The following is a 140,452-nucleotide window of genomic DNA, read 5'->3' as shown; positions in this document are numbered from 1 at the left end:
ATGGAGCTGCTGCCAGCTGTGGGATGGCAGGGCTGACTGGCACCCCCTGACTGGCACTGGCTGCTCCCCAACAAAGGCACAGCACAAGGCTCTATCTGCTCCAGAGGAGCTGGATCCTGCTCCCAGAGCCTGGATCCTGCTCCCAGAGCCTGGATCTACTGCCCTGGATCCTGCTCCCAGAGCCTGGATCCTGCTCCCAGAGCCTGGATCTACTGCCCTGGATCCTGCTCCCAGAGCCTGGATCTACTCTGACTGCCCTGGAATCCTGCTCCAGAGCCTGGATCCTGCTCCAGAGCCTGGATCTACTGCCCTGGATCCTGCTCCCAGAGCCTGGATCTACTGCCCTGGATCCTGCTCCCAGAGCCTGGATCCTGCTCCCAGAGCCTGGATCTACTGCCCTGGATCCTGCTCCCAGAGCCTGGATCCTGCTCCCAGAGCCTGGATCTACTGCCCTGGATCCTGCTCCCAGAGCCTGGATCCTGCTCCTTGAACCTGGATCCTGCTCCCACAGCCTGGATCCTGCTCCCAGAGCCTGGATCCTGCTCCCAGAGCCTGGATCCTGATCCCAGAGCCTGGATCCTGCTCCCAGAGCCTGGATCCTGATCCCACAGCCTGGGTCCTGCTCCCAGAGCCTGGATCCTGCTCCCAGAGCCTGGCTATGCCTGAGCTCCCAGAGCCTGGATCCTGCTCCCAGAGCCTGGATCTACTGCCCTGGATCCTGCTCCCAGAGCCTGGATCCTGCTCCTTGAACCTGGATCCTGCTCCCAGAGCCTGGATCCTGCTCCTTGAACCTGGATCCTGCTCCTTGAACCTGGATCCTGCTCCCAGAGCCTGGATCCTGCTCCTTGAAGCTGGATCCTGCTCCCAGAGCCTGGATCCTGCTCCCAGTGGAGGACACCCAGCCCAGTGGGCACCTTCAGCTCCTGCCCAGCCCTTCCTGCCCTGGGCTGAGCTCCAGCAGCTCCAGAGGAGCAGCTGCTGCCAGAGCCTGCAGGTGCCACCAGGGTTTAAATGGGAAAAAGGAATTTTCTGTCCTGGAATGCACCTAAAATCTGTGACACTCAGCTTTGGAGCTCAACAGGAGTTTTGTCCTCGAGCATTGGGAGCTGCAGAGAGCCCAGAGGAGGCTCCAGGATGGGCAGAGGGCTGGAGCAGCTCTGCTGGCAGGAAAGGCTGGCACAGCTGGCATTGCTCACCTGCACAGGAGAAGCTTTGGGCTGAGCTCAGGGTGGCCTTGCAGGGCCTGGAGGAGCCCCAGGAAAGCTGGAGAGAGACAATTCCCAGGGGATGCAGGGACAGCAGCCAGGGAATGGCCTCCAACTGGTAGATTTCCATTCCAGTTCCTCATTTCCCTGTGATGGAAATGAGTGGCTGGGATGGAACTGCCAGAGCAGCTGGGGCTGCCCCTGGATCCCTGGCAGTGCCCAAGGCCAGGCTGGACACTGGGGCTGGAGCAGCCTGGCACAGTGGGAGGTGTCCCTGCCATGGCAGGGGTGGAATTGGGTGGGCTTTGAGGTCCTTCCCAACCCAAACCATTCCATGACTCCATAAAAACTGACTCTTGGCTGCCTCTGTTTCTCTTCCCTGCTGAGGTTGCAATGTGATTTTTATCACACAAGCAGAGCTGGATGTGAAGTTACAGATTTTAGCAGCGTTTTCTCAGCTCTCCCAAACCAGAGCACCTCTATTTCCATTTCCACCAAGCAAACATCTCCAACCCTCTCTCCTGCTGCTGCCAAAAGTGTCACAGCCAGCCCCAGGAGCCCAGGCAGCTTAGAGGAACACTCACCTCTAGAAAACAGCTCTCTCACCATTTCCTGTGGTTTGCTGACACAGAAATAAAGCCTGTGCTACTCTCAGAGCAAAAATCAGCTCAGCTCATCACCCACCCCCCAGATTTTCTGCCTTCCAAACGTTCTGGTGCTTCTGCAGCGCCATGAAGGATCCAGTGACCTCCCTGGCTCGTTTCCCTGCCATTCCTTCAGGGATGAGTGGCTCTGACACCGTTCCCATTGCACAAGGGAGCCCCATTTCCTCACCCCAGCTCCCGGGAATTTTGCAACCCAGGGCAGCATCCAGGGCACTGCTCCTGCCCGAGCTGGGAGGGAGAGCTGCTGCAGGGAGGGGTCTGCAGCTCTGGGCTCTGCAAACACCTCCTGCAGCCCCCACCTGGCTGGGGGAGCCTCTCCTGCCTGCCCAGGCTCGTCCCTCCCTGCTCACCTGGGCAGCACCACCTCAGCTCCTGGAATGGCTGTAAAGAGCAGCACCTGTGCAGTGGGGGACATGGAATTGTCCCCAAACCCCCACTGAATTGTCCCCAGATCCCCACTTCTCTCTGATCACAAACCAGAAATCCAGTTTTCTTGCAATAGCATATAGATAACAGCATATAGATATCCCATTATCCCATTATCCCATTATCCCATCCCAATCTCTGTCCAATCCCATCCATCCCAATCTCTCCCATCCCATCCCAAACTGAATATGAATCCAACCCCATCCCATGGATCCCATCCCACCAACCCATCCCATGGATCCCATCCAACCCCATCCCATCAATCCCATCCCAACCCATTCCATCCCATCAATCCCATCTAACCCCGCTGGGCACTGAATTGTCCACAAACCCCCAGTGAGTTGTCCCCAAACCCCCAATGAATTGTCCCCAAACCCACACTGATTTGTCCCCAAACCCCCACTGAGTGTCCCCAACCCCATGAATTGTCCCCAACCCACTGATTGTCCCAAACCCCAATGAATTGTCCCCAAACCCCCACTGAATTGTCCCCAAGCCCTCACTGAATTGTCCCCAAACCCCAATGAATTGTCACCAAACCCCAATGAATTATCCCCAAACCCTGCACTGATTTGTCCCCAAACCCTCACTGAATTGTCCCCAAACCGCCAATGAATTGTCCCCAAACCCCAATGAATTGTCCCCAAACCCTCACTGAATTGTCCCCAAACCCTCACTGAGTTGTCCCCAAACCCCCAATGAATTGTCCCCAAACCCCCACTGAATTGTCCCCAAACCCTCACTGAGTTGTCCCCAAACCCCCACTGAATTGTCCCCAAACCTGCACTGAATTGTCCCCAAACCCCCACTGAGTTGTCCCCAAACCCTCACTGAGTTGTCCCCAAACCCGCACTTCTCTCTGCCCACAAGGCAGGAGTTGTTTCCTTGCCCACCGCCCGTGGATATCCCGCTGTTCCAAGCTGGAAGCCCAGCCCTGCTCCCCGAACCCCTCCAATCCCGGGATGCAGCAGCCTCGGGCCGCCCCCAGCCCCGGGGAGCGAAGCGGGCGCGGCTGAGCAGCGAACAAACCCCGGCGGCGGAGCCCGGCTCTGCTCCTCCATCCCTTCAGCCCCGCTCAGCTCCCGGGCTCCTGCACGTTCCCGTTCGTCCCCGGCCCCGCTCCCTCCCGGGGGCCCGGACACACCTGCGGGCTGAGCCCCTCCTGGGCAGGGAGGAGATGCCAGCCCGGGGGTGGCTCTGGCTGCTGCACGGCCACCAGCCCGGTGTCACTGTCCCGTCCTGGCACAGACAGCAGGGAAAAGCCTGGCTGGGAGGAGGAGGAGGGAGGGAAGGAGGGAAGGAGGGAAGGAGGGAGGGCAGCGGAGCCGTGCCCGCCGCAGGTGCCCAGGTGGGAGGTGCTGAGGGGGCACGGCGGCTCCTGGCATGGGAGATGTGCAGCCAGAGCAGCACGGGAGAGAGGGAACCGTGGAATTCCTGAGTGGGAATGACCCAGAGGGATCCCCCAGTGCCACCCCTGCCCTGCCCAGACCCCACCAAGCCCAGCCTGGGCATCCCTGGCAGCGCTGGCCAAAGGCTCCTGGAGCTCTGGCAGCCTCGGGGCCGTGCCCGTTCCCTGGGCAGCCTGGGCAGTGCCAGCACCCTCTGGGGAAGAACCTTGCCCTAAAATCCAACCCAAACCCCTCCTGGCCCAGCTCCAGCCCCTCTCTGGGTGCTGCACCCCCAGGAGCTCTGAGCTCAGGCTGCTCTGCTCCAGGAGGGCTCCAAGGCTGGGACATTCCCAGAGGTGCTGCCCTGGCCCCTGGCACCCCAGAGCTCCTTCCCCCAGGGATATTGCACATTTGGGGCTGGCAGGAGCAAGGGGGGGTCATTTCAGGGCTCCCCTCAAACACCTCCCTGAAGGGAGCACTGGCTCCCTGCAGCCACCACCAAAACCTCAAAACCCCACCCCAAATCTCACCCTCAGCTTCCCACAGGAGGGAGAAGCTCAGTGGCTACCACTGAGGCACAGGGGGCTCAGCAGTGCCCACCTGGGAGCTACAAAATGAATTTATCAGCGCTGAAAGACGCACTTGAGCTGCTTCAGGGATGCTGCTGGGGTGGGGTGACATCCCCTGAGCATCCCCATCCATCCCATGGGGTGACATTCCCTGAGCATCCCCATCCATCCCATGGGATGACATCCCCTGAGCATCCCCATCCATCCCATGGGGTGACATCCCCTGAGCATCCCCATCCATCCCATGGGGTGACATCCCCTGAGCATCCCCGTCCATCCCATGGGATGACATCCCCTGAGCATCCCCGTCCATCCCATGGGGTGACATTCCCTGAGCATCCCCATCCATCCCATGGGGTGACATCCCCTGAGCATCCCCGTCCATCCCATGGGGGTGACATCCCTAGCATCCCCGTCCATCCCATGGGTGACATCCCCTGAGCATCCCATCCATCCCATGGGGTGACATCCCTCAGCATCCCGTCCATCCCATGGGGTGACATCCCCTGAGCATCCCCGTCCATCCCATGGGGTGACATTCCCTCAGCATCCCGTCCATCCCATGGGGTGACATCCCTGAGCATCCCCGTCCATCCCATGGGTGACATCCCTGAGCATCCCGTCCATCCCATGGGGTGACATCCCCTGAGCATCCACCAGTCCTGAGTCCCCATGGGGGTGACATCCCTGAGCATCCCCGTCCATCCCATGGGGTGACATTCCCTGAGCATCCCCATCCATCCCATGGGGTGACATTCCCTCAGCATTCCTGGGCCAGGGCACATCCCATGGATCCCAATCCCAATCCCAATCTCAATCCAATCCAATCCAATCCAATCCAATCCAATCCAATCCAATCCAATCCAATCCAATCCATCCCAGTCTCCCCCATCCCATCCCATCTGAATCTGAATCCAATCCCATCCCATTTTATCCCACCCCATCCCAATCTCCATCCCAATCCCAATCCCAATCCCAATCCCCATCCCAATCCAATCCTATCCATCCCATCCCATCCCATTATCCCATCCCATCCCATCCCAGTTTACTGCAGCTGATGAGGGTCTGGAGGCCACTGTCCCTGCCAGAGCCATGGGATGGGATGGGATGGGATAATGGGATGGGATAATGGGATGGGATGGGACAATAGGATGGGATGGCCCCTCCTTGCCTGACACTCTTTGCCAGCTGCTGTTGCCTGGGCAGCAGCTGGAGAGAGGAATTGAGGTGGTGATGGAGGCATTTAAACAAATGGATGAAATATCTCAGCATTTTCCTGCTGCCCACCTTTCCAGAGCTTTATTGCATTTTTCCTCAGGGTGAGGATGCAGCTCCTGCTTCCCCTGCCTGAGCTGTGTCTGCATCTCAGTGAGGGAGCAGGCTGTGGGATTCATTTCTTACACTGACCCAAATCTCTGGTAACATCTCCTTTCTGCCTGCTCAGTTCCTCCCTCCAGTTCAGTTCTCCCCTGCCCCTGGGAGCCTGGAGCAGGATCTGATCCTCTTGTTTCCACAGCCCCCAGGGAATTCCCCCTTCGAGGTGAACTTTTAAGCCTGGCACAGGAGCAGGGGGGGCAAGGAAGAGGGAGAAGCTGAAGGGGTGGCCCAGCTCAGGGGGAGTCACAGGGGGAGGAGGTTCCCTTCCCCAGAGCAGTGGCAGCAGTGTGAGGCCAAGCACGGCCACCAAGACCCTGGGATGTGAGGACAGTGCTGTGCCTGAGGGTGTCAGCTCCCCAAATGACTGAAGGTGCCTCAGAGTTTCACCCAGCCCAGGAGAAGCTGTGGGAGGGCGGGCCAGGGCTGGCCAGGGGAAGGGCACTTGTGGCTAAATCCATCTGGTGAAATGAAGGGGTTAAATCAGCCCTGCAGAAGGCTCAGAAATGGGGATAGGGCAGCAAAGGCTCCCTCTGGGGTGGCCACAGTGAGCTGGATCCAGGAGAGATCCATCAGGGAGGAGGAGGAAGAGGAGGAGGAGGGTGTGGGTGGTCAGTGACAGCACAGTCAGGCCCTGCTTCCTCCTCACGGGGGAAACTGGGACAAAATCTGATCCTGTCACTTCCTGGCCAGCCTGCCTCTTCCCAGCCTGCCTCTTCCCAGCCTGCCTCTTCCCTGAGTGCCTGGGAAGGGGGGTGGGACAGGAGCCAGGGTCTGGGATGGCAGAGGATCAGGGGTGGCAGAGGATTGGGATGGCAGAGGATCAGGGGTGGCAGAGGATCAGGGGTGGCAGAGGTGGCCGTGCCAGGGCAGGGAGCTGTGGGGGCAGGCTGGTCCCAAGGAGGGCACTGGGGCCATTCCTTGTCCCCTTCTGCCAGGGAAGGGCTCTGGTGTCCCCCAGCCAGCCCTGGGGTCACCCTCCCACCCCATGGGACACAGGAGGGGGCAGAGGGTGCCTGGGGGGGAGGGAACCCCTCTGTGGGGACAGGGGGGCTCTGCTGAGCCCTGGTGACAATCCCAGCTCACTGCTGGGGCAGATCAGGAATTCCCAGCCCTGGAGGAGCTGGAGCTGCTGCAGAGAGCCCAGAGGAGGCTCCAGGATGGGCAGAGGGCTGGAGCAGCTCTGCTGGGAGGAAAGGCTGGCACAGCTGGCATTGCTCACCTGCACAGGAGAAGCTTTGGGCTGAGCTCAGGGTGGCCTTGCAGGGCCTGGAGGAGCCCCAGGAAAGCTGGAGAGAGACAATTCCCAGGGGATGCAGGGACAGCACCCAGGGAATGGTTGCCAGCTGAAAAATTACAGGTTTAGATCAGATATTAGGGACAATTTCCTCCCTGGCAGGGTGGGCAGGGCTGGGATGGAATTCCCAGAGCAGCTGTGGCTGCCCCTGGATCCCTGGCAGTGCCCAAGGCCAGGTTGGACACTGGGGCTGGAGCAGCCTGGCACAGTGGGAGGTGTCCCTGCCATGGCAGGATGATTTTTTATGTCCCTTCCAACCCTTTTAGGCCATTTTATTTCATTCTCTGAGACCTCAGAGCCTGAGTGGGCCCCACTCCCCTCCCAGTCCCAGCAGTGTCACCTCCAGCCCAGGCAGGGCTGTGTCTCCCCCAGAGCAGATCCATTGTTCCAGAAGCAAATCTGTAACTCCTGTTTGACTTTGGGGGGCCTGGAGAGCGCCTGTGACTGGGAGATTATGATTTAATATATTTCCAAAGACTCCAGCTGGGTGTAGGAATCCTCTTTGCCCTCCTGGATCTGTCAGCAGGCACAGATTTCATTGTCCCAGGGTCAATGACGCCCTGTGGAGTGATGGGATCCCTCAGGAAATTTTCTCTGGAAGGTGACAAAGGACATTTCCCAGCAGATCTCTTGAAACTGCATTCCTGGAAGCCTTGGGCTTTTAATTTTGCCTCATTTTTGTTTTGATGAAAGAAATACTGAAAAAGAATGGGGAACAGACCCTTTAAAGTTTAAATACACCATAAAGTGTATTTAACTTTAACTTTAAAGTTAAAATACACTTTATTCTTTCAATGAATGTTCACTTTTCCTTGGAAAGCTGCTGCTGTGGCCCTTGTGCAGGAATAGATGAGGTCTAGAATGTTTCTGCCCAGATCTTTATCTGTGGCATGGTAAAAACCAGGGGGAAGGAGCAGAGCTGCACAAACCCTCCCTGGCAGAGCTCTCTGAGCTCCTGAGCAGGAGGGAGGGAGAAATAACTCAGAATTCAATGACTCAGAATTGATTCAATCATTCAGAATTGATTCAATCATTCAGAATTCATCCAGAAATCATTTGGGTTCTGGCCCCACAGTGCCCCGAGCTGAGCCCAGCTCCTGGCAGGCCCCAGGTCCCAGCTCTGCTCCCTTGGCCAGGCCCAGGGGACAGGAGGTGGCCAGGTCCAAGGGACAGGAGGTGGCCAGGTCCAGGGGACAGGAGGTGGCCAGGTCCAATGGACAGGAGGTGGCCAAGCCCAGGGGACAGGAGGTGGCCAAGCCCAAGGGACAGGAGGTGGCCAGGTCCAAGGGACAGGAGGTGGCCAGGTCCAAGGGACAGGAGGTGGCCAGGTCCAAGGGACAGGAGGTGGCCAGGTCCAGGGGACAGGAGGTGGCCAGGTCCAATGGACAGGAGGTGGCCAGATCCAAGGGACAGGAGGTGGCCAAGCCCAAGGGACAGGAGGTGGCCAAGCCCAGGGGACAGGAGGTGACCAAGCCCAGGGGACAGGAGGTGGCCAAGCCCAAGGGACAGGAGGTGGCCAGGCCCAGGGGACAGGAGGTGGCCAAGCCCAAGGGACAGGAGGTGGCCAAGCCCAGGGGACAGGAGGTGGCCAGGTCCAAGGGACAGGAGGTGGCCAGGTCCAAGGGACAGGAGGTGGCCAAGCCCAGGGGACAGGAGGTGGCCAGGTCCAATGGACAGGAGGTGGCCAGGTCCAAGGGACAGGAGGTGGCCAAGCCCAGGGGACAGGAGGTGGCCAAGCCCAGGGGACAGGAGGTGGCCAGGTCCAGGGGACAGGAGGTGGCCAGGCCCTTCTCCAGCCCCATCCCCACCCCAAGTGTGTCCCCTTTGGGATGGCACCTCCAGCTCAGCCCAAAGCCTGCAGAGATAATTTTGGATTGGGGTTTTCCAAGTCACCCTACGAAGGATGGCCAAGAGATAATTCTTGCCATAATTCCCCTGCTGCTATCCCAGCATTAATACAATTACTGATTAATTAATTACAACCCCAAAGCCCTATAAACAAGGGGCTGGAGCACCTCTGGTCCCCAGAGGTCCCCTGGTCCCCCTCTTTGCACCATCTCTGCCAGGACCCAGAGCTTCCCTTGGCAGCAGCAGCTCAGGGGTGCAGCAAATGCAGTTGAGAGTGAGCACAGGCTGAGCAGAGGGAGGAAGGTGAGACCCTGGATCCAAGCTCAAAGAGACATCCCAGGAGCAGACAGAACCCCAGAATGGGGTGGGTTGAAAGGGACCTTAAAGATCATTTTGTCCCAGCCCTGCCATGGCAGGGACACCTTGCACTGTCCCAGGCTGCTCCAGCCCCAGTGTCCAGCCTGGATCACATCCCTGGAGGTTGGTTCATCCTCCCAGCATTTAAAGTGTTGAAAACCTGACCTGCTTGATCTCCTTTGATCCTTCAGCAAAAATATCACTGAAACTTTGGATTTTCCTCCACAGAATCCAACCACCTCAGAGGGCATTTTGTAGCCCCATTTTTATCAGCACATCCCAGAATCCCCAAATCCCCGGGGCTGGCCAAGCCCTCCCAGCCCAGGCAGTGCCAGCTGTGCCCCATGGCCACCCTGTGCCCAGCCCAGAGCACTCAGTGCCACCTCCAGGGGACACCTGCAGGGATGGGCACTGCAGAGCTCCCTGGGCAGCCCCTGCCAAGGCCTGAGCCTCCTTTCCATGGGCAAATTCCTTCCAGCACACTGAGAGGCAGGGATGTTTTATGCTCAGAAACCAATTTCCATGGTGGCATTGTCAGAAGAATGAAAGATCCAAGATTCCCCCCCCGGTGAAGGAAAAAGGTTCTGTCCAAGCAGCCCCTCCAAGCTCCCAGGAATTTGCACCAAATCACTGGGGAATGTCAGGAGAGGAGGGTCCTCCATGCACAAGGAAGGACCTCAGAAAGACCTGGAATTCAGGAGAAGAGCCAGATCACAGGGGCAGGGGCACCTCCTGTCCTGAGGAGGAGAACTGGGAAAGGCATTTCTGTTAGCTGGGCTGGAGCTCTGTGCCCACCCCACCCCAGCCGTGAGCCCCAGCCTTGCCTCCCTTATCGAGGAAGCTTTTCAGAGGCAGAGCAGCCCTCAGTAATTTCTTTATCTCATTTCCTCTTCTTTACAAGTGCCGGTGTTGTGGTGTGAGGCCCAGATAAGTTTTTCTCTCCAGGCAGCCCCTGTGTGTCTTCCTGCTGGGCTGGTTTGGCCCTGAGCACACACAGACGGGGCAGCAGCAGCTGATTCCCAATTCCCACCCTTCCCACACCTCGGGAGTCTCAGTTCCTGCTCCACTGATTCCCAGTGCAGTGAGAGGGCTGGGAGCTCTCCTGGATGTGCAGCTGCAGCCCTGCAGCCTTCACTGGAGAACTGGTGTGGGTTTGTGTAAGAGCAGATTTGCTCTGTCCTGTGCTGCTCATCCCTGCTCACCTCAATTTTCCATTTTAGGATTTAACCATTTTAGGAGGAGCAAATTCATTCCAAGCGTGGTGTGAGTGAAGTCAAACCTCATTCATGGTCTCCAGGCAGAGCCAGAGCTGTTGGAACTGCTCCCAAAATTCCTTCCTGAGCAGCAGCAGAGGAGCCAGGCCATGGAATTGGGAATGGTTTGGGTTGGGAGGGATTTAAGGACCATCCAATTCCATGGACAGGATTTCCATATCTCAGCTTGTTCCAGCCTGGCCTTGGACACTTCCAGAGATGGGACAGCCACAGCTTCTCCTGGATGTGTAGAAGGTGCCCACCATGGTGGGGTGGCAGTGGATGGGCTGTAAGGTCCCTCCTGTCCCAATCCCTCCTGGGATTCCAGGGCCATTCCCTGGCTGGCACACAGGCTCAGGGCAGGGTTCTGGGGCCTCTCTGCTCACCTGTGTGGGCTGAGCTTGTGCAAATGCACTCAGCATTGAAATCCTTACCTGGAGCAGCACCTGGCTGAGGAGAGGACACCAAGCCCTTCTTCCAGGCAAATCCTTCTCTCCCTTCTCCAGGCCAGCACCGTGGAGCTTCCCAGGAGCACCAAGGCTGGAGGAGACCTCCAGGGCTGGGCCCAGCACTGCCCAAAGGCTGCTCCCCCTCAGCTCCTGCCTCACTGAGAACTGACAGGGCTGAGGCGTGTGAGAGGTGCAGGAAGTGCTGCTTGTGATCACAAATTGATTTTGGAGTGATCAGCTGCCCTCAGTGTCTGAGGGGAGGCAGAGGCAGAGACAGAGCTCCCCAAAGTGCCCGAGGCTGCAGCTGCCCCTGCCAACATCTCAGAGAGAACTTTTAGCTTAAAACTCATCTCATCCCCCCCTGCCATGGCAGGGACACCTTCCACTGTGCCAGGCTGCTCCAGCCCTGCCCAGCCTGGCCTGGGACACTTCCAAGAATGGGGCAACCACAGCCTCTGTGAGCTCTCTGAACTTCAGAGCTCCCTCCTCCTCCTGAGCTTTCTGCTGCCCTTTGCACGACTGATAAATGTGGTTTCCTTTCTTTCTTTTATGTCTGAAGAGGGAAAAACCCAACAGTACAGGGAGGGGCTGGGGTTTAGGGCCCTGCTGGAAGTGTTGTGGATCATCAGAGCTCCAGGGGGAACTTAGAGAAAATTTCCAGTACCTGGAGGAGCTTCAGTAAGGCTGAGGAGGGACTTTGAACAAGAAGATGGAGTGACAGGAGAAGGAATTCAAGATTAGGGAGAAATTGTTCCCTGGCAGGGTGGGCAGGGGCTGGGATGGAATTCCATCCCTGGATCCCTGGCAGTGCCCAAGGCCAGGTTGGACACTGGGGCTGGAGCAGCCTGGCACAGTGGGAGGTGTCCCTGGGTGGGATTTGAGGTCCTTCCCACCCAAACCAGTCTGAGATTCCATGCCCACATGGATGCTGTGGATGGACAGGACCAGGCACAGCCCCCAAATCCCTCCCACCCCATTCCCCAGCCCTGAATCTCACCCAGGTCCTTCCTCCTCTGCTCTTGCCCTTCCCCTGCACTTCTCAGGTGCACATTTATCCACCAGGGACTTTTTCCTCTCACCTCCCATATTTTCCTTACTTCAGGCATTTCTTTTCCTCCTGGGCAAACAAGTCTTCCCAGTTTTTTTGAATTCCCTCCCACTCAAAACAATGGGTCAGGCAGGAGTGAAACTGTCCCTCCTTCAGCCAGCCTGCCACACATTCCTGCTGCTCTCAGTAAGGGACTGCTGCTAAATTCAGGATTCCCATTCTTGCCTGGCCAGCAGGAAAGGCTGAATCCTGCTCTGGATCTCAGCCAGGACTGAAAACACCTCTGGTGTTGCCCCTCCTGGCTTTGTTGCCTCAGTCACAATCCAGGGATAACACCAGCACAAGCAAGGCATGAGCTGACCTTGATCACAAGGTTTGTCAAAGAGTTGGACTTAATTTCTGAGATGTTTTAATGAACTACTCTGGCTCTCTCCTTTCAGAAATTCCCGAAGCTCTGCTGCCTCCTGACTGAACAGGAAACACCCTCAGAGAACAGGGAGCAGGTAAAGGAAAGGCTGAGGGTGCAAACAGCTTCAGATCCACACAGAGACACTTGGGAGCACCCACATTGACCGTGGAGAGCAGTTCTTCATGGAAATCCCGTTGGATTTCACAGAATCCCCAAATCCCTGGGGCTGGCAAAGCCCTCCCAGCCCAGGCAGTGCCAGCTGTGCCCCATGGCCACCCTGTGCCCAGCCCAGAGCACTCAGTGCCACCTCCAGGGGACACCTGCAGGGATGGGCACTGCAGAGCTCCCTGGGCAGCCCCTGCCAAGGCCTGAGCCCCCTTTCCATGGGGGAATTCCTGCTGCTGGCCAAGCTGAGTGTAGTTTTGGATTAGAAATTGGGAAGGAATCTTGCCTGTAAAGGTGGAGAGGCCCTGGCACAGAGGAGCTGTGGCTGCCCCTGGATCCCTGGAATGCTCAGTTCCAGCCTGGCACAGTGGGAGGTGTCCCTGCCATGGCAGGGGTGGCACTGGGTGATCATTAAGGTCCCTTCCAGCTCAGCCATTCCAGAACTCTGTGATTACCCCACCATGCCATTCCACATGCCATGACTAAAGGATTTACTAATTTTAAGCCTCCTTTGTTTGTTCCACACAAGGAAATGGAAAAAGTGAATTCCTGTTGACCAACCCCTCTGCCAGATATAGCACATTATTCCTTTTGTTTGGAAAGCTTTGCTTCCAAACACCATCCATTAATCAAAGCCCATTAATGCAGCACTTTGTCCATCCAAATACTTTCCAGCAGATCTCACTGAGGGGATGTTTTTATCCTGGTGTTATGACCAGCACCACTCCCATCAAAAAGCTCAGCCTGGCACCACCTTTTAACCCAAACTGAAACAAAGAACTGGGATTCTTGTCCACTCAGGAGTTTTAGCCACCTGTGACCATCACAGGAGTGCTCAGGACAGTGGGGAATGATGAGGGGCTGGGAGCTGGGGGAACACTTTAATCCTCTGCCTTGATGCTGGTGCTTGTTTGGAATTCTCCTCCAGCCAGCTCTGCCCTAGCAAAGCTGAGCTTTAACATCCTCAGTGCTTCCCATCCTTCACTCACTGTAATAAAGCTCCTGATGGCAAATTAATTAAACACGTTGACAGCCGGGATTTAATTGTGGGGGATGAGGGAACCTCTTGGAAAGGGTCAAAGAGAGGTGTCCCTCAAAGTGAAGCTTTCTAGGGCAAAGCAGAGGCTGGAAAACAAAGCCTTTGTTTGCTCTACTGCACTTGAAGTTCAAAATTCATCCCTTTTTTCCCCACACAACAGAAAAACATTCCATGGGACATTTTTTCTTTTGAATCTCACCCAAAAATTCACGTTTGGTGTGAGAGGGACCTTAAATCCCATCCCATTCCAGCCCTGCCCTGGGCAGGGACACCTTGCACTCTGCCAGGTTGATCCAATCCCTGTCCAATCCAGCCTTGCAGAGGTGTCCATCCATGATCTGGCTGCTGCCCATCACCCCAGCCAATGAACCAGGACACAAAACTGCTCAAACACCAAGAAACAAACCTGAAATGATCCAGGGATCAACACTTCAGCTTAATTAAAGCTGCAACATCCAAATTCTCCAGTGGGTTTGGATCACAGAATGGGTTGGGTTGGGTTTGGGGTTGGTTTTTTTTTTCAAAAACTGAGATCAAAACCAAATTATCTGCAAATGTGGCTTTTACAGGGTCAAAGGACCATCAGGGTGGGAAGAGACTTTCAAAATCCTCCCCAACACCAGAATCACCCCAAGGGCCCATCCTGAACACTCCCAGAGACTCCAGCACCTCCCTGGGCAGCTCATCCCAAGGCCTGACCCTCTGCCAGGGACAAATATCCTGTAATATCCAACCTGCACCTCTGACCTCCCAAAACCACCTGGGGAGCACAGGTCCAGCTGTGGGGCCTGGGCCAGGCCTCCAGCAGCCCCCCCTGGCCAGGTGTGTCCAGGCAAGGCTGCTTTTCCTTTCAATCCTGCCAGGATTTCCCTCCATGCCCCCAAGAGCAAATGCACTCAGGGCAAAGTCAGTGCAAACAACTGGGGAGTTCTCTCCAGTTCAAAAGGAGGAGGATTGCTTCCTCCCCAGCTCCACCCACAGCACAAAAGGCTTCTGTTCTGTCTCCTGGCATTTCACTTTGATTGATGACACACAATAAACTGAGGCAGGAACCCTGTGAATGTGTTGGGTTGGAACACAGGGACTCCAAAAGGGATCCTGCCCCATTCCTGGGGCTGCCCATGCCCAGGGACCCTGGAACCCAGCCCTGGAGGAGCTGGAGCTGCTGCAGAGAGCCCAGAGGAGGCTCCAGGATGGGCAGAGGGCTGGAGCAGCTCTGCTGGGAGGAAAGGCTGGCACAGCTGGCATTGCTCACCTGCACAGGAGAAGCTTTGGGCTGAGCTCAGGGTGGCCTTGCAGGGCCTGGAGGAGCCCCAGGAAAGCTGGAGAGAGACAATTCCCAGGGGATGCAGGGACAGCAGCCAGGGAATGGCCTCAAACTGAAAAATTACAGGTTTAGATCAGATATTAGGAACAATTTCCTCCCTGGCAGGGTGGGCAGGCCCTGGCACAGGGTGCCCAGAGCAACTGGGGCTGCCCCTGGATCCCTGGCAGTGCCCAAGGCCAGGCTGGACACTGGGGCTGGAGCAGCCTGGCACAGTGGGAGGTGTCCCTGCCATGGCAGGGGTGGCACTGGCTGGGCTGTGAGGTCCTTCCCAACCCAAACATTCCATGGTTCCAGGCTTGTCCCTGGCCTGATGCTGAGATCCCCTGCAGTGGGATCTCCCCCCGTGGCTTTTGCCTCAGTCCCTCTGAAAGGAGCTGCTTTGCTGCTGCAGGATTTGAGGGATTGCTGGGGCAGGGTTTGAGGGATGGCTGGGGCAGGGTTTGAGGGATGGCTGGGGCAGGATTTGAGGGATTGCTGGGGCCGGGTTTGAGGGATGGCTGGGGCAGGGTTTGAGGGATGTGGGCAGGGTTTGAGGGATTGGTGGGGCAGGGTTTGAGGGATGTGGGGCAGGGTTGAGGATGGCTGGGCAGGGTTTGAGGGATGGCTGGGGCAGGGTTTGAGGGATGGCTGGGGCAGGGTTTGAGGGATTGGTGGGGCAGGGTTTGAGGGATGGCTGGGGCAGGGTTTGAGGGATTGTTAGGGCAGGGTTTGAGGGATGGCTGGTGCAGGGTTTGCTGCTCCCTCTGGCAGGTACTCATCCCATGGGAAATGGAGATGTTTGGAAGGAAGCAGCACCTGCAGAGGGCAGAGCCTTGATGGCAGCCAGGCTGGGATCATCAGGAGTCTGGCATTCCCAGTGCCAGGATCCAGGATTTTGCAGTGCCAGCACTGGGGTTTGTGGTGACTGATGGCACCAATCCAGCACCAAATCCCCCCTGGGCAGGAGGCAGCCGCTCCCTGGAGTGCCCTTGGGATGTAAGGAGTTATTATCCCGTGGGAATGGAGCAAACCCAGCCCTTGTGTGCCTGCCCTGGTGCCCAGCAGGCAGGCTGGGCCGTGCTGGAGCAGCCCTGGGCACTCAGCAGGACAAAGGGAGGTGTTCAGTGCTGGCAGTGCTGCCCACTCCGTCCCTGTTCCCGCTCGCTGCCACCAGGACTTCCCAGAACTCCCATCAAGCCTGGCTGCCCTGGGGTACAGAATGGATTTCCAGTAGGATTTCATGTCCAAAGGGTTCTGGTAAAGAGCTCTGAGAGCTTTCCCCGTGCCAGGGAGCCGGGAGCTGAGCCATGGGCTGGGCTGGTGCCTGTGCCACCCCACTGGTGCCCAGGGATTTGTCCTTCCCGGCCTCTTCCTCCCCCACAGCTCAGTGTCCCTGCTCACTCTGCAGCTCTGGAGACAGATTTGTTCTGGAGCCTGATGTTAGCCAAGGAAAAGCATCACTGTGAGCTTTGGTGGACAATTAATCACAGTGTTCTATTAGCCCTTCCCTCCTCCTCCTCCAGCCCCTTCTGGACTCAGCTCTCCCATTCCAAGGCTTCCTCAGCTGCTGTTCCTGACCTCAGGAGCTGCAGAAACAAGGAGGGAACTCAAGAAGCTCAAGGGCAAGGAAAGTTCTGCCCAGCCCAGCCATTTCTCAAATGTGTATTTGAGAGGCTGTGTGTGACCCCTGAGAGCAGGTGGAGGATGTGAGGAGCACACACAGGGCACAGAATTCCTGGGGAGGGAATTGCAGGATCCTCCTGTTGTCACACTGAAGGTCAGAGCTGCTGGCTGGAGGCAAACAGGGCACTGGTGGTGAAGGACACTGGGAAGGAGTTTTGCTTCTTGTTAGAGAGGAAGAAAATCTGCAGGGGAAAATCTGAGTTTTAATTGCATTTCCAGTCTGTGTAAGGTGGCTCTGGCTGAACAAGGCACTGCCCAAGGTGTCCCATCCTGTGTTTCTTGGATCCCAGAATCCCCAAATCCCTGGGGCTGGCAAAGCCCTCCCAGCCCAGGCAGTGCCAGCTGTGCCCCATGGCCACCCTGTGCCCAGCCCAGAGCACTCAGTGCCACCTCCAGGGGACACCTGCAGGGATGGGCACTGCAGAGCTCCCTGGGCAGCCCCTGCCAAGGCCTGAGCCCCCTTTCCATGGGCAAATTCCTGCTGCTGGCCAAGCTGAGCCTGCCCTGGCCCAGCCTGAGGCTTTCTCCTCAGGGAATCTTCCAGAAGGAACACAGGGCTGCTGTACACCCCAGGAAAGTCTGGATGAGCCCCAGCTCTTCACTCTGAAGTCTCAGACAACACAAAAAAATCCACATTCTATTAAAATCCTAATTGAAATCCACCCAAGAGAAGCCCCAAGCAATTTGCTGAGTAACCCAGCCTGGTGCAGGAGCTCAGCTCTGGAGCTCTCCTGGCAGGGCAGCAGAGTGGAAACTCTGGCCTGGGTTAATGGCAGGGCAGGGGTGCTGGGGCAGCTCCAGCCCAGCATTCCTGCACGTCCCAACAGCTCCTGCTGATTCAGGGGACAGCCTGAGCAGCCAGAATTTGTCCAGCAGATTAAAAAGCAGGTGCAGCACGTGGTAATCCCTCTGCTAGACCGGGATTGAGTGGGAGAGGAACTCAGCAAGAACTTTCCACGCCTTGGCAGCACGTGGAGCCATCCAGGCTCCCAGAGCCTTCCAGGGAAGGCACTGGCACAGTCTGGGGAGGGCTGTGCTGCTGAGAAGGAAAAGCTGCTTTTTATGGCAGGTCCTGCATTTCCCACTCCAATAACATCAATAAATGGATCATTTCTTTACTTACAAAGGCTCAACCCAGCACGGTTCAGCTCCTAGAAAAGGTAAAAAAAAAAATCCATGCTGCTGTTAAAGGCACTTAAGAGAATCCCAGAATTGGGCAGGAAGGGATTTTCAGGATCACTTACATGTCCCACAGGCAGGGACACCTCCCACTGTGCCAGGCTGCTCCAGCCCCAGTGTCCAGCCTGGCCTTGGGCACTGCCAGGGATCCAGGGATGGAATTCCATCCCAGCCCTGCCCACCCTGCCAGGGAACAATCCCTCATTCCCAAGATCCCATCCAGCCCTGCCCTCCTTCCATTTAAAACCATTCCCTGTGTCCTGGCCCTCTCTGCCCATGCACAAAACTCCTCTCCCTCCTTTTCAGAGCTCCCTTCAGGCTCTGGGATGGGCTCTGAGCTCTCCCAGGAGTCTCCTCCAGGCTCTTCCCATCAGCCTGACAGTGACTCCCAGCAGGAAATCACTTGGATGAGCTGCTCTGTAAATCCCACCCACCCTGGGGATTGGGATCACGTCTACAGAGCCACAAGGGGCACCCAAAATTGACCTTTTCCATCTGGAATCAGCCACTTTTCTCTGTGGGTGGCCCCAGGAGCTCCTTCAAAGAGAAGAGATTTACAAAGGGAAATGCAGAACAGCAGTTTGTAAAGGTGGGATCATAAAATCCTGGAATGCTGAGGGCTGGCAGGGATGTCAAAGATCTTTTCCAACATCTGCTGTGGGGATGGGAGCCAGAGCTGGTTTTATCCAGGATAAAGCCATTGTTGGATATTTAGCTCCACCTATGGGCACCTCCTCGTGCCTCTGGAAATCCTTCAGATTCGGACACTTGGTCCCACTTTAAGGCTCCAATCCCAGATGTTCAAGGTGGGAAGAGCCCTTCAGGAGCATCCAATGCCACCCCAGCAGCACCAGCCTCACCCCAAGGAGACACCCAGACTCCTCCTGGACACTCCCAGAGACAGGGACTCCAAACCTCCCTGGGCAGTTCTGATCTAAACACCCCACAGATTTTAAGAGGGGAACGAAAAAAGAAATGCCTTTCAGAAAGGGAAATTATTAACTTGAAAATTCCTTCCACAAAGGAAAATGATGAACTTGGTTTACCTTAAATGGTGTCAGGAAGCTTTGATCTCCAGCCCTGGGCATCCAACAGGGTGTCAGGAGGATGCCCCAGGCTCTTCTTGGGGGTGCCAAGCAATGGGACCAGAGGACTGGGCAGGGAGTGATGCCCAGCAATTCCCCTGCCCAGGAGGCACAAATTCTGCCCTGGGCAGTGCCCAGCCCTGAGCAGGGACCAGGGGGGCTCTGGGGTCTCTTCCCTGGGATATTCCAGAGCCACCTGGACACAGCCCTGTGCCCTGAGCTCACTCCAGTGAAGGGAATTTTCTTTCCCAATCTCCCCTGGTGCCATTTCCTCTCCTCCTTTCCCTGTCCCTCCTGTCAGGGAGTTTTGGGGAGCACTGAGGTCGCCCCTGAGCCTCCTCTTGGCCATTCCAAACCCCCCCCAGCTGCTCCTCCCAGGATGTGTTTTCCAGCCATTTCCAAAAGAACTCCAAACAAAAGGGATTCCTGGCAGGACAACACACACAACACTCAACATGACCAGGTCTGGAATGTGACAGTTCCCTGTTATCAATGGAAATTTTGTCAGGGGAGATAAATCCAGCCTGTCCCCTCTGTGCTCCTGCCTCACTGCCTGTAACACTGAACATTTGGGATTATTTGAAATCTTAGTGTCAAAATGTTCTTTACCAGTGTCTTGGGGATGTCTTCACCATTGTTTTGTCTTTCCAGATGCAATTATGAATTATTAAAAGCATTAGCAAGGAATAATGGAAAATGTCTCTGAAGTGTTTTGGGCAGGCAGGATAAAGCAAAAAGGAAGAACTTGTGTTCCCCAAGGCAGGCCAAAGGCAGAACTTGAGCAGGCAGGTGATGAAGCCACGGGCAAAATCCCTGCTGGAATTGTTCAAAGATGGTTCAGAAATTGTTCAAATGGCTCCAGAGCTCTGGAGCTCATTCCTTCCCCACCCCTGGCAAGTCTGGGCTGAAGGAGAACCTTCTGATGCACTGATCCAGTGTCAGACAGCAGAGTTCCCACACTTGGGGCTGCTCTGGAAAACAAAACTGATTAAAAACCAACTTTGGTCCTTTGGAGGTCGCTGCCTTCACCTGGAGAACGAGGCAGGGCTTTACCTGGGCACCAGAAATTCCTTTCTGCCATCTCAGGCCTTCCATCCCTTCCCACAGCAAAACCTTCATGGCTTCCCTTAATTCCTTTTGCAACAAAAGGACTGAAAGTTATCAGGTAAAGCCATTGCATACTGATGTATTTCTGTATCCCAGGAGCTTCAGGAGTCACGGGATCATGGAATGGTTTGGGATGGAGGGACCTCAAAGCTCATCTCACTCCACCTTCCACCATCCCAGGCTGCTCCAAGCCCCATCCAACCTGACCCTGGACACTTCCAGGGGTGGGGAATCCAGAACCTCTCAGGAAAAAACCCCAAACCATTCATTTTTTCATAGAAATATTTCCTGTACTATGAATGCACAAGGATTGTTCTGGAGCAGGAGATGCTGATCCCTTTATTAGGAACTTGAGGCTCAGAAGAATCAGGTTTGGAGCATCCCCCACAGGGTTTGATTCATGAGCAGATTCTCCCAGGAGGAGGGCATGCAATTCTCTGAAGGCTGGAAACTTTTTCAAGGCACCCATTTATGAGGGCCTGGCCCAACATTCTGCCCCTTTGGAAGCTGAAAATTCCCATTTTGGTGCTGACCTTTGTGTGGCCCTGTGCAGAAAACACCAGGACATTTACAAGAAGACAACAAAATATTTTAATTTCAATCTGCCCCGTGCTATACAAGTGTATAAAATACCAACTAAGCATCCATTGGAACATTACAAAAATAACCAGAAAAAGCAAGCAGCACACTGGAGTCATGAGGACAGGAGGTGGCAGATCCAGCCAGGAACACACTGAGAGCATTCCAAGATTTCCATGGTTCCCACCTCAGGCAGTGGTCAGGTATTCAGGTGACAAAAATCAGATTTATGGATGGTTTGAATTGAAAAGCAGCTCTGCTTTTGGAGGGAACAGAGCAGCAGCCACCTGGGTTCCTGCTGCCCAAGTCATGCTTTGATTTTTCATGGAAAAAGGACAGGACAGGAATTGTTCCCCAGGATTTGAACTGAAGGTGGTGAGACACGAAGTCCAACAGTCGTCTGAGAAACATGGAAAAGTCTTGGAAAGGCTTCAAGGCAGTTGTGGCAAACCTACAAAGTTTTTCTCCATTAATTCCTTTATTTTGGGTGTTGAATGCAGCACGTGGAGCCAGCTGAGGGTAACCCAAAATAATCTGATTTTCCTGGGTGTCCAGCTCCAGCAGTCCATGGAATCAGCTCTTCTCAACAGCTCCCATGGAGCCAGGGCCACTCAGACACCAGAGCCAGGCTTGGTTCCAGTTCCCAGGGAATAACAATCCAAGCTGGAGCAGGAAATTCAGTATATTCCTGGTCTCCAGGCCCACATTTGTGTTGCAGTCAGGAATTCCAGGCCTTCCAGAACACCCTGTTTCCCTGCACCATGGCCTGGAATGGCCCCACTCTTTTTAAAACAAATATTATTCCAAACACCAAGGTGTCAACCAGGAATTTCAGTCAGCATTTGCTTCAATCTCTTCTCAGACCAACTGTGGCAAGAGCAAACCAGGAGAGAGCCACAGCTTGATTCCTAAAAACACAATGAGAGGCTCCAACATCCCTTTTCCAAGAGCCCAAGTGGCATTTTCTAGGGATAGCAATTCCTGTCTCCTCCAAAAAAAAAATCCTGAACCCTGTTCCAAGGTGAGGATCTCCAGTTTAAAAAACAGTATTAAAATATTTCTGCTATCTTTCTTCTCTGAAATTTGCATTTAGGAGCCTTTAAACGCTGCCATAAAAACGCCCTAAAGCTTCTCCCACGTATTCCCACTGCTCAAATCAGCATTCCTTGGCATTAAGCATTTCATCCCAGCTGAGTTTGGAAGCAAAGCTCAGGAAGTTTGGATTTTTTGATATCCAAAACCAGTAGAAAAAGATCCAAGTGTGCAGCTTGGAGTAGGAATGGACAAGGAAAAGGCACTCCAGCTCTCCTCACTGCTTCCTGGGTGGAATTTCCCAATGCAAATCAAATCTTTACTCACCAAAAATGCAGATTCAAGTTTCTCCATCGTTTTTTTTTTTTTTTTTTTTCCCCACTGGAAAAATCCCCCTGCTCTGAATATGCACCATCAGCATTATTTGAGTCCTTTTTTTCCCCCCATCGAGTCAAAGCTCCCAAACAAATCCTATGGAAGATATAAATTACCTGAACTTAAATAATTTAAAATCCACGTATTCCAACAAGTCTCCTATTGCACGTTTTTCCACTGCTTTGCCAGGTAAAACCCTCTGCAGGAATTCCAAAGGTTAAAATTTTAAAAGCACAACTTCCAGAGCACCAAAAGCAGGTGCTGGAGGAATTGGATCCTGCTGGAAAACGAGTGCTAATAAAACCAACTATAAATATATCATGTATGTACACATCCAGGAGGAATTCTGGGATTCTGAGATAATAAATACTTTGAAACAATTCCCAGATTTCCAGAAACTTGGGAGAAACTCTAGGAAAAAAAAAAGCAAATTACTTGAGAGGACCAAGAAGAAACATGCACAAAATCTAGTGTAAGAAAAAGGGTTAAATTCCCCAAATTCCCATCATCTCTCCAACCCTGTTATCCCAAGGTTTTCCAAACACCCCTCAGGGGTGTCCCAACAAGGAATTTCCCCCCAGAATAAGCCCAGTTTGTCCTGTTACGTCCCCAAATGTCCCTTTCTCCCATCCTTTGCTCCCAGCATCCGGGAATTCACTCAGCACACGGACCGACACTCCACACTGAGCACGGAATTCCTTTATCTGGAGCAAACCTGGAATTCTCCTCCTGCAGCTGCTGCCGTGCCACCGCAGCCGGGCGCTTCTGCACGGCAAATCCCCGGACAGGACAATCCCTTGGGACGGCGGATTTCCTCGGAAGGAGCGGCAGGCTCAGCTCAGGGAGGCGGGGCTGTAGTCGGGCCGGCGGGTCTGGACGATTTTGGGTTTGGGTTTCTTGGGCTCCTCCTCGGGCTCGCCCTCCGGGTCGCTCTCGCACACGTGCACGACCACGCTGGGGGTGGTGGCCGTGGCGGCGTGCAGCTCGTACTTGTCCCCTGGGCAGGGAAAATGGCAATTCCTCAGGGAAGGACACCGGGGGCTGCTCCGGGGGGGAATTCCTGAGGGAAGGGCACCGGGGGCTGCTCTGGAGGGGAATTCCTCAGGGAAGGGCACCGGGGGCTGCTCCGGGGGGGAATTCCTGAGGGAAGGGCACCTGGGGCTGCTCCGGGGGGATTCCTGAGGGAAAGGGCACCTGGGGCTGCTCCAGGGGGGTTTAGGTAGGCAATTCCTCAGGGCAGGGCACCGGGGGCTGCTCCGGGGGAGAATTCCTGAGGAAAGGGCACCTGGGGGCTGCTCCGGGGGGATTTAGGGGCAATTCCTCAGGGAAGGGCACCTGGGGCTGCTCCAGGGGGGGAATTCCTGAGGAAAGGGCACCTGGGGCTGCTCCAGGGGGGAATTGCTGAGGAAAGGGCACCTGGGGCTGCTCCGGGGGGGAATTCCTGAGGGAAGGGCACCGGGGGCTGCTCCAGGGGTCCTGGGGAAGACTTGCCTGAGGAAAGGGCACCGGGGGCTGCTCCGGGGGGGAATTCCTGAGGAAAGGGCACCTGGGGCTGCTCCGGGGGGGGATTTAGGTAGGGAATTCCTCAGGGAAGGGCACCTGGGGGCTGCTCCGGGGGGGAATTCCTGAGGGAAGGACACCTGGGGGCTTCTCCAGGGGGGAATTCCTCAGGGAAGGGCACCTGGGGGCTGCTCCGGGCGGGATTTCCTGAGGAAAGGTCACCTGGGGGCTTTTCCAAGGAGGTTTTAGGTGGGGAATTCCTGAGGAAATGTCACCTAGGGGCTTCTTCATGGGGGATTTAGGTGGGGAATTCTTGAGGAAATGGGACATGGTGAATTTTCAATGAGGTTTTGTAGGAAATGTGATGTGTTTTTGATGGCATTTTTAGGTGGGGAATTCCATAGGAAATGCTCAGTAACAGGGGAAAATGGCCAATTTTTAAAGTTTGGAACAGCCTAAAATATTGATTTTAAAGTTTCTTTTTGGTTTTTCTAAAATTTGGAAGGAAAACTTAGAGTAAAGGAACAGCAGCATGAGGCAGCTCTGAACTCCCACCCAAACTGAGGCTGCTCTGTTATTTATTCATTTATTTTTTTACTTATTTATTCCAAGTGTTCCATCACAAACAACCTCTGCCTCCAAAACCCATTGCAGAGAAATAAAATCTCTGATAAAATATTTCATAATACATTATTAAGATGATTTAACTAGGAGGATTCTTGATGGGAGGTTTTAAATCCCAACATGCAGGAGCTCCAAGTTGTGCCCTGCCCTTTTTTTCAGCCTTTACAATTCCCTAAGTTTGGAGGTGAACAGGAATTTCAAAAATCCTCCAGTAAAATGAATCTGACAGTTGAATGATACAGTTTTCATTCTCTTTAATCTTATTAATGAGAATAATTATTCTCATATAATAAGAAAAATTTAATTCTCTTTAATGTTATTAAATGTGTCCATTTTCCTCTCCCCTAAAATGAATAACACTGCCCCTAACAGGTTAAATCTGAGCTGGATTTAAGGAAAAATTATTTTGCACTAATTTTCATGGATAAGTTGTATAAAACATGGGAAAAAAGGGAAATCAAGGGATGAGGTAATTAATCACTGGGGAAAGGAGGGGCAGGAATTTATCCCTCTGAAATTCCAAGGAATTTCAGGTTCATACTGACAGTTCCTCCTACACTCAGTAGCAGTTTCCTCCTCTGGGGCAAACAGAAATAAAAATATATAGCAAATAAATAGAAATAAAAATGAATAGAAAATATAAATAGAAAGAAAAATAAAGAAAATATAAATATAAATAGGAAAAAGAAAATAGAATTAGAAATTTATAGAATAAATAGAAATTGAAAAAAAAAATAAATATAGAAAGAAAATATAAATAGAAATAAACATAAATAGGAATAAAATAAATAGAAACAAAATATAAATGGAAAACACAGAACTAAAATAGAACTGAAATATAATTAGAAAGAAAAATAAACAGAAATAAAATATAAATTAAAATAAATAAAATAAAAACAACATATAAATAGAACTAAAATATAAATGGAAATAAAATTAAATAGAACTAAAATATGAATAGAAAGCGAATAAAAATAGAACTAAAATATAAATAGAAAGGATAATAAACAGAAAGTAAAAACTAAAAATAAATAGAAAGAAAAATAAACAGAAATAAATTTTTTTTTTTAAAGTTTTAGAGACCCAGGAAGTTTTGAGGTGTTTTTCTCCACCAAAATTCTGGTTTTTACACCTCCTTACCTGGTCCTAGCTTGGAAATGGCATACAAAAGGTCGTAGTTAATGACTGGAGTGGCATCCTCCACTTGCTTCCAGTCCACAGGAGGAGAGGCAGGAGGGGAGATCAGGAACTGCTTGTCTGGGTTTGGGGGGGCCAGGTGGGAGCTCCCGATGTGCAAAGTCTGCAGGAGAAACAGGAAAATCCCAAAGTGTCCCTGAATGCCTGAATTCCTGCACCCCTGCATGCCTGCACCCCTGCATCACTCAATCCCTGCACCCCTGAATCCTCAATCCTGCATCCCTGAATGCCTGCACCCCTGCATCCCTGAGTCCCCAAATCCCTGCATCCCTGAGTCCCCAAATCCCTGCATCCCTGAGTCCCCAAATCCCTGCACCTGGTCCAAATCCCTGCATCCCTGGTCCCCAAATCCCTGCACCCCTGGTCCCCAATCCCTGCCCCTGATGCCTGCACCTGCACCCGCTGCTGCACCCCTGCATCCTTTCATCCCTGCATCCCTCCTCTGCACCTCTGCATCACTCAATCCCTGTACCCTTGAATTCCTAAATTTCTGCATCCCTGAATGCCTGCACCCCTGCATCCCTGAGCCTGCATCCTTTCATCCCTGCATCCCTCCATTCCTGCACCCCTGCATCACTCAATCCCTGCACCCCTGAGTCCCCAAATCCCTGCATCCCTGAGTCCCCAAATCCCTGCATCCCTGAATGCCTGCACCCTTTCCTCCCTGCATCCCCACATCCCGGGGCTGTCGTGCCCTGCCCGGCACTCAGGGTGGCAGCACCAGCCAGGACACATCTCCCAGGGAAATTCCACTGGGATGTTCTTCCCTAAAAACCAAACCTTGCCCTTCCACACCTCCAGCAGGACGGGGCCTCTAAGGCCGCATGACAAATGGTGCTGGGAGTCATCCCCAAAAGTGAGAGTGGAGGGAATTCCAGCAGGGCTAAAAATAACCCGGATCATGGGGGGTGCCCAGCACTCCTGCTTTCATTTTCCCACTCAATTTTCAGAGGGAAAAGCAGCTGGAAAAGCAGCTGGAAAAGCAGCCTGACTGCCAGAGCCCGAGTTTGGGCAGGAGCAGAGAGCAGGGAGCTCCAGAGCTGCTCTGGGGGAGATCCCCAAGACTGGGATGGGCAGGGAGAGCCTGGAATGGGCAGCAGTTCCAGCCTGGAAGGGGCAGCTCCAGGGCCTGGATCCCCCAGGGACTCCCTGGATGCTGGCAGAGCCCACCCAGGCTCCCCCTGCCCCTTAAATTCTTGGCATGTGCTCATTCCCATCAAGGTTATTAAAAATGGGAAATATCAACAGCCTCCAAATCTCTGGATTGGGAGCTCTGGAACAACACTGATTCTCTAATTAATCTGACAAAAAAATGACCATGAAGGAATTCTGGGATGCTGAGATAGTAAAAACTTTGAAACAATTCCCAGATTTCCAGAAAGTTGGGAGAAACTCTAGAAAAGAAAGCAAATTACTTGAGAAGACCAAGAAGAAACATGCACAAAACCCAGTGTAAGAAAAAGGGCTAAGTTTCCAAAATTCCCATCACCTTTCCAACCCTTTTATCCCAAACCCTAAATTTAACCCCAAAACTGGGGTTTTCCAAACACCAGTTTGGAAAAATAAATCCTCCACATCAGCTGGAGGATTTATGGGAGTCAGAACAAGGAGAGCTTGAATCCCCCCTAGGATAATCCCAACCAGCTTTTTTTACCTGAGCAAAATAGAGTCTGAGCTCTTTTCCAAGGAATTCTGTCTTGTCCAGCTGGATCCTGGCATCTGCTGCAGACAAAGGGTTGCTGAAGTTTATTCTCACTCTTTTGAAGCTCTTAAAATACTGGAAGGTGAGGTCCCTGTCATAGGGCTGGAACAGGGATTCAAATTTGGCCTGGAGAGAAAGGAGCAGAGGAGAAAATCAGCATTAAACACCAATAAATTAATTTAAAATGAGAAGTTATTAATGAGGCAAAGTGCCACTCCTGAATATTGATTATTATAACAGCTTCGTTTATTGTCCTTTTTCTTTCTAGAATGAAGTTTTCTACCTTAGCACTTATTTCTCTGTATCCTCAAAATTGATTATTATTATCAGTAAGTGATATTATCACTTATTATATTATTATCAGAAATTAATGTTGGACAAGACACTCTGATTTAGCTACAGAAGATACTGAAATGTTTCTTAGAAAATTAATACCCAAAAACCTTGGAAAAAAAACCTCTGCCAAGGCTCTGCCCAAATGTGCAAATTTCAATGGAACCACCACAAGGTTTAACAGAGAAACATGAAAAAATCCTGATTTTCAAGCTAAATGTGATTTTCTTCAATGACTCAGCACAAAGAATGAAGGCCATGAACATCTCCTGCCTTCCTGCTAGTTTGAATTTAATTTATGGGAAGTGCTTCCACTCTCCCTGCAGGATTCCAGGCCAAGAGAGACACAAGAGGAGGCTCTGGAGCTGCCAGGACCTTCCCAAGTCTTTTATTCCAATGGATTCAAATTGGGGGAAATTCCAGGTATTTTCTCTCCCTAAAAGCTTCCCAGAAACTCAGGATAAAGCCACAATAAATATTATTCCATTGAGGGCTTTTTACTACAATATTTTGAATTAGCAGGGGGGAAAAAAGCAGGGAAATTACATAAGAAGGCAGAAATTAATTCAGAACTTCATTTTCCTCCCTGGAAAGCTCCACTTCACACACTCACCACAGCTTGGAATAAAATCATTCTGTTTTAAAGAGATTTTAACATCAGAGCTGTTCTGCTTCTCCAACTTCTTCAGAATGAGCTCTGAAACAGGAGCAGAACCCTCCCCACACAGAGCTGGTGTTTGGGAGCCTCAAAGCTGAGATGGAACCATGGAAAGACACCCAAAAACTGCATTTCCAAGTTCCCATTCTGTATTTAAACACAGAGAGATCTGGGCTTGGGGGCTTTTTGTGGCTTTTTTTTTTTTTTTTTAAAGATTTACTTATTTATTTATTCATTAATTTATGTGATTATAGAGGTCAGAAATGTCACTTTATCACTATGACACTTTAAAAAAAAAGTTTTTTTTCCTAAAGATATCTTAGCAGTAACAGCTCACTGTATCAGAACTGATAAATATTTTACATCCTTTTATATTTACATTATTATTTATTTTATATTGCTAATCAGCTAAATACAGACCCAAGAGGATTTCTTGTAGATTTACCAGGAAAAAAAAAATCCCAGGAGATGCATCAAATGGATTACAAATTCATGGATCTTGCTACAAAAATCAGTAAAGGAACAGCAGCATGGGGCAGCTCTGAGCTCCCACACAAACTGACACTGCTCTGTTATTTATTCATTTATTTACTTATTTATTCCAAGTGTTCCATCACAAACAACCTCTGCTTCCAAAACCCATTGCAGAGAAATAAAATCTCTGATAAAAACATTTCATAATACATTATTAAGAATATTTAATAAGGAGGATTCTTGATGGGAAGTTTTAAATCCCAACATGCAGGAGCTCCAAGTTGTGCCCTGCCCTTTTCTACAAAATCACAATTCCAGAATCCCAGAAGGACCAGGTTGGAAGAGACCTCCAAGCCCATGGAGTCCAGCCCAGCCCCAGCAGCCCAACTGAGCCCTGGCACCCAGTGCCACCTCCAGGCTTTGTTAAACACCCCCAGGGATGGGCACTCCACCACCTCCAGGGCAGCCAGGCCAGTACCAATTAAAGATTTGCTGAAAATTCAGAATACATCACACAGTCCAAGAAGTCTGGAGGGAAACTTGAGACAATTTTCCCAACCACAGAGAGCTAAAACTGAGTAATTCCCAGAGCTGGAATCATTCCCATCAGAGCAGCCTGCTGCAGACTCCCAAGCTCCAAGACTTTCCAGACTCCCAAGCTCCAAGACTTTTATGGCAAACTGTCACTCTCACATTCTCTGAAAAATCCCTTTGCCCAGGATTTCTCTCCTGGGAAGCTGAGAAGCCTCAGAGAAAAAGGAAAACAACATTATCTGATTGCTTCTCCTGTGATTGTTGCCTTGGAATGTGGTCGTTTATCCAACATGTGAATTGTTTTTACTTAATAACCAATCACCATCTGTCTGTGTCGGGACTCTGAGGAGTCAGCCACGAATTTTTAATTAGTATCTTGTTAAGCCTTCTGTCTATATCCTTTCTCTATTCTTTAGTATAGTTTCAGGATAGTATTCTTTAATGTAATTAATATAGAATAGAATAGAATAGAATAGAATAGAATAGAATAGAATAGAATAGAATAGAATAGAATAGAATAGAATAGAATAGAATAGAATAGAATAGAATAGAAATCAGCCTTCTAAGAACATGCAGTCGGATTTATCAATTCCTCCCGGGGACCCAGCAAAGTGCGATTTCCTTCCAAGCGCAAGCAGCACCTCCGGAGCGGAGCTGCCAGAAGGAAGCCCAAAGCCACCACCTACCCTTGTTTCTGGCTGGGTGAAGAGCTCGCCATCGGCCAGGCAGGCGATGAGCGAGCCGAAGCTGTAGTGGAAGTTACGGAAATGCATTTTGGGGCCGGGCCCCGGCGCTCCCGCAGCGATCGCGGCTGCTCGGGAGCCGCGGCCGCCGCTCGCAGCGTTTATAAGGCAGAGCCAGCCCAGCCCCTGGTGACAAAAAGCTCTCAGAGCATCCTGTGGGTGACAGCGAATTCCTGAGCACGGTCCCGCGTGCTCGGGAACAAAATGTAAGCGGCACTGGAAAGAGGTGACGTCAGTAATTAGTCAGCTTCCCTCTGCTAATTACCGGGAGCATGGAAAATGCAGCCGAGCCGAGCAGGGCAGCTGCTGGCCAGGCTCTTGCAGCATAGTTTCCACTGGCAGTAATTCCATGCAGCTCCCACTCCGAGCTGCCACGCATGGAAAATGTTCCTGCCTTGGCAGAACGCTCCAGGAATGGGCTGGGGAGAAGGCAGCAGGAAAAATGATTCTGATGGTCTGGGGATGGGACACAAATCCCTCAGCTCAGTTCTTGTTCCACCAAACAGCTACAGGTGGAAATGCTCTGGGAATGGGCTGGGGAGAAGGCAGCAGGGAAAATGTCTGATTCTGATCTTCTGGGGATGGGAAACAATTCCCTTAGCTCTTGTTCAACTCAGTTCTTGTTCCACCAAACAGCTACAGGTGGAAATGCTCTGGGAATGGGCTGGGGAGAAGGCAGCAGGGAAAATGCCCAATTCCTGATTCTCTGGGGATGGAACACAAATCCCTCAGCTCAGTTTTGTTTCACCCAACAGCCATGGGTGGAAACACTCTGGGACTGGGCTGGGGAGAAGGCAGCAGGGAAAATGTCTGATTCTGATCTTCTGGGGATGCAACACAAATCCCCCAGACTCAGTTCTTGTTCCACTCAACAGCCACAGGTGGAAATGTTACCCTGTGCTAAAACAGAATGATCTAAAAGCACTTAAGATTTTGTGTTATAATTTTGGACCTGCAGTGCATGAGAGAGTTCCAAAAAGCTTGTGAAAGCTTCAGTTTAAACTTCATTAATTACTTGAAATGGTGATGAGCTTTTTTAGTGGTTCTTGCTTAAAAAAAAACCAAAAAAACCAAAACAAACACACAAACAAAAAAACCTCCCACCCCCCTCAAAAAAAAAAAAAAATTCCACAAGAAAAGACCACAACGAGCTGTGTTCTGTGCTGCTTTTTGGGAAATGCTTTGGGATTCAGGTGTCCCAGAAAATGTCAGGAATTCAGGTTCCAGGAATGGGCTGGGGAGAAGGCAGCAGGGAAAATGCCAAAATCCTGATGCTCGGGGGATGGAACACAAATCCCTCACTTGGTTCTTGTTCCACTCAACAGCCACAGGTGGAAATGTAGAGATAGAACTGGGGAAATGATTTTCCTGCCATCACAAGGAGGATTCATTTGGAAGCTTCTTCAAAGCAGCTCTGTGCATTAATTACAGTTCCCAGCTTATTAAAAACTTTCCCAGCCCCATGGAGCAGGGAGGGTTTCTCAGGGGTTGCTTTGTGCCTCTTTTTCCTACCAGGAGCCTGCTCAGCAATCTGCTGGCAGGGTTCTACCAGAACCTCAGACACAGCAGCAGGGAGCAGCTGTGCAACCTGAATTCCTGACATTTTCTGGGACACCTGAATCCCAAAGGGTTTGGGGATCTTTTCCCAAAACACAGGCTTTTGTGGTCTTTTCTGTTAATTTTTTTTTTTTGAGGAGGTGGGAGGTTTTTTTGTGTGCTTGCTTTTTAAAAAAAAAAACCCAAAACCCACTAAAAAAAAGCTCATCACCGTTTCAAGTAATTAATGAAGTTTAAACTGAAGCTTTCACAAGCTATTTGAAACTCTCCCATGCACTGCAGCTCCAAAATTATAACACAGTCAAAAACCTTAAGTGCCTTTAGTTCATTCTGTTTTAACACAGGGCTGTGACAGAAGGATGAAGTTCTAGGGAATACCTGCATACAATGCACAGTGCTAAGTTTAAAACCTGATTTCATCTCTATTTAACTACACAAAACTTTTCACATGAAGGCTTTTCTCCATTTTTAGGGGGTCTTTTTGCTAAATCCCCATTTAAAGTCAAACTCTCTGCTGTTCTTAGGTTACCTCAGTGTAAAAGTTACCACAGCATGAAAAGAATATTTAATACAAATTTTTAGAACCTTTTATTGGAAGGCATCACTTAAAAATCCCAGGATCACTGAAACTGGAAAAGCACTTCAAGACTATCAAGTGCCACCTGTGACTGAATCACCACCCACCTTGTCCCCAGGCCTGAGTGCCACATCCAGACATTCCTTGGACACCTGCAGGGATGGGGACTCCAAACCCCCCTGGGCAGCCCCTGCCAAGGCCTGAGCACCTTTTCTGGGAAGAATGGGATGAGATCCATCAGTGAGGATGGGAAGAGAGACCTGCACTGGGCACACACAGAAATTCAGGATTCACAGAGCCAAAAATCCCACAGTGAGCACATCCTAAACCCTGTCCCTGACCTGGAATTTCTGTCAGGTACCCTCAATCCTTGGGATGTGGAAGGAGCAGGTGTGACTCCATAAAGCAGAGGTCAGGATGCTCACCTGGAAAGAATGGCCATGACTCACCTGAGCACAAAGGCAAACAGGCTGCCCACATGCCAGGGAACTGCAGCTCCTGATAAGAAAGCAGAGCAGGTTCCTGCTCCAAGCTGGCACAGCCCTGGGTCACTGCAGCACCTCTGGGGACATTTCTGTCCCTGGAGCTCATGAGGAGTAAAACAGGAAAAAATCTCTCTGATTGCCACCCTCAAAGCCACCTGCACAGTGCTGAGAGCCAGGGAAAATGAGTGCAGAAGCCAGCCCTCAATTAGAGCTTGGTCAGCTAATCCAGGCCTAGAGCCTGGCTAGGAACAAGTGGGTCTGAGAAATGCAACACCTCACAAAAGTATTTTTTCACAATATTCTCCAGATTTAAAACAAACATTGAAGTCCTACTGATACACACAATGGTTTTAACTTGGCTTTTTAAAACCCCAAAGAATCACTTGCAGTATGCTCCACTTTGTCACTGTCATCATGGTTTTTTGACATGGCTGTGTACCAAATCATGGAATCACAAAAAGGTTTGGGATGGAAGGGACCTCAGAGCCCACCCAGTGCCACCCCTGCCATGGCAGGGACACCTCCCACTGTGCCAGGCTGCTCCAGCCCCAGTGTCCTGCCTGGCCTTGGGCACTGCCAGGGACCCAGGGCCTGCCCACCCTGCCAGGGAACAATTCCTCATTCCCAAAATCCCATCCAGCCCTGCCCTCCTCCAGCTCAGGCCAGGTCTCTCAGAGTATTCAATAAACCTCTCTGAGTGATTAACACCAAACTGAAGCACTCTGTCAGAAGAAAAAGCCCCAATTCCCACTGCCCCTGGTGCAGGTAATGAAGAGCTGTTGGAGGAGAGCCCTGAGATGATGTGGAAATCACGAGGCAAAGTTCCTAAAGCCCCACTGCCCAACATGAGTGCTGCAATGTTCCCTCCTGGAAGGTTTGGTACCCACAGCAAACAACCCTGCCTGGGACAGGAACATTGCAACACCTCAGGAGTCCTGGATTTGATGTTCTGATATTATCAGAGAGCAGCTTTTCTGCTCCCTCATCTCCCTTCAGAGAGTTTGCTGCTTCCTGCCCTCTCTTTGAGACTCCCTGGTGAGCTACAGACAGAACAAGGGCAAAATCACCAGCCCTGGAGGAGCTGGAGCTGCTGCAGAGAGCCCAGAGGAGGCTCCAGGATGGGCAGAGGGCTGGAGCAGCTCTGCTGGGAGGAAAGGCTGGCACAGCTGGCATTGCTCACCTGCACAGGAGAAGCTTTGGGCTGAGCTCAGGGTGGCCTTGCAGGGCCTGGAGGAGCCCCAGGAAAGCTGGAGAGAGACAATTCCCAGGGGATGCAGGGACAGCAGCCAGGGAATGGCTCCCAGTGCCAGAGGGCAGGGCTGGCTGGGATCTTGGCAATGAGGAATTGTTCCCTGGCAGGGTGGGCAGGGCTGGGATGGAATTCCATGCCTGGATCCCTGGCAGTGCCCAAGGCCAGGCTGGACCCTGGGGCTGGAGCAGCCTGGCACAGTGGGAGGTGTCCCTGCCATAGCAGGGCTGGCACTGGGTGGGATTTGGGGTCCCTCCCACCCAGAGCATTCCATGGTTCCAAGGTGCTGCTGCCCTTTGGGAATGAAAGCAAAGGGTTCAGAGCAGTGGGACAGGACAGCAGGGTCAGCTCCACCTCCTCAGCTTTCACCTTGCCCTTGGAAGCTGATTCCAGGGCTCACATTCTGGAAGCTGAGTTCTAAAACTGCAGACAAGGTGCTCAATCAAAACCTAAAGTGCTCCCAAATAGCAAGAGCACCTGAGAGATCCTCCAGCACTGCCCAAGGACAGAAATGTGACAGAGACCTTTCCTGGAACAGTGCTGGGGGCTGGAAGGACAATCAGAGAGTCCAACAAATATATGAAATAGTGGGAACACAGAATGACTGAATGCCATAAGCAGCTCCCCAGTTTCACCTCCATGCAGTGGAACAGGCAAGGCACAGGAGAGAAGGAAGAGAGGCCACAGAAACAGAAATCAGGCAAGTCACCAAAAGTGCCAATAACTCCAACATCAAAGTGAAAAACCAGAGAAGGGAAATGAATGTGAACTTAAATATGCTGGGAATTCTCTAAGTTGATAAAATTACCCCCAAGAGCCATAAACCAGAACAATCCAGTCCATTCTCTCTCCTCCCTGGCAGGTTTTACAGCTGCCCTTGGAGATGCTCTTTGTGTAATCCCTGCACTCCCACTCCAGACCTGCTGCTCTTTTCCTATCAACACATTGCTTCTATTCCTGTCTCCATGTTAATTATCCTGCCTCAGCCCTTCCTCAGGACAGGGATAAACATCTTCAAGTTATCTGCAATGAAAATCACACTGGTTTCATTTTCCTGGCACAGCCTTACTCTCATTTTACTGGCTAAAAATGAATCCACATTCCCAACCACTCCCCTGCTCCCACATGCAAAAAAAAAAAAAAAAAACCAAAAAAAAACCCCCCCCCAAAAAAAAAAAAAAAAACCAAAAAAATCATAAATTCCCAGACTAGTTTAGGTTGGGAGAGTCCTCAAAGCCCACCCAGTGCCACCCCTGCCATGGCAGGGACACCTCCCACTGTGCCAGGCTGCTCCAGTGTCCAGCCTGGCCTTGGGCACTGCCAGGGACCCAGGGGCAGCCCCAGCTGCTCTGGGCACCCTGTGCCAGGGCCTCACTGTCCTCTGAGTAAAGAATTTCTTCCTAAATCTTTAACATTAATACTGGGTGATAATTCTGCCTCCCTTCTCCTCCCTGTGTTTGTGACCTGGGTGTGCTTGGCATTGGAAAAATTTATCAGGCTAAGTCAGAGGCATGAGTGGGTGTGGTGCTATGCCAGGCATGGCCCGTGCCAGGCTCCCAGGGCTCAGGCTGCTGGAGGGATCTGGGCAGAAAACTGTTCTAAAGTAGGACTGGTCTGTTTTACTTCATGAGAAATCCTTCAGACTTGTAGAAAGAAATCCTGCCCAGGTTTCCTTTCAGACACCTTTCCCAGAGCAGCTGGGGCTGCCCCTGGATCCCTGGCAGTGCCCAAGGCCAGGCTGGACACTGGGGCTGGGAGCAGCCTGGCACAGTGGAAGGTGTCCCTGCCATGGCAGGGGGGTAGCATTAAATCATCTTTAAGGTCCCTTCCAACCCAAACCATTCTGTAATTCTGTGACAACTTCTGCTTTGTGGTTATAAAAAGCTGGTTTTTAAAGTTACCTATTCCACATTATATTTTCTGCATTCCTCAGAAAGATGTAAGTGAAACAAATCCATTCCTCCAGCAGGGAAATCATCTGCACAAACCAATTGGTTAACGAGCTCAGAAGTCTGTGGGTCACAGAATGAACTGCACAAGGAGCATGTGCAGACTTATTTACAGTAAGGGAGTCACAGCAAGTCAAGGCCACAAGGTGATTTTCCCAATGACAGCACGGCCTGGCAGGAGCCAAGGAATGCCCACAGCCTGTGGAAAAGGGGCAGCAGCAGCTCCTGGGCCCACACAAGGGCTCAGTGCTGCACAGCCCTGCAGGAGTTCCACCCCACTGCCCAGGCAGACAGAGCCCAGTGTCTGGGCAGGTTTGAGCACCTGGAAGGATCTGATTCCATGGAATGGGGCACAAAGGTCTTGTGGACAGGGACTGCTGGGGTTCACTCCTTGAGCTTCCCTGCAGCATCAGCCTCGTTATGTGGCTGAGACAATTGAAGATGGCAAAGCTCCTGTACAGCCAGCAGCAGGCCAAGGTTTCTCTGGTACAGAGCACCTGAACAACCTTCTAGCCCACAGCACACGGCTAAAGCTCCCAGACAGGTGTTCCAACCAATCACTAAAAGCACACCTACCCCTGCTGCACACAGTGCCTGCTTCTCTGCTTCCCTTTAACAACACTCAATACTCCATTAGTAAGTTTAAAACCTTCTACCACCTTGCTAGGCATGTTTTTCTGCAGTCTTGAGGTCTATCTTAGCCAAGCCCAAAATTCAAGCTGTTGTTTCACGTCCTTACTTGCTGTATTTTTGTAACTTTGCAGCTTTTTTTGTAACTTTCAGACTTGTAGCTAGCTCTAAGTTTTCTGCTCTGTTTCTGTGTTGCTTTTTCACAGCTTCCTCAAAGTTTTCTTACCTTTACTGTGTTCCCCCCAACCTGCCTGGGCTCCACCCAGTTATGCTGAGGGCTCCTCTCAAAGGAGGAGTCCGTGGTTCTAAAACTCCAGCACTGGGCAACCCTGAGATCTTTTCAGAAATACAGACTGCTAGAAAGAGCTATCAGAGCATTCATTCAGCACAACCAGCACTGGCTAATGGCAACAGAGATAAGGATAAACTCAGCTGACAGGAAAAATTGAAAACCCCCTGTCTGGGGTGCAGTGACACCTCTGCTTTAGACTTCCAGCCCTTCCAGGAAAATCTTCTCCTGCTCCAAACAGAGGCAGAGGAATGAGTGCCCATGTTCTAAGATGTCAGGCAAACCCACAGGAAAGCCAGTGGAAAGTTATGAGGATTCTGCACCTTAAGACACAAGACTCAAATACAAACTTAAGACTCAAACACTTTTCTAGACCTGAAGTTACAGAGGGATAAATGTCAATGAGTTTGTAAAAAAACTCTGCCTATTTCTACTGTCTTTATTTCTGTTTAAACTCATTAACTGCTTTACTCTCATTCCAAAATTATCTACAGGTAATGTATTTATAGTAGAAAAAGCACATTATGAAACACCTTTTGCAGTAATTGGATTGGGAGATTAGAAAAGGGAAGGAGAAAGTTCTTGCAAAGTCAATCCAAGAAACATTTCCTTCACCACAGAAAGAGAATTTGGGTTCAGCTCATCAAAACAGCCTTCAAGAAGATGCTTTTTAAAAATCTATGAAAATTCCTGAGGAGGACTGTGCAGCAATAATATAATTAATCCATGATATGTTGGGGTGAGAGAAAATAAACAGCCAAAGACAACAGAAAAAGCCAAAGATGACAAGAAGCCACCACAGAAGTCATCAAGAACATTCCCATGGCCAGCTGCACTTGCAGTGCTGGTTTTTATTTCTATTTCTGACAGAAGGGAGGAAAGAAGGTGACAGGGACAAGAGTCCAGTGTCCAGCTCCCCATGGAACCTTTGCCACCCCAGGAAAAGCTAACTCTGGGAAGGGAAGGGCAGGAAATCCTCCAACAACTCCTCTGAAGCTTGCTGAAGGCTTCTCTAAATATAGCTGTCTATATAAATCCTTCCTCAGAGTGGAGGTGAAACAAGGGGGAAGAGCTGAAAATTCTGCAAAGATCCCCTCTATTTGTCAGGAACTACAAAAGGACAAGGACTTTGAAAACAAAATGGGTTAGCAGGGCATTTTTCATACTGGAGAAGAACTATTTACAGCAGAATTGAAGGAAGTGATTTGTTAAAAATGCTCCTGCAGCCCCCAAGACAAAAAGAGGTTTCTCCCAAGCACTGGGTAACAATGAACTAAAGGAAGCATGAGAGACTCCTACCACTGCAACCAGGAAAAATCAGCTCCACTCTGACCTTTTCAAGGTTATTTCTTTGAATGAATAGCTCAAAGGGGAAAAAACTCATCTAGACAGTAATTAACAGATCTGTGGAGCTGCAAGATGAAATAATTCAAGACAGAAAGAAGGGACATGTTCAAACACATCACTGCTGAAGCAAAAAGGGGCTTTGGATCCTTATTTCTTGAGTGAGGGGGCACCTTCTGCATGAAGATCTGGCTGGTTTGTGAAGAGGGAGCAGCTGTAAAGTTATTTATAAGTGAGACTGAGCAGAGGGAGAGGTGCAGAGCAGGCCACAAGCTCCAGTGGGATTCCTGCATTCCTGGAGTGTGTCCTGCATGCTCTGCCAGCGAGCACAACTGGAGCCCTGCACACCACCAGGGCTGGGCTGGGACAGTGCCATGTCTGGGGACTGAGCTGGGACCACATTTCAGAGGAATTTAACCCAGATCTGCTGAAATGGTGACAGGGCCACAAGAAGAACAACCCTGAGCAGCCCAAAGATGGAGGGATGGGGAATGGAAGCTCCCACACAAACACAGCCAGGCTGTGACAGCTCCTGAGGGAGGATGGGGGTGAAAGGGACGGGAACAAAGCTCAGGGAATCCCAGAGTCCCCAAATCCCCGGGCTGGCAAAGCCCTCCCAGCCCAGGCAGTGCCAGCTGTGCCCCATGGCCACCTTGTGCCCAGCCCAGAGCACTCAGTGCCACCTCCAGGGGACACCTGCAGGGATGGGCACTGCAGAGCTCCCTGGGCAGCCCCTGCCAAGGCCTGAGCCCCCTTTCCATGGGCAAATTCCTGCTGCTGGCCAAGCTGAGCCTGCCCTGGCCCAGCCTGAGGCCGTTCCCTCTGCTCCTGTCCCTGTGCCCTGGGAGCAGAGCCCGACCCCCCCGGCTGTCCCCTCCTGGCAGGGACTTGTGCAGAGCCACAAGGGCCCCTAAAAACCTTCCCTAATTCTCTTCCATGGGAAGAAGGGAACGTTCCCCACAAATGATCCAGCCCCAGAGCTGACAGGGCTTTACTCAAACCCCATCCAATCAAAGCCAGTGTGGTCAGAGCTCCCCCAGATCCAGCTGTTCCCACAGGAAGGGAAGCACATCCCTCCCCAATTCCTGCCTTCCAGCAGCAGCCACACCATAAAGGAGATCCAGAACACTGACCCCAAGCATGGCTCTTTATTCGAACAGCCCAGTGCCAAGCAGCTGAGATCAGCTTTGCTCTCATGTGTAAGAGCAGTGACGAACACACAACAGCAGAGGAGCTTTCAGAAGTTCAGTTCTGGGCTGGTTGTGTAAGGCTGGGATCCAGATTCAGATTCCAGAATCCAAAGGAGCTACAAGAAGCAGGAAGAGAGACAATTCCCAGGGGATGCAGGGACAGCAGCCAGGGAATGGCTCCCAGTGCCAGAGGGCAGGGCTGGCTGGGATCTTGGCAATGAGGAATTGTTCCCTGGCAGGGTGGGCAGGGCTGGGATGGAATTCCATCCCTGGATCCCTGGCAGTGCCCAAGGCCAGGCTGGACACTGGGGCTGGAGCAGCCTGGCACAGTGGGAGGTGTCCCTGCCATGGCAGGGGTGGCACTGGGTGGGCTCTGAGGAACAACTCAAACTATTCCATAATTCCAACAGGTATAACACAGTATCTCTTCAAAATATTTATCTGTGGAAGAGGATTTACAGTGACTTCTGTGAGCCAGAGAGAAGTGTGATCAGAGGATCCATGTCTGCCCCTGAAAGAATTTCCTACCAAGGCCATTGACACAGAAACCAAGAAAGAAGGAGAAATAAGAGAAACCTGCACCTGCCTGTTCCAATGAGCATCTGTTTGTCTTTCCTGACCAATGAGTAGAGTGTAAACTTATGAGTTTTGTGAGAATGTATAAAAACCATGCATGCTAGAATAAAACAGTTTGAAGCCTCCTGAAAATGGAGTGTTGCTTTTTATTGTTTCCATCTCAACTACAACATATATCCACTTCATAATGTTAGAGTAGGAGCCTGATGTCAGCATCCCAGTCTTTTAAATATTCCTTGAGGAAAAAGAAATAGTTCTTTGACCTGCTGTCTTGATGACACACACACTGATCATCAAAGCAGCACCAAAGGCAGGTGGAAATTTTAGTTCAATATGACTCCATCTTCACTGAAACTCTTCTGAGAAGACCAAAGAAGTCAAGATATTTTTACCTCACTTTGTACACTCCAGATAATGAAGGACGTAAAGATAAAAGGTCAGTACAGAGGAAAAAAAAGGAAAAGGAATGAATCTGTGTCAGCCTGTCTGTATTCCCTACTCAACATCTCAATCAAGAGTCAATCACTGCCTATTAAAGGTTCAGGTAAAGCAATTAAAGAAGCCCAATTACTTTTTCTTTGAGCAACCAAGGCTTTGCTTCCAAATCTGTTCTGAAAGTCAAAGGAGCTGGAGCATGTCCAGGGCAGGGAAGGGAGCTGGGAAGGGTCTGGAGAATTCCTGAGGGAGCTGGGAAGGGGCTGGAGAATTCCTGAGGGAGCTGGGAAGGGGCTGGAGAATTCCTGAGGGAGCTGGGCAGGGGCTGAGCCTGGAGCAAAGGAGGCTCAGGGGGCCCTTGTGGCTCTGCACAAGTCCCTGCCAGGAGGGGACAGCCGGGGGGGTCGGGCTCTGCTCCCAGGGCACAGGGACAGGAGCAGAGGGAACGGCCTCAGGCTGGGCCAGGGCAGGCTCAGCTTGGCCAGCAGCAGGAATTTGCCCATGGAAAGGGGGCTCAGGCCTTGGCAGGGGCTGCCCAGGGAGCTCTGCAGTGCCCATCCCTGCAGGTGTCCCCTGGAGGTGGCACTGAGTGCTCTGGGCTGGGCACAAGGTGGCCATGGGGCACAGCTGGCACTGCCTGGGCTGGGAGGGCTGTGCCAGCCTCGGGGATTTGGGGACTCTGGGATTCCCTGAGCTTTGCTCCTGTCCCTTTCACCCCCATCCCTCCTCAGGAGCTGTCACAGCTGGGGGGGTCGGGCTCTGCTCCCATGGAACAGGGACAGGGACAGGAGCAGAGGGAACAGCCTCAGGCTGGGCCAGGGGAGTTTTCCCTTCTGAGTTTCACCTGTACTTTCCCACTGGAAGGCCCGAAAATTCTGCAGGTTGGAGCTTCTCCAGCAGAGCTGCTCACTCCTCCAGGCTCATGGAAATGCAACAGGCAGCACTGCCCTGAACCCTGCATTTACTCCCCCCAGAACAGCCAAATGCCACCTTTATCCAGGAGTGTCTCAGTGGTCCCTGCTCTGAGGCTGCTCCTCAGATGTTCAGATGGGGTTTGGGAATTTGCTGTGGCCTTAGAGCCAGGATAACCCCAGGTGTGATTCCATGGGCTGCTCCCTCCCCCAGCTGGGCTCCAGCTGATCCAAGCCCTCCCAGAGCTGTCACTGCTCCCTGATGACATCTGCTGAAGGAACAAGTCTGGTCACTGTGCAGCAAACAAAGCTGAATAGGCAGCTTTTCCTCAGGGCATCTCCAAAACCTGTGAGACAATTTTGTTTAGCATTTAATCCCAGACTGGGCTGGGTCACAAGGGACCTTAGAGCCCACCCATCCCACCCTGCCATGGCAGGGACACCTCCCACTGTGCCAGGCTGCTCCAGCCCCAGTGTCCAACCTGGCCTTGGGCACTGCCAGGGATCCAGGGGCAGCCCCAGCTGCTCTGGGAATTCCATCCCAGCCCCTGCCCACCCTGCCAGGGAAGGATTTTTCCTAATTCCATTCCAAACTTTCCCTCCATCATTTTGAAGCCATCACCTCTTGTCTTGTCACCACAAACTGCTGTAAAAACCTCCTGAAATTTCCAATCTTATTTCTTCCTCCTTCACTTTAAATTCTCACCTTTTCCAGGTGAGAATTCCTGGTTTAATCCACAATTCTGTTCTGGGGCTGTGAATTGCCAACCCAGGCCTGCTCCCATTTCACTTCCTCATTTTCTGGATCTCAATTTAACAGCTGTTCTTGAGATGGAAGAAGTAAAATCTTCCAGAAGGCTTCCTGCACCTACTGCTGTTATTTCAAAGGGAGAATAAAGAAGAATGCTGGACTATCCTGAGTGGAAGGGACCCACAGGGTCATTGATGCAGCTCCTGGCCCACCCTGGCATCCCTGGTAGCGCTGGCCAAAGGCTCCTGGAGCTGTGGCAGCCTCGGGGCTGTGCCCATTCCCTGGGCAGAATTCCTGCTGCCATCACAGGCACTGCTCTGCAGGGCCATGCCTGGGGCTGTGTGTCCTTCCAGCACAAAGCTGCAGGGCTGGGGGAGCCCCATGGAAGTGGGGCTGGGCAGCTCCTCTGGCTGCCAGGGAGGCTCCTGGGAAGCCAATTCCTGAATTCCCACACAAACTGCAGCCACTCCACAATGACTCCACTCAAGGATTAAAAAAAGATTCAAATCAACCCCTGATGATTTTTTAATGCAAATTCCAACTGCAGTGCCAAGAAGGAGCTGTTTTTCCTGAAGACTTACAGGATCCATTTGAATAGCTCCAAATGCATGAGCTGGTGTCATTTTTGCATTAGGAGATCCAAATAAAATATCCAGAGTTGTGCTCTGTCACACAAGGGCCATTTACAGATTCCATGGGCCACAGTTTTCCAGCCACCCATCTGAAAAATAAATACCTGCAGTGTGCTTCTTCCATCCTTGGAAAAATCTATGATTTACACTTCCATTTCCAAGCATTAAACACTGAATTCCTGTTCACTGAGTGGGAACACAAACGTGGGCACTTGGAAATTCCACTACAGAGTAGCTGAGTAACCACCAGCCTCATTTAGAAACTTCTGAATGTGGGAAATATATTCCAAAATGTAAAGGCTTTTTCCAACACGTTTCCACTCCTGCTGGGAACACACTCAAATGATCCAGAGTAAATTAATGATGATTTTGCCCTCATTTTGGGTACTCAAAAGGAAATAAACATTTTCAGACAGTATTTCATAGCAATTATTTTTCTATTCATCTAAAAATAAAATCATTCCATTTGGTAAAACATTCCAACACCTGTGCCATCCAGGATTTCCAACCAAACCTGCTGAGGGAAGAACAAAACCCTCTGCGGAAAATCCAGAAATCTCTCTGCTTTGTTCAAAAATTGGTATTTTGGAACAAAGCAATGTGAGCTGAGCTGATAAATGATGCTCATTTATCCCTAATCCACTGAAAGGGAAGGAAAATGTCTCTTCAAGGGCTTTCTCCAAGTCATCTTGGGAGACGTTTCCCCAAATCATCAGAGAGCAGCCAAATATTGGAATGTCTGGAGCCTGTTCAAAAACCTCCACCAGGAAAAAAGAAAAAGGGTTAAAGGACAAGGGAGAAATGCAAAGTGTATTTGGCAGAGGATGCAGGCTTGGGGTTTTACAAATCAAAGGCCAAAAGTGACAGGAAGAATTCAATAGCTCTCTGAGGCATTGCAAAGTGAACACAATTAGTGGAGAAATAAAAATTCCAGAGCTTGGAGGGGTGCAGTGAGAGGGCCAGGCTTGGTTCTGTGGGATCCTGAATGGCTGAACTTTTAAAATGTCTTCAGGTGGATTTAAGTGCAAGTGAGGCATCGTCCACTGTCCCATGAAATTCAAGGGGTTTAAGCAACATTCCTTTACTTTCCCTCCTCCCAGAGCAGCCCAGGAGCTGAGCAGGGCAGTTCAGAACAGCTGAACACAAAACAAGGGCAGCAGCTTTCATTTATTAATAACAAAAATTCAAATTATTCCCCCTGGCCTGGCTGGTTTAATCCAGAATATCTCCATGCACAGGAAAAGAAACCACCACCAAACCCAACACAACAAACCAAAAAACCCAAACAAAACCCAACTTCCTCTGCAGCTCCCTAAAATCCCTGGATGCATCACCTTTGGCAGAAGCAGCTCTTGGCAAAGGCGTGGAAGCTGCAGAAAATGGGATTTGTCAGGCATTCAATGTTCAGCTTCACATCTCTGACAGGACAGAAGCAGCTCTTCCCAAAGCAGCTCTTTCCAAAGCCCAGGAGCTGCCCCAGACACTTGGATCCACAGCCCACTCCCAAAAATTCCCCCAGGATTCACTTCAAGAGTGCTGAAAGCTGCAATCCCTCACCTTCCTCACATTTTCTGTGGCATTTCTGGGTTTTTTAGCCCTGTAACAGCAGAATAATGAGCACAGATCATGTTAAAACCATGGAGGTTCCCACACTGCCAGGCATTTGCAGGGGCAAAGCAGAGACTGGAGATAATTACACTGATAACATGAAATAATTGATTCATCATCAACCAGAAAAAAAATATTTGGCCAATTTGCTGCCTGTGAGGACACCATTCCTTGCCAGTTCCTCCCAAACTCCCTTGATCATGACAGCAGGAAAATCCAGGGAGAAAAGGGAAATTCAGAGAAAAGCCCTTCTGGCTTGTATTAAATGTTATATTTATATCAAAATAAGCATTTTGAGAAAGTCAATGAGCAGCAATTTTTCACTTGCTCTTTTCATGAGAGCCTTTGAAAATGGGTGTCCCATGATCTGCACAGAATCATGGAAAGCTGCCCCATTTCCTGATAGGCAAAGGGTGGCCACTGCAGCATTTCTTTGAGCAATTCCTTCCACTGGGTTTTCCAGAAGTGATTCATGGCTGTGCTCAGCTTTCCTGGAAAACATTTCTCAAAGTCTGCAAGGTATGGAAAGCAGGATGTTCTCCTGGGCTGGCTTCTAACTGGGAATCTTTGTGCCTCTCTCTCTAAAGACAAACAGCAGTTTTAATAACTTCATTCTCTCAACTCTGATTTAATTGTTTTTCCCCTAAATATCAGAAGAAAACAAAACTCATACATATCCTTCACCCTATTCCCTGCATATCCTCATTTCTTAGAACTCCAGCCTTAGAAGCCTAAAAACCAGGTGCCTTTTTCTGTTATTTAACTTTTATTTAAAGGAAATTCAGAACGAGCCTCCCTGAACACTTATATCACCTGTTCAATTCTGTTCTTTTCTTGGAAGTCACAACACTACAAAGAGTTGTTTTACCTAGAGGGACTGTGAAATAATTACAAGTTCCCTGAGACTCTATGGCTGACTGGTTCCTAAAATCCCTCAGGTGTCACTTAAACCCAAGACACAGCAGCGAGACCAACTCAGACCTGCTCAAAGTCCTGCTCAGCCTCTGATCCAGCTGAGTCTGGAGGGTGCTGCTTCAATAAACCTTCAAAGCAGTCCCCAGGCTCCTCATCTCCCCTTATTTTCCGTAAGAAATGTAAGGGAGCTCTGATTCCCATGCAGATCAGTTGTGGGGATAGCAAAGCTCCCTGGGACATTTTCCACACTGTTCAGAGCTGGGCTGCTGCCCCTGGGCAGTTGCACAGGAAACAACTTCTGCTCTCAGTGCCCAGAGCAGCTGGGGCTGCCCCTGGATCCCTGGCAGTGCCCAGGGCCAGGTTGGACACTGGGGCTGGAGCAGCCTGGCACAGTGGGAGGCGTCTCTGCCATGGCAGGGGTGGGAAAAAGTGATCTTTGATGTCCCTTCCATCCCAAACTATTCCATGATTCTGTGATTCATTTTAAGACCAGAACAGCTTTCCAGTGTTGTAAAAAGTTCCAAGTGAAGGTCAAATATTAAACCTGAGGGTGATAACACACTTGGAGGAACTGATAAGCTATCAAAGAATTCCAGACTGGTTTGGGTTGGGAGGGACCTCAGAGCCCACCCAGTGCCACCCCTGCCATGGCAGGGAAACCTCCCACTGTGCCAGGCTGCTCCAGCCTCAGTGGCCAGCCTGGCCTTGGGCACTGCCAGGGATCCAGGGGCAGCCCCAGCTGCTCTGGGAATTCCATCCCAGCCCCTGCCCACCCTGCCAGGGAAGGATTTTTTTCCAATATCCCCCCTAAACCTGTAATTTTTCAGTGTGAAGCCATTCCCTGGGTGCTGTCCCTGCATCCCCTGGGAATTGTCTCTCTCCAGCTTTCCTGGGGCTCCTCCAGGCCCTGCAAGGCCACCCTGAGCTCAGCCCAAAGCTTCTCTTGTGCAGGTGGGCAATGCCAGCTGTGCCAGCCTTTCCTCCCAGCAGAGCTGCTCCAGCCCTCTGCCCATCCTGGAGCCTCCTCTGGGCTCTCTGCAGCAGCTCCAGCTCCTCCAGGGCTGGGCCCCCAGACTGTTTCTGAATTTGTTTACTGCTTTTTTCAGCCCCCAAGCCCTGCTGTGGAAAATCCCCCCAGTCCTTTCCCCGTGGAGGCAGAAAGGGCCCAGAGCTCCCAGGAGGGCTCTGCCCTGAGCTATTCCTGCTGTGTTTGCAGCTGGTGCCACTCTCCAAGGTATTTCTGAGGAACCTCATTAAGCTCCTGCAACAACAATGCTCCAGTCAAAGGAAAAACTTCAGCAAACACTGCCAGCAGGACTGTGCCCCTGTCAGCAGCTGAGCCTTATCATTTTTTCCAGATGATCTGGGTTCTGATTGAAGTACTCTAAAAAGCTTGGAGTGTTTTATTGCAGGAGCTGGACTAGGAGGAAAGCACATGAATGTACCCAAGTGTTCTCCACAAGAACAGCCTGGCCATGGCTGAGAGCCCCTTTTAGCAGGCAGAGTTTCACAAACTCTATTTTATATTTTTTAGCACCACAAACCAATCACTTCTCAAAGTGATCTGATCCAACAGCCTCCACCTTGACAGTGCCTAAAGCCAACTCAGAAAATCATAGCTGACATTTCCAACCTGCCCAGCAGAGCAAGGAAAGAGCTTGAACAGCATTTCCAGTTCCACCTTCTGCAGCCTCAACATTACAGCAAGAGCTGAAATGCCAAATTAGACACTCTTCAAATCAGCATTTGCAAGGCAAAGCCCTAATCAGGACAGGCAGCAACAAAGGGAGACTCAAATAACTGGGGGGAGAGAGATTAAACAATAATTTGCAAATACATGAAATAAATACGGTCAGAGCTCTCTGCTCATTAGTGAATTTGGTGTCCCACATCCAATCTATTTTAAATAAAGATTCTTCACTTTCAGGCTGACCTGATTGGGTAGACTTTAAAATCTTTCAGCGTTTCTTTGCTCATGGTGACTGTGTTTAGATTTATGGATGCAGCTCTTTTCCCCAAATCCTCATGGTCTGTCATGCTGCAGCTGGATTTTGTACCCCTCTCCCTCAGCTCTCACAGGGTCCTTTCCCTTGGGCTGAGAGTTTATCCTGGGGCAGTTTTTAAGGATGAAATGATGGGGGAACTGCTCTGCTATAATGATGATTAAACCATCAGCACCAAACACTGAACTGGGGCAGTTTAAACCAGGCTTAGTCCAGGACAGGGGGACACACAAGGAGGGTTTAAGCAACTCTGCTTTCCAATTTACAATCACTGAGTGATCAACACCTCACTCCTGTCATTCCATCTGCTCCTCTAGAACCAAAGATTTTTAAAATGTATTTCTTCAGGAGTTTTTCAGATTTTTACCTTTAAAGCATCATTACTCACCAAGGCACTGGAAAGGATGGATCTACTACAAATAACTCCAGGAGCTGATGAAGAGTGAGAACAGTGATAAACACCTCTCAAAAATAGCCCCCACTGTCAGCATTTGTTTCCCAGCCCAAAGTGGTCCCTAAATAGCACCAAGCCAGGTCCCAGCTCCTCCTCATCCCCCTGAATTCCAAACGGGGCTGGATTTCACTCTTTATTTACTCCCTGCACTGACAACCCCAGAGCGACCTAGCAGAGACAGCCACTAAAATCACCTTCATTTACCCCAGGCCCACTCTCCCACAAGGGCTGGAAGGACAGCACCCAGGGAGGATGGGATTGTGGGAATTGGGAACTGTTCCCTGCCTGGGGCTGGGCTGGAATTCCCAGAGCAGCTGTGGCTGCCCCTGGACACTGGGGACAGTGGAAGGTGTCCCTGCCATGGCAGGGCTGGCAGTGAGACCATCTTTGATCTCCTCCATCCCAACCCATTCTGACTCCATCCAATAAAAATCTCATTCTCAGCATTTCCAGACCACCCCTGGGAACCATGGAAGGCACTCCCAGCAGTGCCTAACAATCATTCAGCTGCTCATTATTTTATACTGGTTCATTAACTCCCTCTGATTAGCAAACATTTTGCAGCCATTTTGTGCTTCCCACACACCTTCAGGACTGTATCATCTGTGGGGTCAGAGGTTTAGGATTTTTGTCTTTTCCTGTTTAACTGCCATTTCTGAAAAGTTAAAAAAAAAAAATTAAAACTCTAAGAGGTAAGGCAGTTGTCCCTGAAGTATTTTTCTAAATTTTTATGGTTTTTTCAGCTGTGACAGGTACAAGAACTGTCCCACTGAGTGAAGACAGGACCATAATCCCACTGGAGTAGGATGAAAAAGACTTCTGTACTTAACAATTTATTATCATGAAAAATGCAGCTGCATTATGCCAAAACTCTGACTTGAGGGAGAGCAAAGATAAGGATGAAAACAGCAGGTGTTTGGGGTTCTTTTAATTTCTAGTTCCTTCCAACATGACAGCAGGATTTGTTTAACTCTAATATTAAAGATATCATCCCAGGCAAAGCAGAAGTTACGTGTTCATCCTCTGACACATCCTCTGTGACTAAGGGGAAAACAAAAGGAAATAAAAAACTCAACTTTAACACAGAAAGCTTTGGAAAACAACAGGAGCTGGTCAGAGCAGGCTGGTATTTCTGTGATCTTTAAAGAATGACATTTTCCACTGCAGTCACAGAAGGAAGAATGGAAGAGAAACTTCAAAAATATTTTCTAAGAATGTTCTGGGAGGGTAGGAAAAAACTCAAAGCAATTACAAGAAGTTTCTGCATTTCAAAGAACAAACCAAGTGTACCTGGAAATTTCAAAAGCATTTCAAAAGCACTACTAAAGATCATGGAATGGCTTGGTTGGAAGAGACTTTAAAAATCATCTAAATCCAAACCCCTTCCACAATCCCATCCAAGCCCCTGATAAAATAATAAAATATAATACAAGATAATAAAAGGAGCCACAGAAGAGTCTGGAATTTATCTCAAATCACCTGCATTTTTGATGAGGTTAATGCCTGGCACACTGTAATTATCTTAGACATTAATTAGTGACACATCAGCAGCACCCAGGCATTTAAAGCTCTGAAGGTATATAACAACAGAGCTCTGAGGATGCATTTTATTTCTATTTATTCATATGGCAAGAACCCACCTGTTTGATTAATGGAGCAAACATTTCAGCATTAGAAAATAATTCTTTAAAATATTTTAAATTCCTGAATATTCCAGGCAGTGGATTTTGGGTTAGGAACTCCCACTTGCTGAAAGCCACCACAGTTCTGCATCTCTTTCCAACTTCTGCTAGAGAAATGTCTGGATGTGCCTTTTTCCCAGCAGGGGAGATGAAACATCCCTGCAGAGCAGTGGGGAAGGACAGAATTGCACTTTGGAAGCTGAGGAAGGAAGGCACAGATCAAGGAACAACCTCTCCTGACACCTCCTGGGAAGAATTCCTGCACTTCAGTTGCTCTGGGTGAGCTGAGGAGCTTTAGTGTTGGGATAGATCCCTGAAAAACATCCAAAAATGGGTTTGTTTGTACCTTCCACAGATCCTGAGCCTTTCCCAAGGGGAGAACACCAAACTGATGAAGGAAGCTTGATGGGGTGGGCTGGTTTGGGGTTTGGAGAGGCCCTGCTGATCTCACCTGCCCTGAGCTGATTTCTCTGCATTGCACAACCCCAGGCAGGAGCTGTTCATACTTTCCACTGCCTGCCCCTGCAGCTGCTTCATCCTGGAGCCCCAGGAAAATTCAACCTTGCATCAGAGTTTCCATGAGCCAGGCCATGCTGGCTCCCAGCTGGGTGGCACCAATGGATCCTGCAAAGGAATGGACACACACCCCAGGGATGGACAGACAACCCAGGGATGGACGGACAACCCAGGGATGGACACACAACCCAGGGATGGACACACACCCCAGGGATGGACAGACACCCCAGGGATGGACAGACACCCCAGGGATGGACAGACACCCCAGGGATGGACACACACCCCAGGGATGGACAGACACCCCAGGGATGGACAGACACCCCAGGGATGGACACACACCCCAGGGATGGACAGACAACCCAGGGATGGACACACACCCCAGGGATGGACAGACAACCCAGGGATGGACACACACCCCAGGGATGGACAGACACCCCAGGGAGGGACACACACCCCAGGGAGGGACAGACACCCCAGGGATGGACAGACACCCCAGGGATGGACAGACACCCCAGGGAGGGACACACACCCCAGGGACGGACGGACAACCCAGGGATGGACGGACAACCCAGGGACGGACGGACAACCCAGGGACGGACGGACAACCCAGGGACGGACACACACCCCAGGGACGGACGGACAACCCAGGGACGGACGGACAACCCAGGGACGGACGGACAACCCAGGGACGGACGGACAACCCAGGGACGGACACACACCCCAGGGACGGACACACACCCCAGGGACAGACACACACCCCAGGGAGGGACACACACCCCAGGGACGGACACACACCCCAGGGAGGGACACACACCCCAGGGACGGACGGACACCCCAGGGACGGACGGACAACCCAGGGACGGACGGACAACCCAGGGAGGGACACACACCCCAGGGAGGGACACACACCCCAGCAACTCCCACTGATTCCCCCTCCACGAGTTCAGGTTGCCACCAGAAACTCTCTCTTATTATTTAACATCACAACCTGCAAGAAATGGACATTTTAGTTCTTACTTCATCTTCTTTTTCCATAGTAATGAACATTTATTTCTTATTTCATCACCTTTTCCCACAGCAATGGACATTTTAATTCTTATTTCATCTTCTTTTTCCACAGCTATGGACATTTTAGTTCTTATTTTCTATTTCCACACTAATGCATATTTTAGTTCTTATTTTCTTTTTCCACAGTAATGGACATATTCTTACTGTAGCTTTTTTGACTATCAACAATTCTACTCTAAAATAACAGAGACAGGTTCTGTTCTTAAAGAATTTAAGAATATTATCTCACTTGCTGGGTTATCAGAAAGGAGGAGAATATTTAAACTACAAACCCACAGAAGTGTTTTGTTTAACTGTATGGATTATGAATAGGAGAAAAAAACAAACAGGAAAAGAATCCATTTATTATAACAATACAGCTTGGCTCTTCTGGCACTTCACCAGCTCAGCTTCCTACTTTCAGGAAAATAAAGGAACAATTCTCCTGCCTTTCAGCCAGCTCCTCTTGGAAAACAGCCGGAATTTTAAGAGGCCTCCACACAAACAGCCACTTGTTTTGAAATCAGGACCAAACCTTCAGGAAGTTTCCAGAATGGTTTTCACTCCATGTAAGAAAATAAAGTGATTTTGGGTTACTTGGCTGCATCTAAAACTCAAAAACTTCCATTTATGGCGTTTTTTTGATGATTATTTTTGCCAAGCTGTGTGATACAGACATGATCAATAAATCAATTTATCAAAAAGCCCTGAACTCCCACAGCACTGCTGTACCAGAGGTGCGCTCTCCATTTTCCTGCTGCCTTTTGCACTTCAGCAACACAAAGGAACTCAAATCCAACCCCTGAGAGCTCAAAAACCAAGAGCTGTTTGCCAGCACCAAAATAACTCCAAGGAAAAACCTCAAAAAGCAAAATCAAATCCAGCTCCTCACTTGTGAGCCTCTGAAAATCTGCCCAGGGAAGAGGGAAGTTCCATTTTAATGGATGAAATTCACTGAGCATTGACAGCTCTGTTTTGTCAGTGATCAATCAGCGACTGCCATGTTTAATGAAATTCATTCTGGTTACCTCTGGCAGTGAAAAATGCTGGGAGGAAGAGAGCAAAGGTCTAAAGCAGGTACTGCTGGATGATTCTGCTCCCACCCAAAGCTGGCAGCACCTCATAGACTCCATTTAGGACATTGGCACATCCTAAATCCCTATGCCTGGCAGCCACCACCCACCAAGCACCTCGTTTTTAATATCAGCATTCCCCAACATTTTAGGACAATGACTTGGATAGCTTAATTACACATCACACCCACAAAATTTTAAAAATGGTATTTTAGAGCTCAGTCCCACCTTCAGGTTCACTGAACACAGCCTATACTTCAGTCATTCCCAGCACATTCCCATATTTTAAGAGGAAAAAAAGACACCTGGTTAGAACAAGAGATAAAACCCCAGTGAAAACTACCCCAAATGGCCACTGAGGAAAGTGCTTAAATCAGGAATAAAGCCCAGAACTCACCCAAACCCAGCCAGGTCAGGTGCTCCTGCCCAGGGCAGAGCTGGAGCTGGATCATCCTTGGGCTCCCCTCCAACCCAACCCATCCCAGGATCTTCTGTTTGCAACAAGAACAACCCCCAGACTCCACTGGAATTTCTACTTAATATCAATATCTGAATTTGCACCATTGTTTTTTAATTATTCCCCTCATCCTCAATTCTCCTGACCTTCAGCTATGACACCAAGTAATGCTACTTATTAATAACCAACACTATTTATAAATTAATAAACACTGCTTGTTAAAACTTGAATAAACTACTGAATGAACTTCTTCAGCAATAACTGTCACACAATTAAACCTTTGCTGCTAAAAACACTTGATGATTTCAGCCTGCTCTGCATGGGACACTTCAGTGACTGCTGACATTAATCATTCTTTAAAGCTGATGTTGCTGAGGGGTGCTGGGCTGAGTTTCAAGCCAGTCTCACCTCTAAACCCCTGCACTCATTTCCAGATTTTTCATTAATGAATGGACAAGAATCCTGGGAACAAAGCTCCACTTGCTCCGGCAGAAGGCAGAACCCAGGGAGGGACATGAGGAAAAGCTCTCCACAGCCCTGGGATGTAGATTTGGTGCTCCCAGAGATGCCTCAGGTTTGAGCTTTTCTATTTTTCACACTCTGTGCTGCTTTAGTGTGTGGGTCTGGGTTCATATTATGGGATGGAGAGCTCTGTGCACAGAGCAGGGAGACAAAACAATTCCTGCTCCAGCTGGGCACCAAGGACAAATGATCCCAATCTCAGGCCAGGAGCACAAACCCCGTGGGCTGGAGAGAGAAAAACAAGCAGGGTGGGAGTGCCTGGGCTAAAGCTGGGCTGGGACAATGAACTGCAAGGTGGGAATGGAGCAGAGCTGATCCCAGGGAGAGACCCCGTGCCCGGCCGGGCATTTTGGGTCATCTTGGTTGCAGCCCTGGCTGGGCTCTGGTGCTGCCCAGAGGCCTTTCATAAATATTTATAAAATATTTATTACATTTTATTATTAAATAATCACTAAATTATTATTTAGTCTTTATTATTTCAATAAATCCCTACTTTACTCTGTAACTCTGTCCAGTCCCTGCTCTGGGTCAGCCTGCACAAGGCCTCACCAGGGATTTCACCAACATTTTCCTTAATTTCCCTTTGGTTCTCCAAGCAAATGAAATTGTTAATCCTGGCACAGCTCAGACCTCGTGTGGGATCTTTCTTCCAGACTCTGAGCTCAGGATTGGAGCACTGGATCCCAGGGAAGTCATTTCTGTTAATATCTCCAACACTGAGGCTACTCATGACAATTTTACAACACCGCTTTTCTAGCTTTAGGTGTTTTCAAGGCACCCAACAACCCTCTTTTACAGCAAGAGTTATTTGAATATTTAAAGAAATATTTAAATAGTATAGATTTCCTTTTATTTTTCTGCCTATAAAATATTTGTATTGTTTGCTTGAAGGAATGACTAATCAGCCCACTTTGAGGACTTCAAAAAGTGGATTTTTGACCCAGAAATAATTCTTTTGGAGAGCTACAGAAGGTCCAAGTGTGATATAAACCTGAAGCTGGCTCAAAATACCTCCACTTAACTAAATACCTCCACTTCCAGAAGTCCTATTGAAAAACTTTTCATAATGCAAGGTTTTTCATTTCCTTGTAATGGTTTCAGTGTTCAAAGCAAATCCAGATTATTGAGATGTGATTTTAAACCACACTCTTAACCCTGAGCTTTATTTGGAAACCAGAAGCATTAAAAACTATAAATACTGGCACAAAAAAAGATATGTATTTTTTCTTGGCAGAGAAAGAATGAAAACCTTCAAAACATATGCAGGTGCCAATAAATAACTGTTACTTTCCCATTAGGAAATATTTTGCCAAAACCAGAGCTGTGGTCACAAAAATCCATAAATGTAAAACCACTTTTTTTTTAATCTACCTTTAAAATGTTTTCTTTTTAATGTGATCTAAGAGGCTTAAAAACTGTGAAGTAAAAGGATTACAAGGCATGTGGCTGAGGCAGGAAGAGATTACCAGAAAATGGAGATTATTTCTAAAGAAAGTTTTATAAATGCTCCTGAGAAATCTGCTAAACTTCCTGCAAAGCAGAAGGAATTCTTTAAATGCTTGAAAAGCCCCAAATCCACCTGCTGATGATGTCAGTGGCCTCCAAGGCAATTGAAATGCCAAAAGCAAAGCTCCTTTGACTGCTCTACTGCCCTGCTGCACTGAAGGCAGCCCAAGCTGCAGGAACAGCACAACTGGGGAGCTGCAATTCCCAGGATTCTGCTTCTCCTGGGCTGCACAACTCACCTTGCTGGCCTTTCTCTTCAAGCACAAATAGAATCTATTTCTTTTTTAAATGAATAATTGCAGAGATCATTGTTTCCAGCCAGGTCTGGGGGTTATGTGAGGACACAGGCTCAATTCCAACTCAGAGTGCACTTCCAGCAAGATGAATTTCTTGAATAATTCAGTTTTCCAGTGAAGTTTTCCCACAGAAAAGCTGTTCCCATGACAGAACTGCCTGCTTTCAGTTTCTCCATGAATAGAAGTTGTTGGTAATTATGGAAAACTTGCTGTTATGTTCATTAATTTGCAAAAAATTAGCAGATTAAGGTAATTATCACAGAACCATTAAAGGTGGAAGTGACTTTCCCAGCAGAATCGTCACGGAAATAGAACAAAATATGGTCTAAAATATGGAAATGGGTTTAAAATGTGATTTTTAAACACCTAAAATGCCCCCAAGTGCCACATCCAAACATCTCTGGAACTCCCAGAGATGGAGACTCCAGCACCTCAAACTCTCAGAAACATTTTCAAGGAATTTCAGGGAAAATTGTCTCCACCAGAAATCTCTCCCAGCCCTAAAGCCCAATGATTTTGTGAGGGATGAAATTCTTTGCAGGAACTCTTTGTGCTCCTCCTTGCCCAGCTGAGAGGTGCCCACAGAAAAGGGAAATGGAAATTGCATTTGGGGTTTTTTTGTTAAGGTTGGGATTAAATGTGTGAGATGGTAATTTTTGTTTATTAGTTTTTATTTGTATTACAGTTTCACAAACTGTGAGTTTTATAGTATTCTATTTTTGTAAATCAAAAATGGAGTTGTATTTTTATAAGGGTTTGAAGGATAAACTGGTTAATTAAGAAATTATACTTAAATTATTTTTACTTTTAACTTAATACTTGTGGTTTGTAATGTGGATTTTTTATTTAATTACACAATATTACTTATGAAGAAGAAGGTGAAGAATTAGTTTCTGTTTTAAAACTTTTGTTTTATATATATTATTATTTTTAAAAACTTTAAACTCCAAGTTTTCTACTGTGTGATGTTACACACTTCTATTCAAACTACACAGTTGTAATTTTAGTTCTATTATTTAACTTTGGGAGTTTTCCTCCCAGCTTTAGGTCAAATGCAGTGTTCTCTTGGTGGTCACTGCTTGTCAGCACAGAAAGTCTGAAATCCTCAGTAACCAGGGTTCCAACAAGGCAGAAATGAGATTATTTCATTTTTTAACCTTGCTGTGCCTGTGCCAGAATTGTGAAATTCCCAGGGGAGTTTGGCACATCCCTGGGGATGACAGGAGCCAGGGAAAAATTCACCTGCTTGGATCTGACAGCACAAATTCCATCAAAAAACTCTGAGTGTCCTCTACTGACAGAAAACAGCCCTTAAAAATGGAATATCACACAAAGAGGAAGGAAAACCACAAAATCCTAATTGGAAATTAGCTCCTGATACATTTTCTTAAATAAATGAGTACACAGGGACACAGTTTTAAAAATAAAATCCAAGAATTACAATTCCTCAAGCACACAGCCAACAGTGAAGCTACCAAAAGCTGCAGAGCCAATGTAAGACAGTTCAGAAAATCCAAATTTTTCCAAGGTAATTTGCCAACTTGAAGATCAGGAAAAAGGGTTTTGTAAGTGGTCATTTCCTGTACTTTAATAAAAAGAAAAAAAAATACAGAATTTAAAGGAATTCCTGAACTGTGCTTTAGAAAACTTTAGAGTAAGTGCTCAAGTAAATTTCATTTTTTTTACTCTGGAAGGTTTTGGGGCTGGTATTAAGAAACTGGCAATGAAGAACTTTTATTTCTTCTGAGAATAAGCTGTCATTTAGCAGAGTTGACAGGAAGGTCTGGTTTTAAGAGACTGATCACAAACCATCTAAAACTTCTGATTTTTTAACTGGGATTACCAACACCTCAATGAAAAACATTAAAAAAACTGAAAAGGAGGAGGAAGAGGAATGTTCAAGCAGCACTTCCAGTACAAATCATGATCTGGGAGGGACAGAATAAAACAGTTATCAGTGGCTGTCTTGTCTCACCTTTGATTGGATCAACCCTCCTCAAATAGGGCAATCCTGGATTATTAGGGGCCCACTGAAGGGGGAGAAATCCCATTGAGCTGGAGAGAAAAGGGGTTTTAGGAGGGTTACATCTGCTGGGAAAGGCAGAGAACTCACAGAGTAGAACCAACCAAACACAGCACAATTCAGAGTATTTACAAGCACTGAGTGAGGATCCCTTCACCAGCACCATTCCCCAGCTCTGCTGCTCAAGCTGGAATTTTCTGGGCACATTCCACACCAAACCAAGGGAATTTTCTTAAAACTCACCCCCTAACCAAGTGCAGCCTTTCAAAATTACCTCGGAATCCTTCTCAAGTGATTCAGACAGTGACATTTCAGTGTGACCACATCACCCCACACACCTGAGTGACAAAATTCCTGCAATTCCTTGGACACCAGAACCACCAATTGCTCTGGAAAACTGGATAAACCATGGAACAATGCAATATTTTCCTCATTTTTAATAGAACTTTTTATTTTTTAAATCATCCAAACGCTGAGGGCACCTTTCACACCTCCAAAATCTGGGATACAGCCTTAAGGCCTCATTCACTTTTTCTCTCTGCACCTTCCCGACATTTGGCCAACAAAACAAATTAAAAACGTGGCCAGTCCATATGGGTTCCTAAAAATGTCACTTATTTCCAGCTTTCAATCAGCTCTTGCCAGCTCTGTAACTTTATAAAATGAAGCTAAATAATGTATTTCAGTGCTGAAATTTAGTGACCACACAGCTAAACTGATTTTTCATCTATCAAAAGTCTGTGTGCACCTACCTTCCAAGGACCTCCACCTGCCTTTTTTTTAAGTTTTGTGTTGTTTCTAAAACTTTGAGACTTTTCTTCCCCCCTGGAGACAGATATTTATTCAAGGCAGCTCTCTCATTCTTTACCTTAGAAATGTAATTTATGCAGGATCTGCACATGCTATCATCCATGGTGAAGACAACAGTTATGTGGAGATGATGAGACTCAAATTCATTTGTTATCACAGCCTAATCTTTGAGTCCATTCTGTTTAATTCAAATCTGTTTAAAACTTAAGCACCTCCTCCAGTACGAAAGGGTTTGATAGCAAAAACAAGAAAAAAAAAGAATTAAACCACAACATCAGGTGCATCAAACAAAACCCTGAGCACAAAGCTCAGGCTAGGGTGGTCCAGGGATATTTTATTTCATTCCTATTTCATGCAGAGCTTCACCCTGTGCTACAGGTTCAGGAAGCAAAGGAATGAAGGCAAAATAGCTGTAGGTGTTGAAAGTCCCAGAATTATGGAATCACCAAGGTTTGGGCACCAGGGAGTGCCAGCTGTGCCCCGTGCCCAGCCCAGAGCACTCAGTGCCACCTCCAGGGGACACCTGCAGGGATGGGCACTGCAGAGCTCCCTGGGCAGCCCCTGCCAAGGCCTGAGCCCCCTTTCCATGGGCAAATTCCTGCTGCTGGCCAAGCCGAGCCAGCCCTGGCCCAGCCTGAGGCCGTTCCTGTCCCTGTTGCAGCGAGCAGAGCCCGGCCCGCCCGGCTCCACCCTCGGAGCGGGCTCTGCTCAGCCCGGCTCGGGACACCGCTCCCGGCAGGACCGAGGGGGCGGGCGGGACACGCAGCCACAGCCTCGCCCCCTCATCCCCGCTCCTATGAGGGTTCTCTCCCCCAGAGAACCGCGACCAGCCCAGCCCCGCACCCCGCGCCCCCTCACGGCTCCCGGCCCATCTCACCCGGTACGGGCCGTCCTGGAAGACGCGCGGGTCCAGGTTGCAGGCGATGGTGGCGGTGGGTAGGTCGCGCAGCGCCACCGCCTCCATCTCGCGGTCAACGAAGCTCCACTCCGCGTCCGCCTCCTCTTCCTCCTCCTCCTCCCCTTCCTCCTCGTCTTCCCCGGGCGTCGGCGGCTGCTGGAGCGGCGGCTCCTCCATGGCCGGACACGAGCGGAGGCGGCGGCAGCGACGTCGCTGAGGCGGCTTCTCCCACCCCCCGCCCGCCATCTTGTTTCCTTCGCCCCCTCCACTCAGCAGCCAATCGGAAGCCGCCGCTGCGCCCCCCCGGGCTGTGTGAGCCAATCGGAAGCCGCCGTCGCTGCGGCAACAGGTGGCGCGTGAGGCCGCGTCCGCCATGTTGGGTGAGGGCAGCGCCGTGAGGGAGCGGCTGAGCTCCCGCCCACAGAATTAACTATATTTATTTAAAATATACTATATTTACCATCGATACTAGATATTTAGTATATATTGTGTATTTAATATACGTACTCACTATGTATAATGTATTATAGCTGAAAATTTACCATATTACATACCACATTATTTACCATACTATATACCATATATATTATTATAATACCATATATTATTATAATATACCATATATTATAATCACGTTACCATATATATTATAATACCATATATATTAATACCATATATTATTTACCATTTAATATACCAAATATATATATATATATATATATATATATATATATACACACACACCCTATAGTGTCTGTACTGTATAGTATTTTTGTATATAATATGTAAACTAATATATATAAAAATATTATGTGTATATTATGCTGTATGTATATGTGGTATATATCTAATATACAATATATAGCATATAAAAAGGTGTTTTATGTAACAATATCCTGTTACTATGTAACAAAATATCTGTGTGTATTTGTGGGAATATAAATAACATGCAGTATATATAAAACTTATAAAATATGCTGTATATAATAATATACTGTATGTATATAGATATCTATTTTTATATAAATTACTGTATATAATGCTTTATTATTGCTAGAGAGAGAAAATTGTGACCTCCATGTCCCATCCCTGGAAGTGTTCAAGGCCAGGTTGGATGGTCTATAATATAAATATGAAATATTTATATAAAAATGCCACATGGATATAAAAATTCCTCACTCAAAGACAAGTCAGCTGAAAATTGCCACTGCGTGTGTTGTAATTTTTTTATCTGCCTTAGGGACAAGCTGACCTCCCCTTGGTGTGCTTGCCTGGTTAGTCTGACCTAAGAATCCTACACAAATACTTTTATTATATTTTTAATATTTCATGGTATACATGCCTTTATCTGTATAAAATATTGTATATAATATTGTGCTTCTATTTATTTTTATATATACGTAGCAGCACCTTCCAGAGGAAGGCCCGAGCTTCAAAGGCCCCAGAGTTTTTTATAAAGTTTTTTTTTAGGAAGTTATTGGGTTTTTTATGAAGTTACTGTTTTTTATGAAGTTATTTTTGATGAAGTTTTTTTTATGAAGTTAGTTTATTTTATGCAGTTATTTTTTCTGAAGTTATTATGACAGTCACACATCTCTGAACATCCCACACCAAATTTCTTCAGCCTCTCTAAATTGGTTTGGATTTAAATTTTTGAGTCTTTTTCTGAGGAGTCAGCTAAATACGAGATGGTTTTGTGATCACTTGAGCTAACTGACATAAAATCTTCATCCTCCCAGCTGCAGACAAATGGGCTCTGAAAAGAAAAGTAACTTCTCTGAGCGAGCCCCGGTGGTTCATGCTAAATCCAGCCAAAATAAAGCCATTTTTAACCAAATTCTTTGGTGCTTCCTGACAGGGCTGGTGGCACTTTCCCCTCTGAGGAGCAAATCTCTGGATTCTCTGCAGCTGCAGCAGCTCCAACCTCCTGGAGCAATCCCACCTGAGGAATTCCCTCCTGAAATCTGTTCCACAGAATCCAAGGAATCCAGGAAAACAAGACCTGGCAGCAGGAAATCCCTGTCCCTGCAGCCTGGCATCCCCTGGCAGGAAAACCCCCTGAAATATTCCCAGGATCGCAGTTCAGCTGGCAGGTTTGAAGGAGAAGAGATGTCATTAATTGTGTTTTATGTAATTAATTGGGGCTGAGCTCAGCTGGCCTCCGGGGCCAAAGGACCTCCCTGCCCCAAGAGCTTCCACGTTTGAAGCGTTAATTCAGCCACAGACGTCAGAAAAAAATAATAAATAAATCAACCTGCATCTCCCTGATGTGCAGATTGAATTGTTCTTCCTTTCTCTTTCCCTAGGAAGGGAAGGCGACGGCCGCTTCTGGCTGGAGGAGGCGGCGAGAGGGAAAAAAGGGATTTTCCCGCAGTGTTTGGGGCCGGTTTCGGTGTAAGTGAGGGCGATTAACGCTAATGATTAACGCTAATGATTAACGCTAATGATTAACGCTAATGATTAATGCTAATGATTAACGCTAATGATTTCCCCTGGGAAAAGGGAATCGCTGCTGGAGCAGAGCCGGGGGAGCGTTCCCAGCGCTGCCACCTCCATCTAGCGGCCATGGAACGGCCGCGGCTCCAGGGGGATTGTCCTGCCGGGATCTGCCCCAAATCCGCGCTGCCAGGGGGAAAAGAGGCTGGCTGGAATGGAATAACATAAAAAAAAAAAAAAAAAAAAACAGAATAAAATAAAATGTAAAATAAAATAAAAATGTAAAATAAAATAAAAATATAAAATAAAATAATGTAACATTAAAAAAAGGACATGAAATGAAATAGAATGAAATGAAAGAATAACATAAATAAAATAAAACAGAATAAAATAAAATGTAAAATAAAAAAAGATGAAATGAAAAAGAATAATATGAATAAAATAAAACAGAATAAAATGAAATAAAATGTAAAATAAAAAAAGACATGAAATGAAAAGAATAACATGAATAAAATAAAAGAGAATAAAACAAAATAAAAAATAAAATGTAAAATAAAAACAGAAATTAAATGAAATAGAATAGAATGAAATGAAATAGAATAACATAAATAAAATAAAACAGAATAAATGAAGTATAAAATAAATGTAAAATTAAAAAAAGAAATTAAATGAAATAGAATGAAATGAAATGAAATAGAATAACATGAATAAAAATTAAAGCAGAATAAAATATAAAATAAAATTTAAATAATTTAAAATAAAGAAATGAAATGAAATTGAATAAAATACAATGAAATGTAAAATATAAATTATAAAATATAAAATATAACGAACTAAATATAAAATAAAATATCAAAAATAAAATAAAATATAAAAATATATATAAAATTAAATAAAATAGAATTGAATAAAATATAAAACAAAATAGAATAAAATACAACTAAATAAAATATTAAATAGAATAAAATGAAATGAATAAAATGAATGAATAAAGTAGAATAAAATGTAATTAATAAAATATAAAATGTAAAATAAATGAAATGGAATGAAATGAAATATTAAAATAAAATATAAAATAAAATATTGTTTATCATTCAATGGAGAAAAATAAACATCTCAGAATCCCAGAATTATCGAGGTGGGAAGAGACCTTTAAGCTCAGCCAGCAGCACCAACCCTGTCCCCAAGGGCCCCATGCAGGCAGCTCTGGGGCACTCCCAGGGACAGTGCCAGGCACCCCAAAGCTCCCTGTGCAGCCCATTCCAGAGCCTCATCACTCCTTCCATGGAATTCTTTACTGAAATCCCAGCTGGACCTTTACAGGTGCTGCCACATTGTCCTGTAAGAGCCAGCCATGAGGTATTTTCAGGCAATGCAGCTGCAAACAGTGAATGGAAATGGTGAATTCCTTGAATGCTGTTGACAAAAACACCAGCAAATGTTAAAATAGTCATCGATTCAAAAAATTCAAAAGTGATCTATTTAAAAAAAGGGAAAAATAAAGAAACCTGTGTTGTTTAAGATGAACCTTTTCCTTGGGGAGAGCTCTGGACCAGGTGTGACACCACTTTGAGCAGCTTTAGGATGAAAGAATTCCCTGCTGAGGTGTGTTCAGGGCTGGATGTGCTCAGCTGAGCACAAAGAATAGCGAGGAGAGGCTCCAGCTAAACGTGGAGCACTGCGGAGTTCTGCTCCCAGAACAAGAACAAATGGCCCCGGTGGTGGAGCAGATTTAAAGAAATAAAACCCAACTTTAGCAATGTTCAGCATCAGAATAAGCTGTTAAACGAGGCTGGGGATTTCCTTCAGGTCTGTTTTTCTTTTGGAGGGCACCTGATTTGCTCAAAGTGAGGCAAAACTCAAGTATTGGGATTTTGGGTACTTTTTGAACTCCCTTTAAGGGTCTGGCTGGTGTTGGAGAGGCTCAGACCTCTGTGTGTGGAGACTCTTAAGGAGAACAACCTGGCTGGCAGAAAGGAGCCCAGAGGGGCTGCTTGGCACAGCAAAAGCACCCCAAAAAGGTAAATGGGGGACTTTGCTGCGCAGGATTTTTGGTGAAATATCCCAGGAGCTGAGGCTCTCAGGAGGGATGCAGCAAACAGGAGGCAAAGTCCTTTGGGCAGCCTGTGCAGGAGCCACTGACTGGAAAGGCCAAACTGCACCTGGGAAAAGCAGGAGTTGTCCCAGGGCAGGAGAGGATCACAGGTCATGGAATGGGTTGGGTTGGAGGGACCTTAAAATTCATCCAGTTCCACAGCAGGGACACCTCCCACTGTGCCAGGCTGCTCCAGCCCCAGGGTCCAGCCTGGCCTTGGGAACTGCCAGGGATCCAGGGGCAGCCCCAGCTGCTCTGGGCACCCTGTGCCAGGGCCTGCCCACCCTGCCAGGGAGGAAATTGTTCCTAATATCTGATCTAAACCTGTAATTTTTCAGTTTGAGGCCGTTCCCTGGGTGCTGTCCCTGCATCCCCTGGGAATTGTCTCTCTCCAGCTTTCCTGGGGCTCCTCCAGGCCCTGCAAGGCCACCCTGAGCTCAGCCCAAAGCTTCTCCTGTGCAGGTGAGCAATGCCAGCTGTGCCAGCCTTTCCTCCCAGCAGAGCTGCTCCAGCCCTCTGCCCATCCTGGAGCCTCCTCTGGGCTCTCTGCAGCAGCTCCAGCTCCTCCAGGGCTGGGCCAGGGCTGGGGCAGCTCTGCAGGTGGGAAATCACCTGAGGGGCACATGGGCCAACCCCAATCCCAATCCCAATCCCAACCCCAATCCCATCCCACCCCCAACCCCAATCCCAACCCCAAATCCCAACCCCATCCCAACCCCAGTCCCAGTCCCTTCCCTGCTGCTCCCAGGGCAGGGTTGGGGATCAGAAGCCCCAGAGCTGCTCCCAGTCCGTGCTGGTGTCTGGGACTGTCCCAGAGCAGGAGCAGCCCCTGGCACGGGCACTCGTGGGGCTCCCTGGGGCTCTGTGGGCCCCTCTAGTGAAAGGTGGAGATAAAACCCCGTGGAACAAAAGCAGCACAGCGGAGTTCAGAGGTTCATGGCAGGGATCTGCCTCAAAAAATTCACATTTCACAAGGGAAACGGAGCTGGCTGAAACGAAATGAAATAAAATCAAATATTAAAAGGAATGGAAATAAAAATAAAATAAAATAAAACATTAATGAAATTAATGAAATATATACTAATAAAATAAAATAAAATAAATAAAATAAAATAAAATAAAATAACATAAATAAATAAAATAAATAAATAAAATAAATATGTTTATAACTACATTGAGAACTTCTAATGAAGATGAGAATGAAAATGCTGTTTAGCAATGAGCACAGTGGAGCTGAGAGTTTCCTGACAGGGATCTGCCTCAAAATCCACATTTGCAAGGGAAATGTAGCTGGCTGAAATGAAATAAGAAAATATAAAATGCATAAAGGATTAAAAAATAAATGCAATAAAACATTAAGATGAAAATAAATGAAATATATATAAAATAAATAACTAAATAAAATTTAAAAACTAATGAAATAAAATGAAATAAAATAAAATAAAATAAATATTAAAATTAAATGAAGTAAACAATCAAATACATTAAAATAAATAATAATTAAATAAATTAAAAAAATATAAAATTAAAACATGAAAATAAAACGAATTAAATTGAAATAAATTAAAATAGAATAAGAAAAAATATTAAAATAAACCTAATTAGAATGCAATAAATTAGAATAAAATACCGGAAGCTTTGGTTATAAATGGAGAATTTAGTGCAAGCAGGCGGTGACCGGCCGTGTGACAGAAGCAGGGCAGCTCTCCCCGCTCCGGTGCCGGCGGGACACGGGCAGCGCTGCGAGGGCACGGAGCCGGGCACGGCCCGCCTGGGGCTGTGCTGGCCCTGGCACCGCCCGCTCCTCCCTCCGGTTCCTCCGTCCTCCCCATCCCGGAGCAGCCCTGGAGCTCTGCCCTGTCCTCCGTGCCCGCTGTGCCAGGGCACTGCCCCCACTGCCCAGGCCACACTGCCCCCACTGCCCAGGGCACACTGCACCCACTGCCCAGGGCACTGCCCCCACTGCCCAGGGCACTGCCCCCACTGCCCAGGGCACTGCCCCCACTGCCCAGGGCACACTGCACCCACTGCCCAGGGCACACTGCACCCACTGCCCAGGGCACTGCCCCCACTGCCCAGGGCACACTGCCCCCACTGCCCAGGGCACACTGCCCCCACTGCCCAGGGCACACTGCACCCACTGCCCAGGGCACACTGCACCCACTGCCCAGGGCACTGCCCCCACTGCCCAGGGCACACTGCACCCACTGCCCAGGGCACACTGCCCCCACTGCCCAGGCACTGCCCCACTGCCCCCACTGCCCATGGCACACTGCACCCACTGCCCAGGGCACTGCACCCACTGCCCAGGGCACACTGCACCCACTGCCCAGGGCACTGCCCCCACTGCCCAGGGCACACTGCACCCACTGCCCAGGGCACACTGCACCCACTGCCCAGGGCACTGCACCCACTCTCCAGGGCACACTGCCCCCACTGCCCAGAGACACTGCACCCACTGCCCAGGGCACTGCACCCACTGTCCAGGGCACACTGCACCCACTGCCCAGAGCACTGCACCCACTGCCCAGGGCACACTGCACCCACTGCCCAGGGCACACTGCACCCACTGCCCAGGGCACTGCACCCACTGCCCAGGGCACACTGCACCCACTGCCCAGGGCACACTGCACCCACTGCCCAGGGCACTGCACCCACTGCCCAGGGCACACTGCACCCACTGCCCAGGGCACTGCACCCACTCCCCTCGGCACTGCACCCTGGGGTGCCAGCCCAGATCTCCAGGATCCGTTCCCATCCCAGGTTCCCCCGCTCCTTTTCCTGAGTTTCCAGCTCTGCCCCGCTAAATCAGCTCCTGAAGGAGGCAGGGAAGAGAAATAACAGGAGAGGGAAAAGCTTCTGTGGGTGTTTTTTTTTTGGTTTTTATTTCTTTCAGAGCAATCAGTACCAGCCCCGGTTACTGATTTACAGCAGGGCTCGGTCACGGGAGCTGTGGCACAAACGGGTTTGTCAGGCAGAGCTGCTGAGAGGCAATAATCAAAATAATGGAACAACATTCCAATAAAACCTCCATCAGAGCTGTTGGGAGAAAGAGGAACGCTGGGGGCCCTATGCCCTGGAAAAGGAAAAGTCCTTGAAACAGGATGGTAAGCAGACAGGAAAAGAGAGGGAAATGTGGGAAGTAGGAAGTGGAAATGGAATAAAATAAATATTTAAATATAAAAGATGATACGAAATAACAAGAAACAAAAGGAGAGAGGGGAGAAGGGGAGAAGGGAGAAACGGGTGAGTACTTGTCGACCTTTTCCTTTTCACAGATTGTTCGCTTGGCCTTTTCCGTTTCCCGTTTCCTTGTCCCCGTTTTCAGCTTGTCCGGTTGTGCCCTTTGCCTGTGTCCTTCGCTCTGCTCTGCGTCTCTAGCTCCTCTCCTTCGAAAGGCTTCGCTGCTCGCGCGCTGCTCTGCCGCTGTCTCTGCTGCGTCGGCGGCTCGGTCTCTCTCTCCTTCTCTTTCTCAGCATGGCGCTCTCGCTTCTGGCATCCCGCTCGACAACGCCTTCTCGCTTCTTATGCCTTCTGAAATCTCCTCTAACTGTCGTCTTCTCCTTCATCCTACTTGCTAGCTTCTCGTTGCTCGTTCTGCGATTCGGCGCGGCTCGCTCAGGTCTCTCTGTCGCTGCGCATGCCCTGTCTCTTCGCTTTCTCTGGTCAGGGCCGTACCGTCACACCTGTGACTCCGTCGCCGATTCTTCTAGGTCTATCTCTTCAGTCTGTCTCTTCTCACTTCTCGCCTGCCCTCGTTCTGCTTCTCTCTTCTCTCTCTCGTCTCTTCCGCTTAGCGTCCGGCGCTCTTCCTCTTGCATCTTCTCTGCTTCCCCGTCCCCTTGTCCTGCCCTGTGTTCCTGCCCTTCCCTCTCCTGCACGTCCGCGGCCCTTCCACTTCCCGTGTCCCTGTGCGGCCCGCCCGTCCCCTTCTGCGTCCCCTCCCCTTCGCCCGCCCTTCCACGTGCCCGTCCGGCCCTGCCCTGCACTGTCCCCCGTCCCTTCCCTGAACGTCCCCCCGGACACGGCCCCGGCCCAGGCCCTGCCCTTCGCCTGCCCGTCCCGTCCCGGCCCGTCCCGTCCTCGGCCCATTCGCCGCCGAATGTTCACCCGTGCCCCGCACGCCCCGAGAGCCCCTCTGGGCCTGTCCCGCCCTGGCGCCCCGCGCGGCCTCTCGCGACCGCTCTGCCCGACCCGTTCTCCGTCGGCACTCACCGCAGCCCAGCTACACGAGCTCCTCGCGCCCGCGCGCCCTCCCCGCTACGCACGCGCGCTCGCGCTCCGCGTCGCCCGCCCGCGCGCCCCGCGCCGCCCCCCGCCGCGACCTTGCCCGCCTCTCTGCCCGCCCGGCCCGCCAGCCCCGCAAGAGCCAAGAACCGGACCGCCCCCCCGCCTCGACAGAAGCCCGCCCCCCGCACTCCGCCCGTCCGCCTCGCCCGACAAATCCGCACAGCGCCCGACCCGCCCGATCCCGCCACCCAAGCGACTGCTAACGGGTAGACAAGCCACTCGCCAGCACCGACCCTTACGGTTTGCACCCAAAACGCTGCCACAGCACAACGACTAGCTCCCGCCCACGGACGAACTATTGGGCATAGCCACAAAAGGCACATGCACAAACATCCACAACACCACAGAGAACACACAATCAAAGTTCACAAAAAAAAAGAAAAGTCGCCCGGGAGAAGTGCAAAACTAGAAGGCTTTGGCATAAGTAGGGTGCGGGACCTGGTGGCAAGACAAGTAAAATAAAAGTACAATGTGTCTTTCTGAATCGGACGAACAATCCTCATTTTACCTCTTTGGTGCCCAGCGGTCACATACTTCCTAGCTAACATCAGCACATCGAATATTTCGTATTGCGTTGCTCTGAAGCTATTCCAAGGGTTGTTAGTTCCTCAAAATTCCATAATTAATCACCACTTCCTCCTGTGGTGGGAGCGCCCTTCAGGATGACCCAGCCCTGCTGCCACCCCAGCACCACCCCTGAACCACGTCCACAACAGGTCCTTTAAAATATAAAACTTAAATATTATAACATATTAAACTTAAATTTCCCTGAGTTTTTCTAAGAAGAACTGGAATAAAAGCCAAGATCAAGTGGCAATGGTGCAGAATGAGGGGGGAAATTAAAAGCTGTGAAAGATGAAATGAAATTTAAAAGAAGAGTATTAAAAAAAATCAAATGAACTGTGATTAGGGGTTATATTCTGATAAACAGGCACGATAAACCAGGAAACATTTAAAATAAGAGTTTGGTGTAGTTGGAGTTAAAATAATGGAGTTCGAGACAATCTGGACACTTTATTTAAAGTGAACAAAATCTCTGGGAGCTTCCAAAAGTTTGGAGTTATTTCCAGGCTCTCAGCAAAATGGATCTAATTAAGGCTCGCTGAGGAATTTCGTGGAGCCCTGTGAGAAAAGCAGCGTTTGTTACCCAGACAGCTCGAGGTTCTTTAATTAATTAATTAATTCCGAGGTGAAGGTGTCTTTAATTAATTCCGAGGTTATTTAATTAATTCCGAGGGTGAAGGTGTCCCGGGCAGGGGCTCAGGGCAGTTTCGTTTGCAGTTTTATTTTCAGGGCTGGTTTTCATTTGCCTGGAGCAGGTGAAATCCAGCTGAGGTCGGAGTCGTTGTCCACACTCACCTCCCGAATTCCAGGAGCAGGGAAGGAGGAGGAGGAGGATGAAGAAGAGGCAGTCATGAAATCACAGTTGCTCGCTGAGCCTGGCAAAGGCTCTTAGCTTTAAACAGCTCAGCGATCCCCCGAGCAAGGGGGGATTTGGAACTGGGGGTCCCTTCCCTAAGGCAGGAGGAGGAATTCAGGGAAAGCCTCTGGAGGCCATGGGGGGAGGGAATTCAGGGATTTCCCGAGCGGAATCAAAAGCCTGGAGTTGTCCAAAAGGAGCCAACACGAGGTTCCAGGGCAGTCGCCAGGACTCTCAAATTCCAAACTGAATTCCAAACCACGATTTGATTGAATTAGACTCAAAATCGATAGATAATATCCGTATTTTATCTTGGCTTCATTATTCTATTGCTTCATTATAATAGCGCTGCTTAACCAAAATGTTTGGACAAAGAGCAGGTTTAAAGTACTTGAATACAGCGAAAATGACAGAGTTTCATTTCTTTGCAAGCTTTGTTGCTGTTTTTCACCGCGCTCTGGGATGATTGGTTCCGAATTTATCTCCGGGCTGCTCCGGTTCCTGCGGGATGCCGGGAATTCAGGAATGGAGTGAAAAACAGAAGGAAGAGTGGCACTCGGCATGACGGAGCACCTCCTCCTCCTCTCTGCTTGTTCAGCCCCACTCTGGGGGTATTTTTGGGTTTCTGCCTTTTTCCCAAGCCCCCGGAGCAGCTGGGGAGGGCCGGGATTGCCCCTGATCGGCTCAGCACAGATGGCAGCCCCGCAACCCGCCGGGATTTCCCCCAGGACATCCCTCCCTCCTCCTCCTCCTCCTTTTCTCTGAACGCCCTCCCAGCCACGAGATGATGGAATTTCACCCCAGGAAAATTAACGTAACAAACATCCACGTATTCTGAAAGCAGGAAAGAATTCTGGCCCTCCAACAGAATTCTTTCACTTGCAACTTTGTCTTTCCCGCATATTAAAATGTAAAAATAACATTTTAAATATTGAACTGGCTTATATACAAATACAGGGGTCTGGGGGTATTTCTTCCATCTCAAAAGGTATTAATATTCGGTATTAGGATATGAATATTGATAATACTGTATTCATATTATTTTATAGACCATTTTTATACCACAAGTGGTTGGAAGTTTTATACCACAAGTAATTCTTATCTGCAGCCAGGCAGTTTGCACCTGTCTGTGTTTATCCTGACAAATCCATCCCATGCTGGGGACACCCAGTTAAATCCTCCCCTTCTCTGGAGCCTCGACTTCCCTCTAACTCCCAGTGCAAAAAATCGGGAGCAAAAGGAATTGTTTTCCTTACCTCTGGCTGCAGAAAAATTACAACTGTGAAGTGCACTCGGGAAGGAAAAGGAGTTACAATAATCCAGCCTAATTAAACCCCCCAGGGATAATAGTTGTTCCCACCAGACTGCGAAGGGATCTTCAGTTGTGGCTAAAGTCCGACATCTGTGAGCATCAATTAATTAATTAATTAATACCTGCACTCATCCTTTAATAAAGGAGTGTGCGCTAATCCTTCCCGAGGCCGAACTCCGAAAATCAAATTTATTGGCCAAGGGCTGTTTTAGAAACAGATGGGGTGTAAAGAGCTTGACGGAACAGGGGGAGCGCGGAGAGCGAGAGATTAATTACTTGTTAAGTAATTGAGTAACGAGTGCGGGAGCAAGAAATGCAAAGCTCGGGGATACCACTGGGACAGGTCTGAGTTGAACACTGCCGCATCCCCAAAAGTCCTTCGGGAAACCGAAGGGTGACAAGGGGCCTCTTCACCCGTCTGCTCCTGCTCCCCCGTGTCCCGGTGCCCTCTCACGGCTCAGTCCCAGCAGAATGACAAAAATCTCTGCTCCGGGGAGAGCACAGAGAGATCCCTAACAAATTATTCCTGCTGTGATTGCATCGAGCGCTCCGCCTGAAGTTTGTGTCCTACAAGGAGAATTAAGGCTGGCTGGGGGAGCTGTTAGTCCCCAGCTCTTTGTCGAGAATATTTAACGAGCCAATCTTTTGTTAGGCTTAAACCCTGCGCCGATGTTCACCAGCAGGCACGGCTTAGCACTGAAAGGGATTTTTGTTGGCTTTTGGTCTGGTTATCACTGAAAGGGTTTGGGTTTTGTTGGCCTTAAAACTCTCACCTTGTGAGAACTGAAAGCAGGGAACAGGTAAATAAAGGCAAATGGGACCGTGGCGTTAATGGATAAGCTGAGCAGGGAACAGGGGACAGGCAGGGAGCTCTGCTGTGGCTCCACCTGACCAGCAGGACACAAATCCTGGGTCAAGCTGGGAACCTGAGCAAAACCTGACTTGTACCAAAGGAGCTGTGTGAGAACCCAAAACGTTGATGGACTCAAGGAGCTGTGCAAGAACACAAAACATTTAATCACCCAAAGGAGCTGTGTGAGAACCCAAATTATTCCATATTGGGACCTTGGGAATGAGGAATTGTTCCCTGGCAGGGTGGGCAGGGCTGAGATGGAATTCCCAGAGCAGCTGGGGCTGCCCCTGGATCCCTGGCAGTGCCCAAGGCCAGGTGGGACACTGGGGCTGGAGCAGCCTGGCACAGTGGGAGGTGTCCCTGCCATGGCAGGGAATGATAGGTAATGTCCCCTTTGACCCAAACCCTTCTGGAACTCTCTGACATGTCCAACCTTCAGGCCAAGGTTAAGAAGCCTTCAGCAAAGGTGAGGATGAATAAACCAATATTATCTCCCCAGAGGTTTCCGAGTTGTGTCATTCCACTGATATCAAACCCCATAATGCCTCAGGATGGTCTCACCTGCAAGACCTCCATTGGCAGGTGCTGAGTTCCTGCTCCTACATCCTCACGAGCCTCTCTTCCTGAATCTTCCATGAACGTTCCTTCGGAGCACAGCTACCTCCATTCCTCTGTGCCACTCGAGATGCACCTCCGGGCGAGCATCAAAGAGCTGCAGGATTGTTCACTGATTTGGCTGTTCGTGTTTTATCGGGCAGAGTGTTTGACCCTCTGCAATGATTTATTCCCTAGGATTTCCCCGCTCCTGTCGGCTGCATCTTCCCCCTTCTCACTCACTCCAAACCCTTGTGTTCTATCCCTGCTCTGTTCCCTCTCAAATAGAAAAAGGGGGTTTATGTACACAAATATAAAACTGTTTAACTGTTGGGGTTTTTTAATTGTGATACCTCACTCCAGTCAGCCAACGCTGCCTCCACTGTTCTGTCTGCACCTAGAAAATCAGGATTATTTTCCTTATCCGAAGGAAAAGTTGTAACTTCTTCCGCAGCAGCTGCCGGCTCTGCCCAGGACACGCCGTTTCTCACTCACCCATTTAAATGCAAACTCGCAGAGGATCCTCGCACATGAATGAAAATCACCTAAAAGCATGCAAATCCAGGTGTTTATTTCTTTACACAGAGGGTTGTGTCGTTCCCTTTTACAACTTTCGCGAGCTGATAAGGACACATTTCCCTTTTTAACAGCCTTTGGAGCAGCCCGAAGCGCTTCATTCGTGTTTTTAACAAACGGGAGGGACCGTGGGGGCTGTGCCGGGTCAGTGCATCAGCAGCGGCGTGGATGTTCAGAGGGTGCCTTAATACACCTGGTTTGGAAGATGAGGCCAGCAGAGCCTCAGCCGCACCTGCCCGCAGGTGTGTGCCAGGCTGGGCACAGCCGTGCCAGGGCCACCGCGCCGGGGCTGGGAGCAGCAGCCGAGGGGCAAAGCAGGGCACGAAGGGGGCGAGGGGTGTGAGGGGAGCCCCGAGCAGGTGCGGGGAACACACACAAACACAAAGAGGAGATTTCTGGCCACTCTGCAAAGGCAGGGGCTGTGCGCGGAGCGGGGACGGGGCAGGGGCTGTGGGACGGGGCAGGGGCTGTGCCCGGGCAGGGCAGGGGCAGTGCCCGGAGCGGGGCAGGCGCGGGGGAGGAGCGCAGGCACCGCCCTCGTTCCCCCGTTCCCCCGGCCGTGCCCGGCGCTGCTCCGCGGCCGCTCCGTTGCTCCGGCTCGTCCCGCGCGTCGCGGCGCTCCCGGCATGGCGGAGAGCCCGGGGCGGGCCCCGGAGAGCAGCGATGTCCCGCGGGAGGGAGGCGAGGACGAGGCGGCGGCGGGGGCTCGGCCCGGGCTGTGCCCCGAGGGGGCGGCTGAGCCCCCGGACGGGCCCGCGGAGCGGCCGCCGCTGAGCGCGGAGGCGGCGTCGGAGCCGCGCGGGGACAGCGGCTCCCCCAAGAGCCCGGGGACACCGAGCGGGGACAGCCCGGGGCACGAGGGGCAGCCGGGCGGGGAGCCGGGAGTGACGGACGGGCCCGAGGGCTCCGCGGCGGCCAGGGCAGAGCCCGAGGGAGAGGCGGTGGCAGCGGCGGGGACGGAGCCTGAGGGGGCAGCCCCGGGGGGGATGGAGCCCGAGGACGCGGCTGTGAGCCCGGCGGGGACGGCGCACGAAGAGGCAGCCCCGGCAGCGACAGAGCCCGAGGACGGCGCCGCGGCCCCGGCAGGGACGGAGCCCGAGGGGGCAGGGGCTGCTCCGACGGGGACGGAGCCCGAGAAAGCAGCACCGGCGGGGACGGAGCCTGCGGGAGAGGCGGTGGCACCGGAGGGGACGGAGCCCCAGGTGAGAGAGGCGGTGAGGGAGCAAGGCCCAGCGGAGAGAGAGCCCCGGGAGGCGGCCACGACTGTCCCGGCAGAACCAGAGCCTGAGGAGGCTGCGGCGACAGCCCCGGCGGGGACAGAGCCCGGGGAAACACAGGCGACAGCCCCGGCGGGGACAGAGCCCGGGGAAACACAGGCGACAGCCCCGGCGGGGACAGAGCCCGGGGAAACACAGGCGACAACCCCGGCGGGGACAGAGCCCGGGGAAACACAGGCGACAACCTCGGCGGGGACAGAGCCCGGGGACGCTCAAGGACAGGCGGGCCCAGAGGTCACAGATCCCGAGGAGGCTGTCGCGGCAGCCCCGTCCGGGACAGATCCCGAGGGAGCTCCGAGGGAGGAAGCCTCGCCCGGGACAGTCCCTATAGGTGCGGTGCAAGAGGCAGCCCCGACGGGGACAGAGCCCGAGGAGGCCGCAGTGACAGCTCCAGCAGGGACAGTCCCCGAGAATGCGGTGCAGGGGGAAGCCCCAGAGGGGACAGTCCCCGAGGATGAGGGGCAGGAGGCAGCCCCGGCTGGGACAGTCCCTGAGGAGGGGGCAGCCCCGGTGGGGACAGACCCCGAGGATGCTGTGCAAGAGCCAGCCCCGTCGGGGACAGTCACCGAGGAGGCGCTGGGGACAGACCCCGAGCATGCGGTGCAGGAGGCAGCCCCGGCTGCTGTGACAGTCCCTGAAGAGGCGTTGGGGACAGTCCCTAAGGATGAGCTTCAGGAAGCTGGAACAGTTCCCGAGGAGGGGGCGGCCCCGCTGGGGACAGTCCCTAAGGGTGAGGTGCAGGAGGCAGCTCAGGCAGGGACAATCTCTGAGGAGGTGCTGGGGACAGTCCCCGACGTTGCGGTGCAGGAGAGAGCTCCGGCAGGGACAGTCCCTAGGGATGAGGTGCAGGAGGAAGCCCCGGCGGGGACAGTCACCGAGGAGGCCTTGGGGACAATTCCCAAGGATGCGGTGCAGGAGCCAGCCCCGGGTGATGTGACAGTCCCTGAGAATGCGATCCCGGCAGGGACAGTCCCTGAGGATGCGGTGCAGGAAGGGACAGTCCCCAAGGATGAAGTGCAGGAGCAAGCCCCGGATGATGCGACAGTCCCCAAAGATGAAGTGCGGGAGGCAGCCCCGGATGATGTGACAGTCCCCGAGGACGCGGTGCAGGAGCCAGCCCCGGGTGATGTGACAGTCCCCAAAGATGCAGTGCAGGAGCCAGCCCCGGGTGATGTGACAGTCCCCGAGGACGTGGTGCAGGAGCCAGCTCCGGATGATGTGACAGTCCCCAAGGCTGAAGTGCAGGAGCCAGCCCCGGGTGATGTGACAGTCCCCAAGGATGAAGTGCAGGAGCCAGCCCCGGTGATGTGACAGTCCCCAAGGATGCAGTGCAGGAGCCAGCCCCGGCTGATGTGACAGTCCCCGAGGACGCGGTCCCTGCGGAGGGCAGCGCGGAGCCTCCCGAGAGCCGCGGGGCAGCGCAGGTGGCCTCGCCCGCCCAAGGGCCCCCGGCCGGCGGTCCCCGGTCCCCGGGCGGCCCCGGTGGCGAGGCGGAGGCGGAGCGGGGACCGCCAGCCCCGGCGGGGACAGGAGCCCCGGGGCCCGGGAGCGGCTGGGATCGGAGCCTGAACGGGGAGCGGGAGCAGCTCCGGGAGGACGGGACGGGCTCGCCGGGCGGCCCGGAGGAGGAGGAGGAGGAGGAGGATGAGAAGCAGGACCACGACATCTCCCTCTTCGTCAAGGTAAGGGTGAGGGGCTGCCGGGGAATCTCCGTAGGGAATCTCCCCTTCCTGATAATATTCTGAGAAGCATCAGCCTCAGGAAGAAACCCCTGGAAGAACAGAACCCCAGAATTCCCTGGAGGCTTTCACTGAGTGTTCCCCTGATTTGCATTTGCCCATGGAACAATATCATTTATTTCCTTTAGGTACCAATTCCCATTATCCCAGGTGTTTCAAAGGATCCTGTGGGGAGGAATGTGAATGTGGCAGGCGCAGGGCCAGCCTGGCTGAGGTGATTTGGTTATTAACACCCGATATTAACTTGCCTCTGTCTCCCCATTCCTTCAGGAATCGCTGGCATGAGGAGTTTTCCGCGGGTTTTCAGATTTCCAAAATGCAGGGAGAGGGGCTCTCATCACAGGGGCTGAGAGGGAAGAACCTGGGAAATGTCATTTCAAAGGCAGTGCTGGGATTTTCTGTTTTCTAACACAAATTACCTGTGACTTTAGAGAATGGTCCCGAATTTTGGCAAGGCTGAATTCACTCAGTAAAGAGCATCCCTTGGAATAGTCCAGTTTGTGTTTGTTTGAAGGGAAGGTTTGGGTTACAGGAAAAAGGGGGGAAAAACAGGAAGGGAAAACTGAAACTGATTTCTGATATTTTATTGAGTAGAGCTTTAGATTTTTCTACCCTGTGCCTGGAATCCCATCAAAATTCCTGGGATTTGACATGGGAACAGCAGCCATCCACAGAGCCTTTAGAGATGGGGATTTCTGGTGTGTGGGAAGCATCTGGAGGTGATTTCTTCTTCCTTCTCTGACCCCTCTGGACTAAACTGTGGAGCAGGGTGGGATAAACACGAAGCTAAGGAAACAAACCCGGGGAAGCAGAAGGCATTTGGGACCTTCTCCTCCAAAAACCATCCCATCCTGTACCTCCTGAGCTGGCTGAGGCTGCTTCTGACAGCCAGAATTCACAGTAAAATATTAAAATTAAAATTAAAATTAAAATTAAAATTAAAATTAAAATTAAATTAAAATTGAAATTTGATGCTTTCCACTTTATGGGAGGAAAACATGGCCAAAATGAGAGAGCAGCCTAGAGAACAAGAGCATTTGCTGTGACTCTGTGGTCCCCAAATATTAGGATTAAACATGAGCTTTGAAAATCTTTGTGAATTCATAAAGGCAGAAGGAGAAAGGAGGAGCATTTTTGTGATGGGCTTAATATTGGTAATTTAAGAATGCCTAGAAAACAATCCAGCTGCTTTTCTAATTATTTCTGTACAAAATAATTACAAAGCTTGAGTATTTTACCTCATCTGGAGCTGGATTTTTGTACTTGGGCTTGGATTAGTCTTCAGTCAGAGGCTGGCATGAGTTTCTCCAGGAAAAGGAAAATAAAAATCCAGCTGGAGAGCCCAGTGTCTCCCCAGGCACCAAAATGGCCATGCCATGGTTTGGCAGCACAACACAAATACAGAGCAATGAAAAAATAAATCCCCAAATGGGAGAAAATGCACAAGAAAACAACCCAGGAGCAGAGGTGGAATTATCCTGGCAGTTTTCCTGCTAGGGAGGATTACCCCAGGCCCACGCTGAAATGCTCTGGCAGTGAGGATGTTCTGGGAAGCATCAGCCTCAGGAAGAGAGCCCTGGAAGAACAGAACTCCAGAATTCCCTGGGTGCTCCCTGATCTCCATTAGCCCATGGAACAATATCATTTATTTCCTTGAGAGAACAATTCCCATTATCCCAGCTGTTCCCAAAGGTCACCCAGATATCCTCTCCTTGGGAATTCAGTGTCCCTGGTACCTTGTGCTCTCTCCTCTTCAAGGGCTTTTTTTCCTCCTGCAGCAAAAGCTCTTTATTGATCAGAAAACTTCTGTAAATGTCAGAATTTTTTATTTTTTAACCATCTAAATATACTTAAACTCTCACTCAAATTCACTCCATTGATTTTTAAGCAATAGAACAATTATTTAAGACTCAAGAGTTTATTTCTAAATTGAGGTTGCTATCTAATTACTTATGGATGGAAAACTCAGCAGAATCACAGCTGCAGATTCCAGAATTCCAAAGATTCCCAAGGATTTCTCTGTACCACAAACACTTGGCCAAACAACCCAGCTGGGGCACAAGGCCTTGCTCATCTCCCTCTGATTCAGGGTTAAATGGATTTTAGTCAAAGCTGGCCGTGAGCACAAGGGAACAGATTTATCCAAGGAAAAGCAGGGGGATTTATCTCATTTCTCTCCACTCAGAGGATGATTTCATTCCCATCCTTGGCTGCAGCAGAATTTCCCTGAGAGACCCTCGAGGGACTTCACACAGAGCAGAGCAGAGTTACAGAAAGGGCTGAAAAATGGGAAAGGAAAAGCTTTGCTGGGAGTACAGGAATGGGAACAACTCACCCCTGCCTCCAGGGCCTGCACCCAGCTGGAATGGCAATGGGGGTTTCCTTAAAAAAAATATAAAAACCATCTTTCCTCTGATGTGATGAATCTGGGGCTTAAAGAGACCTTAGATGATGAAGTAGGAACTGAATTTTGAGAGCTGTAGGTAAGAAATCCATGGGCAGCAGGAGCTCAGCTCCCTGGACACCTGGGTGTCCTTCCAGTGGAGTCTGGGCTGCACCTGGTGCTTGCTGTAAACATTGGAATTGTCACCACTGAGGAGGTGCTGGTGCTGAAAATCTTGATTTTTCCCTCCTCACTCAGGGTGTAGGTGGTGGGGTGAGTGTGGTACAGAGCCAGTAACTGCTGTGCTGTGTCCAAGTGCAGGTGGGCAGCTCTCTGTGGGCCTTTCTTGGTGCAGACTCACCACAGGAGCTCAGTATTTCAGTGATCTCAATAAGGGGAATGAAAGATTTCTGTGAGCAGAAACCTTCTCTGCAGGAGAATTTCCCTGCACTGCTCCTGAGATACCCTTGAGGGGCTTCACACTTCCTGTGACTTGTGCAGAGTTACAGAAAGGGCTGAAAAAGGGGAGAGGAAAAGCTTTGCTGGGAGCACAGGGATGGGAACAACTGCATCCCTGCCCCCAGGGCCTGTCCCCAGCTGGAATGGCAATGGGGGCTCTGTTCCCATGTGTTCCACCAGCTCCACACACTGGCTTCTGCTCCCTTCTCCTCACTCCCTCCTTTTCTCCTTCCTGAGCTCTACTCCTCAGACCTTGTCTCAGGTGCCACTTCAAAAAAAGAAAGATTTAACTTTAAAAATCCTGCCATATTCTTTTGTAAGTTGCTTCCCTCCGCCATTCCTTTGGATATTTTCATTTGCACTGTAAGTGAGATTTTGCTTTTTTAGTTGAGGAGTTATGAAAGCTCTGGGCTGGGGACAAGGTGGGCACGGGGCACAGCTGGGACTCCATGGGCTGGGAGGGCTTTTCCTCTTGTATTTGGGTTTGGGTTTCCTGTGGTATTTCCTATTCCTATTGCACTTGGGTTCCCCCCAGATGAAGGCAGGAATGATGAATCTGACTCCATGCTCTCAGAAGGCTAATTCATTATTTTATGATATTAAATAATGCAAAACAAAACTATACTAAAGAATACAGAAAGGACACAGACAGAAGGCTAAAAAGAGAATAAGGCAAACTGGTGACTCTCTCCAGAGCCCTGACCCAGCCTGGCCCTGACTGGGCAAAGAGTGAAAACAGCTCCCAGCAGAATGCACTGGAACAATCACCTGGGGGTGAACAATCCCCAAACACATTCCACATGGGCACAGCACAGGAGAAGCAAATGAGATCAGAATTGTTTTCCTTTTCTCTGAGGCTTCTCAGCTTCCCAGGAGAAAATTCCTGGGTGAAGGGATTGTTCAGAGAATGTGAATGCCACATTTTCCAGCCTCAGGGATTTGGGCATTCTGTGAGAGTTATCCCAGAAGAAAGAAAAGCTAATGCCGGAGAAAGGCCCTGCCCTGAGGCAGCACAGGAGCAGCCCCGAGGCTGGAGGTGCCCAGAGCAGGCTCCAGCCACGGCTGCTCAGCCCTGAGCCCTGTGGGGCAGCCCAGCAGGAGCAGCAGAGCCCCGGAGCTGCTGCTCCAGGCCTGGCTGTGCCGATTTGGGCTCGGTGGCTGCACAAAATCTCCCAAGCAGCGTTTGTCCCAAGCCAGAGCAGGAAGTTGGCTCCTTTCCCGTGGGTATTTGCCCTCTCACAGCTCCCTTTGGATGTGGCAATTCCAGGTTCCCCAAAGCAGCTTAGAGGAGCTGGCATTGCAAATTCCCTTCATCACTCTCTGGGTTGGTGCTGGCTGTGCTGGGGGCTCCACGAGCAGCAGCTTCTCTGGGGCTGGGGCTGAGATGGGCTGCAGGGTCCCTCCCAGCCCAAACCTTTCTGTGGTTCTGTGATTCCAGGAATGGCTGAGGGAGCTGGGAAGGGGCTCAGCCTGGAGCAGAGGAGGCTCAGGGGGAACCTCCTACAATTCCCTGGCAGGAGGGGCAGTGAGGTGGGGTCGGGCTCTGCTGCTGTGTCCCAAGAGGAAATGGCCCTGAATTACACCAGGGGAGGCTCATGTGGAGATTGGAACAGAATCTTTCCCTCTGGAAATGGCCAGGCCTTGGGCTGAGCTCCCCAGGGAGGTTTGGAGTCCCTGGGATTGTCCCAGAGCAGTCTGGATGTGGCCTTGGGGACAGGGACAGGGTTTGGGTGCTGCTGGTGGGGCTGGGGTGGCACTGGGTGATCCTGAGGGGCTCTTCCCACTTAGTAATTCTGGGATTTAGACAGCTGACAGACCAACATCCTTTTCCAGATGGACATAAACCAACAGACAGAAATCAGTGATCAGAAATAGCAAGTTGCATCCAAGTTATTTTTGTATGATTTAGTCAGAACCAGGGATTGGTTTGGGTTGGGAAGGGCCTCAAATCCCACCCGGTGCCTCCCCTGCCATGCCTCACCTCCCACTATTCCAGATTGTTCCAAGCCCTGTCCAGCCTGGCCCTGAACACTTCCAGGGATAAGGGAGCCACAACCCATTTGGGTAAATCTGGAATCATCCTTTGCCTGTGCTTTGGAAGTGTTAAATCATCTCTGTGTGCCCCCAGGGCTGTTCAGGCCTCAGGCCCTGCTCATCCCCAGGGCCCATCTCTGTGGTTTGAAGGTTGGTTTTAAGCAAAAAAAAAAAAAAACAAAGAAAAAAAAGGAAAGTCAAGGTCTTCAAAGCTTCCTGGCCCTATTCCTATTTTTACTTCCTCCCAGCTGGCTGCTGCCCTAAAGCCCCACACCATGTGTCCTGCTTTAAGCACAAGCTTAAACTCACGTGCTGCGTAAGCCCCTCACTAAGCAGGGAGCCCTCTCCTGATCCAGGCCCAGGACTCAGCCTGGATTTGGAGCTGCCTGGAACCAGCAGAGTCTCCTGACAGATCAGCAGCTGCCAAATTCCACCCTCGGTGGGGCTCTGAGTTTGCCTTTGCACAAGTGCCCTTGGTGTGAGCAGCACCGAGCAGGCTGAGGGGGCCAGTCCTGCTTGGTGCCCTCTGCCCTCAGCCCCTGCTGCTCTGAGATTCCCCTCCAGCCCCCAAATCCCTTGGGAGAGCCCCAGCCTTGCTCAGGAGCCTCCCTGCAGTGTCCCTCTGCCCATGGGACATGGAGCCCTTGCTCAGGAGCCTCCCTGCAGTGTCCCTCTGCCCATGGGACATGGAGCCCTTGGAGCCTCCCTGCAGTGTCCCTCTGCCCCTGGGACTTGGAGCCTCAGGAGCCTCCCTGCAGTGTCCCTCTGCCCCTGGGACATGGAGCCTCAGGAGCCTCCCTGCAGTGTCCCTCTGCCCTGGGACATGGAGCCTCAGGAGCCTCCCTGCAGTGTCCCTCTGCCCTGGGACATGGAGCCCCAGGAGCCTCCCTGCAGTGTCCCTCTGCCCCTGGACATGGACCTCAGGAGCGTCCCTGCAGTGTCCCTCTGCCCCTGGACATGGAGCCTCAGGAGCGTCCCTGCAGTGTCCCTCTGCCCCTGGGACATGGAGCCCCAGGAGCCTCCCTGCAGTGTCCCTCTGCCCATGGGACATGGAGCCTCAGGAGCCTCCCTGCAGTGTCCCTCTGCCCCTGGGACATGAGCCTCAGGAGCCTCCCTGCAGTGTCCCTCTGCCCATGGACATGGAGCCTCAGAGCCTCCCTGCAGTGTCCCTCTGCCCATGGGACATGGAGCCTCAGGAGCCTCCCTGCAGTGTCCCTCTGCCCCTGGGACATGGAGCCCCAGGAGCCTCCCTGCAGTGTCCCTCTGCCCCTGGGACATGGAGCCCCAGCCTTGCTCAGGAGCCTCCCTGCAGTGTCCCTCTGCCCCTGGGACATGGAGCCCCAGGAGCCTCCCTGCAGTGTCCCTCTGCCCCTGGGACATGGAGCCTCAGGAGCCTCCCTGCAGTGTCCCTCTGCCCATGGGACATGGAGCCCCAGGAGCCTCCCTGCAGTGTCCCTCTGCCCCTGGGACATGGAGCCCCAGGAGCCTCCCTGCAGTGTCCCTCTGCCCCTGGGACATGGAGCCCCAGGAGCCTCCCTGCAGTGTCCCTCTGCCCCTGGGACATGGAGCCCCAGGAGCCTCCCTGCAGTGTCCCTCTGCCCGTGGGACAGGGGCCAGGAGTGGTCACGGTGGCACTGGGTGAGCTGGAAGGGTTTGTGCAAATATCATCATTTTGGGATGAGGGCATCACCCTGCAGCTCTGCCAGGCAGTTTTCACTCTGCCAAAAAGATTCCATTTTTTTTAGGTTTGATTGATGTTTTCTGTAGAGGAATCACGATCCAGTCTAGAGAACTCCTGGCATTCACAAATAGAAAACATCAGAGGGTGGAGAGGGGTGCTCTGGAAAGGGATTTGACCAATTACTTGCAAAATACATCTGGACTAAAATCAAATTATTAAAAACATCAGGTGGAACTTTGGAAAGGGCATTCTGTAAATAAAAATGTGCACTAGGTGGTGTCCCTGCCCGTGGCAGGGGGTGGCATGAGGTGATCTTTAAGGTCCTTCCCACCCAAACCACTCTCTGATTCCATCAGTGCCATTTTTATGGAAATTCCAGTGTGAGGCCTCTCCTCCAGTGTTGTGTGGACCATGCAAATCCATCTTTATGACTCTTTCTTGGTTTAAATTCTGTCAAGCAGAAGTGATAATGGAAGTTCTCAGTAAGTCCAGGATTTTTCAGGATGCTCATTCCTGGTGATGCCACCTGGAATTGCAGTTTTTAACCAGAGAGAGACTGTGGGAAATCGATTTCTAGACAATTTTTAATTTTTAAAAATTTTTCTGACCCCATCTCTGGATCAGAAAAAAAAATATAATCCAACAAATGACCCCTCCTCTTCAGAGCTGGGAAAGGGAATCAGGCAGAGGGAGGAAAAATCAGAGTTTATGGAAGGGGAAGTGAAGTGTGGACACCTCCACCTGTGCCATCACTGAGTTTATTCCTTTCCCTGGGAAAGGAATTAATTTTTTTTTATTTCCCTGAGGGTGCTGGGCACTGCCCAGGGAATGGGCACAGCCTGGGGCTGCCAGGGATGCCCAGGATGGGCTTGGTGGGGTCTGGGCAGGACAGGGGTGGCACTGGGGGATCCCTGGGGTCCCTTCAGCTCAGGACATTCCCTGATTATTTAAAAATTAATTGCTTGTCCCCCTGAGCCTGCCCAAGTGAACGTCCTGGGAAGGTGACCCAAAACCTCCTTGCTGGGATGATAAAATGTCCCCCTGTGCTAGGGCCCTGTGTGCATTTCCATTTGCAGTCTGATCATTTCCTGATAAAAACTCAGCTCAGGTGACTCTGTTCCAGTTGCTCTGGGTGACAGCACTGTCTCAGCACTGACAGTTCTCATTCCTTCCTAAAAATACTGAGTTTCTCCCAGAAAACAGCTTCCACTGCCTGCCACTGCTGGGGCAGGCACGAGGACAAAGGTGGAATTTCCATTTTGGCTTCATTTCTCTCCCCATGTGAGCACATGTGAGAATATTGGAAATGTTGAGAAGCTGTCAGAGAGCAAAGCCAAAAGCAGGATGGGAGCAGTGAAAGCAAAGCCTTCCCTGAGTTATTCAAATGGGGCAGTTACAAACCAGTTAAACATTGACTCAGAGTTCAGAAAAATTCCCATTTGTGCCTTGGTGAATCATTGACATTTCCCTGGTGGCTGCTGTGGAAAGGATTCTTTAAATTTTCTGTATTTTATAAATACAGAAAAATCAGTTTTTCACCATGGGGCAGATGAAACTCAAACCAGGTTCCAAATATACCCACAAGAATTCAACATTTTCAAAGCTGGGGTAAAAAGAACCCCACCAAGCCCTCAGCAGAAGCTCAGCTCCCTCTGGCAGGAGCTCCAGGGGCTCCCCAGGATCTGGGATCACAGGGACACTCCTGGGCTCCAGGCAGGGGTTACATTTCATTCCTGCAGTTCTCATCCAAACCTGCTTTAATTACCAAAGCTGCTTCTCCTCCTTTCCCACAGAGGGAGGGGCTGGGAAGGGCAGGATGGAGAACAGGAATTGGAACTGACACTGGGAAGGGAAAGTCAACTTTATTCCATTGTTCCATTTCTTGGAGGGCACCTTCCCACTGCAGCTGACAGGGTTTGACCAAACCATCACATTTTATTCTGTTTCTATTCTATTTTATCCTTTCCTTGTGGACCAAACCATCACATTTTATTCTATTTCTATTCTATTTTATCCTTTCCATGGGGACCAAACCATCACATTTTATCTGTTTCTATTCTATTTTATGCTTTCTATGTGGACCAAACCATCACATTTTATTTTATTTCTATTCTATTTTATCCTTTCCTTGTGGACCAAACCATCACATTTTATTCTATATTTCTATTCTATTTTATCCTTTCTTTGTGGACCAAACCATCACATTTTATTCTGTTTCTATTCTATTTTATCCTTTCTTTGTGGACCAAACCATCACATTTTATTCTATATTTCTATTCTATTTCATCCTTTCCATGTGGACCAAACCATCACATTTTATTTTATTTCTATTCTATTTTATCCTTTCTATGTGGACCAAACCATCACATTTTATTCTGTTTCTATTCTATTTTATCCTTTCCATGGGGACCAAACCATCACATTTTATTTTATTTCTATTCTTTCAATTTTATTCTTCATTCTTTCTTTGTGGACCAAAACATCACAAATTATCTGAGGTGAAAAAAAGCTCCCCCACTCTTTCAATATTTCACTTTTACCTCTTGATTTTAATTAGGAATATCATTGGCAAAGAATTTTCTACCCAAAGTTGCACAAAGAGCTTCTTTATCTTCAGGATTTCTTGGAGTTCTTAAAGTATTCTTACTATTTTTAGTATTTCTTATTTATTTACTTACTGGTTTCCAGCACAAACCACAGGTATTTTTACAAATCATTTATATATATTGTTTTGTATGCATTGTACACCATTTATATCTATTAATTTATATTGCAAATAATTTATTAATTTAACTATAATTTGTTAATAATAATATAACACATTATCATTTAGTTTATTAATGTATTTTATAACTTGTTAGAATACATATGATATTTATATGTATTAAATATATTACATCTCATTTATAATTGCAGTTTCTACTGAATTTATTACATATAATTTCTCACAAAGAATTTATACATATATAAAATTGATATGCATATCAATTTAGAAATATAATTTATAGTTTACATATACACATGTATAATATCTACTGATATATAATTTATAGTTTACATACTATTTATAGGTATTAATTATTATGTTACACATCATTTATCATTTCAGTTGTTACTGAATTTATTACATATAATTTCTTACATAGACATTATACACATATATAAAATTTATATGCACACCAATTTAGAAATATAATTTTTAGTTTATATATACACATATATAATATATAATTATATATAATTAACAGTTTATATACATACTATTTATATGTATTATATTACATAGAGTTTATAATTTCAGTTTTTACTGAAATTCTTACATATAATTTTACTGAAATTCTTACATAGAATTTATACACATATGAAATTGATATGCACATCAATTTAGAAATATAACTTCTAGTTTATATATACATATATATAACATATAATTGTATATAATTTCGTTTACATAAATACTATTTAGATGTATTATTATATTAAATAGAGTTTGTAATTTCAGTTTTTACTGAATTTATTACATATAATTTCTTACAAAGAATTTATACACATAAAATTGATATGCATATCAATTTAGAAATATAATTTATAGTTTATATAATTATATATATAATATATAAAGATATAATTTATAATTTTCATACTATTTATAGGTATTAATTATTATGTTACACATCATTTATAATTTCAGTTTTTACTGAATTTATTACATATAATTTCTTACAAAGAATTTATACACATAAAATTGATATGCATATCAATTTAGAAATATAATTTATAGTTTATATAATTACATATAACTATATATAATTTATAGTTTTCATGCTATTTAGATGTATTAATTATCATATTACACATCATCTATAATTTCAGTTTTTACTGAATTTATTACATATAATTTCTTACAAAGAATTTATACACATAAAATTGATATGCACATCAATTTAGAAATATAACTTATAGTTTATATATACATATATATAAAATATATATTGTATATAATTATCATTTATATACATACTATTTAGATGTATTATTATATTACATAGAGTTTGTAATTTCAGATTTTACTGAATTTATTACATATAATTTCTTACATAGAATTTATTCAGATATGGAATTAGAAATGTACGGTATGGTTGTAACTCCTTCGGCATGAGCTGGGTGGTTTTTGTGCCATTTTCAGTGCAGTTGTTGTACTCAGCTTGGAGCAGTGCAGGGTCAGTGGAATGCAGGAACAGCAGGAAATCCCCCTGGATCCTTTCCCCAGCCCTGCCCCGCTCCTGCAGGAGCACAGAGCCCTTTTGTTGCAGTAATTCCCTGCCAGGATTGCCAGGGGGTGCGCGCTGGATTTGTCCCCAGGCTGAGCTGGGATTAGGAGCAGAGGGGGGCAGAGCCCAAATTCCAGCCCGGGATAAGGGCTAAGAGCCTTTGGGCTGTGCTTGTGACCTGGGAGCGCTTCCAGAACATTCCTGTCAGCAAGGGATCACCTGGAGTTTTCTCTGCTTTATTCCCTGGCCTTGGGCTGGAGAACCAAGCCCTGGACACAGAATTCCCGGCACAGGGAGGGTGGGAATGGCTGCTGGCAGATCCAAAGCACTGACCTGGAACTGACTGCACCTGCCCTGCTCAGAGGGCTCAGGGTTTCTTCCACTCCTGCAAAGGCTTGGAAATAATCTTGAGAATTGAAATTAGGCTGGGGAGGGGTTCAAGGGAGAGATCAGAGCAGGCTGTGGGCACTGCCAGGGATGGGGCAGCCTCCCACCCTCACCGGGAGGAATTCCCTCCTAACAGAAGACAAGAATTCATCATCATCATCATCTGCTGAGGAAGGAAACAAAGGGTGGGGACTGCAGGCACTGCTGGGCTGGGTGAGACACAACCAAGGGCAGCTCAAAACTGCAGAATGGCAATTGCTCCTGGAGGAGAAAGAGGCTCCCACACTGGGCAAGGTTAATTCAAACTCTGCTGAAGTGCAGCTCAAGCTTTCCAGTCTTTCCGTGCACCATTTAATTTCCCATCTATTTTGCCATTTAATTTTCCTCTGCTCTGGTAAATCTGCAGCTGCTGCAGGGGCTTTTAATGCAGGTCTGGTGTAGGGAGACACATCTGAGAAAAGAAAGCTGCAATTTGCATTTTGCCTTTGTAATTTCATGGGATTTTAGGGATTAAAAAAACCCCCAAACCTGTAGAGAGCCATGGCTGTGGCTGGAAATTCCATGAGGGGCCTGGCCCAAGGCAGCAGCAAGTTATAAAATCACAGAATTTGTTTATTTTCCTCTTTTGTAAATAATCTTTAATTTCTTATTTGTAAATAAGGTGAATATTGGTAACCCACAGCCTCTAAAAATGCAATACAAGACCTCTCATATTTTCATTTTTACCTGCACTCCCCTGGTTTTTGCTCACTTTACAGAATTATCATGTAACAATTCATTTATTTATCACCTTTATCAGAACTGGAAGGGTGTAGAAATACTGGGGAGGTTTCAATATCAAAATCAAATTTAAATGGGCATTTGATCTAAGCAGCAGGACTGAGCTGGGACCTTTTGTTTCTCATTGTTTGTAAAGCAACTGGCCACAGGTACAAACTGAGGGCCACAAAGCTGCTTCTTAGTGAAGGGAATTTCTGCCTCTGCATCCAAAGCCTGCAATGACTCACAGAGTGATTCCTGCGGGAATGATTTACCCGGGGGCAGTAAATAAAGAGGGAGAGAGGGAAAGAGCCCTGAGGCACACGGGGAGAGAGAGCTGGGTCCAGAGGGAAAACCCTGCCCTGGCAGGTGGGAGGAGAATTCCCAAAGAGAATGGAGTGGGATGGGATAATGGGATGGGATAATGGGATGGGATGGGATGGGATAATGGGATGGGATGGGATGGGATGGGATGGGATGGGATGGGATGGGATGGGATGGGATGGGATGGGATGGGATGGATGGATGGATGGAATGGGATGGGATGGATGGAATGGATGGGATGGAATAGGATGGATGGGATGGGATGGGTGGGATATGGATGGGATGGAATGGAATGGAATGGGATGGGATGGAATGGAATGGATGGGAATGGAATGGAATGGAATGGAATGGAATGGAATGGAATGGAATGGAATGGAATGGAATGGGAATGGAATGGGATGGAATAGGATGGAATAGGATGGGATGGAAAGGAATGGAATAGGATGGGATGGAATAGGATGGGATGGGATGGGATGGGATGGGATGGAATAGGATGGGATGGAATTCCCAGAGCAGCTGGGGCTGCCCCTGGATCCCTGGCAGTGCCCAAGGCCAGGCTGGAGCAGCCTGGCACAGTGGGAGGTGTCCCTGCCATGGCAGGGGTGGCACTGGGTGAGTTTCAGGGTCCTTTCCAACCCAAACCATTCCATCATTCTATGAAATCACAGCTTCAGCCTCATGGTGCTCTCTGTGGTCTGGAGAATTAGAATTCCCAGGTGGATGTCACCCCCTTGAGCAGGGAGCACTGCTCAGTACATAAAAACACTGCTGAGGGAGATAGCCCAGAAAAATCCAACATGAATATTATGTTAAAAATATCCCATAACATAAATAATATCCCATAATTATAATGATAAATAAATACTAAATATCCTATAACATAAATAAATGAAATTCATAAATATCCCATAAATAAATTATATGTAAAAAAATCCCATAACATAAATGATATGTTAAAATATCCCATAACATAAATAATACCCCATAAATATATAATAAATGTCCCACAACATAAATAAATTAGTCATAAATATCAAATAAATAAATAATATGGTAAAAATATCCCATAAATAAATTATATGTTAAAAGTATCCCGTGAAATAAATAATATCCCATAAATATAAAATAATTATCCCATAACATAAATAAATTAAGGTCATAAATATCCCATAAATATGGTAAAAATATCCCACAACATAAATGTTGAAAATATCCCACAACAGAAATAATACCCCATAAATAAATAATAAACCTCCCATAACATAATTAACTTAGTCATAAATATCCCATAAATAAATTGTTAAAAACATCCCAGAACATAAATGTTAATACATATATAAACAACATATATCAATATCTGTTTTATATAAATATATAAATATATAAACATAAATAAATTGTTTAAAATATCCCAGAACATAAACAATATCTCATAAATAAAGAATAAGTATTCTATAAATAAATAATATGTTAAAAATATCCCATAACATAAACAATCTGTTAAAAATATCCCATAAATAAATACTATGTTAAAAATATCCCCTAAATCTTGAACATATCCAACCCTTTTAATCCTGGACGTGGCCTGAGGACCAGGAGCACTCAAAGAACAATTTCCAGCTGAGAGTTTTATTGAGCACCCAAGTCACGAAACCTGAAATAAAACAACAGCAGGAGATTGAGTCCAGCACTGCAGGAAAGCAAGAATATCAGATCCCAGAAACCAGACCAGAATGGGAACTCTGAACAATGGAGCTGTTGGCTGTCAGGAGATCATCCATGGGCTGGATCAACCTGCCCAAGGTGGAGAATGGGAGGCAGCAAGAGTTCCCTCTGTGCAGGGGGATCCCAGCCCTAAGCCTGGCTTAAGGGCAGAGCAGCCCTGGCCTGGCTCTGCTGGTGGACAGAGCTCAGCCCTGAGCACCACAGCCTGCTCTGGGGAGTCCTGAGCTCCCCGGGGCTCTGCAGCTGGGAAGGGCACTCCTCTCTCTGCAGCTGGAAAGGGAATTCAGTTCCTTCTGTGCAGCTGGAAAGGGAATTCAGTTCCTCTCTCTGCAGCTGGAAAGGGAATTCAGTTCCTCTCTGTGCAGCTGGAAAGGGAATTCAGTTCCTCTCTCTGCAGCTGGAAAGGGAATTCAGTTCCTCTCTCTGCAGCTGGAAAGGGAATTCAGTTCCTCTCTGTGCAGCTGGAAAGGGAATTCAGTTCCTCTCTGTGCAGCTGGAAAGGGAATTCAGTTCCTCTCTGTGCAGGTAGAAAGGGAATTCAGTTCCTCTCTGTGCAGCTGGAAAGGGAATTCAGTTCCTCTCTGTGCAGCTGGAAAGGGAATTCAGTTCCTTTCTGTGCAGCTGGAAAGGGAACTCAGTTCCTTTCTGTGCAGCTGGAAAGGGAATTCAGTTCCTCTCTGTGCAGCTGGGAAGGGCACTCAATTCCTTCTGTGCAGCTGGAAAGGGAATTCAGTTCCTCTCTCTGCAGCTGGAAGGGGAATTCAGTTCCTCTCTCTGCAGCTGGAAAGGGAATTCAGTTCCTCTCTGTGCAGGTAGAAAGGGAATTCAGTTCCTCTCTGTGCAGCTGGAAAGGGAATTCAGTTCCTCTCTGTGCAGCTGGAAGGGGAATTCAGTTCCTCTCTGTGCAGGTAGAAAGGGAATTCAGTTCCTCTCTCTGCAGCTGGAAAGGGAATTCAGTTCCTCTCTGTGCAGGTAGAAAGGGAATTCAGTTCCTCTCTCTGCAGCTGGAAAGGGAATTCAGTTCCTCTCTGTGCAGCTGGAAAGGGAATTCAGTTCCTCTCTGTGCAGGTAGAAAGGGAATTCAGTTCCTCTCTGTGCAGCTGGAAAGGGAATTCAGTTCCTCTCTGTGCAGATGGAAAGGGAATTCAGTTCCTCTCTCTGCAGCTGGAAAGGGAATTCAGTTCCTCTCTCTGCAGCTGGAAGGGGAATTCAGTTCCTCTCTCTGCAGCTGGAAAGGGAATTCAGTTCCTCTCTCTGCAGGTAGAAAGGGAATTCAGTTCCTCTCTGTGCAGCTGGAAAGGGAATTCAGTTCCTCTCTGTGCAGCTGGAAAGGGAATTCCCTACATCACCTCCAGTGTAAAGTGATTCCCTTCTGTGCAGGTGGAAAGGGAATTCCTTTCTTCACCTCCAGTGTAAAGTTAATTCCTTTTATCACCTCCAGTGTAAAGTTAATTCCTTTCTGTGCAGGTGTAAAGTTAATTCCCTTCATCACCTCCAGTGTAAAGGAATTCCTCTTTTTGCAGGTGTAAAATTAATTCCTTTCTTCACCTCCAGTGTAAAGTGAATTCCTCTCTGTGCAGGTAGAAAGTTAACTCCTCTCTGTGCAGGTGGAAAAGGAATTCAATTCCTTTCTGTGCAGGTGTAAAGTTAATTCCTTTCTTCACCTCCAGTGTAAAGTGAATTCCTCTCTGTGCAGGTAGAAAGTTAATTCCTTTCTGTGCAGGTGTAAAGTTAATTCCCTACATCACCTTCAGTGTACAGTTAATTCCTTCCATCACCTCCAGTGTAAAGTTAATTCCTTTCTGTGCAGGTAGAAAGGGAATTCAGTTCCTTTCTGTGCAGCTGGAAAGGGAATTCCCTTCATCACCTCCAGTGTAAAGTGAATTCCTTCCATCACCTCCAGTGTAAGTTAATTCCTTCATCACCTCCAGTGTAAAGTGAATTCCTGTCATCACCTCCAGTGTAAAGTGAATTCCTTCCATCACCTCCAGTGTAAAGTGAATTCCTGTCATCACCTCCAGTGTAAGGTTAATTCCTTCCATCCCCTTCCCCTGCTCTCAATTCCTCCCGTCCCCTTCCCCTGGTGTCTCCTTTAGGCCCAGCTTTGGCCAAAACTCTTTAATCCACCCTGGGTTTTATAAAAACTCTTCCAAAAATCCTCTGGCCTTCCCTCAGCCCTGCCCATGGCCTGTGAACAGAATTTCTGTTTGATTTGAAGGAAGGAGCAGAATTTTCATTCAGTTTTTGTTCAGTTCTGAGTTCAGGGTGCCTGGATGCTGCTCTGAAAGTTTCTTTCCCTGTGTCCCTGAGGAGCAAGGAAATAACTTATAAATAAATATTAATAATTTATAAAGAATAATAACATATAAAGAATAATAACTTATAAATTATAGCTCATAAATAAATAACAACAGCTTGTAAATAATAAGAACTTATAAATAACAATAATTTATAAATAATAACGTATAAATAAATCATTATAACTTAATTGGGGCAGCCTGGGGAAGTGAAAAGTGCTTATTAAGTGAAAAAAATGAAGGGAAAAATCCCTTTTTTTTACCTGGAGGAGTGTCCAGCTGCTGTTTTCACACTTCTCTTGTTGAACTTCCTATGGGGATGTTACACACAGCAAGAATCAACCCTGGCAGTGCCAAAAATACAATTTATCTGCAGAAATCACTAGCCACATTTTAAGTTAATTTTTGGTGTTTTTTTCTGCTATTTGGCTGAGAAAATAAACAGCAGCTGAAAGATTTTAGTCTGATTTTAGTCCTGGATACTGGTGGGGCAGAGCTCTGGGGCTGCTGAAAAGCATTGGAATAATAAGTGGCAAAATCGGGACCTTCTCCCTGAAAATGCATTTTTAATTGCAGCTGCTGCATCTTAAAATTCAGCCTGGAACTTCAATTTCAGCATCTCCAGTGTGGCATCAAAAGGGTTCTGGCAAATTCAGTGTTTGCGTGTTTGTTCTCCAGCCCCAGGCCCTGGAATGAAAAGAGAGGAATTTCCAGGTGATCCTTTCCTGACAAAAAGCTCTGGATTGGATGTGATCTGACCCAAATGGAACATGAAAAGTTAACAAGTGCATTAGAGTTGCATTGAATGAACAGAAATTAATTACCATTTTCATTTTTATGGCACTTTTAACAGCAGTACTGTTGCCAGACAGAAGTAATTTTCAATGTTTAAAACGTTTTATATAGCTACAATATATTTTAATATCTTTAATATTATATATTTTTTATTAAATAATATAAATTATATATATAATATAGAACATTATTCTATTTTTTAGTATTGCTGAAACAGAAGTAAATTTGGTGTGGGGGGGAATCAGTGTTTTAATAATGTAGAAATCTGCAGAAACCCTGCACAGCCCTCAGAAGTTTAGGAACCCCTTTGTGTCCCCCTGCCAGGAGTAGATGGGAGGTTCTGTTCCTGGCATCACAGAGTGGGTCCTGCTGGGAGGGATCAGCCAGGGCCACCCTGGCATGGCAGGGACACCTGGCACTGTCCCAGGGGCTCCCAGGTGGCCTTGGACACCTCCAGGGTTGGGTGGGGGTGGGCTGGTGTTCTCAGGGGTCCCAGATGAGGGCAGAGATGAGAATCCTGGCTCCACGTTTCAGCAGGCTGATTTATTGTTTTATGATCTATATTATATTAAAAGAAAATGATACATTAAAACTACACTAAAAGAATAGAAGAAAGGATTTCACCAGAAGGCTTGAAGGGAACAGAAAGGAATGATAATAAAATCTTGAGAGTGACCAGAGAGTCTGAGCCAGCTGGACTGGGATTGGCCATTAATTAAAAACAACCCCAGAGACCAATCCTGATGCCCCTGGTGCATCCCACAGCAGCAGAGAATCCTTGGTTACATTTCCCTTCTGAGGCCTCTCAGCTTCTCAGGAGAAAAGATCCCCAGGAAAGGATTTTTCATAGAAGGTGTCTGTGCCAGGTGCCTGCAGAGGTTGTGGATTCTCCCCCCCTGGCAGTGCCCAAGGCCAGTTTGGATGGCGTTTGGAGCAGCCTGGCACAGTGGAAGGTGTCCCTGCCATGGCAGGGGTGGCACTGGAGGTTTTAAGGTGCCTCCCAGCCCGTCCCAGTCTGGCTGGTGTTGGGTACACAGCTGGCACACAGCTGGGCAGGGGCAGCAGGGTTGTGGCAGCTCCTCCAGCTCCAGAGGTGCAGCTGGGAAGGAGCTGGGTCTTGGCTTCTTTTCTGCCTCTGTCAGGGTCAGGACTGAAGCACTCTCAATGGCATTTTGTGTTCAGACTCAAATGTTTGTTATTTCCTATCTGGATTACAAGTTGTGAGTTCTGCAGCGCTCTACTAACAAGATACAAAATGGCTCACGATCGTTCTCCCCAGGTCTTTGAAGGATAAACTGTCCAATTCAGAAATGACACCTCAATTATTTTCCCTTTTAACCCAATTATTAATTCTTTGTGCCCCACAATGGGGACTTTTTCATCCAATGACACAAAACCACCCAAACCCATGGAGAAGAAGGAGAAGGAGAAGAAGAAGGAGAAGAAGAAGGAGAAGAAGGAGAAGGAGAAGGAGAAGGAGAAGGAGAAGGAGAAGGAGAAGGAGAAGGAGAAGGAGAAGGAGAAGGAGAAGGAGAAGGAGAAGGAAGGAGAAGGAGAAGGAGAAGGAAGGAGAGGAGAAGGAGAAGGAGAAGGAGAAGGAGAAGGAGAAGGAGAAGAAGGAGCAGCCTCCACCCTGGCACCCCCACCTTGCTCTCTCTCTCTGACTGCATTCTAAACCCTCCAGCTCTGAGTTTCCCACCCTGGGATATCACACACTTCTATCCAAACTCCACCCCCACAATCCCAGCTCTGCCATTCCATTCTGGAAGCTTCTCCAGCCCGTCAGGTCCCTGCAGTGTCTCTGGGGGTCAGAGCCTGGCAGCACAGACACTCTGGAATTCTCAGCACCCAGGGTTCCCACAGGAAGGAGCTGGTGGCATCCAGCTCACCTCCAGCTGCACCTGCCTGCTCCTCCACACAGGGTCTGTCCCCATCAGTGTCCCCAGGCTGCTGCTCCTGCTCTGGGCACAGCCTGGCACAGGGTGGGTGCCATTCCCAGCACCGAGGGGCCACCATGAGACTTTTCCCCTCCTTTTCCCTTCGGGGTGGATAACACCTGGCACCAGAGGCAGGATGAGACCAGATGGAGCTGTTGTACATTAAATTTTACATTTAAATGCACATTTAAATGCCCATCCTCCATTCTAAGCCCTGCTGGCAGCGTTTCAGGCTCAATTTTCCAAGATCCACAGCAGTTTTGTGTCTCCACTGCTCTGAGTGGGAGGAAAACCACAATGGCAGCTTTTGAGCAGCTCTCAGCTTTGCCACCCACAAACCAAGGCTTTCCTGACAGAAACAAAGCTTTTCTAAGCCAGCAGTGCAGCTGGCCCAGCATTTTTGAGAGTTCTCATCCCTTGGCTGGAGGCACTCCTGGTTTTCCCAGTGGTTGTGGGGCAGAGAGCTCAGGGATTTCTCCAGGGAAGTTCCTCAGGTTCACAGGGAGAACCAGACAATTTATCCAGCCCATGCCATGCATCCCTCCAGCTCCTGCCTGTCCCTGGCCAGGCCCTTTTTTCCAGCCATTGAGCTCTTTGTGAAGGTGAGTGTTTGTTTGTGCAGGAGTTTTTGAGATTTGTTTGATAGCAGCACTGTGCAGTGTTTGTGCAGGAGTTTTTGAGATTTGTTTGATAGCAGCACTGTGCAGGGAGTGTTTGTGCAGGAATTTTTGAGATTTGTTTGATAGCAGCACTGTGCAGGAGTGTTTGTGCAGGAAGTTTTTGAGATTTGTTTGATAGCAGCACTGTGCAGGGTGTTTGTGCAGGAGTTTTTGAGATTGTTTGATAGCAGCACTGTGCAGTGTTTGTGCAGGAATTTTTGAGATTTGTTTGATAGCAGCACTGTGCAGTGTTTGTGCAGGAATTTTTGAGATTTGTTTGATAGCAGCACTGTGCAGGGAGTGTTTGTGCAGGAATTTTTGAGATTTGTTTGATAGCAGCACTGTGCAGGGAGTGTTTGTGCAGGAGTTTTTGAGATTTGTTTGATAGCAGCACTGTGCAGGGAGTGTTTGTGCAGGAGTTTTTGAGATTTGTTTGATAGCACTGAGCGAGGGAGAAAGGACAAACAGAACGGTTTTGATTCTGTGTCTTGTTGGGTCATAAGGGCTTCAAATCCTAATGAATTAACCTATTAACTGTGAGACACTTGGGTTCTAATACTTCTGCCCCTGATTTAATCTCAATTTTAAGGCTGTGCTTTAGGAGAATCATGTCAAGGGCTTAAAAATGAGACCCCTGCTCTCTTGCAGTGTTACACCCAGTCTCACTCAGCAGCACCTCTGCAAGACTTTGCCTTATTTTGACAAAGCCTCTTAACAAATTGCAATATAACTTACCTGAGAGCAACACTTCTGGGGCCACCTTCTCCAGGATCCCAGAGCCCTTCAGGTTGAAATTCTAAATTAATTGATTTATTCTGCTTGTTCCCTTCAGTGCTTTAGACATCATATCTCTGTTTAGGCTGGTAAATATTTCTCTGTTCCTTTCCTGTGGTCATAAACTGATTTAACTCATTTTAATCTTGCAGTGGCTGGTGCAGATTTATGTCCACATAGACAAATGAGGTGGAGGCTGTTTCCTTTGGAGGGACTGCTGTGATTTATGCACAGACGTGTTTATAATTTGTAATTTTTCCAATTGTAGGCTGGCAGCGATGGGGAAAGTATTGGGAACTGCCCGTTCTCTCAGCGCCTCTTCATGATCCTGTGGCTCAAAGGTGTCATATTTAATGTCACCACCGTGGATCTGAAAAGGTGAGACTGTGACTTTTCATTCTGACATTTTAACTCTGGAGCACAACTTTCCCCAAATGGGGATTTTAAAGGGTCACTCTTGTCTGCCAGGCTGGGAGAGTTGGGTGTGCCCAACCTGGAGAAGGAACAGTTCTGAGACCTTAAAGCCTCTTTCAGTGCCTCCTAAAAAGGAGGGAGAGGGACGTGGTGCTGGTGTTCACAGGGTCCCAGGATGAGGGCAGAGATGAGAATCCTGACTCCACATTTCAGATGGCTGATTTATTATTTTATGATAGATATTATATTAAAAGAAAATGATACAATAAAACTACACTAAAGGAATAGAAGAAAAGATTCATCCGAAGGCTTGAAAGGAATGGAATGGAATGGAATGGAATGGAATGGAATGGAATGGAATGGAATGGAATGGAATGATAATAAAATCTTGAGAGTGACCAGAGAGTCTGAGCCAGCTGGACTGGGATTGGCCATTGATTAAAAACAACCCCAGAGACCAATCCTGATGCCCCTGGTGCATCCCACAGCAGCAGAGAATCCTTGGTTACATTTCCCTTCTGAGGCCTCTCAGCTTCTCAGGAGAAAAGATCCCAAGGAAAGGATTTTTCATAAAGTGTGTCTGTGACAGGAGTTTTTGTGGCTTTTTCTTTCCCAGAAAGCCTGCAGACCTGCAGAACCTGGCCCCGGGCACCAACCCCCCGTTCATGACCTTTGATGGGGAGGTGAAGACCGATGTCAACAAGATTGAGGAGTTCTTGGAGGAGAAGCTGGCGCCGCCCCGGTACCGCATTCCCGACCCCTCGGGGCTGCACGGGGGATCCCAGGGGCTGCTCCAGCTCAGGGGGGACTCTGAAACAGAGCTGGGGCTGGGGTGTCCCTGGGCTGTCCCCAGGCTGTCCCCAAGTCACGGCTGTGCTGCTCCCACTGCTGTCCTTCATCCCGAGCTCGCTGCCGGGGCATTCCCAGGGTGTGGAATCCATCCCGTGGGAACCTGACCTGCTCCTGCTCTGAGCTGGCCTGGTGTGAGGCTCCCCTCTCCACAGCCCACAGAGCCCTGTGCTGCCTGGCTGCAGGGGGCTGGGAGCTCAGGGTGACCTCGCTGCTCTCTAAAACCACCTGAAGGACGCTGCAGTGAGGTGGGGTCGGGCTCTTCTGCCAAATTCCAGGTGAAGGGATGAGAGGAAATGGCCCCAAGGGAGGTGCAGATTGGAGATTGGAAAAATGTGTTGCCTTCAAGAGTGGTCAGGTATTGAATGAGTTGCCCAGGGTGGATCACCATGTCTGGAAGTGTTCCAGTCATCTGGATGTGGCCCCTGGGGACATGGTTTGGGGTGAGGATGGTGCTGATGGTGTTTCCCAACCTGGTGATCCTGGGATTCTGTGAAGCTGAGGGCAGTGAGTGCCTCAGTGCTGGGGCTCTTTGAGTGTCCACATGAGCCCACCAGGCTGCACATGAGGGTCTGAGATTCAGATTTGTCCTCCCCCACCCCAGCAGCTCTTCCTACCTCACGCCAAACCCCTCTGTCCCTCCCTTGTCCCAGCATTGTGTCCCCTACCCCAGAGACCCTCTCTCCTCTGGGATATCAGTCCTCTCCCAGTGCTCCCTTCTCAAGCAGCCAAACTTAAGCCAAGGAAGCAGCTGCATGCCTCCACTTTTTTCCATTTTTCTCCATCCCTGGCAGCTCCAGCTCCTGGAATGGCTGCTGCCAACTTGCTGATGGCCCGAGTGGGCTCGGCCAGGAGCAGCTCCTGTGAGTGGGGATTTTCCCTCCACTCCTCCTCATGGCAGGATCCACCTAGCAGGCAGCCTCACCTCTGGAGGAGAAAGCCTGGGACACACCCTGGGGTGTTTGGGCAGTGCTTGCAGCAATATCCATCATTTCCCATTGCCCTCAGGAAAAGATTATATAGGTGGGGTTTAAAAGAAGTGATTTTTAGTTTAGGATTTAGTTTAGGTTCCCTTTGAGTCCTGGGTGGCTCTATGTGGTCACCCTACAAATAAATGTGTATTAATTAGTGGAGACAAAAATAAAGGGTAATTGGGTCACTTCTTTTTGTTTCTCTGAACTTCTCAGGTATCCCAAACTTGCACCGAAGCACCCTGAGTCGAACTCTGCAGGAAATGATGTCTTTGCAAAATTCTCTGCATTTATAAAGAACCCGAGAAAAGATGCAAATGAAAGTAGGTGCTGCATTCCTGTCATCAGCCCTGGGAGGGAGAAAGCAGACCTGTGCAGTTGTAGAACACTCCTGGAGATGTTCCATTTCCAGCTCAGGTTAAACTGACATTCCAGAGGGTGGAGGCTTTGGAAATCTGTGCCTGTTCCCTCCTTTAATGGAGGATTCCAAGAGCTGGTAAAAGCAGATACTGCTGTCACCACGGCAGCACCAATTCCAGCCTCTCCTCCCTCCTTCAGCTCTGGGGTCTGTGAGGCTGCACCTTCCCCACAGCTCTGCCAAAAGCCCAGCCCTCTGGAGGTGAGGGATTCCCTATTTCCATGACTAATGAGGACTCCAGCCCCTTGGCACGTCCCCAAAGCAGGACCCTCATCAGCACCATGAATGGCCCTAGGCTGGAGGAAGGCCAGGTGAGATGAAATATTAGGGAGAAATCCTTTCCTGTGAGGGTGGTGAGGCCCTGGCACAGGTTGGTTGTGGTCTCCCCATCCCTGGCAGTGCCCAAGGCCAGGTTGGACACTGGGGCTTGGAGCAGGCTGGGACAGTGGAAGGTGTCCCTGCCATGGCAGGGATGGAACTGGATGAGCTTTAAGGTCCTTCCCAACCAAACTATTCCAGAATTCTGTCTCTGTCCTTCAGCTCTCAGGCCTGATCCTTGGGTTGGCACTTTGGGTTGACACCCCAAAGTGCCATCCCAGGGACCTGCTGTTGTCATTCCAGCCTGGCTTTGAGCACCCCAAAGTGCCATCCCAGGGACCTGCTGTTGTCACTCCAGCCTGGCTGTGAACACCCCAAAGTGCCATCCCAGGGACCTGCTGTTGTCACTCCAGCCTGGCTTTGAACACCCCAAAGTGCCATCCCAGGGACCTGCTGTTGTCACTCCAGCTGTGCTGCCCTGCCTGGCTGTGAACACCCCAAAGTGCCATCCCAGGGACCTGCTGTTGTCACTCCAGCTGTGCTGCCCTGCCTGGCTGTGAACCCCCCAAAGTGCCATCCCAGGGACCTGCTGTTGTCATTCCAGCCTGGCTGTGAACCCCCCAAAGTGCCATCCCAGGGACCTGCTGTTGTCACTCCAGCTGTGCTGCCCTGCCTGGCTGTGAACCCCCCAAAGTGGCATCCCAGGGACCTGCTGTTGTCACTCCAGCTGTGCTGCCCTGCCTGGGCAAGCCCTGGCCCCGTGGCTGCCCGGGCAGGAGTGAGTGGGAAGGCAGTGCCAGCCCTCGGTGCCAAACCCCGCCCCACAGAGGGGTTTGAGGAGCCATTCCTGGTAACACAGCCCCAGGATGGTTTTTCCCAGAACTCCCTTCAGCTCCTTAGAGCCCTTATCCCAGCCTTAAGGTTTAAGCCTAGGATCAGAGAATTGCAGGAGCTGGCACAGCCCGATGTCTGGGCTGGTGCCAGGAGACAGGATGCAGGAGTTGCTTGGTGTCACGGGGACCTTGGTACAGCCTTGAATGATCTTTTTATTGTCTTAACACAGATTTGGAAAAATCTTTGCTTAAAGCCCTGAAGAAGCTGGACAACTATTTAAATAGCCCCCTGCCTGATGAAATCGATGCTTACAGCACGGAGGAGATCACTGCTTCCAGCCGGAAATTCCTGGATGGAGATGAGCTCACTTTAGCAGATTGCAACCTCCTACCAAAGCTCCACATAATCAAGGTTTGCATTTGCTTTTTTAGCCTCCTGGAGAGAAGGGAAGGACAGCAGCTGAATCCTTTTCTAGATTGTGGAAAGCCCCCCCAAAAAATTCCTCTGATTGGGAGACCCCAAAAAGTTCTGTGCCAGAACTGAGAGACAAACAGGACTTTGGGTTTTTGGTCTTCAGGTTGTTTTTTATTTTTCTCTTATCAATAGTTCAGTACTCCTCTGCATCTCAGACTTAGAGTGCAAAGAGAAGGCACCAAAAGTCACAACACACACAGGTTTAAGGTCTTTTAAGGCTATTTTGTTCAATTAACTTTCAGAACATATTTTATTTCTACCTTTCCACCAATAACTAATTATTTGTTTGTTCATGTAACATCTGCATTGTGGCTCTTTCTCACCAATAGCTCTGTGCCCCCAACACTGCAGAGAATGGAGCAGATGAAGAACAAGGAGGAGATCAGACAGTGCCCCAAATCCTCCATCCTGTCTCCTCCCCACCTCCACACTAAAACCCCAAAACTCTGAGTTTTTCACCCTGTGATAAACTCCGCCACTGTCGGGGTCTCTAGCTGGTCAGAGTGACCCTGAGAAAAGTTCAAAACTCTCCCTTCCCAGCCCAGTGCCTGAAGAAAGAGTCAGGGCTCTTCATTTCTCAGTCACAAGGTTGTTTATTATATTTTATCTATAAAATTTCCTCCTGCCCAGCTGAGGTCCATCCAGCAGGACAGCCAGAGGCACTCTGCCTACCCCCAGGGCCGTGTTATCTTTATATACTAAAAACTACATCTACAAAAATTTACAGTTATTTTCCAATACCCATCACCTATGTTAGACTGTGAGCTTCTACTCTAAACCAGTCTAAAAATGCCAACATCACCACTGGAGATGGAGGTAGAGAAGAAGAAGAAAGGCTGGACACGCCCAAATCCCTCTCTATACCAAAATCCCCAAACCTACATTTACACCCTGTGATAACTTTATTCTTACACTGTTTAAACTGCTGTGGCTTTTAGGTCTTCATGTAAAGGTGGCAATTTGCTCCAGGGTTCATAATCAAACCCATTGGTGTTCTGGGCTGTGTGCCAGGGTCTCTGAGCCCCCTGGCAGGGTCCCAGCAACTCTGGACTCCCAAAGGGATGTCCTGAGTTCCAACATACCACTGTCTATTTCACACACACAGATTCCAATCCATCCCAAAGGCTTGGAAGCTTTCTCCATGGACAAAGGTCAAAAGCAGAGCTCTCCTGGCGGTCAGAACTTCTCAGGACAGGCAGAGAAACATTCCCTGTGCCCTGGTCTCCAGCAGTAGATGGCAGAGGGATCCTTTCTCTATTCTGGGGGCACACCCAGTATTGGAATAAAATCCCAATATTGCTGGGTGGAATGTGCCTGGGCTCGTCCAGCCCTGCTCTGGACCAAAGGCAGCAGCTGTGGTGTTTCACCTCAGAGACACCTTTGGCTGGCTGGAAGTTGCAGCTGGGCACTCAGAACAAGTCCAGGCATGGTAGAAACTCAGTTTACCTCTGGTGGAAAGGGTTCAGGTGATGGTGAAGAGGAAAGGGAGAGGATTCCGCAGGAGGGTTAAATCCAGAGTTTATTCCAGAGTCACAGAGCTCTGAATCTTGGTAACAGCTCCAACAGAATCCCAACCACATGGTCTCTGTTTCCTTTAAACCCACAGGGAGGGGGGAGGGAGAGGACAGGTGAGCCACCAGCCAGGTGGGAGAGGGAGGGTCTCAGGGGACAATGATCCCTGGTCTGAGAGGCATCTTTGGAACTTCTGCCAATCACAGGACGCCCTTGCTGGAATGTGAAGGTTGACAGACAGCACTTAGGAAAGGGGCAAGGGGGAGGAGAAGGGACAGGTTGGCACGACTGAAGGAGGACAGGATATTGCTTCCCACCACAACACCCAGGGACACTGAGGCCATTTCCTTACAGCCAGGGTGATCCTCACTTTGATGGCTGCAGCTCTGGAGGAGCTGTTTCATATCTGTGCTGTGTCTGCAGTGGCTGAGCCTGTCCCAGCCACAGGGATGAGATGAGTGCTGGATGCAGAGCTGCAGAGGTGTTCTCAGCTGCATTTCACATGCAAAGTGCACATGACCACAGCCAAGGAAGGTTATGTTGTATTGTCCATCTCCATTTCTGTCTCTCCCATGGGTAATTTCCAATTCTGACAGGTTGGCCCCCACCCAGTGCCTCCAGGCAAGGCTCCCAGCCTCCTCCTGCAGGACTGTGGAGCTCCCACACACACCTGAACAGCTCCAGGGGCCTGGGACTGGCGTTGCCACAGCCCAGAAGGCTGGAGAGGGGTTTTTCACAAGGGCATGGAGTGACAGGACAAGGGGGAACGGCCTTGAGCTGAAGGAGAGAAGGGTTAAATAGGGTATTGGGAAGGAATTCCTCCCTGGCAGGGTGGGCAGGCCCTGGCACAGGGTGCCCAGAGCAGCTGGGGCTGCCCCTGGATCCCTGGCAGTGCCCAAGGCCAGGTTGGACACTGGGGCTGGAGCAGCCTGGCACAGTGGGAGGTGTCCCTGCCACGGCAGGGGTGGCACTGGATGAGCTTTGATGTCCCTCCAACCCAAACCATTCTGTGACTCTGTGGTTCTACTCTGCAAGGCTCTGGAAGAGAAATGACCACCCTGGAATTTCACTGGTTTCAAACAACAAGGTCACTTCAGGAAGTTTCCTGCTAGACTCCCACTCTGTCAGAGGAAAAGGGGATCCAATCATTTTCCAACACCTCCAAAAGAGAAAACTTTGCCCAGCCATGTCCTGGCTGATCCTACTGCAGACAGCAGCCAGGGATGAGCCCTTTCCCACAGCAAACCTCAGGAATCAGCCAAGGCCAGCACGGGGAGAATCCCCTGGGGTCAGGGGAATGTCTGGAGAAGGATGCAGGAGGAATGTCACACTGCCACATCACCCCTGCTGCCTGCAGGCAGGGATCAGGGCTCAGCCAAGAGCTGTATTCCCTGATCATTTGAAATTAAGGCTTTTAATTCATATTTTTCCTGTTTCTGTGAAAGTTTTCAAGTTTATTCCTGTAGGTTTATTCTCTTCACTCTGGCTTAAGTTTGCTGGGTTAACCAATATCTCTTCCAGTTTGTTCTACTGGTCCACGTGGCTTTGCACATCTTTAGCAAGATATAGACAGAAATAGAAATATAGGCACAAAACAAATCCTTTACAGGGAGTTCAGCAGCTTTCTCCACCCCATGTCTTCTTTTTATGTCTTTTCTTTGCCCTGTGTCACCAACACAGAGTCACACGCTGGAAATGAAAAATGGGCATAAAGAGTAGGCTTGGGATGTTTGGGGGTTTTTGCAGATTGCATGTGTAATGATGTTTTTCTTCTTTATCCTTTTTTCTTTTAATGAAAGGTCGTTGCAAAAAAATACCGAAATTTTCACTTCCCACCTGAAATGACAGGGATTTCCAGATACTTGAAAAATGCATATGCAAGAGATGAATTCACAAACACGTGCCCTGCTGACCAGGAGATTGAATATGCTTATTTGGATGTGGCAAAGAGAATGAAGTAACCTGAAGGTGCCTCTGTTTATTGCTTCTGTGGTGGACAACAGCCAAGCTGGAAGAGCAAAAACCAGCAGAGATTCTGCAGTGTGATTTTAAGTTCTGCTATTGGCCAATCCTTTTATAATGATTGTATTGCATTATTTACTCCTTCTTAAAACAACAGTGTGTGTGTGTGTTTGTGTGTCCTGCAAGTCGGTTGTCCATTCCAAGGAAAAGGCATCCATCAATGGGAGAGGTTTGTAGGATTTAGGGCAGCAGTGTAGGTCACACACTTGCAGCAGTACCACAGAACAAATGGCTGCATTTTGGGAAGGTTTAGGCCTGTTGGAACACTTTGAACCTTTTGTTAGTGCTGCCTCTGGTCTCTGCTTCACAGCTCTTGCCCAAACTTCACCTTGGACTGGTTGGTTTCTCTCTGCTTCACTGCCCTGACCCAGCAGCCCCTGACTGACCCAGGGGAGAGCCCAACCTGCAGGTGGGAGCACACCTGGTGTCCCCCAGGCCTCTCCTCTGGGCTGCAGCCCTGCAGGGCAGCTCCACCACGAACAATTCCTATTCCCATTGCAGGAGTCTCCTTTGGTGTGGGAAAGACAGAGAGAAAGGAGAATTCCTGCCTTCCCTATTGTACTTGGGCTCCCCCCAGACAAAGGCAGGAAGGATGAATCTGACTCCATGTTCTCAGCAGGCTAATTCATTATTTTATGATACTATATAAGATTAAAGAATGCTGTACTAAACTATGCTAAAGAATACAGAAAGGACACTGACAGAGGGCTAAAAAGAGAATAATGAAAACTCCTGACTCTCTCCAGAGCCCTGACCCAGCCTGGCCCTGACTGGGCAAGGAGTGCAAACAGCTTCCAGCAGAATGCACTGGAACAATCACCTGGGGGTGAACAATCTCCAAACACATTCCACATGGGCACAGCACAGGAGAAGCAAAGGAGATCAGAATTGTTTTCCTTTATCTCTGAGGCTTCCCAGGAGAAAAATCCTGGGCAAAGGGATTGTTCAAAGAATGTGAATGTGACACTTCCCCTCTCTCAGAAGTCCTCAAACTTCCCTCCTGCTGCTCCCACAGAGAGGAACGTTGGCCTAGGAACTCTCTGCTGTTGGATTTTGGGCAAGGGAGGAGGGGGACACTTGGCTGTCCCTGTGGACAGAAGAAATGGGTGACATCCAGGCCCAAATACTCGTGTGGGATTTGTCATTCTTCAGTGATTCTTACTTGGTTCTGGAAAGCAGAGAGAAGGAGGAGGAGAGGGCCTAAGAAAGGAGCAATCCTTTGTGAATTCTGTTTGTATTTTCTACCTCTGTCGAGGTCGGGATTGAAGGCACTTGAGACAGTAACTCCTATTTGGACTCAGGTGTTTATTATTTCTCGTCAGTGTAACAGCCTCACAACTGAGAGTTCTGCAGCCTTTCATTAGAAGGCACAAAATGGCCAACAATCTCTTGTTACAAGGTCTTTTAAGACTAAACTATCCAATTAAGAAATGACACATAGATTATTTTCCCTTTTAACCAAATAACTGATCTGTCAAGGCCTGCAATGTGGACTTTTCTGTCCAGTTACAAAATATCACCCAAACCCATGGAAAAGGAGGAAGAAGAAGGTGAAGAAGAAGAACCCGTCTCTGCCCTAAAAGCTCCATCTGGCTTCATATTTATTACTATATTCTAAAACCCCATACTAAGTTTTCCACCCTTTGATATTACACAGTTCCAACCAACTACACACCCGTAATCCCTGTGCTATTAATCAATTTTGGATTGATTTGACCTGACAGCCTCAGGTCAAACGCAGTGCTCGCTTGTGAGTCTGTGCCTTTCAACAGAGAAAGTTTAAAATCCTCAGCGTGTCAGATTCCAACAATCCCTCTGTACCCCCTGCCAGGAGGGGACAGCCGGGGGGGTCGGGCTCTGCTCCCAGGGCACAGGGACAGGAGCAGAGGGAACGGCCTCAGGCTGGGCCAGGGCAGGCTCAGCTTGGCCAGCAGCAGGAATTTGCCCATGGAAAGGGGGCTCAGGCCTTGGCAGGGGCTGCCCAGGGAGCTCTGCAGTGCCCATCCCTGCAGGTGTCCCCTGGAGGTGGCACTGAGTGCTCTGGGCTGGGCACAGGGTGGCCATGGGGCACAGCTGGCACTGCCTGGGCTGGGAGGGCTTTGCCAGCCCCAGGGATTTGGGCATTCTGTGAGAGTTATCCCAGAAGAAAGAAAAGCTAATGCCGGAGAAAGGCCCTGCCCTGAGGCAGCACAGGAGCAGCCCCGAGGCTGGAGGTGCCCAGAGCAGGCTCCAGCCACGGCTGCTCAGCCCTGAGCCCTGTGGGGCAGCCCAGCAGGAGCAGCAGAGCCCCAGAGCTGCTGCTCCAGGCCTGGCTGTGCCGATTTGGGCTCGGGGGCTGCACAGCCCCGTGCAGCTGCTGCCACAGGGATCTGTCTGAGCAGCACAGAGCTGCTGCTGCTGCTGCTGCTGCTGCTGCTGCTGCTGCTGCCTGGGCTGGGGCTGCAGCGGGGGAAGCCCTCCCGCCTGGCACAGGGCTGCTCCAGGCAGGCAGCGCTGCTGGGGAACAGGCCCAGCTCGGCTCCCGGGCCAGGGGCAGCGTCCCAGCGGGGCTGTGCTGGCTCCGCTGGGGCAGCTGCTCAGCCCTGCTGCCAAGGGCTCTCTCCCAGCACGGCTCTCTCCCAGCCGGGCTCAACGTGCGCCTTCAGTTCTTCATCTTCTTTATGTTCTTTGTCATTGTCTTGTGGTTGTTGGTGCTGAGAGTCCGTTCCAGGAGCCTGTGCTTTGTGCCCAAGAAATGGATGCTGAACCTTCCAGGCCCAGGGCACAGCAGAGGCCACAAGGCCACAAGTGCGGGGCTGCTGCCAGCCAGTTCCTGGCTGCTCCTCTGATGCTGGGCTGCCGGCGGTGGCCCTTGGTGACACAGGCGCACGTTGTCAGGGCCCTTTGTGATGTGGGACGTGGTGGTGGCCAGAGAGCCTTGTGACATCAGGGAGCCCTGCCCTGGCTGAGGGTGTCTAAGGGGCACAGAGCCCTGGGGTGCCCAGTCACAGGAGAGCCGCTCTCTGTGCAGGAAGCAGCTCCCTGTGTCTGCGCTGGACGCCCACAGTCACAGAGGCCGACAGCGACAGACAAGGGCAGTGACAAGGACCAAGGCAACTCCAACTCTCGGTCAACAGCCCCTTGCCCAGCTGGCTGGAGGCCCCCAGCGGGCAGTGGTTGGGGGCAGTGGGCAGGTCAGTCCTGCCACTGTCACAGACTGAGGAGGAGGAGGAGAGGCCCTTTGCTGGATTGGACCACAAGCTTTCCCAGTGGGAAGGTGTGCAAGAGACGTACCACAGAGAAGAACTGAGAGTCCGAGAAATGTCCCAGCAGAGATCCAGGAGCAGCCCAGAGCTGTACCAATGCCAGGTAGGTGTGAGAGTTGGGGAAGTTTCCCAGAACAGAGGTGGGACACACCATGAGCTCTCGGAAGGGGAAGAAACTGTCACAGTCTGGGAGCTGTAGCAGTGGGGAGAGTCCTCAGTGAGATGTACCAAGAGGTGTGAGAGTGAGAATAATGTGTGATAATCCAAGAGATATCCCAGTGAGAAATGGGAGAGGGCAGCAGGATGTGGGAATGGGAGAAGAGAGATGCCATGAGCAGACCCTGCAGAGAGATGGGAGTGTCCCAGAGAATCCCAGTGGGACGAGGCCCAAGAGCTTTCCCAGAGGGAAGGTGAGAGGTACCAAGACCTCTGACCATGGGGATTAGATGGGCACTCCCACATGTCCCCATGGGAAGACAAGAGTGAGCTGGAATTGTCCCAGGTGAGAGCCAGCAGTGACAAGGAGCTGTCCCAAGGAGCAGACGCTGCAGCCCCAGAGCTGCCCTGGTGGGACAATGGGAGTGGGCAAAAGCTGTCCCCGTGGGAGGAAAACGTGAGCAGGCAGGAGCTGTCCCAGTGGAGAAGTGACATCAGCTCTGAGATTTGGGACAGATCCTTGCTACCAGTGAGTGAGGAGGAGCCGCAGCCTTGTCCCCCAGGGGGCCCAGCTGTGGCAGCCCCGTGGGCACAGAGGTGGCAGCAGAGGCAGTGCCTGCCCTAACCAGCGCCTCTCCTTCCCTACAGAGTCCCAGGGAGGCCGAGCCGGCAGCTGCTGCCCCAGCGGGAGCTGCTGAGGAGGAGCAGCCCCCAGAGCTTCTCCTGTCCCAAGGGGAAGATTTGGGAGCCCAAGAGCTGTTCCCAGGGGAGGATGATGTGAGCTCCCGTTCTGGGAAGAAGCCTCTGGGCCCAGTGAAGGACGAGGAGAACACCCAGCCTTGTCCTTCATCCGGCGATGAGGAGCTGTCCCAGGTAGAAGAGGCCATCCAGCTCTCTCCAGGTGACAGCAGCTCCGAGCCTGAGATGTCTTCAGTGGAAGAGGCAATCGAGGACATTCATGAGGACAGCCCCAGTGACCAGGAGCTGTCCTCCGTGGAAGAGGACATCAAGGACATTCCAGAGGACAGCCGGAGTGACCAGGAGCTGTCCTTAGTGGAAGAAGACATCAAGGTCTCTCCAGGGGACAGCACAAGTGACGAGGAGCTGTCCTCAGTGGAAGAAGAGATCAAGGTTGCTCCAGAGGACAGCATGAGTGACGAGGAGCTGTCCTCAGTGGAAGAGGACATCGCGGTCCCTCCTGAGGACAGCACAAGGGATGAGGAGCTGTCCTCAGTGGAAGAGGACATTGAGGACATTCCAGAGGACGGCCAGAGTGACCAGGAGCTGTCCTCAGTAGAAGAGGACACTAAAGTCCCTCCAGAGGACAGCATGAGTGACGAGGAGCTGTCCTCAGTGGACAAGGACATCGAGGTTGTTCCAGGGGACAGCACAAATGACCAGGAGCTGTCCTCAGTGGAAGAGGACATCGAGGACATTGCGGAGGACAGCAGGAATGATGAGGAGCTGTCCTCAGTGGAAGAGGACATCGAGGTCCCTCCTAAGGACAGCACAAATGACCAGGAGCTCTCCTCAGTTGAAGAGGACATCGAGGATATTCCAGAGGACAGCGCAAGTGACCAGGAGCTGTCCTCAGTGGAAGAGGTCATTGAAGTTTTTCCAGGGGACAGCACAAGTTTGGAGAAGCTGTCCCTTCTGGAAGAGAACATGGTGGTGGTTTTAGGGGGCAACCCGACTGATGAGGACCTGCCCAAAGTGGAAGAGGCCATCCAGCTTGATCCAGAGGACAGCACGGCTCTTCCCCCAGAGGGGCCCAGCTCTGCCAGCCCCGTGGGCACAGAGGTGGCAGCAGGGGCAGCTCCTGCCCTGCCCAGTGCCTCTCCTGCCCCAGGCCATCCCACGGAGGCCGAGCTGGCAGCTGCTGCCCCGGCCGGAGCTGCTGAGGAGGCAGCAGCGGGGTCAGTGCTGGCAGTGCCCAGGAGGATGAACGGCTCCAATGAGGAAATGAAATTCTGGCAATTCTTGGATGACCTGGAGCCTTTCGTTGTTGGAGACCCAGAGCTGTCCCAGGAAGTGACTGACTGTGAATGTTGCATGGGGGAAGATCTGCCCCACAGGGAAGTCACAAGTTACCACCAACTCTCTGGCTGGGAACAATATTTGGACCAAGAACTGTCCCAGGGAGAAATCAGCAACTCCCAAGATGCCTCTTTCTGGGAAGATTACATTGAGCAAGTGCTTCCCAGAGGAGATGCCATCAGCCATACGGAACTTTCCGACAGGGAAGAAGACGTTGGCCAAGACCTTTCCCAAGAGGAAGCCTGCATTGGCCAGGACATGTCCAGAGGGAATGGCAGCAGACCCTCAGGACACTCCAGTTGGGACAATGACAGTGACACAGGGCTCGTACAGGAGACCTGTGAGGATGAGACCGAGCACGGCATCGGGACCAAGCTCTTGGCCGAGGAGGATGATGGCTGGGACGAGGTGAGCATCCTGGAGCTGCTCCCAGAGGAGGACAGAGACCAAACATGGAAAGGTTTTGGGGCAGACAGGCTCCCAGTGCCTTTCCCTCGGGAGGCCTGGGCTGAGTGCCCGGCACAGGAGCCGTGCAGCCGAGGGCCGGCGCCTGCCCCGCACAGCCCCCCCAGCCCCCGGCCCGCCCGGCTGGGAGCCCAGGCCCTCCGCGGGACGCCGGCTGCCCCCAGGAAACGTCCCTCCCGCTTCAGGCGGGCGCTGCGGGCGCTGCGGGGGCTGTTCTGCTGTCCCTGCCTGAGGCCACGGCCCGAGGAGTAAAACAGGCGAGGGAAAGATGAAGAACATGAAGACAACAAAGGTGAAGAAGGTGAAAAAGATGAAGATGACCCCTCCTGCAGGTCCTGCTGCTCTGCTGTGGGAGCAGCAGCTGTTGGGTTCAGCTGGGGGGGCTGAAAGATTGCTGCTGCAGCTCCTCCAAGGCAGGCAAGGGAAAAGGCTTTGGATGGGCCAGCAAAGCCAAGCAAGCCAAGCCAGACTGAACCAGGCAGTGCCACGAAGGCCTGGGCAGTGAGGCTTGGAAAATGGCCACCCAAAGAGCCCAAAGCTCCCTCCATCCCCACCCCGCACACACCCGGCCCCGGGCCTGGAAGGTGCAGCAACCATTTCTTGGGCACAAAGCACAGGCTCCTGGAACGGACTCTCAGCACAAAGCACTGCTAGACAATGACAGAGAAGACAAAGACAAAGAAGATGACGAAGACGACAATAAAGACAAAGAAGACAAGACAGAAAAATTATTTAAGAATACGTAGAAGAAGAATAGGAATAAGAATTTAGAAATACTTGCAAGAAGAAGAATACTAGGAATAGGAATAGGAATTTTAAAATATGTAGGAGAAGAAGAAAAAGAAGAATAGGAATAGGAATAGGAATAGGAATAAGAATTTAAAAATACATATAATTAAGAAAGATGAAGAAGACGAGTGAGAAAGAGTAGTACAAAGACAAAGAATAACATTAAGAATGATAAGAATAGAAAAATGAGAGAAAACTGAATGAATAAATAAAAGTAGAAAAGAATTGCTTTTTATTTCATATTGTATATTTATATTACAGTCTATGATGTAAAAACATATTATACCATATGCTGTTATTACGATATATTATATTGTCCCAACACTGTTCCTGTTCTTAAATATTTGTCTGTTTTCCAAAAAAGTTTCTCAAAAGGCACAAGAACAGAGTCTCCATGTTTCATTTCCAGTCTCTCTGCGGTGCCGATGGATTTTCACAGCCAGCCCCACGGAGTCCCCTGTGAGCAGGGAGGGAATGCTCAGCCCCAGCCCAGCGGGAGAGTTCCCGGCCGGGCGGGCAGGGCAGGGCTGGCGCTGCTCTCTGCAGGCGAACTGAAGGCGCACGTTGAGCCCGGCTGGGAGAGAGCCGTGCTGGGAGAGAGCCCTTGGCAGCAGGGCTGAGCAGCCGCCCCAGCGGAGCCAGCACAGCCCCGCTGGGACGCTGCCCCTGGCCCGGGAGCCGAGCTGGCTCAGAAAGGCAGCGGGGTTTGGCCTGGGCCAGGAGCGAGGGCTGCTCCTTCCCGGGCTCGCTGTGCCTGTGAAGGTGCTGCCAAGGCTCCTCTCCCCATTCTCACTCCTAGTTTGTACAGAGAACATCCAGCAGAAGGAACTTGGAGCTGAGCCTGTGGCTGAAGCCTTGTCCCCTGTGCTCCCCTGTCCCTGCCCAGGGCCTGCTCAGCAGAAAGCAGCTCTGGAGTCACTTCTGGAGTCCGAACAACTTCTACCCAACACAGCGCTTGGCGTGGGCAGGGACCTCACAGCTCATGGAGTTCCAGCTGATTATCTCCTGCCCTGGGTCTCCTCTCTCTGACAGGAGTTTCCTCTTTCTTCCTCTCTCCCTTCCTCACACCTTGTGCAGTCAAATCCATGGGATTGAATAAAATCTGTCTATTGCCATCCCATGGTCTCTTTTGCCCCTCAGTTGGGGCAGAGCCATCTCCCCCTCATCTCATGGTGACACGTGGGCAGGGACACCTTCCACTATGCCAGGTGGCTCCAAGCCCCATCCCTGTTTTTCCTTGGTTTAGGAGAACTCTCCAGCCCAGAGGAGAGGCCTGGGGGACACCAGGTGTGGTCCCACCTGCAGGTCAACACTTCAAAGCTGTGTCAAGAGAGGGAAATTGGAGAGAAAACAGAAGATCCAGAAGCACACCTGATCTGTCTGCTCTCACTGACTGCACTTGGAGGAGGTTCTGGATCAGTGGTGCAGGGCAAGCCTAGGAAATCAGGAGAACTCTGATTTCACTCCTTGTGTGCTGCCATGCAGCCCGGGAAGGGAGAGGGGCTTTTGTGCCCGGCTGAGGCGTGGGAGTCCTCCGGGAGCTCCACACCCACTCTGCAGCCTTGGAGCCGGCTGCTGGGTTTTACCTGGGGCTGCTCAGTTTTGCTTCAATGTTTCCAGAAAACAGAAGAGCAGAGGAAAGAAATGTAAAAGTTGAAAAAGACAAGAGCAACAAATGACAGAACTGTGCACATTTTTTATAGCCTAGTTTTCTTTTCTTGAACCCTTTGTCAGTAGAGATGTTGCTAACTCCCTGTTGATGACTTTTGACCCACGTGGATTTTTAATGATTCCATTTTAGTATTGATTATGCCTTTTACGCCCAGTGTACAACAGAGTAGTGCAATCCAAAGTGGTTTTCTATCCCAAGGAGACTAAAACCTTCGTTTCCTTATCCCAAATAGACTAAAGGCTGTGGGTTTAGTGTCACATCTCACACACCTGGGCCCAGAGGTGACACTGTCCCAGCCGAGCCCAGCCCCTGGGGCCTCTGTCCGGGTGCATTTGGAAGGGCACAGACACAGTTTCAGCGCCGTCTGTCTTTGTGCTCTGTGAAAAATGTTTTTGTGATTTGTGTTAATTGGGAATTGTATCTGCTGTGTCAAAAATAGATGGAAAGGACGGCCTTGACACTTTCTGACCCAACAGCTCAATAAAGCATGGAAATAAAAGAAGAAAAGTAGAGTAAAAGAGATGAAGTAACAAGGTGACTGATGCTTAGAATAAAATAGAAGAAGCTATGGTAAAGCTAAGAGATATTGCAACGAAGCCACTAAATGCATATTTATTATAAAAAGTGTCACCATTAGGATGGACGTGACGTACACACACATGATCGAGGTCCAAGAAGAAGAAATTTTTTATTCTGTGTGTTCTCCAGCTTATTGACTCTTAACAAAGCATGAGTCATTAACTACATCACAATAACTTATATCCATTGGTGCAAAGCAATTAACGTCAATAGAATTGTTAAAAGTTTTACAGAAATTCAATAAGGCACACATACACATCTACTTATGCACGTAGTCCAGTTTACCAAGATTCTCATGGATCTTTTCTAATCTGTTTCCATGCTGATGGCCTTGTCTTCTTCCTTGCTACGGATGCACTCAAAAACCATGAACTGTTCTTTCTTCTATCAACTCCGCTTCGCTTGCAGGCCAGCTGTGAAGCCCCTCCAGAGTCCTTGCACAAAACAAGGCCAAGGTGTGTTTGGAGTGTTTGGAGATGCCACACAGATGGACAGACAGCTCTTTAAGCTCAGTGACTCAGGCAGCACTTGAGGGATGAAGAGTTGGGCAGGGTTCTCCACTGCAGGATCAAGTCTCTTAAAGCTCTGCCTAAATCCAAGAGCCACGCTGTGTTTTGCTGAGATCCCAGGAACACAACTGGAAGGACACACACAAACTGCTTTTCTCATCAGCAGGGTTGTTACAGTGTAGCAGCCTAAACTTTCACAGCTTTTGTGCTGGCTCTTGGTTTCTTTTTTTCTTATGTGGGATGGGGATTGAAAGCATTTGAGATTACAGTTCATGCTCAGACTAAAATGTTTATTTTTTTCTTGTCTATGTTACAGTCTCACAAACTGTGAGTTCTGCACTTTTTCCTTAACAAGGTACAAAAATGGCTGGCTGTCTCTCTCTAAGGTCTTTTAAGGCTAAATTAAGGCTTAATTGTCCAATTAAGAAATGACACCTAACTTATTCCCACTTTTAACCCAATAACTAATCACTTGAAGCCTGCAATGGGGACTTTTCTGTCCAGTTACACAAAACCACCCAAACCCATGGAGAAGAAGGAGCAGCCTCTGCCCTAAAACCTGCATCTTGCTCTCTGTATATATATGTTTATATTCTAAACCCTCCAACTCTGAGTTTCCCACCCTGGGATATCACACACTTCTATCCAAACTCCACCCCCACATTCCCAGTTCTGCCATTCCATTCTGGAAGCTTCTCCAGGCCCTCAGGTCCCTGCAGTGTTCTTTGGGGGTCAGTGCCTGGCAGCACAGAAAATCTCAAATTCTCAGCAGCCAGGGTTCTAACAGTTTTGTATTTTTCTCCCCTAGGTATCTGAGTTTTTTTCCTTCCCACAGAATAGATTATCCTGAGAACTTTTGGCCTTCTCTTCCAGGAGCTCTGGGGCATGACTGATGAGGTAATTCTTCACAAAAACAATGCTCCTGTATGCTTAAAAAACCAATTTATAACCAGCCCTTTGTTCCCTTTGTGCTGATAGGCAATTATTAATCCCCCACTATATTTATTCCCAATGCCTTCCACTCCAAGGCTTCCCAACCCAAGCTGTTCTGGGGGAGGCCAATGTCAAAGGCAGCCAGCATTGCCTCCCTGACTCCTGATCAACAATTAACAAGCTCCTTATTGATCTGTCATTACTAACAACAGCTTTATGGGCAATTGTTTCCAGCTCCTTCAGCCTCAGAAGAGGCAGTTTTTCAACTCTGAGACTTTGAAAGGCAATAAGCAACATTTCAGGAAATGTAGAGCTCTCCATATCACTTACAGTTCTCCTTGCTGCTATGTGGAGAGCAGTTAATTCAGATTTTATTAAGGAAACTTCTGGCTGTGCAATAAAGGAACTGAGGAATATTTTGCTGAGTCAAGTCTGTAGTTTATTTTCTCTGTATCCAACGCACACACCACAAATCCCAGCCACAAACTTTGCTGCAAAAAATGAAAATATATTTTCTGACTTTATATGTTTTTAGTTCCACAATAATTAAGTAGCAGAATATAAATCAGTAATTATTTATTGATATATTAATAACACCAACTGATTATGTTTGGCTATAAGTGATGGATCAGTGCTATTTTTGTTTTCACCTAATTCCATTTAGTTCTGATAGTAAGGAATGTCTGTCCAACAGTGATTCTAGTCTTGAGTCTCCCCCCAGACAGATCACAGCTCTAGAACAGCCCCATCCTCTTTAGAAAACCCTGTGCAGCCTCCAGAACAGCTTTGGATCCTGGAAAATTCTACTGTGATGAGAGATAAGGCACCTGCTTCCTCATCCCAGCTCCATGAGAGCCATCCCAGGGGAGTGGGAAAAGCGAATGACAGAATTAGGAATGAAATCAGGAAAATGAGCTCAGCCCTTTCCATCCCCACCTCCCCTGAGCTCACCAGGGTTTGACAGTTTTGTCACTGACAAATTGGCCATGAGGAGCATCAGCACTGGAAGGCAAAAGGGCCAAATAAACGGGGGTCTCAGCCCCCTCGTCTGGGGACTTGGTGGCCTTGGGACCTGCCATGTCTGTCCTCACCCAGCCAGGGCAGCAGGCGTTGAGGAGGATGTGGTCGCCTTTCCTCTGCTCGTTCAACAGCCGCGCCTGGATCCTGGACAGGACAGTGACCCCGATTTTGGACACCCCATAGGCAGTGTTTGGCCAGCCCTCCTTCTCATGGACTCCTCTCTTGGTGTCTTCCACAAACTTGGCCATCAGCTGCACCAGCTCCTCCTCAGTGATGCTGTCACTGCGGAATTTCTGCTGCAGCTCCTGGCTGCAGCCTCGCAGGGCAGAGCTGCTCACCATGCTGGAGACATTCACCACCCGGCCTGAAAAGAGAACAAAAAGGAATTTTTTTCACACATTTTCTGGCATGGACATATTTTGTGAAAAATCCTTTGCTAGGATTTTTTTCCCCTGAGAAGCTGAGAAGCCTCAGAGAAAAAAACCCAACAGGTGCATCTGTGATTGGTCCATGTGAGTTGTTTTTACTTGATGACCAATGACAGCCACCTGTGTTGAGTCTCTGGTCACTCACAAGATTTTATCATCATTCCATTCCTTTCTATTCCTTTCAAGCCTTCTGATGAAATCCTTTCTTCTATTCTTTTAGTATAGTCTTAGTACATAATTTTCTTTTAATATAATATAAATAATAAATCAGCCTTCACATGGAGTCAAGGCTCTCATCTCCTCCCTCATCCTGGGACCCCTGTGAACACCAGCACATTTTCAGCTCACACTGAAGTGGGGCTGCTCTCCAGTTCTGGATTCTCTCCTCAGGTGAATACCTGTAAAATATTTTAGGTGGGTTGTTTTGTAGAGCTTCTGGAAAATCAGGAGAACTCAATGTTCTGATTTCTAGTAAATACCAGGAGAGGTAATTTAAGGTGTGAAGCTGCAAAAGTTTCAGACAAACCTCCAAGAAACAACTTCACAATCAGCAGGTACACTCTTACTACAGCAAAAATAATACCTAGAGATTTAAAAATGTAAGGATTTAATCTCCCAGCACTTCAGTAAGGGGAACAAGTCAGCTGAATCAGTAAATCACTCATCATCTCCAAAATTATGTTTAATTGTTTCTCCTCTTTGCTGCTACTTCACAGCCATTCTGGTGGTGAATCTGGGGATTTAAATCTTAAAAGCCACAGAAATTACTACTGTTAATGACTTTATTAATAGTCATCCTCCACTGTAGTGCAAGAGTTCTAGACTGCAACTCTGGCATGGTTTCCTCTCTCCCCAAAATTCACTCACTCTGTTTATTCCTTCTCCCTCAGGAAATAAAAACCTGCTTTTCATGTTGGCTTCTTTTTTCCTTGAAAACTTCAGTGTATTTAAATATTAGTAGAGACGATATTTAATTTATAGCAGCAGTGCAGTGCCTGAGATTGGACAGAATTTCCCACTGAAAAGGGCCAAAATTCAAACAAAACTCTTTCTCCACTTGTTATGTTTCACTCACCATAAGGCTTCACAAGAGGCAGCAATTCTGTGCAAACATTCCTGGTCCCAAAAAAGTTTGTCTTCAGTGTAACCTCAGCTTGGACTGCAAATGGAGTGGTGTCATGAACTGGTCATAAGAAGGGGGAAAAAAATACCAAAAATTAGAATTGCAACACTGTTTGAATAGAAGTTACCAAACCTCAAAAGTTTATCTGAGTTGCTGTTTTTAATAATTAGAAAACAGGCATATGATCACAGACTGGGCAGGTGTTCACTGTCCCCAGATCCACGACAATTCAAAACAGAAATTGTAACAGGTCATTATTTGATGTGGTTTTTATTATAAAACATGTCTAATGACCCACACTCATTTGCAAATCACTCACTTGCATTTACACCTCACACATGAAGCCAGATCATGACCCATGGCCAGGGTTATGGCAGGGGGAGAACTAAAATCCTACAGAACCCCAAATCCTGCTCCATATCCTGCCTTCCTTGTGAGAGAGAACTTCCTCACAGCCCAAACCCCACTCACAAGTCTAACAGGATATTGGTGACATCCTGAACTCCCCTGATTTAAGAAGCTTTATTAGAAAACTCTTCCCAGAGAGGCCCATCCAGAAGACAACCACAGCTTCACCACCATTTGCTACAGGAAGTTTTTGCTGGTTCAAGGACTTGGCTGGAGAAATGCAGCACAAAACCAAAATAACAAAACTTAATGGCAAATCTAATCTTTGACAGGCTGCAATAGCACATAATGCTATGTCACCAACATGTTCTATGAAAAATCCTTTCCTTAGGATTTTTCCCTCCTGAGAAGCTGAGAGGCCTCAGGAACAAACTGTGAACAATTCTTCTCTGCTGCTGTGGGATGCAGCAGGTGGATCTGGGATTGGTCTCTGTGGTTGTTTCTCATTAATGGCCAATCCCAGCCCAGCTGTCCAGACTGTCTGGGTCAGACACAAACCTTTGTTATTCATTCCTTTTCTATTCTTAGCCAGCCTTCTGATTAAATCCTTTCTTCTGTTCTTTTAGCAGAGTTATAACATAATATAGATCATAAAACAATAAACCAAGCCTTCTGAACATGGAGTCAAGATTCTCATCTCTTCCCTCATCCTGAGACCCCTGTGAGCAATGCATCAATGCTACAGCTAAGAAGAAAGCATAAATTCTGGGATGGCAGCAAAAACTTGCTGAGGCAAGAAGCAAGTTGGGTAGAAACAGCAATCTAAAAAGCAAAAATTGTGAGAAGCATCACAGCAAGGTCTCACACAGATGTTACACCCTCTGTGCTTGATACTCAGTAACAGTTTCTTTATCAGTTAAACAGTTTTTATTACTTCAACAGTTTTAACAGTTAAACTTTAACAGTTCCTAAATTGTGTGACCTGCTGCTGATTGAGTTGTTCTCAGCTCGAGGAAAGTCAAGGCTAAACATGAGGAAGTGATATTTTAACTGCTGCTGGAATTTTTCCTAAGCACACCCTGAAGCTCAGACAATTCTAAGAGCTGCTTCCCAAGAAGGTGATCTTAAGCAATTTTCCTATAAAGTAACAGGCAAAAGAGTCAGAACATCATCACTGCACTCTCACTCCATGAGAAGTTCCCTGCTCTCTCTCAGTGTGAAGCTGTTTCCCCAATTAGCCCCAATTAGCTCAGCCCAAAGCTTCTCCTGTGCAGGTGAGCAATGCCAGCTGTGCCAGCCTTTCCTGCCAGCAGAGCTGCTCCAGCCCTCTGCCCATCCTGGAGCCTCCTCCGGGCTCTCTGCAGCAGCTCCAGCTCCTCCTGGGCTGGGGCAGCTCTGCAGGTGGGAAATCACCTGTGGGGTGCACAGGGACACAATCCCCTCCATAAAACCATCAGCCAGACTTGGGATTTACTCTGTCTGGAGCAAATTCTGATTCTGGATTTCATACACACAACAAAAATCCATCCTTCCACCTCAAAACTGCTGTGTCTCTCACTTGCCCTGCCTTTCTGCCCGCTGGGAGGTGAAAGGGTTACATTCCTGCCCAGCACAGCAGGATTTGAGTAGTTTAGAGGTGATTGAATGGCTCCAGAAAGTTTGAGACAGCAAAGCCCACCCAGGGACAATAAAAGTGCTTTTTCATCAGCTGGAATCCCTGAGCACAGAGCACACAGAACAGAGCATGGGGGTGGAGAAGAGAGAAAACACAGCAGCTCCCTGAGGCACAGGGAGCCATTCCCAATGGAGATGGGCTCCCATGGCCCTGCTGGAACTCTTGGGCACTGGGCAATTAACCCAGCCCAGCCCACCTGCCCTATGTGCCTCAACACTTCCAATGTGGTGCACACACAAGCCTCCAGGGAAGCATGTTTACAGGATCATGGAATTGTTACAGCTGCAAAAGCCCTCCCAGCCCAGGCAGTGCCAGCTGTGCCCCATGGCCACCCTGTGCCCAGCCCAGAGCACTCAGTGCCACCTCCAGGGACACCTGCAGGGATGGGCACTGCAGAGCTCCCTGGGCAGCCCCTGCCAAGGCCTGAGCCCCCTTTCCATGGGCAAATTCCTGCTGCTGGCCAAGCTGAGCCTGCCCTGGCTCACTGTTCTCACATCTTATTTAAGACGGCAAGTTTGCCCAAGCAAAAATGCCAGCATGGCACTGGCACAGAAGCGTTGGATGCACCCACTGCCCTCTCCACAGAGCACAGGAGCACATCCTACCTTTGAAGGCAATGCCAGCGTTGTTCACCAGCACGTTGAGCCCTCCATACTTGTCCTTGAGGAAGTCCCGGAGCGCTCGGATGCTCTGCAGGTCATCGATGTCCAGCTGGTGGAAGAGCGGGCGCAGCCCCTCCTGCTGGAGCTGGGCCACGGCAGCCTGGCCACGGCCGGGATCCCGGCACGTCAGGTACACATCCCCCGGGAACTGCCGGCACAGGGCCCGCACGATGGCCAGGCCGATCCCTTTGTTGGCGCCTGTCACCACAGCCACCTGCACGCTGGACATTGTCACCTCAGAATGTGAGCCAAGGTCACGGGAGCTGCCAGCAGCAAAGAAAAGGTCAGTCAGACAGACAGACAAAATGGCTGTTTGGGAAGGAATGAGAATCATGGGATGGTTTGGGTTGGAAGGGACTGTGGAAGCCCAGGGCACCCTGTCTGCTCTGGGGTGCCCTGACCCCCAGGGCAGCACTGACTCTGACCCTCATCCATGGAGAAAGTTTCCCAGACTTCAAGACAGACTGGAATCCACAAAAGTGTGAAATAGATTCTAGAGAGCAGTGCAGGTGTGTGACTGGGTGAGAAATTGAGGGTTTGGGGTTTTTAGTGGGTTGTGGATGGAAGCAAGATGGAGGGCACAGGGTGTGGTCCTGGGTTTCTTCTTCACCTTCTTCTTCCTCCTTCTCCATGGGTTTGGGGGCATTTTGTAATTGGGCAGGGAAGTCCCCATTGCAGCTCTTTGGGATCAGTTATTGGGGTAAAAGGAAAAATAATCCAGGTGTCAGTTCTTCATTGGATGGTTCAGTCTTAAAAATCCTTGTTTTTAACAAGAGATTGTTGGTCACTTTGTGCCTTCTAATGAAAAGCTGCAGAACTCACAGTAGTGAGACTGTTTTACTGATAAGAAATAATAAAGACTTAAATCCCAACATGAAACACCATCTCAAGTGCCTTCAATCCTGACCCAGAGAAACCAATAACTAAAACCCCCACAACCTTAAAGATTGTCTCATTGCCATGGACACCTCACACTATCCCAGGTCACTCCAAGCCCCACCCAACCCGGCCTTGAACATTTCCAGCAGTGTGGAGCCTCCCTGGGCGAGTATTTTTCCTTCAAAAAATTATTTAAAATTCCACCTCGGATTATCTGAAACTACATTCCTGTGCAAGCCGTGTAAATTCCCGAGGCAACACGAGGTATTCACGGAGAAATCTGGTGTTAAGTGTTCTGAGCAAGGCCAACCAGTGATGGGAAATAGACAAAAGAAACGTTTCAACTAAAAAATGCCAGTGACTAATTTTTAGTACTAAATTAACTTTTTGTAGGAGTAAGCTCTTCTGCACTTACACCTCAGAGAAAGACTTTCCACCTTTTGGGAATATTCAATTGGGTCAGCTCAAGTTTTGCTGAAAACTTCAGGCTCAAAACCTGAGCAACCTGGTTTAGTACAAGATATTCCTGTCCACGGCAAATGTTGGAACTGGATGATCTTTAAGGTTCCAAACAATATAAAAAAAGTATGGGGTATCTTTATCTTCCAGCGCCAGGCAGGGGGAGCAATTACAGCTTTTCGGGGGAAAACAAGGGAACACAGGCCGACTACAATGATGGTTGTGTAACACAGCCTCGGAAAACCTGCCTGCTGCTTTTCTTTCAGGGCGTTGAAAGAAGCTCCACTTCCCCCATAAAAACAAGTTTAAACGCTGGCTTTGCCCCCTTTTGGCATCATTACCATCTCTTTCTTCCAAATTTACTTGTAACCCTAAGCAGGCATCCAGCGAATGTGCATCACTCCAAGAATGTCCAGAGTGACGCCCCAGGGTCGGGAACGCCATTCTCGCCTCACGGCAAGTCTCCCTCTCTCCCCCTTCTCTCGCGGGGACGGAACCCGCCATGAACCCCGACGCCCTCAGGGGGGACGCGGGGGTGAAGGGTCCGGGGGGACACCCAGCACCCCATCACCCACCTCCAGCACCGCGGGCGCCTCTCCCTCGTCCCTCAGCTCCACACAGCAAGGACAGAACACGTTATGGCCAAAGCACAAACACCGCACACCGCGGGGAAGGGAGATGGGGACGCCCCTAAGATGGCGGGGCAGCCCCGCCTCAGGGGCGGGAGAGCGGGCGGGGACTCGCGGAGAGGAACAGCGAGGGAATGTCGGTCCTTGTGTCCCCTTTGCAGGTGGGTTTGGGACTCCGGGCTGCTATTCCAGCCCCGGGAGAGACTCGGGAATCACAGTCTGGCCTGGCAGGGGGATGCGGTTGAGGCTCCCAGGGGCAGTGCGCGGAGCACGGGCGCTCCCTCAGGAAGTTCCGCTCCCGCAGCGCGGCCGGGGCCGATTCTGTCCCTCCCGTCCCGGGGGTTTGTGCCGAGCCGGGAATGGGGGTCTGGTTAGCACAGGATTCCCAGTTCTGGGATGGGATGGGATGACAGGGGATGGGATTTGGACTCGATGATCTCTGAGGTCTTTTCAGCCCAAAGGAATGGGATGGGATGGAGGGCCGGCCTCTGGAGGAGCCCGACCGCCTGTGGGTGATCCCGGCTCCCTGAGGCCCTTCGTCCTGGCAGGGAAAAGCTGCGCTTGGAGGGTTGGTTCGGGGCAGTTTTGGCAAAAGGAAAGAGATCAGGGCAAGGTTCTTCCCCAGAGGGTGCTGGCACTGCCCAGGCTGCCCAGGGAATGGGCACGGCCCCGAGGCTGCCAGAGCTCCAGGAGCCTTTGGCCAGCGCTGCCAGGGATGCCCAGGCTGGGGCTTGGTGGGGTCTGTGCAGGGCAGGGGTGGCACTGGGGGATCCCTGTGGATCTTTCCCAACTCAGGATATTCCATAAGTCTTTGAAGGATCATCCCATTCCCATCCCATCCCATTCCCATGGCAGGGACACCTCCCACTGTGCCAGGCTGCTCCAGCCCCAGTGTCCAGCCTGGCCTTGGGCACTGCCAGGGATCCAGGGGCAGCCCCAGCTGCTCTGGGCACCCTGGGCCAGGGCCTGTCTACCCTCACAGTAATAAATTAGAATGTGACTTTAAATGTTTCTAAATCAGTTATTTTAAATTTTTTTTTAATTTAGGTTGTCTAAAAAAGGAAAATCTGTTGTTTAATATGAAGAAAAGCAGAGGTCGGACAGGTCGAAAGAGAAGGAGAAAGCACTCAAAGAGTTTTATGGATGGAGGTATCATCATACCTGGAAGTTAAATAATAAACCATTTTTTTTCCTCAAGGTGTCATTTTCTTATTTATATTTTCAAAAGCCTTTGTGCTTGGAAAATTACATTCATAAATGTTACATTTTTTTATACACAAATATCTGAGCTTTAGTTTACAGTCCCAAGGAGAGTACAGTGAATTTTCTGAGCTCTCTTTTCTGCCTAATGGCAAATATCACATTATTCTAAAATTCCTTGCATATGCTGAATAACTCACACATTTCTGAGACCTCCCAGTGCCCAGAGACCTCAACTTTATTTAGTTCAATTCTTTCTTGCCATTCTGGTATGCTTTAAAATGTCCAAAATACAATTTCTCTGACTCTACAGTAAAATGTTTATATTTCCTTTATTGTCCAACAGAATGCTCTTTAATAGCATTAATTTATTTTTTCTATTTTTAGTCAACTGCAGTCACAAGCTGGAATACATTAAACTTAAGAAGTGGCTAAAAGAGAGAGGATTTGAAGACAGTAATTTAAGGCCAGCAGAGTTCTGGGGTAATGCTTTAATTATTTCTTGATAGTACAAATTTCTAAATCTTTTAAGAATTTTACATTCCTGCTTCCATTTTGAATTATGATCCTGTCTGGCATCAGGAAAAAACCAGTTACTGATACTCTTCAAGGATTGTTGTAATGTCAATTTAACATGAAAAAATAGATACAGAGGCCTGAAAAAGCACAAATTTGAAGTGTTAATTAAATAGTTTTTGGAATTTAACCTTGTTATAACTTGTTTTTCTTTTTATCCCCAAGCAAGTTCAGCAGAGAGCTGAGATTCACTTAGTAATGTTTACAGTGAAGATTTATACTTTTATCTCTTTCTGTAGGTTGTATTTTAAACATTTTGCAGTATTATAGACAGAGCAGAAAGAACAGAATGGATCAGAGAGAAATCTTGTGACTAGAAATGCTGAAGTTTAGTTAAAACTCTGAAAGCAAGAGCTGCAGCTGGTGCTGAAAGATGTGTGTGAGGAAAAAATGGAGAAAAAGAAGGTGAATAATTGCCATAAGTGGGAGAAAAAAAAAGCTGAACAATTGCTGGAATTAGACAGCAAATGCTGCAGGATGTGCAGGGAAAAGATCTTGAAAAATAAAGAGAATTGGAGAAGAGAGAAATGAGATCTGTGTGGAACAGTCCATAATTGAATTTATGTTTGGTTACACGTGGTGCCTGTTCTTTCAGAGCTTTTCCCTGCTGAGCTGATCACAGATCACTCATTTTCCACATCTACATTTATTTACTGCTGCTCTTTGTTCCTTCTTCAGAGACAGGCAGAGGATTGATGACAACAAAAGCTCTTCAGGTGGGTGATGTTGTTTCTCATGCAGGAGCCCTTCAGGGTGTTTTGACATTTAATGATTTTTGCAACAAGCAAAGCTCAGAAATGAATGTAATTTCTGACTTTTGGCACTGCTGCAGCCATAATGTGAAACCACCAGTCCCCACAGGAATTAAATGAGTCTTGACACTTGATTTTTACTGGCTTTTGTGTGTAATTTGTTTTCCTCCTCCCTCGAAGGCAGGAGATGTGATTATTTCATTGCCTGAGAAGTGTTTGCTCACCACGGGCACTGTCCTCAGCAGCTGCTTGGGAGGACACATTGAGAAGTAAGTGACAAGTGACACTTGGTGGCCTTTAGTGGGGTTTTTTCCGGCAGTAATGAATTCTCTGGAGGGGTGGTGGAGCATTAAACTGAATATCCTGAGTGGTGCCAGCACTTCAGGGCTGTGGAATGCTCAGGAAGGGAAAATTTTAATACTGAACATTGTCACCATGATATTTTCTGAAAAATCCTCTTTGCCCAGGATTTTCTCCTGGGATGCTGAGAGGCCTCAGAAAAGAATGAAAACAACAATTATCTGATTGCTTGGGAATGTGGTCTGGAGGTTGTTTATTAAAGGTGCATCTTTGATTGGTTCAGTGGGAATTGTTTTAATTAATGACCAATCCCAGCCAGCTGTGTTGGACTTTGAGTCAGTCAGGAGTTTGTTTTTATCATTCTTGTTAAACCTTCTGGTGTATCCTTTCTCTTTTTTTAGTACAGTTTTAGGATAGCCTTAAAGAATATGATATGATTGTAATATGATGAAATATGATATATAATATGAAAATATAATATAATATTGAAATATAATATAATATGATATGATATACTAATATACATATAATAATCAGCCTTCTGAGAACATGGAGTCAAATTCTCATCTCTCACCTCGTCCTGGGAACCTCACAACCCCACAGAACATTTGATAAATGCTGAACATTTGATAAATGCTGAACATTTGATAAATGCTGAACATCCCCTTTTAGCTTGGCAGAGCTGGAGAGAGGGCACAGGCTGCAGCTGGAGCTCAGAGCCTGCTTGGCCCTAAATGCCAGTTAGGAATGCTTTTTTTTTGGGAATTTGGGAGTCAGCTGCAATAGGAGAAGGAAGATGAAACTGGGCTGCAAAGCCAGGGCCTTTTAGAAAATTAGGAACAAATTGGAAATGTGGAAGATCTGTAACGAAGCCCCGTGCTGGGCATTGAATATTTGTGTATCCTGAAAAAAGGCAACCCAAGGGGTGAACCTGAAATGGTTTTTAAATCCAGCTTTTATTGCCCCTTGGAAATCAGCCAAAGGACTTGGAGGTGAACTACAAAGAAGTTTTAAATAGAAGCTATTTATAACTTCCAGAGAGCTCTGAGAGAGGTAAAACTCTGCTGTGTCCATTTCCATCTCACCTCTGTGGGTCTGCTGCATTGGTATTTTTATTATTATTTTTATCTCTATTTTTATTTTTTATTTTATTTTATTTTTATTTTTATGTATATTTTCTTTTCATTGTTATTTTACTTTTTAGTTTAATTTTTAATTTTTATTTTATTCTATTTCTATTTGGATTTCTATTTTGATTTTTACTTTGTTTATTTTTATTGTATTGATTTTAATTTATATTTAATTTTCATTTAATTTAAATTTGTTATTTTTCTCTTATTTTAATTATTTTAATTTTCTTTTATATTTATTTTATTCTTTTTATTCTATTTCAATTTAATTTTTAATTTTATTTTACCTTTTTAAAAAAATATTTTACCTTTAATATTTATTTATTTATTTTTTATTTCTATTTTTTAAATTTCTATTTTATTTTTATTTTTATTTTATTCCAATAGGTGGAAGCCCCCTGTGTCTCCTTTGCTGGCACTGTGCACGTTTCTGATAGCAGAGAAACACGCTGGGGAGAAATCTCCATGGAAGCCCTACCTGGATGTCCTACCCAAGGCTTACACCTGCCCTGCTTGTCTGGAACCTGATGTCATCAATCTTCTCCCAAAACCCTTAAAAAGGAAGGCTCAGGAGCAAAAAAGGATGGTCCAAGAGCTGTTCAGATCTTCCAAAGCTTTCTTCTCTTCCCTGCAGCCTTTATTTGCTGAGAGCACAGGAAGTATTTTTAATTTCAGTGCTTTGCAGTGGGCTTGGTGCACTGTAAACACCAGGACAATCTACATGAAACATCCCCACAGGGAGTGTTTCTCCCTGGAGCCAGATGTTTATGCACTGGCACCATATTTAGATTTGCTAAACCACAGCCCAAATGTTCAGGTAAGAAGCTCAAAATAGATCAGTAAATTTCTTTCTTTTGATAAAGTGCACTCTGTCGATGCCATCTGCATTTCTGTGATGGATGAGGAGTGTGGGGAGGGCAGGGGGAGATCTCACAGGGGGAGAAAGGTCTCAGCTCCTCGGGGACTGGAGGGACAGGAGCCAGGGAATGGCTCCCAGTGCCAGAGGGCAGGGCTGGCTGGGACACTGGCAATGAGGAATTGTTCCTGGGATGGAATTGCCAGAGCAGCTGGGGCTGCCCTGGATCCCTGGCAGTGCCCAAGGCCAGGCTGGACACTGGCAATGAGGAATTGTTCCTGGGATGGAATTGCCAGAGCAGCTGGGGCTGCCCTGGGTCCCTGGCAGTGCCCAAGGCCAGGCTGGACACTGGCAATGAGGAATTGTTCCTGGGATGGAATTCCCAGAGCAGCTGGGGCTGCCCTGGATCCCTGGCAGTGCCCAAGGCCAGGCTGGACACTGGGGCTGGAGCAGCCTGGCACAGTGGGAGGTGTCCCTGCCATGGCAGGGCTGGGATGAGATGTTTAAGGACCCTCCAACATAAACATTCAGTAATTCTTTAATTGAAATATTTCAGTTTGTGCAGCAAAGCCAAGGTACAGGGAGAGCCCAGGGAGAGTGGCTGGGGGAGATTTGCATCCAAAACATCCTTTGGGGAGAGCCACTTGTAAGCACCCCCCTGATCTGCTCCTAAAAGCAAGACAGATCCTTGTCCTGACACAGATTCTGAGTTCCATGGTCCCTGTGTTAGTTCAGCTCTGGCTGAAGCCTCAGAGCAGCCTGAGGGGAGTGCAGAGAGGATTTCCACCTTCTCTCAGGCTCTGGGTGCCACCACTGAGCTGGGGCAGCACAGGAGAGGCCAGCCCAGTGTGGAACCATCTCTGTTTGCAGCTCTGGGGTCTCTCCAAGAATTCCCCACAGTTGAACAAGAGTTTCAATCCTCTGGGGTTTCAAAATTCAAAGGTTTGTTTCCTTTTTCACCCTACCAGGAGTAAAAACCTTTTATTTTTCACTCCCTGAAGGTCAAGGCTGGGTTCAATGAGCAGACAAGGAGCTATGAAATTTGGACAAATTCACATTGCAGAAAATACCAGGAAGTTTTGATCTGCTATGGACCTCATGATAATCAGAGGCTGCTGCTGGAATATGGATTTGTTGCCATGGACAACCCTCACAGCAGTGTTCATGTCTCAGCAGGTTGGATTTATGGGTTGTCTGAGCATTGAAAGGCACAAACCCAGAGAACTGAGAGTGTAAATTCTCAAGGAGTGGAAAAGGGTTTGATACCTATTTGCATAGACTTTAATGATTTAATTTTTGCTTGATTAAAAATGGTTTTTGTTACCATTTTACTTTTAAAAATTGTTACTATTAACAACATTTGTGTAGAGATTCCAGCTGGATGTCTTAGATTGCACCACTGAGGACTGAAATCCAGATCTCCACAAACTGAGCTTGCTTGGAGTGTTCCATAACTTCAGTTTGAGTCAGGATTTCTGTTACAATGACACAATCCTGGAGAGTGCTGATAGCTTTTGAGAATTCTGGAAAGTTCTCCAAAATTTAACAGGTTTTGATCTTAGTCCCACATGAAAAACATGGTTGTAATCTTTTCTCAGAATTGATGATTGTGGTTTCTCTTACATACAATTTATTTACCTATTTAAACTGTATTTTTCTGCAGATACTCTCCTCAAATATTTCTCACCACTGGACAAGCAGAGAAAGGCCAAAGTTTCCATTCTAAAGGATCATGATTTCCTGGAGTAAGTATCTGGAGTTTTTTGTTTCTTGGTGAGATTTTTATTCAGTTTTTCTGGGCTAAAAATTTTGCTTCTAGTATCAAAATCCAGCAAAAAAAAATAGAATTATTTGTTTTTTAGCAAACTCACTGCTTGGGAGAGATGGAGAGGTTCTAAACAGCAGTGTCAAAGCTGGAGATCTTCCATGGCTGATGTGTCTCAGGAAGAAAACTCATTCTAAGCTCACCTGAACTTCATCTCTCCCTTGGGCTCTGCAGGAACCTGACCTTTGGCTGGGAGGGACCATCCTGGAGACTCCTGACAGCCCTCAAGGTGCTGGGGCTGGCAGCAGAGGAATTGTGAGTTGGAGCAGCCTCAGGGTTTGTTTGGGGGCTGTGCAGGAGCTTCTGCTTGGATTGCCTGGAATCACCAGGGTGGGAAGAGCCCCCCAGGATCACCCAGTGCCACCCCAGCCCCACCAGCAGCACCCAAACCCTGTCCCCAAGGGCACATCCAGACTGCTCTGGGACAATGCCAGGGACTCCAAACCTCCCTGGGCAGCTCCTGCCAAGGCCTGACCACTCTGCCAGGGACATTTTCTGTCCCAGTCTCCAACCTGAGCCTGCCCTGGTGCCATCTGAGGCCATTTCCTCTCCTCCTTTCCCTGCCCCTCCTGGCAGGAGCTGTGCAGAGCAGGGAGGTCCCCCCTGAGCCTCCTTTGCTCCAGGCTCAGCCCCCCCAGCTCGCTCAGCTGCTCCCCCCAGGATTTGTTTTCCAGCCCCTTCAATATTTTCTGTTTCCCCTCACTCTTTGTTCTCTACTGGCTGTGAGTGACACACTGGGACAATTTTTGGATCTCCTGTGTCTGATTTGTTGACCCCAGGTGAGAAGTGAAAAGAAGAAAGGCAAAGAACACCAGTGACTGTAAACTCCCTCTCCTTTGGTGATTTTCTTTCCTGTATTATTTTCCCTTTCTATTTCAAGCTCCAGATATTCCCTCAAGGTTCAGGCTCCTTTCAGGCTGTTTTCCTGTTGGTTTGATGAAATTTTAAATGCTCTTAACCTGGTTTGATTTCCTTGAGTCATGTGTTCCACAGGCTGGAATTCCAGGGCCAAGGAAGTTGCTGTAATTCATCTCCAGGGACTCTCAGTGCACTTGGAGCATTTACTCCAAATGGCAAATCTGCCTCAAATATCAGGGATGGAAAATGATTACCTGCACTTTGCTTGAAATAAATGAAATGAGGGAATAAATTAATGAGAAAAGGCTTGTTCAGAGTTGTTTGTGCTTTGAAGATTCATTGCTGAGTGGAATAAATTGATCTGAGAACTAAAAATAAATCCCTGGGCTGGGTTAGGAGCCCAGGTGAGGGCCAGGGCAGCAGAGCCACGTTTGGCATCCAGCTGGGGAGGGCAGCAAATAATTCTGTGTTCTTGAAACATTTTGGTTCCAGTGCCTGCTGGAGGAGGATCCTGCTTGGTGATGTCCCTTCAGCCAGGAATGAGCAGCAGGCTTTGGCTACAGCAGCAAAAATTTGTCAGTGTTTAATAGAGGAGACCCAGCATGTCCTTCTCCAGGTAACTTGGGAACACAAGGGAGCTCAGGTTCCTTTCTCTATCAGAACATTGTCATTTTCTGAGTAAGAACTTTGATGATTTTTTCCCTTTCCCTCTTTTTTTTCACCCCTTTTTACTGCTAAAGTTCCTCTTGTGGAATTAAACCCCCCCCACTATTTTAACATAATAAAATCCTTACAGATTTCCACAGATTTTCTCTTCATGTCCTGTTAAAAAAAATCAAAATTTTGAATCATTCCATCCCATTTGTCTCAACTGCAGATTTCCCAGTTGAAAAGGGACAGAGAGAACCTCAAAACCCACCTGGCTTTGGTGGAAATGCTGCGCTCAGAAGACCTCAAGATCCTTCAAAAATCAGCTGAGATTCTTTGCAACTCGAATTTAGGGACAACTTGAGCCCCCTGGAGCTGTGGCAGCTGGAACTTCTCAGGGATTATTGCAGATTATTACTCTTTTAATGGACCTGAGCAGCAAAGAATAATTTAAAAATTCATCAGGATGATTTTGCTCTTTGCTGACCTTCACACAAAAGGTTCTGCTGAAGTGGAGAGCTCGAGCTCCTTGCTTTGGAGAAAAGAGAATTTTTCTAAAGGGCATTTCAGGGCAGGACCCTTATTTAAGCTGCAGAAACTTCATTTGGAATTGGGATTCTCTTGTCATTATTTCCCATGATGTGATTTTAAAAAGTGTTTATTTTTGTAAATATATTACCTCATTTTCTACCAGACTTGTCTGTTTTATTTTTCTAAAATCCTTTCTGGAGCTGGAACTTACATCCTTGAGGCCAAATTCACCTTCAGATTTGCCTAAATTATGGTTTTTAATTCACTTGCCACCATATTTTACCCTCTGATCAGTCCCATTAAGCCCTGATCAGTTTAGATTGGATAGCAGGAATGGTTTTTTTCATGGTTAGGGTTGTAAAACATTGGAACAGGATCCCCAGGGAAGAGTCCCCAATCCCTGGGAGTGTCCACAAACGTGGATGTGGCACTTGAGGGCTTGGTTTGATGGGGATGGTTGGACTTTGAGCTTAAACTCTTTCCCAGCCTTAAGGATTCTGGGATTTGCTGGCTCTGAGAGTTCCTTTGGATTTGGGAATGCTGTTCTGTAGGGAATTCTCACCAGCTTTTCTCCAGCTCCTTCTGTGACTGTTTAACCTTCCTTTAATAAACCCCTTTCCATTCTCTACCACCAGCTGTGTTTCCAATTTTATCATTTTGTCCCAAACTGGTGCCAGAGTTAAAGGAGATGAGGCTGTTGGGCTGGTTTGTTCCCCTAAGGATGGTTATTTTAAGAACAGCTCCTGTACAATGTGTCTGCCGAGGTGAATACGAGTTTGACAGAAGTTGATTTGCTTTTGCTGGGGGCTCCACATTTATTCCAGGTGCTTTGGATATGAGCTCTGCTCCTGGAACTCCTACACACCCTGCAGGGAGAGCAGAAAGGGGTCTGGAAGTGCAGGAAAGAAGGCAGAACACAGCAATTTATGTGTACATATAAAAATATACCTTAATTTTATCTTAAAACTTCTTTGATTCAACCTAAACTGTGACCAAGACAGAGCTGAGGTGCCTGAGGAGGCAGCAGCCCTGGGAGTGCTCTCTACATGTTTTACAGATTAAATCAAGTTTTCAGAGTGAAAATTCTCCCTCTCACCTTTTACTTTGAGCTGCAAACAGCATCTCTTCAGTGATAACATTTCACTCTGGCTCTTTGTTCCCTGAAAAAGGATTGAGCTGGGATCCTACTGTGGGGAAAAAAGATAAAATAAAAGCTTGATTTCCCTCTTGGTCTAAATTCCTTTTCAGATTGGAGCTGCAAATCTGAGCAACAGTGGGAATAAACTCAGTGTGCTACAGAGCTGGGCCAGAGCAGGGCAGGGGGTTGGATTCTCTCCCAGCTTGTGCAGTTTTACCCAAAAAAATGACATTGAGGGGTTGGAGCTGGGCCAGAGAGGGCAAAAATCACTGGGAAAGGGCTGGAAAACAAATCCTGGGGGGAACAGCTGAGCTGGGGGGGCTGAGCCTGGAGCAAAGGAGGCTCAGGGGGGACCTCCCTGCTCTGCACAGCTCCTGCCAGGAGGGGCAGGGAAAGGAGGAGAGGAAATGGCCTCAGATGGCACCAGGGCAGGCTCAGGTTGGAGACTGGGACAGAAAATGTCCCTGGCAGAGTGGTCAGGCCTTGGCAGGAGCTGCCCAGGGAGGTTTGGAGTCCCTGGGATTGTCCCAGAGCAGTCTGGATGTGGCCTTGGGGACAGGGTTTGGGTGCTGCTGCTGGGGCTGGGGTGGCACTGGGTGATCCTGGGGGGCTCTTCCCACCCTGGTGATTCCAGGCAATCCAAGCAGAAGCTCCTGCACAGCCCCCAAACAAACCCTGAGGCTGCTCCAACTCACAATTCCTCTGCTGCCAGCCCCAGCACCTTGAGGGCTGTCAGGAGTCTCCAGGATGGTCCCTCCCAGCCAAAGGTCAGGTTCCTGCAGAGCCCAAGGGATGAGATGAAGTTCAGGTGAGCTTTAGAGCTGGGTGTGGCCCTGGGGACAGGGTCTGGGGTGATGCTGGGGTGGCACTGGGTGATCCTGGAGGTCTTTCCCACTTTGATGATTCTGGGAATCAAGGAGAGAAGAAGTGGGAAGGCACTCAAAGACAAACTGGGTTTGTTTAGGCAATAAGAGCCACCAGATTTCACGTGTAAAGAGCACAGGGCAGAAATAGCACAGTTGATTTTTTATTTTTTTTTTACTTTTTAAGAGAGGTGTTGATTTAGTGCAGTCACTGAAGTCACTGAAAAATTATAAACATGAAACCTCCTGACAAAATCTTTGCTGTGTCAGTTTATGTCAATAAAATCTGGATTTCCTTTGATCTGCTGCAGAAAGTGGCTCCCAGTTGAGAGTTTTCTCCTGTAATGTGTGCAGCTCATCCATCCCTGCTGAGTGCCCTCAGGCCTGTCTGGTTTGGGACAAGATAAGGGAGTATCAACTTCACAGCCTGATAATTAAAGCTTTTAAATAAGCTATTAAAACACTGCCAAGATGACATTCCCAAAGAAAGATGATTTTAAAAATTATATTGTCCAAAAAGTGCCACACTTGGGCAGGATTTGAAATGTTTGTTTGCAGTCAGTGATTCAAGTGATGGATTTATTATGGTCTGGAACACTGGGAAATATCCCAAAAAATCTTTATGGGTTTCTGTAAACAGTAACAGGGTCAGGTGGCTGCCCCTGGATCCCTGGAAGTGTCCAAGGCCAGGCTGGATGGGATTTGGAGTAACCTGGCAGGGGGTGAAATAATTTGTAGTGTCCCTCCCAACCCCAACCATTCCAGAAATGGAAAGAAAAAACAATTCCATTTCCAGCTTATTTCTAGTGGATGTCTATAACCCCAGAATTCAGGTTTAGAAATCGCTGCACTGAGGTGCACTCAGGGGAAAACCACAGATAATTCATCCCAAATGTATAAAATGTATAAAATCCATTTAATCCCAACGGTGTAAAACGTAAAAGCAATGCAATCTCTGTGCTGTCCACTAGATGATGCAGCTGTACTGCAGGGAAACAAGGAATTCCAGTAAATCCACATCCAATTACAATCCTATTGACTGCCCTGCATTTACAACAGAAAGAAGCATTGCCTTCAGTGATATACCCCAGCTGCATTTAGATAAATAGCTCAAAATGTAATTTTCTTTCTGCTCTGACAGTGAAACATGAAGGTTTGTAGCCTTTTATCCTCTCACTTTTATTGGGATTTAACTTTGGTTTTGTTTCTCTCACCAGTTTCCTGGTGGCATTCCTCTTGGAGCTGTCACTAGAGACAGAGTTCAAATCATTGCCTGGATGGTCTTGAGGGTCTCTTCCAACCCTGATGATCCCATGAACTCCACTCTGATGGGTTAATGAGTGGAATTGCAGGGGAGAAATGTCTGTTCCTGTCTTTTATTCCTTCAGAATTTGGGGCCTGATGGATCTCTGGCACAAATCCCTCTCAATAATTTCCTTGGATGGAGCAGACGGAAACATTTCCACTGCCTGGGGGGAATCTGGAGAAGGGCAACTTCAGGGGGACCTCATTGTGGCCTTCCAGGACCTGAAGGAGCTGAAAGAAACATGGAAAAAGGCAATTTCCAAGGGCTGGAGGGACAGGACCCAGGGAATGGCTCCCCCTGCCAGAGGCAGAGCTGGAATTTTCATGGGAACTTTCAGTCACCTGCAATTAAAGAGATCAGTAATGATTCAATGAACTGTTCCATGGGGTTGGGAGGGAAAATTCCCCATGAAATAGGAAATAATGGGATTAAACATTCACCTGTTGGGACTCCTGGGGCATCATCTGGGGAAACCAGGGAGGATGATTGGCATGGAACCCTTGGAGGATGGAGGGGCTTTGGAAGCAGGATGGGCAGAGGGCTGGAGCAGCTCTGCTGGCAGGAAAGGCTGGCACAGCTGGCATTGCCCACCTGCACAGGAGAAGCTTTGGGCTGAGCTCAGGGTGGCCTTGCAGGGCCTGGAGGAGCCCCAGGAAAGCTGGAGAGAGACAATTCCCAGGGGATGCAGGGACAGCAGCCAGGGAATGGCTCCCAGTGCCAGAGGGCAGGGCTGGCTGGGATCTTGGCAATGAGGAATTGTTCCCTGGCAGGGTGGGCAGGGCTGGGATGGAATTCCATCCCTGGATCCCTGGCAGTGCCCAAGGCCAGGCTGGACACTGGGGCTGGAGCAGCCTGGCACAGTGGGAGGTGTCCCTGCCATGGCAGGGGTGGCACTGGGTGGGCTCTGAGGTCCCTCCCAACCCAAACCATTCCCTGGTGCTGGAGTTGGGCAGGAGGAATCTCCAGCTGAGCTCTGCATCCCTTGCAGACATTCCAGAGGCTCTGGATGTGCCCCTTCAGGGCTCCCTCCTGCTGGGGCTGCTCTGGCAGGGCCAGCTGGGCCCTTGGCACCCCTGGCAGGCAGCGATGAGGGGACAAGGGACACTCTCAGCAGGAGCCTGGGCCACTCCTGGCTGCACCAGCCTACCTGGGCTGGCTTCCAGAGCTTGCCCAGAAGAAACCAACCAGGAATTGGGTGGGAAATGGATTTATAGAAAAAAAATTACATTTAATAGAAGGTTTATATAGTGTGTATACAAAATAAGTTTATTACAATAAGCATAGTGTGTTCCAGTGTATGTTTATATATATTTATTTAGGTTTATATAATTAAATATATAAGATTTAATGCATATATTATAATATAGAAAAAGTATATTTAATACATAAAAATATATGTAATACATATAATATAATATAAGAGAATATAATATAAGATAATATCAATATAATATAATATAATATAATATAATATAATATAATCATAATATAAGATAATATAATATAATATACTATAATATAATATAATATAATATAATATAATATAATATAATATATAGCATAATATAACATAACTATTTATATAAATAAATTAATATAGTAACAATGGTAATAATAGTGCCATTTCTACTTCACTGTACACAACAATCAATAAAAAACAAACTTACAGTTTATTTTAATTATGAAATAATTGGCCTCTGATTGTGATGGGGTGAATGAAAACATCTGTATTGTCTCACCCTTCACATGAGACTGAAAATGGAACAAAAGTTTTTAAAACACTTCTCAGTCACCCCATCTCTGGGTCAGAATAGGGCTTAATCCAAGAGAATTTGGGGGAATTTGGGTGTCCTTCCCATGAGATGAGAGCTGAAAGGACAGGGATGGAATTTGGGGGAATTTGGGTGTCCCAGGGATGGAATTTCAGGGAATTTGGGTGTCCCAGGGATGGAATTTTGGGGAATTTGGGTGTCCCATGGATGGAATTTTGGGGAATTTGGATGTCCCAGGGATGGAATTTCAGGGAATTTGGGTGTCCCAGGGATGGAATTTTGGGGAATTTGGGTGTCCTACGAATAGAATTTGGGGGAATTTGGGTGTCCCAGGGATGGAATTTCAGGGAATTTGGGTGTCCCAGGGATGGAATTTCAGGGAATTTGGGTGTCCCAGGGATGGAATTTCAGGGAATTTGGCTGTTCCAGGGATGGTATTTCAGGGAATTTGGGTGTCCCAGGGATGAAATTTGGGGGAATTTGGGTGTCCCAGGGATGGATTTTCAGGGAATTTGGGTGTCCCAGGGATGGAATCTCAGGGAATTTGGGTGTCCCAGGGATGGAATTTCAGGGAATTTGGGTGTCCCAGGGATGGATTTTCAGGGAATTTGGGTGTCCCAGGGATGGAATTTCAGGGAATTTGGGTGTCCCAGGGATGGAATTTTGGGGAATTTGGGTGTCCCAGGGATGGGATTTCAGGGAATTTGGCTGTTCCAGGAATAGAATTTCGGGGAATTTGGGTGTCCTTCCCGGGAGATGAGCTCCTCAAGGACAGGGATGCTCGGTGTGGCTGGTCTGGCCTGCAGAGGATGTTGGGGAGGGATCAAGAGGGACCTTTGGGTATTTTTCTGGCAGTGCTGGAGCCTTTTTGTTGTACTGTCCTGGGGGTGTCACTGCTCCTTGCACAGATGGACATGGACACAGATCCCAGGTGGGAAATCTCCCATTTCCTCTTTTATCAGTGTATCCCAGGATTCCAGAATTTTTTGGGTTGGAATGAACCTTAGAGACCACCCAGATCCACTCCTGCCATGGACAGGAACTCCTTCCACTGGAAAAATCAGTCAGGGGGTTGTGGAGAGCAAGGGAAAAAAAAAAAAAGGAAGAGAGAAACAACACTGAAAAAACCCAAATGGTTAAACATTCCTAATTTCCAAATAAAATGTTTTTGTTAGAGAAGATGGGCAGAGGATTGTGAAACAAAGAAACCCCAGACCCTTGCAAGATGAAACAGCGTGGAAAATGTTCTGAATGCACCCAGATTCTCTGGAGCTTCCCCCTGCTTTCCCCACTGCTCCAAGATTTGGATCTGAGCCAACAAAAACGCAACTGTTGAATGTCAGGGGGGAAATGGGAGCGTTCCTCGGGCAATTCACCCAGCAGCTGCTGCGGGGGGTTGTGTTACTCAGGGAAAGATGCTGCTCCCCTTGGGAGGGAGAGACAAATTCCTGCTGATTTGGGGCTCCAGGAGCAGCAGGGTTGTGATGCCTCGTGAGCCCAGCAGACAGCAAAGAGGACACGGGGACTGAGGCAAGCACTCCTGACAGTTTGGGTAGAAATGTGCAGATAAATGGACCCCAATCCTCTGCCTAAAAGGAGAAAAGTCCAGAGAGAGCTAACACTGAGGTATTTAAATCATTCTTTAAACACAGCTGGAGGGCTTGAGCTACTTTTACCTGTCTTGAAGCTTTCCAGGATTAATAAATAATTAAAAATAAATAGAAATTGTTATGAACAAAAAAAAAGGTTACCGTTTTTTTCCTAAGAGAAGGAGCAGCAGAGGAGTTTTTGAGTTGATCTGAGAGTTGCCCCTTGGCCAGGAGTTCTTTGTTAGTGAAATGTTGTAATTGCCAGTTAAGTATCCTTAAGTATCGCCATTTGACTCTCTATTGTAGAAAATTCTTGTTTATTTCAGCACCACCCTAGCCTGCTGCCAAGAAGATGACACCCCCCCCTCGGACGGTGGGGAGAGGGGGATATTTGCATCTCAGGAGACATGCAAATTTACCCCAAACCCAGACTACCTTGGGACAGGACCTTTACCAAATCCTGGAAAATACCCCAAAAGAGACGAGCCGAAGCAGAATTAAAAGGTCAGAGTGGTGTCTGGACAGAAGGGCTGAGGTCCAAAGCCAGCAGAGACGCTTGAAAACCTGTGTCACTCCTCGTCCCAACTACTAACGATGCCAGTCGGACCCAGGACCCGCTGGACTGATAACCCAAACAGAGAATACCTGGGTATACCCCACTGCCTTGCGAGGACAGGACTCCCGGCCCTGCCCCCTTGGGGACAGACCTGCAAATCCTGTTCTGCAAATCTGCCAAAACCCCCATCTTCGAGCTGATCACTTTAATAAAGGCATTAAAAGGAGGAGAATCTCCTGCCCTGTTCATTTCAGAAATAATATTTTAAAAACACTAATAATTAAAAATATGGAATATCCTGGTTCTTACTGATTGCAGCTGACTCACAAATCGAGTGCTGGTGGCAGAAAGCTCCAGCCCCTTTTGCCCTCTGCCCACTTCAACGCTGGGCAATCATTCCCTCCAAAAACACCCTGAAATTTCTGAGGGATGATGTGGAACAGAAATCCCAGCAACTCCTCCTCTGTTTAGAGCCAGAAACTCCCTGGCTGCTGAGCAAAACATGAAAAGCAGTTCCTTTCCTCTGACTGTCAAACATCCCTCACCTCCCCGCTGGCATCCCGCGGGGTTTGTCCCCGGCTGGAAGGACAGACCCAGCCCTGAGTGCAGAACCTCCCGACACTTCAGAGGCAGGAAAAGAACCCTTTCATCAGGCTCGGTTTTCTCACTGCTTTATTTCACTGAGAACATCACTCAGGGCCAAATGGTCTTTGTCAGGAGGAATTGGCAAACGCTGGAGGCGCTTTTCGAGGCTGTCTGCATGGAAAATCTCAAAGCTGTTGTCTGCACTGAAAGAAAATATTGCATTTGATCTTTTTTATGATTCCTGCAGACATGATGTATGTCTGCATTCCTCAGGCTGAGGAATTCTCCCTGTTTGGGTTTCTCTGCCTTTCAGGGACAGGAAGTAGCACTTCACCCTCATTTTGCAGTATTGTCTGGGAATTAACCACAACAGAACAGTAATGTACATTTTCTTTTTGTGCCTCACAGAGGTCGGTTTTTATGAGCCATTTCTTGTGGTTTTCTCCTTGGCAAGTGGCAGATTGTCTCAGTGATAGCTGGGGCTATTGCATTTCAGCTGGGTTTGGCTTTCAAAGTGGATTTCTTCTGGTGGCTCCTTCCTAAGGGATGTCCTGCTCTGAGCTTCCCGTGCCATAAATCAGCTTTTCCCTGCTGCAGCTGTACAGAGGTGGCACTGCCCTGGTCACCTCTGCTCTGCCCATGAGATTTTGGGTCACCCAGAGAGAGGACAGACAGAATGTTACATTAACCCTGGGGACCATAACGGCAGAGCTGGCATGGAATTGTGGAATCATGGAATGGTTTGGGCTGGAAGGAACCCTAAAGGTCAGGCAGTGCCATGGCAGGGACACCTCCCACTGTGCCAGGCTGCTCCAGCCCCAGTGTCCAACCTGGCCTTGGGCACTGCCAGGGATCCAGGGATGGAATTCCATCCCAGCCCTGCCCACCCTGCCAGGGAACAATTCCTCATTGCCAAGATCCCACCCAGCCCTGCCCTCTGGCACTGGGAGCCATTCCCTGGCTCCTGTCCCTCCATCCTTGTCCCCAGTCCCTCTACAGCTCTCCTGGAGGCCCTTCAGGCCCTGCCAGGGGCTCTGAGCTCTCCCTGGAGCTTCTTTTCTCTTGGGAATGGCACAGAATCACCAAGGTGGGAAGAGCCCCCCAGGATCACCCAGTGCCACCCCAGCATCACCCCAATCCCTGTCCCCAGGGCCACACCCAGCTCTAAAGCTCACCTGAACTTCATCTCATCCCTTGGGCTCTGCAGGAACCTGACCTTTGGCTGGGAGGGACCATCCTGGAGACTCCTGACAGCCCTCAAGGTGCTGGGGCTGGCAGCAGAGGAATTGTGAGTTGGAGCAGCCTCAGGGTTTGTTTGGGGGCTGTGCAGGAGCTTCTGCTTGGATTGCCTGGAATCACCAGGGTGGGAAGAGCCCCCCAGGATCACCCAGTGCCACCCCAGCCCCAGCAGCAGCACCCAAACCCTGTCCCCAAGGCCACATCCAGACTGCTCTGGGACAATCCCAGGGACTCCAAACCTCCCTGGGCAGCTCCTGCCAAGGCCTGACCACTCTGCCAGGGACATTTTCTGTCCCAGTCTCCAACCTGAGCCTGCCCTGGTGCCATCTGAGGCCATTTCCTCTCCTCCTTTCCCTTGGGACAGGGCAGGAGACACCAGACCCCATCTCAGTGGATCTGGCAGATTCAGACCCCTTGGGAAATGGGATTTATTAATTCTGCTGCCTATGAAGTAACTTGGTGCAATAACACACAGTGCAGAATTCAACAATATGAGTATTTTTTTTTCTTTTTTTGTGGCTGTTGGGCCACATCTGCCATGACTCTGTTGGTTGTCACTTTTTCACAGTTCCCAAATTAATGCCACATCAGAGACTCCTAAGCCAACAGCGCAAAACCAACAGTGATTGAACAAAACCACGTGAAATTGTGAGGAAAATTAAAGGCAAACTCTGACAAGTCAAAAGCTTTGTGTTTAGTGATTATCCTCCAGCAGTTACTGTTGTCTTCTTGTCAATCTTATTAAGAGTATTCAGGGATGTTTTGCTTTATTTTTGTCACCCATCAGCAGAACATTAAATGCACAAAACCCTTTTGTTTCTCTCCCTTCTGCTGGCATGAGGAGCTGAGGACTCGGTGATGTGGGTGAGAAATGATCAGGATTTATTGAAAAAGGGTTTTCACCAGAAGGAAAGAGTGGAATGCCAGACCCCAGAGAGAGTCACTCAGTTCTGACTGTGCGGGGCTGTGTGCTCAGAGAAAAGGCAAGAGAACCCCTGGAGTTGATGGAGCATCCAGCAGATCAGAGAATCCCAGAATCTCTGATATTGGGAAAGATTTCCAATGTCACTGAGTGCCAGCTGTGCCCCATGGCCACCCTGTGCCCAGCCCAGAGCACTCAGTGCCACCTCCAGGGGACACCTGCAGGGATGGGCACTGCAGAGCTCCCTGGGCAGCCCCTGCCAAGGCCTGAGCCCCCTTTCCATGGGCAAATTCCTGCTGCTGGCCAAGCTGAGCCTGCCCTGGCCCAGCCTGAGGCCGTTCCCTCTGCTCCTGTCCCTGTGCCCTGGGAGCAGAGCCCGACCCCCCCGGCTGTCCCCTCCTGGCAGGGACTTGTGCAGAGCCACAAGGGCCCCCTGAGCCTCCTTTGCTCCAGGCTCAGCCCCTTCCCAGCTCCCTCAGGAATTCTCCAGCCCCTTCCCAGCTCCCTCAGGAATTCTCCAGCCCCTTCCCAGCTCCCTCAGGAATTCTCCAGCCCCTTCCCAGCTCCCTCAGGAATTCTCCAGCCCCTTCCCAGCTCCCTCAGGAATTCTCCAGCCCCTTCCCAGCTCCCTCAGGAATTCTCCAGCCCCTTCCCAGCTCCCTTCCCTGCCCTGGACACGCTCCAGCCCCTCCAGGGCTCTCCTGCAGGAGCAGAACTGGACCCAGCCCTGAGGGACCCCAGCACAGAGGGACAATCCCTGCCCTGCTCCTGCTGCACACACAATTCCTCACCCAGCCCAGCTGCCAGTGCCCTCCTGCCCCCCTGGGCACCCCTGGGCTCGTGTCCAGCCCCTGCCAGCAGCACCCCCAGGGCCTTTTCCAGCTCTCCAGCCCCTCTGCCCAGCCTGGAGCTCCACGGGGTTGTGGTGGCCTCATCCCATGGCTCCAGCCTGTCCTGGTCCATCCCAGCTGCCATATTCCAGCTTTTTCTTCAGGAATGCATTTACCCCATTGCAGATTTATTCCTCACCTGAGCCACTTTGGAGTTCCCTGCAAATTTAATTTGGGGGTTTGGCTGCCTGCAGGGTGCTGGGGTCACCTTGGGACAGCTGGGCTGGGGTGGGTGAAAATGCTGGTGCAGTGCTCAGCAAGAGCCAGGAATTAATGAACAGAGCATTTTTTGTGCCCTTTGTAACTCATGGATGCACATCCTTAGAGACAGGAAGAATAGAATAGAATAGAATATGATAGAATATATAAGTGATATAATATAAATATCTAATGATATAAAATAGAATAAATAGAATACCAATAGAATAGAA

At 48.9% G+C, this 140,452-nt stretch overlaps 5 protein-coding genes and 2 long non-coding RNA genes across 14 annotated transcripts in view; 3 read left to right on the top strand and 4 right to left on the bottom strand.

Moving 5' to 3' along the window:
• KCNE1 (potassium voltage-gated channel subfamily E regulatory subunit 1) overlaps positions 1–10,971 on the bottom strand; it is a 16,094-nt gene extending 5,123 nt beyond the window's left edge. The window contains exon 1 of the mRNA XM_030234162.2: positions 10,817–10,971. The gene's annotated coding sequence lies outside the window, so the exon portion shown is untranslated. The remainder of the gene's footprint in view (positions 1–10,816) is intronic.
• Positions 10,972–20,419: 9,448 nt separating this feature from the next.
• On the bottom strand, positions 20,420–58,259 carry RCAN1 (regulator of calcineurin 1). 2 transcript variants are annotated; one of them, XM_009089561.4, is made up of 4 exons: positions 57,968–58,259; positions 26,814–26,987; positions 25,103–25,262; positions 20,420–22,835 (listed from the first exon to the last, which is right to left on the bottom strand). In XM_009089561.4, exons 1-4 carry the CDS (start codon positions 58,232–58,234, stop codon positions 22,672–22,674), a joined length of 765 nt encoding a protein of 254 aa, XP_009087809.3. In that variant the 5' UTR covers positions 58,235–58,259; the 3' UTR covers positions 20,420–22,671. The 2 variants fall into 2 exon arrangements, with proteins under 2 accessions (XP_009087809.3, XP_009087808.1); XM_009089560.4 differs by lacking the exon at positions 57,968–58,259 and adding an exon at positions 29,547–29,801.
• Positions 47,919–49,900, bottom strand: LOC127060145 (uncharacterized). Its single transcript, XR_007778795.1, has 3 exons — positions 49,886–49,900; positions 49,292–49,464; positions 47,919–49,153 (listed from the first exon to the last, which is right to left on the bottom strand). It is a non-coding gene; the product is annotated as an uncharacterized LOC127060145 (long non-coding RNA).
• LOC127060151 (uncharacterized) lies at positions 58,233–69,126 on the top strand. Its single transcript, XR_007778809.1, has 3 exons — positions 58,233–58,368; positions 59,847–60,382; positions 68,662–69,126. It is a non-coding gene; the product is annotated as an uncharacterized LOC127060151 (long non-coding RNA).
• A 3,424-nt stretch (positions 69,127–72,550) lies between these two features.
• On the top strand, positions 72,551–102,971 carry CLIC6 (chloride intracellular channel 6). The gene is made up of 7 exons (XM_050976807.1): positions 72,551–74,143; positions 74,227–74,523; positions 95,334–95,443; positions 96,096–96,221; positions 97,516–97,622; positions 99,099–99,280; positions 102,655–102,971. The coding sequence occupies exons 1-7, from the start codon at positions 72,551–72,553 to the stop codon at positions 102,814–102,816; spliced, it is 2,577 nt and encodes an 858-aa protein (XP_050832764.1). The 3' UTR covers positions 102,817–102,971.
• A 10,705-nt stretch (positions 102,972–113,676) lies between these two features.
• On the bottom strand, positions 113,677–120,573 carry CBR1 (carbonyl reductase 1). Its single transcript, XM_009089563.4, has 4 exons — positions 120,432–120,573; positions 118,462–118,781; positions 115,786–115,893; positions 113,677–114,646 (listed from the first exon to the last, which is right to left on the bottom strand). The coding sequence occupies exons 2-4, from the start codon at positions 118,745–118,747 to the stop codon at positions 114,210–114,212; spliced, it is 831 nt and encodes a 276-aa protein (XP_009087811.2). The 5' UTR covers positions 118,748–118,781; positions 120,432–120,573; the 3' UTR covers positions 113,677–114,209.
• SETD4 (SET domain containing 4) lies at positions 120,535–138,524 on the top strand. Of its 7 annotated transcripts, XM_030234701.2 has the most exons (11): positions 120,535–120,646; positions 121,533–121,634; positions 122,073–122,168; positions 122,940–122,977; positions 123,194–123,282; positions 124,831–125,260; positions 126,301–126,475; positions 126,963–127,044; positions 127,299–127,379; positions 128,475–128,598; positions 128,860–129,323. In XM_030234701.2, exons 1-11 carry the CDS (start codon positions 120,535–120,537, stop codon positions 128,992–128,994), a joined length of 1,464 nt encoding a protein of 487 aa, XP_030090561.2. In that variant the 3' UTR covers positions 128,995–129,323. The 7 variants fall into 7 exon arrangements, 3 of the variants coding, with proteins under 3 accessions (XP_030090561.2, XP_030090562.2, XP_050828291.1); XR_007777106.1 differs by having other exon boundaries at positions 127,162–128,598; positions 128,860–128,878; XR_007777100.1 differs by having other exon boundaries at positions 127,145–128,598; positions 128,860–128,878.
• Positions 138,525–140,452: the final 1,928 nt, after the last annotated feature.

This window comes from Serinus canaria, chromosome 1 (genome assembly GCF_022539315.1).
Source record: "Serinus canaria isolate serCan28SL12 chromosome 1, serCan2020, whole genome shotgun sequence".
Classification (NCBI taxonomy): domain Eukaryota; kingdom Metazoa; phylum Chordata; class Aves; order Passeriformes; family Fringillidae; genus Serinus; species Serinus canaria.
This window is presented reverse-complemented; position numbering and strand designations above follow the sequence as displayed.

What these genes read in the sequence shown, in the direction of transcription:
- SETD4 (XM_030234701.2), top strand. Translation starts at nt 120,535, where the DNA reads ATGGGGACGCCCCTAAGATGGCGGGGCAGCCCCGCCTCAGGGGCGGGA. An exon ending in TCCTTGTGTCCCCTTTGCAG is followed by an intron (nt 120,647 to 121,532) that starts GTGGGTTTGGGA and finishes TTTTTAATTTAG; the next exon opens with GTTGTCTAAAAAAGGAAAAT. An exon ending in TGACAACAAAAGCTCTTCAG is followed by an intron (nt 122,978 to 123,193) that starts GTGGGTGATGTT and finishes CCTCCCTCGAAG; the next exon opens with GCAGGAGATGTGATTATTTC.
- CBR1 (XM_009089563.4), bottom strand. Translation starts at nt 118,747, where the DNA reads ATGTCCAGCGTGCAGGTGGCTGTGGTGACAGGCGCCAACAAAGGGATC. An exon ending in CGCTGGCATTGCCTTCAAAG is followed by an intron (nt 115,894 to 118,461) that starts GTAGGATGTGCT and finishes TCTTATGACCAG; the next exon opens with TTCATGACACCACTCCATTT. An exon ending in GCCTCTTGTGAAGCCTTATG is followed by an intron (nt 114,647 to 115,785) that starts GTGAGTGAAACA and finishes TTCTCTTTTCAG; the next exon opens with GCCGGGTGGTGAATGTCTCC.
- RCAN1 (XM_009089561.4), bottom strand. Translation starts at nt 58,234, where the DNA reads ATGGCGGGCGGGGGGTGGGAGAAGCCGCCTCAGCGACGTCGCTGCCGC. An exon ending in TCCAGGACGGCCCGTACCGG is followed by an intron (nt 26,988 to 57,967) that starts GTGAGATGGGCC and finishes CTTTCTCTCCAG; the next exon opens with GCCAAATTTGAATCCCTGTT. An exon ending in CATTTCCAAGCTAGGACCAG is followed by an intron (nt 22,836 to 25,102) that starts GTAAGGAGGTGT and finishes TTCCCTGCCCAG; the next exon opens with GGGACAAGTACGAGCTGCAC.
- CLIC6 (XM_050976807.1), top strand. Translation starts at nt 72,551, where the DNA reads ATGGAGCCCGAGGACGCGGCTGTGAGCCCGGCGGGGACGGCGCACGAA. An exon ending in GAGAAGCTGGCGCCGCCCCG is followed by an intron (nt 96,222 to 97,515) that starts GTACCGCATTCC and finishes TGAACTTCTCAG; the next exon opens with GTATCCCAAACTTGCACCGA. An exon ending in GAGAAAAGATGCAAATGAAA is followed by an intron (nt 97,623 to 99,098) that starts GTAGGTGCTGCA and finishes GTCTTAACACAG; the next exon opens with ATTTGGAAAAATCTTTGCTT.